Source organism: Stenella coeruleoalba (assembly GCF_951394435.1).
Source record: "Stenella coeruleoalba genome assembly, chromosome: 17".
Taxonomy (NCBI): Eukaryota; Metazoa; Chordata; class Mammalia; order Artiodactyla; family Delphinidae; genus Stenella; species Stenella coeruleoalba.
Window position 1 is genome coordinate 28,722,047 of NC_137163.1, and position 144,179 is coordinate 28,866,225.

The 144,179-nt window shown below is 37.6% G+C and overlaps 1 protein-coding gene across 1 annotated transcript; it reads left to right on the forward strand.

Moving 5' to 3' along the window:
• Window positions 1-8,536: 8,536 nt before the first annotated feature.
• Window positions 8,537-93,986, forward strand: RSPO2 (R-spondin 2). Its single transcript, XM_079901911.1, has 4 exons — window positions 8,537-8,720; window positions 34,812-34,955; window positions 36,998-37,186; window positions 93,764-93,986. Exons 1-4 carry the CDS (start codon window positions 8,639-8,641, stop codon window positions 93,874-93,876), a joined length of 528 nt encoding a protein of 175 aa, XP_079758037.1. The 5' UTR covers window positions 8,537-8,638; the 3' UTR covers window positions 93,877-93,986.
• The last annotated feature ends 50,193 nt before the right edge of the window (window positions 93,987-144,179 follow it).

Consider the following 144,179-nt stretch of genomic DNA (forward strand, 5'->3'; position numbering starts at 1 on the left):
ACTGTGTCTAAGGTATTGATTGCTGTGAAGTTAGCAAACTGACGAAGCATGTTAAAATGAACTGTTGATAAATATTAAATACAGACAATTGATTTAAAAATTACTGAGAACTAAATCCTGTGTAGGCCTGAAGATTTAGTAGTGAATCATTCTGATTTTTATTAGCATAAGTAATATTTTACCCACAGCGACCTACACTGAGTATAATAAAGCTTTCACCTTTTTTTGCATTATAGTGTATTCCGGAATAATTGTTACATAATAATGTTTGTCAACCCAAAGTGTTTGTTAGTGTGTTTTTCATTAAGGCAACTTAAAAATTTTTTTAAATTATCTTTGTTTGAAGAGACCTTTCTCTAGAACAGTGTAGCTAACAGTGTTCACTCCCAATTTTAAAACACAGTGGTATAATCCATGGGAGTTTCCACATCTAAAACACATGGAGTCTTTAATCTGGTTAGTTATGGCATGGGTGGTTCTTGAGGGCTGTGTTTATGACACCAAATAAGCCATCCAGTTGGCTTTCCATTTATTGTTTTAAAATTAAAATCGTGAAATAAGCAGGAGTTAGTTTATATTCTATTAATCTTTGAATAGACAGGAAGGGGAGTTTTTCCTATAGGCAGTTGGGTAGGTCAGACGCTGTGCGCACTTAAGTTACAGTACTTAGGAAGTATGCAAAACTATTTTGAAGTAGTGTTAGTATAAGAAGTATTTAAGTACTTTATGGAATAAAAATCTGGCTCTTTTTATGAGCAGTTTGCTTTTTTCTATTTAAATAATTGGATTATCTCCTTGTGTAAACATGGGACCATGTGAAAGTGGTGGTTTCACAATCTTCATAAATGTATCTATTTAGATCTGCTCGTGTTGGAGTTACCATTAGCACCAACATTCTGTCAACATTTCCACAGGGTCTTTTAAGTATGTTGTGAAAGTCCAAGCCAACCCTTGGCATGAGTGATCTATACTACACAGCAGTTTCTAGCCACAGCTTAGAGGCTCCCATACATTATAACTTTACGCTTACTTTTCCTCTGGCATTAGAACAGTTTTATGGAGTAAATCTTTTTCTCTTTCACGGTTTCAAGCAGGTGGCTTACTTTATACAACATAAAATATGAGTCTTCCCTTGTTTCAGAACATCATATATCTTTGGGAAAATGAGCAAATCTCAAACCATCTTATATTTTTCTCATCAACTAATTAATGTTACTGGTGTTAGCAGTTGTAGAAGCTGAAGAGATTATGATTCTGGTATTTTGCTTATGTTAATAGTTTAGTTCTGGGATGCGGGTGTTCTGACCCTTAATTGTATATATTTCCCTGTTACCTGTCAGCGTTAACATCTAGCATAGGAATATGCATTAAGATTTTTGTGTCAGAGTTTGTAGCGGGGGTGTGGAGGGAAGAGGAATAATTCTTCCAGGGCTTGGCTTCGACAGTGAGTGTTCATTATGAGAAATACTTCACCATTTGGGGAATTGTATATGCTAACTTGAGGGCTCATTATTTTAATTTTTTGTGAGAGTCTATACATAGCTACTTTTATCTTTTCTTGTGTCTTTTTACTTGACGTTGGGTATTAACGACTGTTTTTGGAAACCTGTTTCTGGGTCCCATTTAACTCATTCAGATTCTTGTGTTCTACTTCATGTTTAGTTGGTCAGTACATAGAATGGCACATCAAAGTGCTCATTTCAACTTTCCTTGAGCTTCTCTCTGTGGTCCTGAGCCCTGAGGATCAGGACCTGATGGATTCTGATTAAAAAAAAGAAACACTTAAGTACCTTGCATTGAATGTAAGATGTGCTTTCAGAAGCTCTTTGGGGAAATCTCTGGCTCCTATCACCAGATGTGTGACTTGCATCTGCTTCAGCTGCTCACGTTTTGGGTGAAATATGTTAAAGGGATACTGCTTGGTCTCAAGGTAAAATGTGTTGAACCAAAGTAATTTTTCCTCTGATGATTGCAGTGACTGCTTTGGTACATTCTTTCAGTTTCCTCCAGTTCTGGCAGACTCTCTTGAATATTAATGATGATGTGTTAAATTAGAAGGGGAATGTGTTTTATCATGTTCTGGATAGGTTCGTTGTGCCCTCAAACATACTTATGTAAGATTCCATCCACATTTATTTTGCAACCGTATCTTAGCTCATCATCTTTCCTTGACCTGCCCTTATTGAGTATTCTGGACTTCCCTGAGACGTCTTAGTTAATTTATACTTGAAGCATGCATGACATGCCTCATCCAGACTTTCTGCTTCCTATGATGTGTAAAAAAAAGAAAAAGAAATACCCCTTCCAGTTAACCACACTACAGCCATGGTTAATCGTGGTTGTAACTGTACTTCTGAGGTGCCCGTCTATAAAGGATGATGACTCATGTAGTGCTCACACTGGCGAGAAATCAGGAGCTTACAATTGTGGTCCTTTTCCTCATTTTTTCTGAAGATGTTAGCACTTCATGTGTTAAAATAAACCTGTAATTCTACTTAACTTTCTGCCTCCATATTTTAAAATCTAGTAGCTTTGAGTTTTTATACAGTGAGACACCCACTTTTGTAGGAGCAGCAAAATCATCTGGTTAAATTCCTTTAATCCTGATGTCATTAAGAATATTCATCTCTAGAGATGATTTCAATATTTTAGGAGGCTTATAAATCTTTAGAAATAATATTTTCCTAAGGAACATTTCTGAAGATGAGGATATATACATTCTTTCATTCCTAATTAACATGTTTTAGGTGGATAAACAATGGTATTAATTATCAACTAATAACATTTTCAGGCAGCCAATTAATATGGGTTTCTCAAAGCTAGTACTTTGAGAAGTTAAAAGTTTTGTAAGCCTTTTTCCTAAAAATATTAGTGTCTATTGAAGGACTCATGATAAAAGATAAAGCGATTCTGAGAAAATATGGTTTAATTCTACAGGTTGTAAAATTTTGGAATTTTTGGCACGTTTGCCCTTTATTCTCAAAAGTTTTTCTAGACTAAATTCATGTTATTTTACCTCCTCTAACACTTTTTTTTTCCTCCTCTAACACTTTAATGGACATTTAGAAATTTATCTCTGTCAAAGCTTTATTAACATTGTTAATTTTAACATGTATTTTCTAAGGCATAATGATTATAATGGTGAACATCCAGAGTGTTAAAATTTGTTGTCTTTGCATCAAAGATCAGATTATTTTATTTTCTATAAATACTTACAATTTAATGTAAAACTAAGGAAAGTATCCTAAGATAGGCATTTCTCATTTTGGTCAAATCTCGTGTGGCTCCTTAATTCACGACCTTGATTCCTTAGTTGAGTTTGCACTTGGGAGTATACATGATTACATGGTTTTTTATCCCAGTGTTGCCAAGCTGTAGTGGAAGGATCTATGCCTGACTTGATTTGTATAGAATCTGACATGCAAGTTCCCTGTCATTGGTGCCAGAGATAGGGTTTTGGTTTCTAAATATATATCTTGAATTTGGGATTGGGCAGAGATAAATATATTAGCAATTTTATGATAAGATTGATCAATGAAGTTAATAGTAGTTTTTCCTTTTTTAAAAAGCTGTTCAACTTGTAACATTATTGAACCTGCAAATATGGAGCAAGGCTAAGATGCCAACAGCCCATTGTTCAGTCCCATTATTTTCAGGATTAGAAATCTGTACTCTTTGTCAGGAATGGATGCCTTCACCTAGCAGGAATTTAGATTTCTTCTTGTTTGGCAGGGCCTACTCCAGAAACAGGGGAACACTTTTAAAAAGTATTAGGAGTAGATTAGAAACAGATGGTCATTCAACACCTACATAAAATGTTCTATGGGATAAAATGTGAATAACTGGGTTTAATTTAACAAAGGATCAAACTTAAAATATCAGGATTCATGAAAAACCAAACTTACTTTGCAATTTAAGAGGAATACAAATCAGATAATTAGAATCAAGAGTAAGGAGTTTGGGCTTCCCTGGTGGCGCAGTGGTTGAGAGTCCCTGCTGATGCAAGGGACACGGGTTCGTGCCCCGGTCCGGGAAGATCCCACACGCCACGGAGCGGCTGGGCACATGAGCCATGGCCACTGAGCCTGCGCGTCCAGAGCCTGTGCTCTGCAAAGGGAGAGGCCACGACAGTGAGAGGCCGGCGTACCACCAAAAAAAAAAAAAAAAAAGAGTAAAGAGTTTTACTTATACTGGTTTTTTTCCTCCTTATATACTTAGTGATATAAGTAATTGTTACCTGGTTTCTGCCTCATGATTTTTGTTTTCTGTATCCATATATTCCTTTCCCTGTCAGGGAGATATGTGTGGATTTGTGTTTACACCACTGTCCAGCACCTTTTTGAAGATTTTTAATGTTTTATGTGATATATTTCATCTTTAGAATTTTGGGTGGATCTAGATTTAGAAAAGTGTTTTGGTTGGAGTGATGAGGCTCTGGATGTCAGCAGGCTTTAGGGTTGGAAAAGTTGAAGCTTACGGGGAGAGCAAATAAACACAGTCATCAAAGCTGGGAATTAAGATTTGTTTATTCACCTGCACACTTGAATTAAATCTCATAGAAATAGGCAGAGCCATTTGACTTATTAAGATCCTGACAAAATAAATTACTCTAGTCATGCTTAAAGGTCTATTTTTGCCTGGCTTTAGATACAGAGATTGGTGTAGTCACCATATAACGGATGAAGAAGTTCTTGTTGAATTAAGCTGTTGACGTACAACATAGAGGTGACTAGGATAGTTGACATTGGACAATGGTTAATTAAACCAAAAAGTCCATTTGAGGTTTGGGGCACAAAGCTTCAAATTGCCAAAATTACATGTGTTCTTGTCCTTCAGTATTGAGGAGCACGGTTGAAGAAGATTGGGGGAAGGGAAAGAGAGAGCACTTAGGTTGGGTGTGGCTCACATCACTTTTGTTTTAAGAGAATTCCTCCTGTGTAGGGTTATAAAGATATCTAAGATATGGACTCAGGTAAGTATTCCCTATTTCATTTTCATTGTCAGTTAAGGTTCAAGTAAATAAAGCAATGCTTTATTGATTTTAAGAATACCTTTTAAAAAATGTAGAGTACAATTTGTTGACTCTGAAATCTTTGTGGTCAGGATGAAAGTTGGCTTCTGATACATAAAACAAAACAAAAAGCCTTTAATTTATGATGATTCTCTTAGCTCTGTAATTCCCTTTTCTCCATACTTCTTTCTAGAGAGTGTGATTTATAGTGATAAAGAGCTCTTGGTTTAACTTTTGAACTGAAAGTAAGTATAGCTTCAGTTTTACTTTGTGATGACTGTGGTACAGAGAACCTTCTCCTTAAACCATTTTGCTATGTATGTAAATCTTCCAAATTCTCCTTTTACTTATGAAACTACGTTTGGGATTTGGACAACCTTGATCGTACCTTTTCATATTTGTAGTTAAGTTGCAGAGCAGAAGGCAGCCAGTGAACTGCTCTTAGACGTGCTGCAGAGGACCCTGCAGTGTGGGGCTGCCTTTGATGCAGCTCCAGCCAGCAGCTCCTGCCCTTGCCTTAGTCTCCTGGTTGCTCCTACATAAGGACTTTTTCTTTCACAAGAGAGTCATAAATTTCTTCCCCAAATATCATGCCAGAGGGTCTTTGTGCTTAAGGTGGGTTATGTTCTTAGGCAGCCCTGAAAATTAAAATGTGTTGGGTTCTCCCCAGTCACCACTTCCTCTGCCAAAGCCATTTCATCCATCATACAGCTGCTGAGTCTTCCTAGTTCTGTCCTTTTCATCCCGTGTTCTGCACCCTACCCACCCCACTCTCAGTTTTTTACCCCTTCCTTACACAAAAGTTTGTCTGTATCCCAGTTTTTGAAACTTACATACTCACTCCTTACAACCTGCTCAGGACACTAATAACAAAATGGGAGAATAAAACCTCTTCAGAAGGCAGCTGGGGAAATTGTAAATAGTCTAACCTTATTTCCAGTTGGCTATGTGAAAATGCTTTATAAGTCATAATTATTTCATGAGAGTAAGGGATAACAGAAATCCTGTGATGAAAATAAAAGCAGAAGAGCTGAGCCAACAGTAGAACGCAGAGAGAGGTACGTGGGGAGTTGGGGCACTATAACTGTCTAAGTGAGAAGTAATAAGGGCCTGACTTATGAGAAGATTAGTGGAAATTACAAGAGTGAGGGCTGGAATTAAATCTTTAGAAGGAGACATTCCCATTCGTCTAGAAGAGGAAGAAAACTTTCAGTAATGACCCAGCTACAGGAGTTGGGAGGACAAGAGACTGAGAATGAGGTCTTGAATTGAGGATCTGAAAACCAGTTGTGGTCTTCCTAAAAGTAGTGTTGGGGATAATTACATGGGTGGGGATGGTAGGTTGAGGCTGCAGATAAAACTGACACTTCCAAGAAATATGAGTGATATTGGTCTGATTCATTGATATGAGAAGATGCTCACAACTTGATTGAAATTGAGCAAGTTATCATACTTCATGTAAAGTCTGATCACAGTTATGAAAAATACCAATTACATATTATAAATACTGTATATGCGTACATATATAAAGGAGTATCTGGAAAGTTTGCCAAAATTTTATTAGGAATTCTATCTGAGGAGGTGACTTTTAATCTGAATTGATTCTTTTTTGCTCCACAATTGCAGGTTTAAGAAAATAAGGTGGTAAATAAGAAATTAGTTGGGAAGCATAGATAGCTTTGCAAGCAAGAGAAAGTCTCTAACATAGATTCACTATGTAAATAAAAGCAGTTTTGAACAGTTGATAGAACAAAGTCCTGGAATAAGTGGGAAGAAGTAGATCTTAATGCCCAATTCAGAGGGTCATCTTGACCATGATTTCTGGTCCTGAGTGTCTTGGTTCTTCTTTGGCCCCTTCTCTGAAAGGTTAGACTAAGCTCTTGTTTGGGAATCTCTCTGGAAGAGAGGCTGCAAGAACAAGTCAGGGAGCCCAGAAGTGGGGAGAGCATGTTGTGGAACTGAAACCTATGTAGATCTGCTGCAAGTAGTTGTAAATATATTGGATGTTAAATCATTATAAATAAGGACTGGTGTGGTATACAATGTACTTTGTTGTATAGCTGCTAGTCTGAATACTGTCGGCTTGGTATTAATTTTATATGCAATAAAGATTATATGTAGGGCAAATAGGATGTAGTCTCAAAGCAGAAAGTTTCAATAATTGGTGAATTTTCTGTTCCTTGTCTTATTTCTTTTGTGGGTTAACTCAATAAAATGAAGTCAGTGTGGCCTTAAGCTTATGACCTTACATGAACTTTTTATACTTTAGAAATTATACTAGGATTTCAGATTGTATCATTTCTGAATTTTATACCAGGGCTAGAAACGGAATTTGTTTTCTTTTAAATTACCATTTTTGTCACTAGCTGTAGTGAACTTCATAAGGTTCATATATTTCAGATACTGTTTTTTCTTACATGCTTCCTACCTTTTTAATATTTATATCTTGTTTTGTGCCACAGTTCTTTAAGCCTGTTTTCTAGTTAAGTCCCTCTCCCATTCAACTTGTCCTTAGAATTTTTTTCAGTTTTAGAATTTTAATTTTTCTAATTTGCCCATTTTATGATACTGCTTCTTCTCATGTGATTTCTAGTCATTTCATCTCTTCAAATACTCTAAAGATACTCATTTTAAAGTCATTTTCAGATGGTTCTGTTATTTCTGACTCTTTAGGTATGAAATCTCTTACTCAGACTGACTCTTCCTCATTGAGGTTTGCTTGCACATGTGATTTGTTCATTTTGATGTTAAGGTGGTTTTCCATGAAAGTTCCAGGTTGTAGTCCCAGTCTCAGGATTGTAGAAAATTTCTGTAGGGTTGTTTCATACTTTTTTCTTTGTGGATTTTGCTGGATCTGGGCAAGTTTTTTATGTTAACCTCTTGACTTAGGGACCCCATACTACATTGATGATTTAAACTTGGATACCACACTTGGAAGTCTCATAGATTTGGGGTAGCTTTCTCTCGTGGGTTATATTTTTCTCTCCTGTGCTCACGTCCTCTATGCCCCAATCCAGGGTTGGAAACCTCTTCTCTGGCCAGCTGGAGTGGGGGCTTCTAGTGCTTGTTCCATGGACACACAAGCCTTTACGACTCCAGTCTCCATAGAGACAAGCATCAGCTCTTTACATGCATATTTCTTTTCTTTTTTATATTGAAGTATAGTTGATTTATGATAGTGTGTTAGTTTCAAGTTTATAGCAACGTGATTCTACATGCATATTTCTTGATCTGGACTGAGGACCCTGCCCTGAGGTCTGCCTCTGTCTGCTCTAGCATCTCCATAAGCCATTCAGTTTGAGCTTCCAGCCTCAACTCTGTCTCTGGGTTTCCTCTTTGTTTCTAAGTTTGGTTGTGTATGAACCATTGTTTTTTGGAGGGTGGCAGAGGTTATTTTGTTTAGCATTTCTATGTGATTAAAGTAAAAGGACAAGAGACACTTGTCTTTTCAGCATGTTGCATTGACCAGAAGTCTGATCATATTCATATTTAAATGTATTTTGTCTTTTCTCTTTTACAGCTAGTTATGTATCAAATCCCATTTGCAAGGGATGCTTGTCTTGTTCAAAGGACAATGGGTGCAGCCGATGTCAACAGAAGTTATTCTTCTTTCTTCGAAGAGAAGGCATGCGCCAGTATGGAGAGTGCCTGCATTCCTGCCCATCCGGGTACTATGGACACCGAGCCCCAGATATGAACAGATGTGCAAGTGAGCAGTCAACTTCTGTCCACCCTATTTTATTGTTTCTGCAACTTAGGGGGAGTTAAGTTGAAAATTTTGATCAAGAAAGAGTACAATTTTAATATGCTACAGAAATAGTTTAAGCTTAAACTTAAAAAAAAATAAGTGAGGTGGTATAAGAACACTTTTACTTTATCTCTTGTATAGAAGTATATTGTATACACACACTTTTTTTTAAAGATTACCTAAGTATTTTTTCATAGCATGTATCTTAAACACAAGCATGGTAGGCAGATCTTTGTAAGGCGTACTCAGGACTTATCAATAAATAAAGGGATTTAAATACCTTTATATTGGGAACATCCTCTTGAGCTTACCACAGTGTCTATAGCTTCTTTTTCTCTTATACTTGAGTTTGTAATACTTGAATTAGTCTAATCTGTAATTTAATACATGAATTTAAAGCACCACTGCTGATAAAAGGTATAACTAAAATACACTTTACTTCAAAGTATTCTAAGTTTAGCAACCACAAAAAGGTTATTAGGGAATGGCATTCTATACATAGGAATACAAGTACAATTATTTTACCTTTTAGTCCAAAAAGTCACTTCTCATTATAGAATTATTCTTAACTTCTGGGTAAATGGTAAAAATTGGAGTTTAAAAAAATGAGTAAGATACCAAAGGAATATCCCCCTTTTTAAGGAGCTCAAATTTTAGGGGATAGAAGGAGAAAAAAGGGGAACATGGAGTGAAATGACAGATGGGTAAGCTGTTTAATCATAATTCAATACACTAAGTACTAGATCAGCAGGCAACTTGTATGTTATGGGAGTGATTTAATTATCTCCAATTAACACACTGTGTGCATGACTATTAAATCAGCTGAGGTCTTTAGGTAAGAAGAGACTTTGAATTTTATCATCCAAGGGCAATGTTATTTTGAAAGAAGGCAGAACTACTAGAGGAAGGTTATATAGAATCTGGGAAGAAGAAGGGACACGTTTGTAAAAATAATGTGTTTGGGAAACAAGAAGTCTCCTTTGGGGATGCTGTTGGCATCTTGGCAAGGCAACTTGGCCTGCATTGCCGGACATTTAACATTCTTAGTCCTTGCTCGGTAAATCTTCTTCATTCCCCCAAATCACCGTGACAATAAAAAATGTCCCTAAAAATTTCCAGACACCTCCCAGGGGAACAGTACCATCCCTGGAGAACCATTGAGTAGTAGCTGCTTAGTGTGAGGTGTGGTTGGAATTGAAGATGAAAAGGGAGGCTTGAGTGCAAATGATAAAAGTCTTGAGTGCAATGTTAAGAAGTCTGGATGTTATCTGAGGGTTCTGAGCAGACAGTGAATTAAAGCAATTGCTTTATTTAAGATAATTCTTGCAGAAGTGCAGGAAATGAATTGGAGAAGTCTATTGTAACAATTGCAGATGAGAAATTGTGTTCTGATGAAAGGTTTTTGGGTAATGAATTCCAGAGACGTTTAAAATAGAATCAATGAGACTTAGTAACTAACTAATTTCACAGAATAAAGAGAGAATCAAATTTGATACTAAGGTTTCTAGCTAAGGTGACTAGGTGAATAGTTTTGCCATTAGCAAGATAGAAACATATGGATTTAGAGGAGATTTGTATGGACTTCCATTTTATGGAATTGTTGGGATTAATAACTAGAGGGGTACGGCTCCCCCAGAGTATCAATAGATTGGCCATTTTTTTCAAATATGTACCTTATCCTTAAGGTGTATGATTTGGGCTAGCTAGTAATGTCTATCCTCATAGTTTTTGAACCTTCATAGGAGGATGTGTCCATCTTGAAATGGATTCCTGTTCAGATTGCTTTAGACCACCTATGGGGGGGTGGATTTGGGTCCATGAATATTCTGTGTGTTTTTTATTCCAGACTATCAGTGCACAAGGAAGATAAGAGTGTAGATAGCTCCAGGCATTTATTCCAAGTTCTATGCCTAGCACTCTACACACTGTGTATGGACAATAGGGTGACCATATAATTTATTACTCTACCTGGGACATTGGGGATTGAAAGTGGCTGCTGTTAATAACTATGCAGGGACATTGGGTGTAAAGAAGGGCTGTCCTGGGCAAACTGGAATGGGTGGTCATTCAGCAGTACCTCATAGTCTTATCAACAGGGTCTTCCTTAGAGAGATACCCCAAGGCAGGGCTTAACACAAATATTTTGGTTAAGTTGATCCCTTTTCCCAGAAATGGAGAGGAGAGCAATGACTGTAAATCAGCCTTGGAAAGAGAATCTACACGTGAAAATGGGTTTGCTATGGCTATACTTATTGTAAGTGAATGCAATCGATGTTGCAGTTTACTGACCTAGAAATCATTACTTATCTGGTACAAGCGGGAAGTGCTTATTAACAAGGCTCCTGTGAAGCAAAGTGAAAGTGGAAAATTATTTCTTAATTCTCAGTATATGACTTCAGATGATTATGGTTCATTCTTAGTAATATTGGCTCTTTTTCATAGATGCTTGAAATATATTGCATTGTTATTTGTATTCCATACAGAGAATGAGACAGATTTAAATTGGAAAAGCTGTCACAAACTTAGAATTTGAAATCATATTGACTTTTTGTTTTAGAAGATTAACGCTAGACAGTAGAGAAGATTATACTTCAAGCAACAGTAGCTTTAAAAAATCCTCTAAGTGAAACTTGCTCATCTATTTCCTAATCACTAAAGTAAGATTTCATTGTAAAGAAAAACCTCTCTTCCAAAGAAAGACTTGCCCTATAGAATATTGGCTGAGGTTGGCTTCTTGTCCATACAGTGTGGATCTTATAAAATTCAAACATGCTTATTAAAAACCAATTCAATAATCATTTGCGGCATAGTGTGGAAAAAAACATACTACCACACTGAGTTGCCATTGTCTCTGATACTGTTAGGTGAGATTTCTCTCATATTTTCTTTCTCATTCATTGATAAACTCATTTACATGAAAAAGCTTAATTTTAAAAATTGCTATACATATTCCTTGCAGAAAGCTTGGAAAGTACATAGAACTTTAAAAAAATAAAAAGCAGAAACAAAAATAAATACTACTCAGAGATAACAAAAGTCAACATTTTGGCTTCTATTTTTTTTTTATAATCACACCTGTATATATATACAATAATATTTATTGCTCAGACTAACATTTAAATTTAGCTAGGAATTATAATTTTCTCTAGATAATTTTAAAATTTTTATTGGGGTAGAGTTGATTTACAGTGTTGTGTTACTTTCAGGTGTACAGCAAAGTGATTCAGTTATACATACATATCTATTTCTTCAGATTCTTTTCCCTTATAGGTTATTACACAATACTGAGTATAGTTCCCTGTCCTATACAGTAGGTCCTCATTGGTTATCTACTTTATATATTAGCGTGTATATGTTCATCCCAAACTCATAATTTATTCCTTCCCACCCTTTTCCCTTTGGTAACCATAAATTTGTTTTCTAGGTCTGTGGGTCTATTTCTGTTTTGTATATAATTTCATTTGTATCTTTTTTTTTTTTTTTTTTTTTTTTACATTCCACACATAAGTGATATCATATGATATTTGTCTGGCTTACTTCACTCAGTATGACCGTCTCTAGGTCCATCCATGCAAATGGCATTATTTTGTTCTTTTTTATGGCTGAGTAATATTCTGGCTTCTATTCTTGACATTTTGTTTCTGTGTATATTTATGTCTTTCTTTCCTTACAAATGAGTCATCATTCTGTTTTGTGATGTTTTAATTTAATGAATTATGAACATTTTTCATGTCATTAATTATGACTGCTTGTTTTCTACTGAATGGATATACCATAATAATCTAGCTAATTATCTGTTGAAAATTTGCTTTTAGTTTTCACCACTGTAAGCAGTTATATGAAGAATTTCCTTGTATATAGATTCTTTTGCTTATACACACATGTATAGTTTTACACGTTTTTTCTGATTTATTTTCATAAGATAAGCTTTTAAACATAGCATATTTTTCCAGCTTTACTGAGATATAATTGAGATACAAGCATAAAATATATTTTAAAGACTTTTGATATATATTGCCAAATGGCCTTCTGGGAAAGTTGTACTCATTCACGTCTTTACTAATAGCAGACATTTTCCCTTGCATCTCACCAACACTGGGTATTAGTGACAAAAAGGATAAAATGCATCTTTTTTTGTTTTAATATGCTTTTCTTTGATACAAATGAAGGTAAACATTTATTTTTCTCATGAATATTGGCATTGCAGAATATTTACCAGAATCCTTGGCCTTCTTTTTTCCTCTAATTGCACAACTATTTTCTTAGTAACATAAATAAAAACCTTCAAGTGAAGGATAACACAGAATATGCTCACAGATCATAAACGGAGCGTTCAATGAATTATCACAAAGTGGACACACGTATGTTACCATCACTCAAGAAGAAATGTTAACAGTACCCCAAGAACCCTCATTATATCCTTCCCAATCACTCCCATTTCTCCTTCAACAAAACTGCTATCCTGACTTGTAACCAAAACCATATAAAAGATTATTCATGATGACACTAATCATACTAGCTACAAATTGGAAACAACTCAAATGTCCAAACAATAGAGTATTTAAAAAAGTATATATAGAAGTAGAGATGAACTACTGCAACATGAAGCATCATAAATAAATCTCACAATATAACATTGGGTGAAAGAGGCTATAAAATAATATTTACATACTTTTCGAAAATAGGTAAAATTAGTCTATGGTGCTAGATGGCAGGATTGTGGTTTTTACTGATGTGCATTTATTGAACACCTACTATGTGCTGACTTTGGTACTAGATACCTGAAGATACAATAATGAGTAATAACTAGTTTCTGTCCTTGAGTTGCTTATGGCATAGTGCAGTGACATTCTACCAGGGGTGATTTTGCCCATTAGGGAACACTTTAGTAGTGTTTGGAGACATTTTGGTTAATACAAGTGGAGGGGTGCTACTGGTAGCTGGTAGACAAAGGCCATGGGTACCACTCAACGTTCTACAGTGCAGAGGACAGCCTCCTGCAGCAAAGAATTATGTGGCCTGAAATGTCAGTAGTTTTGAGGTTGAGAAAGCCTGGTCTAGTGGAAAGACAGATAGTTAAGTGTATTATGTGGTAAATGCTGCTAACTATTTAGCTTCCATTCTGTGCCAGCTACTCTATTAGATGTACTTTTCCTCATTTTATTTTTCAAATAAGTGTGGAAAGTAGATTATGGTGTTTCTATTTTATGGATGAAGTTACCAACTAAGTAAAACGCACTTTCCAATGGTTGGGTGGATTTCAGCAATGAAGGAGCGTCCACTTAAAAAAAAGCTGTGGGTGTTTGCAGAATTATTAGGATTAAGTATTATAGGTAGAAAAAAGGAAAAAAAAAAACACATGGAAAGGTATGGAGAGGCACAAAAAAATCATTCCTTGTGAAGTAAGATGCAGGTGGTTGAGTGCAGTTCCACTGTAAAATCAGAAAACTAAAAAACTAGTTAGGTTGGTGGGGACTAGGTCATTGCAGACCTTATGTGCTAAATTTAGGTAGTAGAAACATCCTGAAAGCCACAAGTAGTCAACGAAGCATTACAAGTAAGGGAATGATAAAGGTTATGGTTTTGGGAAATATTTTCTTTTAGCTGCATGGAAGATGGGCCAGAGGGGAGTCTGCAATGAAGGCAGCAAGATCAATATTCTGGGTAAAAAAAAAAAAAAAAATGAGAACAGCTGTATCCTCACTAGACCCTCCCTGGCCAATCTATATAAATTTTAACCTTCTCTATTCCAATATTTCCTTTTTCCTTCTCTTCTTTATCCGTCGCTCTCTTCTTTGCTCCCTCCTTCACTCATTCCTTCCCTCCCTTCTTTCCTTAGCACTTATGGTTGACTAACACACTGCATATTTTACTTATCTGTTTTATTCACCTCTCCCACTAGAACACAAGTTCCCAGAGGGAAGGGATTTTTAGTCTGTATTGTTCAGGCTCTTGTTATGCAGAATAGTGTCTGACACATACTGGGTGCTCAGTAAATATTTGAATGAATAAATGACCTAAGATAGTTATAGTGGAAATGGAGAAGTGGAGAGAGATATTGAGGAAGAATCGATAGGACTTCATAACCAATTGGAGGATGTTAGCCAAAAGTGAAGTGAGAAATTAAGATTACTCTTATGATTTTGACTTGAGAGCTGGAGAGTAGAATTTATCAAGGTACAAAATATAGGAAGAAGAGCATATTTGCTGGAGAGAAAGATCATGATGGTGGAGAATGGTTGGTTTGGGGCATGTTGAGCTTGAGGAAGTATGAGACATCCTGGGGAGGAAGATACCCAATAAGCAGTTAGATGTAAGGGTCTGGAGCTGTCAAGGGAGATCTGAACTGAATTATTGAGAAGAAGAAAAGAATATCAACTGAGAGAGAAAGAGTTCTGAGGATTGAAGCCTGAAGAATGGGGACATTTTACAGCAAGGAAAGAAAAGCCTGTGGCAGAGGCCATGACAGAATCACCAGGAAAATAGAAAATTAGAGAATGATGTCCCAGAAGCAAGTAGGAAGACTTGAAGTATCAAGGGGTCAATGTCAAAGTTGTACTGTTTAAACAAGAGTTGTTGACCTCGATGGGAGTTGTTTCATTGTTAATGTTGGAGTGCTATCCTGATTGCTACGGTTTCAGGGAGTACATTGAGTCTTAGGGAAGCAGCCAGGTGACTGTAGACCCTCCTTCTCTTTCCCTTCCCTGCTAAGCTTGTTGCAAAAGAGTATCTGATGATAGCTAGAAGGCTCACAAATTAGGAAATCGTGTGTGTGTGTGTGTGTGTGTGTGTGTGTGTGTGTGTGTGTGTGTGTAAGATGGAAGGAGACTTGAATGGGAAATAGCCAGTTGAAGTGGAGAAAGAGAGGGATGATTAAGGCAACAAAATCATTAAAGAGACAGAAGAACATAGGATCCAAAACCTAACTGAGGAAATTAGCCTTGGACATTAAACAATTGTTTAATCAGCAGTCTATAAAGTATCTACCTCATGTTAGTCAAGGTTTTTGTTTAATTCATGTACAAGGAAGGGGATCAAAAATAGGCTGAAGTGAAAGAAAATGGACTAGTAAAGTTTTTTATGTATAAGAAAATAATATATAATTGTCTTGCCAGAGGCAGTATATTTTTAAAAATCATTTGCAAGCAAAAAATTATGGAAATGACATTTTGCAGTTCTGTATCCAGTGAACTTGCTACTTTTGTTTTCTCTCTGCTATATTTTATGATTCTGCCCTTGTTTTGGCACTTTGTGAGAAATATCTTTGGGGCCAGGAGAATACTATAATTTGTTTTTGAAATGAAAAGACATAGGTTTAAAAACTAGGAATTTTGAATGTATAAGAAAATTCAAAGTTAAGTATAACCATCCCTTAATTTGTGAACCCCAAGATCAGTGTTTAGGTGTTTTTAAAGAATTACTGCATGTCAAGTTTGAGTCCTTTTGGAAACCCCTGCCATTCTTGAATCATGCAGTGTGATGATGCATTTGAAAAAAGATCAAGGTATTTAGAGTTAAAGAAATATGTTTAAGATGTTTTAAATCAAATCTGGATAATTGTGAACTACAAATAAGAGGACCTATATAATTACTCTGAGTACCATAAAGTCTTTATAATTGTTTAAAGATCTGTGAAGATGCAGACCTCTAACAAATATGTTGATGTAACCTCAGTATTTGTGGGATTACAGGAGAAGTAAAATAAAACTAAAGAATGTCTTTATTTAGAAGATACTTACAAATTGACTGAATACACATTTGGGTTGCATGTGAAACCGATACAGAATTAGACAGCAGTAATATATAGCACCATTACCTAAACTGCTGCTGAAGCACACAGGCGAATGGGGTTGGTGTGTCACATAATTATAAGAGAGGTAAGAGAAGGGAAAGGTTAGTGTTTACGTGAGAACAGTCTTTCATGACTGTTGGAAATGGTATGGAAATTGTGTAACTTAATTATATTATCTCCTTCCTTCACCATCTAGCCTGGGTAGCTAGGTCAGTAGTGAAAAGTTAGGGGGTCCAGAGGAAATGGGTGAGCATGATGTGTGAAAGTGCCAGTGATGAGACCTTGATGGGAAACCTGGAGATGGTAAATGATTGTTACTGCTCCAACTCAAAATAATATTCAAATTTAGGGACTATTCTGATTACACTTAAAAGAAACCAGAGGGCTTCCCTGGTGGCGTAGTGGTTGAGAGTCCGCCTGCCAATGCAGGGCACGCGGGTTCGTGCCCCGGTCTGGGAAGACACCGCGGAGCGGCTGGGCCGCTGAGCCTGCGCGTCCGGAGCCTGTGCTCCGCAACGGGAGAGGCCACAGCAGTGAGAGGCCCGCGTACCGCAAAAAAAAAAAAAAAAAAAAAAAAGAAACCAGAAATGTTCTAAATCATGTATTGTGTTAGAGCTATTTTACTTTAGGTTTGATCTTTAGCAAACTAGCAAATGGATTAGGGATCATTGAAGGAGCCTATCATATTCTTTATTTTGGAGTAGAGGTTGCACTACAGTCAAGGAAGCGTAATCATGAAGGGGCCACTTGGGTAGTCTGCCCGGTGCTAATAGTATGTATTTATCTGGTGAGGAAAGAGAGGGCACTCTATAATTTGGGCGATACTTTAGACTGCTTAATAAAGTGTATAAATGTAGCAAACACTTAATGCATACCTTTCTTACACTATGCAGGGACAAATGTGTGTTTTTAGAAAATAATGCAAGGGAATACAATGTGGTAGGAATTGTGACAGCGATGCACTGGGTACTCAGGGAACCCATGGATGTCAGCTAATGTGCACTTGGAGATGGGTGAGTCTTAAGATTTTCTAGAGAGTATATTATTATCTGAAATGATCCCAAAGGGAGGAGTAGGGTGAGTAAGAGCAAAAGGGAAAAGGACATTCGTAGCAGACAGTCAGCTGAGAGTTGGCACATAAGGTTTGAGAGTGGAATCCTGGAAGATGAGGATGGAGAATCCCTAAGCTGGGCAGACACTTTACTTGTTTTAGAATGTTCTCTAGTGGCAGCAAGGGAGTAAAGTGAGGTGGTTCTTAAACTGAAGGCTGCATCAGAGCCATCTGTAAAAACACTGATTGCTGGGTCCTCCCCTAGAGTTTCTGATTTTGTAGGTCGGAAGTGGTGCCCTAGAACTTGCCTTTTTAGCAAGTTTCAAGGTAATGCTGCCATGGCTGGCTCAGAGACTACACTTGGGGAATCAGTGCTACAGTGTAATAATTATGTTGTCTCTATCTGTCGCTAATTCGGGAGTACAAGGCTTTGCCTTTAGTAAAAGACACATCTTAATATCCTCTAAGCATATTAGGATATTGTGAAGAAACGTCCCTCATTAATTATCAACATCAAAATCACTAATCATATATCTGATATGGACTCTACTGAGTTGACCATGGTAGAATACACGGGCTGTCAGGTCAGGCTTCTAATGCTTCCAACTCTCTGCTGACCCCTTTTCTGCCTCCTTTACTTTCTCATAACTCCCTCTTCCTAATTCTCCAAGATTCCAAGTATTCTGGCACATATGGTATTCTAATTTATAACTGTGTCTTGATATCTTAGAATCTGATTCCCTTATGTTTTGATTTTGTGGATAAGGTTTTGACGAAAGATTCTGATTGAAATGTGGCTTCTACGTGAGTAGAAGCATTGTAAACCTTTATTTTGGACCAGACTTTGAAGGGAAGAGCAGGGGAGTGTTAACTGACAGAAAAGTGGGATCATGGTGACTACTCAGGCAGAGAGGGGCCTTCTGTTGGCTTTGTCTGCAGCTGGCTCAAGAATGGAGATCAACCAGGTATTCTAACTTACTCTTTGACAATGGGTGAGCCTCATGTTCTGAGCCCCAGTGTCCTTATCTGTAAAAACTAAGGGAGCCTATGAAATCATTGCTCTAACATTCTGGGATTCTGAATGCCTTCAGAAATCACTTTTTGTTATTCCAGCCTAGCCCCTCTTCTCAAACTCTGGGTGGGAATGGCTATTCCAATATTCTCTTAACAATTCTGTCTCAGATAAATATTTGCATTTTACCATTGAAAAGATAAGCTCAGAATGGTTCAGAAGCCTACCCAAGGATACACAGTATGAAGATGAGCTGAGTCTGATTCCTGTGTTCCTTTAACCATACCTTTCTGCTTCTCTTGGAGAAAATAACAAAAATCACATTATTAGATAAGTTTTAGAATCTGTCTTTTTTTTGGAGGGGGCGGGGAGGGTAAGGTCTTCACTTTCAATTGGCATTCTTTGAAAGAGTACTTTCCTGAGCTGCTTTCTTCCCTGAAGAGGGACCTTGCCTTGGGGGCCGTTCTACAGAAGGTTAACAGGTTGCTGCCAGCTGGAGAAAGCTTATTGTCCTAAAGTGGCTTGACATTGAAAGAGCTGCTCCTAGCCAGTTAATAAACTGACCAGGACTTGATAAGGTTAAAGAATAGTTCCTTAGAGGGACCACAGACCGTGACCCTCTTGTCCCCTTATCAGAAGACAATTGAGATGTGATTACCTGCTGAGTCTCTTGATTCTTATGCTTTCTTCTCAATAAAAGCCATCTCTGCAAGAGAGCTGGCTATATTTTGATGCACCTATGACTGGGATAAAACATTTCTCAACTGATTTTAGTTTTAGGGGGTTGTATCTAAAAGCTTGGTCTCACCTGCTCCACAGTTTAATTGGCTGAGGTCAGCTAGTCAAGAACTTGGCGTTCTAATAGGGGCTCAATATATATGAATTGGATGATTGACATATCCCAGGTGGCTGGGGTCTCTGAGAGTAAGAGGGAGGGCTCAGTAACGCTGGCTGCTCTTCTGTGAAAGACACCATGTGCTTACTAGTAATAATGAAGACTTATTTAGCACTTTCCTTCTGGTTAAGTCTTTTCAACCACTTATGAAGTACATACATGACTGTGGGAAGCAAGTAAACTGAGTCCTAGAGAAGTTAAATCACTTGTTCAAAATCTGGTAGTGGAGTTGATACTGGAACATGTGTCTGCTGACAACCCATGTTCCTTGTTCCTGGGCTATATGCTTCCTGGAATTCTTTGCAATTTGTTTGAAAGAGGGATCACTTTATAAATTTGTGGAACAGGCAAGCTAAAAGTTGAAACTATATTTGCGTTTTACGAAGACATTTATATTAACTACTTTTAGCATTTAAAATCATTTAAAGATAAACAAATTTCTTGCTGAAATGCTAAACATGATTATCTAGGAAGGTGGTGGTATAATGGAGCAACCTGGTAGGTTACTATTGACCAAGTGACAGCCCTTTTCAATTCTTTTAATGAGCCAGCATTGATGATAATGAGGATAATTGGGTGATTCTTTTCTATTAAATTTTTTTGTGTGTGAATGATACATAAGTCTTTATTGAAGTATAATTGATTTACAGTGTTTAGTTTCAGGTGTACAGCAAAGTGATTTAGCTATATGTACATATATATCTATTTTTTCAGATTCTTTTCCCTTATAGGTTATTCCAAAATATTGAGTATAGTTCCCTGTGCTAACCCTAACCCTATACAGTAGGTCCTTGTTGGTTATCTGTTTTATATACAGTAGTGTGTATATGGTAATCCCAAATTCCTAATTTATCCTTCCCCTCCCTTTCCCCTTTGGTAACCACAGATTTGTTTTCTATGTTTGTGGGTCTATTTCTGTTTTGTTTATAATTTCATTTGTATCACTTTTTTAGATTCCACATATAAGCAATATCATGTACTTGTCTTTCTCTGTCTGGCTTACTTCACTTAGTTTGATAATCTCTAGGTCCATCCATGTTGCTGAAAATGGCATTATTTCATTCTTTTTTTATGGCTGATTTATATTCCATTGTATAAGTATACCACATCTTTTTTGTTTTAATGTTTGCTACCATTCATACTTTAAAAAAAATTATTTATTTATTTATTTGGTTGCATGTGGGTCTTAGTTGTGGTAGGTGGACTCCTTAGTTGTGGCAGGTGGGCCCCTTAGTTGTGGCATGTGACCTTTTAGTTGTAGCATGCATGTGGGATCTAGTTACCTGACCGGGGATCGAACCAGGGTCCCCTGCATTGGGAGTGTGGATTCTTAACCACTGTGCCACCAGGGAAATCCTTATACCATATCTTTTTTATCCATTCATCTTTCTATGGACATTTAGGTTGTTTCCATGTCTTGGTTGTTGTAAATAGCGCTTATGTGAACATTGGGGTGCATGTATCTTTTTAAATTATGGTTTTCTCCAGATATATGCCCAGGAGTGGGATTGCAGGATTATATGGTAGCTCTATTTTTAGTTTTTAAACGAACCTCCATACTGTTCTTCATAGCAGTTGTACCAATTTAAATTCCCACCAACAGTGTAGGAGGATTCCTTTTTCTCCACACCCTCTCCAGCATTTATTGTTTGTAGACTGTTCAATGATGGCCATTCTGATCAGTGTGAGGTAATACCTCATTGTAGTTTTGATTTGCATTTCTCTAATAATTAGTAATGTTGAGCATCTTTTCTTGTGCTTTTTGGCCATCTGTATGTCTTTTTTTGGAGAAGTGTCTATTGAGGTCTTTTGCTCATTTTTTGATTGGGTTGTTTGCTTTTTCTGATATTGAGTGGTATGAGTTTTTTATATTTTAGAGGTTAATCCCTTGTCAGTTGCATCATTTGCAAATATTTTCTCCCATTCTGTAGGTTGTCTTTTTATTTTGTTTATGGTTTCCTTTGCTGTGCAAAGGCTTTTAAGTTTAATTAGGTCTCATTTGTTTATTTTTATTTCCATTACTCTAGGAGATGGATTTAAAAGATATTGCTGTGCTTGATGTCAAAGAATGTTCTGCTTATGTTTTCCTCTAAGAGTTTTATAGTATCTGGCCTTACATTGAGGTCTTTAATCCATTTTGAGTTTATTTTTGTGTGCGGTGTTAGGGAATGTTCTAATTTCGTTCTTTTACATGTAGCTGTCCGGTTTTCCCAGCACCACTTACTGAAGAGGCTGTCTTTTCTTCACTGTATATTCTTGCCTCCTTTGTCATAGATTAATTGACCTTAGGTGTGTGGGTTTACTTCTGGGCTTTCTATCCTGTTCCATTGATCTATATTTCTGTTTTTGTGCCAGTACCATACTATATTTTTTGAAGTATAGTTGATTTACAATGTTATGTTAATTTTTGTTGTATAACTAAGTGATTTAGTTATACATATATACATTCCTTTTTATATCCTTTTCCATTATGGTTTATCACAGGATATTGAATATAGTTCCCTGTGCTGTACAGTAGGACCTTGTTGTTTACCCATTCTATATATACTCGTTTGCATCTGCTAACCCCAAACTCCCACTCCATCCCTCCCCCAGTACCATATTTCAAATACTGTAGCTTTGTAGTGTAGTCTGAAGGCAGGGATCCTGATTCCTCCAGCACCGTTTTCCTTTCTCAAGATTCTTTTGGCTATTTGGGGTCTTTTGTGTTTGCATACAAATTAAAAAATGTTTTATTCTAGTTCTGTGAAAAATGCCATTGGTAATTTGATAGGGATTGCATTGAATCTGTAGATTACCTTGGTGGTACAGTAATTTTGACAATACTGATTCTTCCAATCCAAGAACATGGTATATCTTTCCATCTGTTTGTATCATCTTTGACTTCTTTCATCAGCATCTTATAGCTTTCAGAGTACAGGTCTTTTGCCTCCTTAGGTAAGTTTATTCCTAGGTATTTTATTCTTTTTGATGCAATGGTAAATGGGATTGTTTCCTTAATTCCTCTTTTTGATCTCTTGTTGTTAGTGTATAGAAATGTGACAGATTTTTGTGTATTAATTTTGTGTACTGCCACTTTACCGAATTCATGGATGAGCTCTAGTAGTTTTCTGTAGTAGCATCTGTAGGATTTTCTATGTATAGTATGAAGTCATCTACAAATAGTGACAGTTTTACTTCTTATTTTCCAATTTGGATTCGTTTTATTTCTTTTTCTTCTCTGATTGCTGTGGCTAGGACTTCCAAAACTATGTTGAATAAAAGTGGCGAGAGTGGACATCCTTCTCTTGTTCCTGATATTTAGAGAAAATGCTTTCAGCTTTTCACCATTGAACATGATGTTAGCTGTGGGTTCTTTTCTATTAATTTAAATTGGATATACTGTGAACTGTTTCCTATCTTTTCAGTCTGTAAACAAAGTTCAGATAAAGGTAAGCAATAGCTTATTGCTTTGTGCTGAGGAAAGCAAGTAATAACAACATATTTCAAATAGTTCTTAAAGGAGATGTTTTGTTCAATTAGTAAACACTTTCACTGACCAACCTGTGTGTGTGTGTGTGTTCACAACCCTACAAGGCCTCTGTCAGGCATGTAGAAGTTCTCTTAATCTAATTAAAAACTGTACACATAGATCTGGAAGAAACCTAATTGATTCTGTTTCTTCTCTCCCTCTCCACCCAACCCCAACAAATGTGCATATTGAGGCTTATGAAGGAAGTGCTTCCCCAAAGTCATACAATTTGTCAGTAGCAGGGTGGCCTAAGTGTCTGAGTTACTGACTCCAATGGAATATTCTTTTCATTATACTGTTCCTTAAAAATAAACCATGTGATGTAGACAAAACTATTATGTACAGTTATAAACCTGAATATTAGAAAAATCTCAAAGTTTCTTTGACAATTTTTTAAATGAATGGTCAGTTTAAGTGTTTAAATCCCATTAAGGATTGCAAAACATTTGGTTTTCTAAAGAGAGAAATCAATTTGTGGAAAATCACTTTAAGAGAACACTGAGGACTTCACTGGTGACAGTGGTTAAGAATCTGCCTGCCAATGCAGGGGACACGGGTTCGATCCCTGGCCCAGGAAGATCCCACATGCCAGTGAGCAACTAAGCCCATGCGCCACAACTACTGAGCCTGTGCTCTAGAGCCCACGAGCCACAAGTACTGAAGCCCGCATGCCTAGAGTCCATGCTCCACAACAAGAGAAGCCACCACAATGAGATGCCCGCGCACCGCAACTAGAGAAAGCTCGTGCACAGCAATGAAGACCCAACACAGCCAAAATAAATAAATAAATTTATAAAAAAATAAAAGAGCACTGAATTGGAAGGAACTCTGAGCTGTGATTTGAGCTTTTGCACTAACTAGGTTTACAAGCTTAGACAAATACATAACAGACGCTGGAATAATAACCTTCTAGTTCTAATAATTCTCAAGAGTATCTGTTAAGAAAATACTGGGTAACACAGTATTATCTGCTATTGGCTATTCACTTCTTTAATATTGATCTCTTTGCGACTTTATATGAATTTTAAAGTCTAGTTTCTGCTGTGTTCAATCTCTCCTTCCAACCCTTATCTCTACTTGGTTTACAGGAATATGCCTACTTCTATGTCTTATAGAAAGACAAAAAATGAGACATAAGCGCTTCAGTGTAGTTTATGATAAATTGGTGCCTAATTTGGAAATGGAGATTTTTATAATTTAAGTATTTTTATTTTAAACAAACAAGGTGAACTCTGTTTCAGTGTTTATTCTAACCTGAAAGAGATTTAATATTAAATTTGTTAGTCATTCAGTAGATACATCTGTTATCATCTGTTGTGTCAAGTACCCATACCCTGTGAATACTGAATAGAATAAGACATGCTCTTTTTCATGGGCTCTCCATTTAATAGGATTATTATAATGAACATAGTTATTAACAACTATGAGAAGAATTATTGTCATGGGCATCTGGGTGCTGGGAGATTATGGGGAGTTTTAAGGAAACTTCATGGCTAGGGTGAAAGGTACATGGTGATGAAGTGAGGATAGTAGATGGGTATGTCTATCAAGAAGGATCTTGTGTTTGAAAATCGAGGGTTTGAACTGATTCTGGAAGTGAAAGGGAGCCACCGAAAAATTTTAAAGCAAAAAAATGACATGACTAACTTGTGTTTTTGAAAGATCACAGAGGTCCTCATGCAGCTGCAGTCGAGCAATCTTAGTTTGAGCATTATGATTTGAAGCACCGGTATGGTTAAACTATCAAGGATTTAAGATGTAGGCCAGGTTGGAGATACTGTTAACAACTTCAGTTACGGTTATTCACCTTCACACTGCAGATGTTTAATATACTGGTCTAGGGTAGCAGTGCCATGACTACTTGTTGCAAGAGAGACCCTTTTTTAATTGTATTGGGTAACTGCTAGAGAAAACTCAAAGGGTACTCTTTCTTGCTATTTGATCTGGATGACAAATTATATCAAATAGATACCCTAAGAGCTAGGATGTATATTTTTCTCCCTGTGGTAAACATGGCTATGTGATTTTCAATACTACTTATATTTAAAAATTTTAAATGATGATACTAATATTTGGAATGTTAAAAGTCTGTTCAGATATTTAATAGAGGAAATCTTTTTCAAGCTTACATTTAATTTTCTTGTGGGTTTGGTAGCTCTCTTGAATGAGCCTATTATTTCAGGATAGACCCAAGTTTGACAGCATCATTCTCTGTTAAAGGCAGATGCTACCTTGTGCTCTGTTTCCCTGTGTCTAAGTAAGGCATCTATTTTGCACTTTAGTTTTTAAAGTGCTTTCCTGTACATTCTCTCATTCGTTGCTGACAATCCTATGAGGGAGATAGTATTATCCCTATTTACAGAGCAGATAACAGAAGTTCTGAGAAGTCCACTTACAAGCCTAAGTGTTGCCTGCCACTACATGGCACAGTGAAGGCTGTATCTACTTTTATCATCAAAGCTACCTTCACAAACAGAGCTGGGTAAAGACATCAGACCATAGGACTAGATATAAACATGATGCAGGTTTTAGCCAAAACATTATTTTGTAAAATTATTCTTTTCTCTTCAGTCAACCCCTTCGCTGACAAGTCAATGCCACACATAATCAAGAAATTAAAAGCTTATTAAAATAGGGTGGAATTTTGACCTATTACTAACTGATAAGGAGTCACCCTTTTTTATTTATCAATATACTGTGAAAAACATTGAAGTAAAACATTGAAGTAATATTATCCCTATGTTGAAATAATTTCAGAGTCCTCAAATTCATTTGATATTTGTCTTACACACACTGCCAGATGGTGTGTATAAGACATCACTATGCCTCTCTAAGTTTAATGCTACCATTTGGTGTTTTAAAAATGAAATTCTTTTCTTTTTTCCTTCAATGTACTCCATGGATTTCCATCATTCTCTAGGCATCATAGTCAACATACTATGACCAGTGGTAAAATCAGTCCTGTCACCTTTTTGGTAGGACCCTTGAGGTGAGAATAGCTTTCAAATTTTTCATTGGTTGGAAAAATTCAAAAAGAATAGTATTTTATGACACACAAAAATGATATTAACTTTAAGTTTCAGGGTTCGTGAATAAATTTTTACTGGAAAACAGTCATGCTTAATCACCTACATACTGTCTGTGGGTGCTTTTGTTCTACAACAGAGGTGAGTGGTTTAGACAGAGACGGTGTAGCCCACAAAGCCTAAAATACTTTCTATCTGGCCTTTTACAGGAAAAGTTTGCCTATGCCTGCTCTTGCCTATTTGGAGGGTGAAGGGATTCAGAGAGTCTCCTTGTTTTCCTTGGATGGAGGTTGAGTGGAGGGCAAGACATATATTAGCTTCCATATGCTTTTCTGTTAGTTGGGTGGAGAGATTTGCATTTTCCAACATTTGGAAAAATTCAACTAAGTCTTTTTTAGGTCTGAAATTTATTAACCTGCCTTGGTTCCACCTTAATATGAAAGGGTGACAACTTCCCAAAAAAGGAAAAGCACAAGGAGTAACCAAGATGAGAGATCTGCTACTGGTAGGAATTTGAAATCTGATAAGAGATATTAATTTGGTTTATAATTTTTTTAACTTTTTTCATTACTGTCACATTTCTTTCCTATTTTATTCTGAGGTAGTTGTCCTTCTCTCTCATCCCCTTTAGATGGGGGGAAAAAAGCCCTTTAAACACCTAGCTTTGTATTCCCAGCAAACGTGTCCAAGTTTTAATTTCAGTTGTTTTGAGAATGATTTCAAATATCCATCACTTGAACATATGAGAAATGACGCCAACATTTTTATAGTTCCTTATTATTTGACCACATGGTTTTACACAAGCCTCAATGTTTCTTCAGATTTCTTTGTGTGGGTGGGCAAGATATCATTTTTAAAATAGTCAGATGTCACAGTGAAGCTCCCAGCAACATATTTTACAAATTTGAGGGGTTTTTTTTAAGAAGTGTTGTAACACTTTAAGTTAAAATAAATCAGGAGGAAACAATTTTTGATAGCATATATATCCTGTGAAGTTGAAATAAAGGGCACTCTGGGCATATAAAACAGAATTCTATAATTATCTGAAAAGCAATGTATACATTTCTGGTTTGAGTCCATTCATCCTACCTAACTGCAATTTGAGAATTAAAATTACTCCCAGGCCATGATTTTTCCCATCCTTGTGGTCACTGCCCTAACGGCCATGACGGACCGTGTTTAGTGCACTTCATAAATTGACCATCTTTATAGAGCTTGGAAGTGGGTGCTGCATGTTTGACGCAGTATTTGTTGAAGGTTAGGCTTATTTAGCTCTAGGAAGTAATACACATTTTATGTGGTACCTTTTAACCTTTTCTTTTTGTTCTCACCTTTAATTTGATACTCTGAACAAAGATATGATATAGGTAAGTCAGATATTTTCTCCTCCTATCTGATGGGGAAGGAAGTAGGGCACAAAAAGCATGTAATTTCCCGCCCCCCCCCCCCAATTCAGACTTGCATTTAGATCTCAGTTTTCCTAAATCCTGGCTCTGAATGTTTGAAGTAGATGACTTTCCACGTAGGTACTCAACAAATGATTGTATTCAGTTTGTTTAGCCGTATGACCTAAACAAGGGTAAAGCTACTATGTTTACTGTAGACAGTGGTCTTTGGATAATGCCTTTCATTTAAGTAGTACATTATGTATGTATGTGTGTGTGTATATATATATATATATATATATGTATACATATACACACATATGTATATAATTAAAATTTATTATATGAATGTATAGGATATAGAATTAAAATAATTATACATACATATACCCATATATATACAGTGTCTTGGTACCTTATTTGATCTTCCTTCCATCCGCCATCTTGGACTATCCTAGTTGGCAAATTTTTATACTCATAATAGCTCACGTTCTCTTCTCAGATATTATGCTGAGATCTTTGCCTCTATTAAACCTCTGACTTCTCTCAACTCTGAGATAGGGCCTGATGTTACCTCCTTTTTAAAGGTGAGGCAAAGATAGCTCTACTGACTTGCTGATGGTCACACAACAGTAAGGGAGCCAAGATTGTAACCTCAGACCCGCTCACCACTGTACTATTTGAAAGGCCACTATATTCTCAGCATAGTACTTATTCCCTGCCTTGGCTTTTGTTTGAAATGTCCTGTTCTGCACTTGACATAGTTGCATTTCACTCTATGCTAACTCTCCTAGCTAATAAAGGCAATCTTTATTTAAATCCACTCTGGTGGGTTTTACACAGACTTCTACCCTGGATCTTCTCTTAATTTAGTGAAATTAATGCTGGTTTACTGCATCATCATTCAAATAGCTCAGTGGTAAGTATGAAACACTGAGTCCTGAAACCTCTGAATCTGTCCTTTATTTTCTTTAGGTTGAAATATAATGAAGCTTCTGATGAGCTGCATGTAACTAGACCCTACTAGAAAAAATGTAATTTTAGATTTTAGGTCATAAGTTTTCATCAGCCCCTACTCTAATGGGATTACTGCAATAGTACACATTAGAAAGGCATGATTTGTGTAACATAAAGCTTAAAAACTTTATTTAGGGATATTTATAAACCATTGCAAGTTTTGAGAAGGAATGTTAAACAGCAGTATTTGAAGTTGTTAGAGAAGCCTAAAAATATTTAAACAATTTTAAGAAACCTCATATGAAGTTGCACAGTCTAGTACTTTCCATGTGAAAACACTGCTAAAAGTCTAATTTCAAATGTCTTTTGGAACAACCTGTCCCTTTAATATCTGTTCAGATGTTAGTATACACTGAGCCAAGAAACCTCTAGGGTTTTCCAGGGGTTGACTTGATGCTCTTTGATCCTTGCAACTGCTAACTAAAGACTAAATCTCCCCCCCAGCCGCCCACCATGGGTGTGTATGCCACGTTCTGAAGGAGGTGCCAGGAAGCTGACACGAAAGGGCAATTAGAGAACAAGAAGCGGTTGGATATTCACAGTGTGCTGAGGAGCCTGCAGCCCACCGCCCTGGTGCCCAAGAAATAACAGATTTCTCAGTGTGTGTCTGAGGTCCTCTCTACCTCACTGATTCTTTCCTTTCTCTAATAATTGATTGTAACCTATAGAATTACGTGTTCACAGTTGGGTTGAACAGAGGTTGCTTTTTCTCTGTTTTTCATTTTTTTGTTTATATTATTAGCCGCTCTGAGATATTCAAATAAGAGGTGTTTTTTGTCATCTAGATTTTGCTGGGGAGATAAATAAGACTCTCGGTGTGTCAAGGCCCTGAGAGCTGTGGCACCAAAGGAAGAGGCAGGGGAGGGGGATGACTGGATCTTTCTCTTCTCTCAGCTCATCTTCTCCTCCACCCACTTTGTTGGTTCTGTTGATCCACTGTAACTCCTTTTCCCATGACTGTTAGCTCTTAGAGCATGAGGCTCTCAGTGGTTTTCCCTACCTCCCCTCTATCCTTGCTTTCAGGTAGCTTAATTTCCTGAAAATACCCTCTTCCCAGTTCACTGTAAAGACTTTAGCGTAGTTACATTATTAGCTCGTTGCCTGCCTGGGTACCTTTCCTATTAGTAGACAGAATATCCTGCAGTGCAGGAACTTTGCTTCTTCATCTGTCCCTCTAGCTATCATCCTGGCACCTGGCCCCAAGGGGCTGTTATCTGCCAAAATGAGGGAACAAACCAGATACCATTTTGATCACGTTATTCTCATGTGTAATCTATGGGGACCTCTTACTGCTAGTTAGACCAAGCCCTAATTTGAACTTTACTTCAATTTTGTTCATTTTAATTGTTACTTAAATACTTAAAACCACAAATAATGTATAATTTTACCTCCTTTTTTGAAACTGAATAAAACAAGAGGTGAAATTCTCCACCCACAGCCATCTAAAGCCGAGTAGCCACGTCACCCATCTAACCCAGTTCATTCCGGCCCCTCCTCATCGGGTGTCATGCACTACGTGAACCATCGCCGTTGTGTTACGATGGAGGAGTCGCCCTCCCAGGACTCTGCTCTCCCCTCTGTCTCTCTCAAACCTGCTCAGCGGAGGCTCCAAATTCCATAGCACACATGACCTGCCACACATCAATATTTGCATTCTCCATTATACTTGTTTTCAGGTGTTGGACTATTTGTTCCTCCCATAAGATTTGTAGTCCTTTACCAGCAACCATAGATTTTCTTTTTCTATGAAAGATATTTACAGTGCATTTGAAACAATCTCATATTAAGCATTCAAATGAGATTTTAAATATAAAGGAATTGAGTTTTTAAGTGGCATTCACTTGGCAAGCACTAAAACTCGACCATGTGTCCGGCACTGTGTTAGAAACAAGGAATTCAGAGCTTGGAAAAAAAAAAAGTTTGTAATGGCAGAACAGAAATGGATCTTCTCTGCCTCTAATGTACCCAGCACATGCTTCTGATATCTCCTGTGCTATGTTGCGATGCCCTGAAAGTGCCACATGGCCCCCTCTCTTTGGCTTTTCCACCTCCAGGACAGGGAATGGGTGTTACAATTTTATGTTCTCATAAAATGGCACAAAACCTGGCACATACTCAATTTTTGGAGGATGTTTGGAATGAGCTATTGAACTGAACTAGAGTATAATTTGAGAAATGTTATAATGGAGCTGGTATGGCTACTGTGGAAGGACAGAAAGGGCACCCAGGCTATTTTTCTGTTTCTTGGCCAGAGCAAGCCTCCCTTGCCAAATGACAGCCCCATCAGATTGCATTTGGACACAGTTTTACTTGGACAATAATTTTACTTAAACCGATACTGGCAGCCCTCACTTGGTGGATTACAGTTTTGAGGAGGCACTATAATTTAGAAGCATGTAAATTGGATAAAACAGGGTCTTGTATTTCTGAACAAGGACTTAAAGCCCAGGTTTCTAGAGACAAGACCTGTGTTTAGTAAAGTTTGATATACCCGTTTTCTTAGTCAGTATAAAGTTTTGCAAAGTTTTTCAGTCTGTTGAATGATCCCATTGGTGTTTTAGAACTCATTTATTTATAAAATGGACATAAAGATTTTCCTGAAGTGTTAACACAGTGGCTATTTCTGGGGAGTAGGCCCGATGTGTCATCAGGTAAGGAAGACTTTCTATCTTTTCCTTTAAACCTTCTGTACTGTTTTGAATTTTTATTCGTAATGAGAATGTTTTATATATGTATATATATATATATATATTTTTTTTTTTTTTTTTTTTTTTTTGCGGTACGCGGGCATTCTCACTGTCGTGGCCTCTCCCGTTGCGGAGCACAGGCTCCGGACGCGCAGGCTCAGCGGCCATGGCTCACGGGCCCAGCCGCTCCACGGTATGTGGGATCTTCCCGGACCGGGGCACGAACCCGTGTCCCCTGCATCGGCAGGCGGACTCTCAACCACTGCGCCACCAGGGAAGCCCTGTTTTACTTTTGTATGAAAAAATGAGTTAGTAGAATTGATGTGAATTCCTGAAAAGAAGCAGACTGGCAGTGTAGTTGGTTTTATGCCGCTGTTAGCTTTAAAAAGCTTTCGGCTCGGGCTTCCCTGGTGGCGCAGTGGTTGAGAGTCCGCCTGCCGATGCAGGGGACACGGGTTCGTGCCCCGGTCCGGGAAGATCCCACATGCCGCGGAGCGGCTGGGCCCGTGAGCCATGATCGCTGAGCCTGCGCGTCCGGAGCCTGTGCTCCGCAACGGGAGAGGCTGCAGCAGTGAGAGGCCTGCATACCGCAAACAAACAAACAAACAAAAAACTTCTCGGCTCAAAGGTGTTTGTGAGTGAACGCATTGTGTCAGTTCAGGCTGCTAAGTATGTGGGCGGCCTGCTTTGGTTTTACGTTGTGGCGAAGAGTGACGGAGACCAGGAAGATCAGTGGAGCTCCTGACGTCGTTACAGCTTTGCACCAATCAGAGCTTTTATTTAAATGCTTCAATGAATAAAAAAATGTTTAACTTTTTTCCTAATGATTTGGAAAGCACCATTGAACATATGAAAGCAAAGGACACTGGCAAGAGCTGGTCTAATGATTATTTTGAAGGCTAAGGCAGGTTCAGCATTATCATATAACGGGTATAACCTCATGCTCCCAAATCTGAAAAAAAATTGGGATGGGATAACATTCCTTTATTCATTCTTGCCTGTTTAAAAATCAAAAGAATTTCTTTTAGAGTGTAAATACAGCGGCATTTTCTGTATATTTAAGTAGGTCACAAATGTATATTGAAATATCTTTTTCTCTTTTACTTTTAATACACAAATACATTGCAATTAAAAAGATTCACATGACTCAGAAATATAATTTTTAACATTTCAAAATTCCGCTATTTCCCCTTCCCAAATTAACTTCTCACGCTACTTCATATATGTACACATACACGTGTATATGTGCTTTTATTGCATCATACTCTATATATCCTGCAACTTGCCATTTTTCATTTAATGATGGGGCTCACAGCTTATTCTCAGTCATTGCTTATAATTCACCTTGTGCTTTGTCATGGTTATAGTATTTTATAATTTGAATTCATCAGATTTTTATTGTATTGAAATTTGAGGACAAATAATTAAGCTTTCTTCTAGCCAGATTTATGCCTGAAGAAGTCCTAAGGGACTTTAGAGAGAATGATAGGTATTTCAGAAATTCCACATTCTGTGAACTGGTTTAGGAGCATGGAATGAAATGAGGAAAGGGAGCTACAAGTAACAATAAAGATCAGGAAAGGACCTTGTAAAATTATTTCCAAATGCTTATTGCTATAACTTTTTGGCCTAAAAGCTCATAGGTGCAGGCCATGTTAAAAAAAAACAAAAAACAATCAGATCTTATACATAACAATTGACTTATGAAATGTATAGTCCTTTTTTGAAAAAAATATATAAATGCTTTGTTCTCTTCACCCTTTAGTTCTGTTTTATTCTTTGGAATGTTTATCATTATTTCTTGGAAAATAATTCTGCTAACAGGAAGGGCTGCTTGCTTTTTCGAAAAATGTAGCAAGAAAACCAACAATTTGTGGACATGATGGTCATGTATTTTGACCATGATTAAGAAGCTACTGACCAGCGATAGACCACCGTTTTATAAAAATACAGGTTACAGCATTTAAGGCTGCAAATGAACATTTTATAGGGTGATAAACCATTCTTCTGTGTCCACTATCCTCCCCTGAAAGAGCAATAGTGTAATTTGACTATGGACTTTCACCCACACAGAGTTGGTTTTCCAATTGTAAATTTGGGTAACATTTTAGAAGAATTAGCTGCTTCATGGTGGTCACTTAATACATGCAGACATGTTTAGACTCAAACTTGAAAGGTGAAGATTGCCGTTTTCTTTTTATAAGTCTAGAAACTGTCATTATTTATAATGTAATCTATTTTAACAAACTTTTTTAGTGTTTGTATTTTGGCTTTATCTTCTCAATTTTCAAAATTTTGATATTCAATGATTTCATGTTTTGGTTATATTTTTTATTCAATTATATCTTCGGTTGTGGAAACTAGTTTTTAAAGCTTTTCTGAATCGTTAAATCACCAAATATAGTACTGGCACTCAGAGGCTTGTTAAAAGAATAAAAGTGTTGCCAGGGAGTTTTCGTAGAGCTTTATGTGCTGTTAATTGCCATCAATTAAATCTGTTACAAGTAGTAATGTACTGTAATCTGTCGAAAACCTCTCCTTTCAATTAGCCAATTCTCCGACTTTTCCTTCCTTCTCCTTGAAGAGTAGTTTAGAGTTTATTTATTTTCACCCCTACAAACCAATTACCTCTGGCCCAGCTGTTCCTCGAATACAGGGGAATCTGACCTAGAATACAAGCCTGTAAATTATTGCTTCTTTTTACACCTTGTAATGTGAATGGTTTAGTGGAAAAATACATGTTTCTGTTTCTAATTCACTGGTGCTTCTATCTGCAGACTACCGATTATGAGCTAGTCGATTTACATATATTATTGTAGATCCTCACAATAACCTTGTAAAGTCAGTGACATCCCTGTTTTATACAGAAGGAAACAGGCTCAGAGAGGCATGTAGCCATTCAGAGTCACATAGCTGGTAAGGGCAGAGCTGGGATTCAAAACCACACCTAGCAGAACTGAAAGCATTTCTCTTTCACCAACTGTTTCCAACGAAATTCAGTTAGTGTGTTATAGAGAAAAGAGAACAGATTTAGAAGACAGTCCATTTGGGGGCTTTCAGAACCAACTCAGCCATTACCAGCTTTGTGACTTAAGTCTCAGGTTCCTTATTTGCAAAATAGGGGTACCATTGCTCACCCTGATGGACTGTTGTGAGGACTAAGGAAATGTATTACGGGTTTTCCAAAAAATGACTTAAAGTACCCCTCCTAGTTAAGACACCCTCTGATGAAAGTAAATGCATTAAACAGAATTTTAACTTACTGTCTTGGAACAGAATATACTGATTAGAGTGTTCCCATTGTGTTTTTCATAGTAGGTCTTTGGAAGAGCAGAACAGATTTCAATCCCACCAGCAATGTAATTTGTAGGGGGAGTGTTTTTCTTTTTAATCCTTCGTTTTAATCCCATTTGGAGTTGCAAAAATTTCTGAAGGGTCTCATGCTGCCTAGGGCCCCGGGCTGGAATTTTGTCTTAGCCTATTGATGTGGTGAGCTGTTGGAAGAGGTAGGAGTGATTTAGAAGGAGATGGCATGAGGAAACAAATGAGTTGAACACATATTTCTCTGACCACTAGAATTCCAATTGAGCTAACCGGTGAGTTTGTGAAAGTTTTATTTGCAAAACCAGTAAATTTTTGACTGAAATTTTCTCTTTCTCTTTAAAATTGTTTTTAGGATGCAGAATAGAAAACTGTGATTCTTGCTTTAGCAAAGACTTTTGTACCAAGTGCAAAGTAGGCTTTTATTTGCATAGAGGCCGCTGCTTTGAGGAATGTCCAGATGGTTTTGCACCATTAGATGAAACCATGGAATGTGTGGGTGAGTAGTTTTCCATGTAACTTTCAAACTTCAACTTTTATTTTAACACCCGTTTCTTGGGGGGAAAAAATGCATGCTGGATGTATTCATCATAGAAACAAATCGGTTCTCTTGTTATTTATTAGAACTGAAAATTATTTAAGTTCTTTGCTGACTTTATGCTGTTAGGCAGTACCATATATTACATTTTGCTTCAAAATTTGTTAGTTTTACATCTAAGTTAAACCGCTTAAATGCTGAGAATAATGTTTTTATTATCTATGTAATACATCCATTTCTTAATTAGCTTATAAAGTTATTAGTAACCGTTAGAGAAAAGCATTTTGTTTAGAAGAAAAACAAGATTTTCAAGCCGTGCCGTGTGCTTAGCTGGTCTGTCACTGTTGTTATGTGTGTTAATTATGGAGCTTCTTGCTTAGCCATTTGTATTAAAAAAATTCAATTGGGAAGAGATTTTTTGTGCCAAATGTACTTTGTTGATGATTGACTGAATGTTGCAAAGTGCAGTAAAACAATTTTACTTTTACTAAATTTAGATATGTAGAATGCATAATTTAATATACATATATATGCTGTTTGTGAGTAATAATTAGGAATACACATTTTATACATTTTATATTTTTTGAGTGTTTAAAAAAAGTTCGGTAATTTTATACCACTCATTAAAAGGTAAAGATCTGTCAGTACCTACGTTTTGATAAATGCCTCTATCTAATCTTAGGTGTGATGGCATCTTCACCACTCCCACCTCTGCCATGCCTGAATTTTATTTGACATGTTATACATCTGATATGGTGTACAACAGAGCAGTGTATTCTAAATGAGGCTTTCCATCTCTTTAAAACGGAGAGTTAAATTGAGAACGTTTTCCCTGTAGAAATTTTGAAGTAGTCTGTAATTATGTATTCGGAAGCTTGCAGAGAACACATTTAAATGAGAGGTTTTTGAAGAAATGTGTACATATATTCCTATATATGTGTGAGTTAATACATGCATACAGGCAACACCTTACTGCAAAATAAGAAAGTCACTAGAAGAGCATATTCAAAACGTTGAATTCGCTTGAGAGGCAAGACCCACACCTATTACAAATGTTCAGTGGAAATGCTTATGAAACCCTTAACTATTAACAGATTAACCATAGAGTCCTATGCATTCCCCTAAATAAAAATCTTAAGTAGCTTTGAAAAATCTAAGAGTTCCCATGACGCCTGCTGAGATCTGGAATGTGGAAATACTAATGGTGTGTGGACTCTAGGCCTGAGTCCTCATCTGCTAGTGTGATGGGGTTTTTAATGGTGAATTTGATGAGGAGGTTTAACTTTGCATATTTTTATGCTTTTATCTCCTCCCCCTTCCTCTCATCGCAGGGTATTGGAGAGTAACCTACTTTTCCACTATATGAACTTACAAAAGGGGATGCTAAAAGCTTACATATCTAGGCAAAACATACATTTTCAAATATCTGACCATATTTGTTTACTTTTCAAACTATGGTAATGTGCGGTATCAATTTAGGGAGTAAGAAATATATACTGCAGTGTAAGACACCTTTTAAAAGAATTGAGACAATCAGAAAATGCGAAACACTCACTATCCTTTTCATCATATACTTACTTCCAAAATAAAACTAACACACTTGTGAATTTTGGGGGGGGCGTGCATGCAGAATTAACCTGTAAAATTTTGTGTCCTGTCATGGTATGAAAAGAGTATCTTTTACTGTAGGTTTTAGCTGTTGAACTTTTTAAAGATTATATATTTCAATGTCTTTAGAATGGACCAGTAGCATCCCTTCAAAAAATGAACTAAGACAAATAGTAATTTTTAAAGTACTTATGTGGTAGTTATTTACTTTTATCTATAACTTCATAATTCAAAGAGTTAAAGTTCCTGAAAGGTGTATACAGGTCTTGTGGGCTGTACAACTTAATTCTTGGTATCTGAAGGTGGGGGAGTTAGAGAAACACTGCTATGTAAATTTGGTGATGGTGGAGAAATGTATACCAAATTGTCATCTGTGTTTGTTTTCTCTCTGTTAGAAGGATGTGAGGTTGGCCATTGGAGTGAATGGGGAACTTGTAGCAGAAATAATCGCACATGTGGATTTAAGTGGGGTCTGGAAACCAGAACACGGCAAATTGTTAAAAAGCCAGCAAAAGACACGATACCATGTCCAACGATCGCTGAATCCAGGAGATGTAAGATGGCCGTGAGGCATTGTCCAGGAGGTGAGTTCAGATAATCCCTATTGTGGGCTGTGTGCTTTCTGAATTCTCCTCCTGTCTAATCACCCTCGCTCCCAAAAAAGTATTTATCTATGAGGGAAACCTGATAATAACATTGGTGTGAATATTCCACGTTACACTTCCTTAGAGACGAATGCTTAAACTGTGAAGAATGTAAAGTGAATATTTAATTTCATGGTACCTTGAAAATAATTTAGAAGACTACATTACAAATGAGCTTTTAAAATGAGATTTCTAAAAGTGTGTGTGTGTGTGTGTGCGCGCTGGTTTTTTACTTTTTCTTTTTTTTTTGCTAATGTACCATAAAAGCCAGTTCTTATGAAATCAGGCCTTTGCTCCAAGAGAAGTAGCCAACTTTCAGCTGAGAACAGTTTAGATTAGAAAGGTTTATGGAATCTGTAAAATCATCTGTATCATTACTAGTTGAAGATGACAACTTAAAATAAACTTGCCCAAACACTGGGAGGAATAAACATTGTCTTAATGTTACCACAATTAGCCGGTTCTCTTTGTTTTGATAATAATTTGTGGAAAACAGCTACTGGTATGTGTATGTTTATTTGTGTCTTTGTAGTAATTGTGCTGATTTGTAGTAATTATTCTGTAATAACAGGATTAGGCCCACTTACAAATTAGGAGAAGTGTATATAGCTCAGGTGCTGGCTGGAGCCGAGTCCGTATGTTGAAATGCAGTTCTTAGCGCTGGTGCTGTGCTTCTGAAAGCATAATCTCTTGTTACTATTTATTTTATCACTAGCGGATGCCGCATTGCCAAAGATGAAGTTAGGATTTTTCTAGTGCACAAAGTAGGAAAGCAAAAAAGAAAGTTGTGTTTAGAAAATTGCCCTGTGAAACAGTCAAAACTTTTGTTTGCTTTCGTTCTTCCTGTTGGGCATAGCTTTTCAGCTTCGTGGCTATAGCCCAGAGAGGGAATATATATCTGCTTAGAATGGATTTATATCCATATTATGCTGCCTCATAGAGAATGTCTATGATCCATGGAGGAAGACAAAACTTAAGACTTGAAGACTCCAGTCGGCCTTTGAGAACTATTAGATCCAGATTCAGAAGCTACTATTAGGAAGGCAGCTTTTCCTCTTGAATTAGTTTTGCTTTTCTTTGCTGAGTCTTTGAAACAAAGTTTTTTTGGGTCTGCTTTTCACTAACAAGGATGGTTTTGTTCAGTTAAACTGGGTATTTTTCAGTCAAAATATAAGAAAATATTTTCTTACAAAACTAATAAGCCACTTCTTGGATAGCTGAGAGCATTTAACCTGCAACCTTGTACCTAAAAACAAACCTGATGTATTCAGGTATTGGAAATAAAGACTTTCTTTGTTGTATATTGTTTATATAACTACCCCCCCATTCCTCTTCCAGCAACGTGGTCCCCCAATTGTGGTTTACGTTAATAGCAAAAATTAACCTGAAAATGCTCCTATAACAAACATGCTTATGTGTAACAAGAGCCAGCACGTTCCCCTCCCCTCTGAAACTATTTTGACTTAGCCCCAGCCTTGCTTGAGAATTTTGTAGGTAACAGCTAAATTTTTAACCTGTAATGTTTATTGCATTTTAATTTTTTATGCTTCAAGCAACAGTGCATTGTCTTAATAGATACAACCTGACACTGTCAACAATTAAAATTATGTCAAAACAAATGTTTATGTATCATCTGTTAATATTCTCTTTTTGACAAGTGAACCAGCAATGAACTCTTATTTAATTTACATTTAGGTTTTACCAAATATTATTTATTAGGATAGACTTTAGGAGAGACTAGCTATTGCTCTAATCCCTGTATCTACATATTCAGTTTAATAAATTCAATTTTTAAGTAAACTTTAAAGTTAGTAGGTTTAAAAAATTATATTGGAATTTGTTTTATGTTTTTAAAAAAGGGAACTAACATAGGGTTGTTGATAGAAATGGAAAATGACTCTGCAATAAAATAACTTCAATTTACAAATGTAGGAAATGAAAACTAGAAAGTTAATTTTGGAAATTGAGCACCAATTGATAAAAATTGGCATAACTTCCAGTGGAGTATCCCACCTTGCCTCAGGTGAGAGAGGAAAAAGTTCCTTTCTCCAATAGGTCACGGGGATTAATGGAAGAATAGAGAAGAAAACCACTTTATCCCATTTTACATCTTGACTTGATTTCGGTGATCTGCTTTGACAAACCATGCAAAAATGTAAGTCGTAATCAGGTTGGGAATACAGGCATTTTTCAGATCTTTTCAACATATGTATGGATTTTTCTCCTGTTGGAGCCAATCTTAACCTGATTGCACACAAACGCAGCCTTAGCCTCCTTCACACTGGAGCATGGGCACATTAAAATCAGCTGCTTTTCATTACTGGAAGCCGTAAGTTAGAGGTCAGCGAAATGGAGTAGTCCTAAGTATATAAGATATTACACTGAAAACTATTAGAAATGAGACAATAAATGGCTGTAAGATTTAAAAACAACAGCGTAATGCTTTTGCCTATTTTCCCTTAATTATTGTATGCTTATTTGCTTTTAAACAGTGAAAGAATATTTGGAAATGTCTTAAGTCATGGATTGATGTATGACTTGAAGTTACTGTTCATTTCCAAACTTTTCTTGATTAGTTATCCTTTCTTTCATTTCTGATGACATAATCTGTGGAGTACCTTGGGCTTTTCTGACTCTCACTCTTCAGGATTCCGGTCTGGTGATCAGGAGATCTGGGTCTCTGCACCATGTCAACTCATTAATTCTATGACCCTTGGCAAGTCACTTAACCTCTCTTGGCCTCTATTTCCTCATTTTAAATTGAGGGTATTGAGGTAGGCAATCTCTAAGATCCAGTCCAGTCCTAAAATCCAATGACTCTACAACTAATTGCCAAAAGATATGGGTAGGTTTTGTGGCTGTCATATGAAGGGTAAGGAAGAGAACTGTAAGCCCAAGAGCATTGTTTTACGACCAAGAACTGACCACTTTTCCAGTAGCTGTACTGTGCATTTGCCAAGGCTTCTACATCTGGCAGTTTTCATCCTCTTCCTTCCTCCTCCTTCCTTTTCACAGATAGTGAACCCTCAAAGACTGTCCAAGACTCTTGTAAAGTCTGCATATGACCTATGCTTTAGCTACCAAGATAGCAGCAGGATGGAGAAAGAAAGAGGAGGGGATCGTAAAAGACGATGGGAAAGAGGGAAAGACTGACAATGAGTTAGAGGAAAAACAATTGAACAATGAGTGTAGGAAACAAGGGGAAAATGAACAGACTACTAAAAATGAAGACTGTACTCAGAGCAGATGTAACTGTCTTCACTCCCTTCCCTCCCACCCTGAGCACACTAATAGAATTCATCCTCTTGGGACCAAGTTATTCTATTAATATATAACCTGCAGCTTTATTATGACTTAAAAAAAATTTTTTTTTGGCCACACCACGCGGCTTGCAGGATCTTAGTTCCGAGACCAGGGATTGAACCTGCACCCTTTCAGCAGTGAAAGTGTGGAGTCCCTACCGCTGGACTACCAGGGAATTCCCTAACTTGCAGTTTTAAATGGAAGGACTTTCAAGTGTGGACTATGTTGTACATTAGACAATATATTAATAGAAAAATACAAACATGCTATGATGAAATTTAAATGACAAATGGAAGAACAAAATCATGGTTGCTGCAGTACAAAGTTGGAAAACGTTCACGTACAGGGAGCAGGGGTTGGTGGGAATGTCATTTGGAGGTGACAGTAGTCTTTCATAGGATTGGCCAACACCACCTCAACCTGAAATCTTCTGTCCTGTATGTAAAGTCCCATGATAACTAATTTTAATTTATTCATCAGGTGTTTATTGAGCAGTGCTGTGTACCAATCATTGGTCTAGGCATGGTATTGCTCAAAGTTCTTACGGTGTTTTTTCTAGTGGGATCATGGCAATAAAAAAGTGGTTGAGTGCATAATTTCATGTGGAGATGGGAGCTATGTGAAGAAAAATAAAGCGGGGTAAGGAGCTAGTGAAAATTTGGATTGGGAGTGTATTATGTAGGGTGTTCAGGGAAATTGAGGGAGTGACATTTGATCAAAGATCTGAATGAAGGAGATCTTTTGAAGACCTAGGGGAAAGATTTTTTAGCTCTTGACTCAATAGCTACGTTTTATGAACATCATTGATTCTTCCATTACGTACTAGGGAAGAGGAAGGAACTGAGATCCAGGAGGCTCTGCCTGGTCCATGGAGATGTAGCAAGTTATTAATGGTAAAGCCAAGAGTAGGACCAACGTCTTGCCCAGAAAACTCAAGTTTTCCTGTACCTTTTCCTTGTTCCTTATCATAAAATTCAAAGATAAAAGCTATGGTTGTCCAACATCGAAGAAGCTGACTTTAAACGGTCTCTCCCTCCACCCCAATGCATCATTTTACTTTGTTTTACAAATATTTTTTAAAAACATGACACTGCAATCACCACCCCTCCCAATGTCCTCCCACTTGAAATAGCTGGTGAAACATACCCCAAAGGTCATTTCACAAGTGCCGAAGTGTTGAGCCCACTGGCTTTGTTTTGCTTCAGCCATTCCTACTAAGGCCATCTTCTTCTGTAATTTTAGTATCTTTGGTCCTCAATTTGTTGTGGGGAAAAAAATGTGATTTCAAGATTATTCTTTCCATCCGCAGTCTTTCACGGTGGCCCTCCCCCGGAGGCTGTCTTGGTGGGACCACACCCAGCACTCCTCTCTGCCCCTTTGCTCCCTGGCTGTCCAGGAGCCTTGGGGCTCTGAGCCCCTCCCTCACATTTAGTAGCTCTGTGTCTGGAATGCCCTTTCTCTTTCTGACCCATCTAAGCAATCAGACTGCTAAAGTACTTTAGGTGATGCTTTGACAGATGGTCAGATAGCTTTCTGTCTCTTTTGCTCGTGGCTGCCTCAGCTCACAATACTTCAGGTGTTAGTAATAATATGGCGCAATTCTTTAAGCCCTCGTGTTTTCGTAGTATTTTCTCAGGATTGTGCTACAATTTAAATATAAAAACTGCCCCTACCTACGATTTCAACTTGAAAACAACTCACTCCTCTTATTTGACATTACTTGACCAGCATCTACTTTTTTTTTTTTAAGTGGCTTTTAACTTGGTAGGATACAAAAGAAAATACTATTTAGCAACTTAGAACCAGAATCTCTGCAAGCATCTACTTTTCAAAAGGCAATAGTAATAAGACCTCTCCAATTTTTGTTTTCTGTATATAAACTGACAGCAACATGTGGATTAGGTATTAGATACTATAACTAAAGATGGTTGTAGATTGTGATGGATTAAACCAAGAGCAGGAAATAAGCACATTTTCAGTAGGATAGGGTCAAGAAAATATGCTTTAGACATATGTTCTTTATTTCTCTACATTTTGTTTACATTTGAGTTGCAATTTATGTGGTCTGTTTTATACATGCCAACCTCAAGAGTAGTTTGGGAGAGGATAAGAGAAAAACCTCTTTTCTTTTGAAACTTTCAGAGTTGTCAGGAATGTAGATATTGAAATTTTTATATGAATAAGAGAGCATCTAAAAAAGGGCAATTCTTGTTGCCTCTTTGCTATGCTAAATATGTTGTTTCCTTTAAAATCAGGGATTTGTGTTAGTCACTATAAATTAAGCAAATTGTACTATTTCCCAGGTACTCTGGACACACGGCAGTGAATGGTAATGTTTATTTTATAGTGATTAGAAACTGGGACAGTCATTCATAAGCAGCCACATCTCAAATGTAAATGTATGATTATCTTATAAAACTGAGGTTTAACCAAGATCCACCTGCTCCCAAACATTTCTCTCAGTAGCTAAAGTATCTGAAATTCCTGCCTCATCTGTCTTAACAATGAGCCTTTAGGCAGTATCTTGGGACGTATCCCCTCCCTTGCGGCTCCGCCCACAACTACTTTTTAAATTTTTTAAAATTATTTTTTTTTGCGGTACGCGGGCCTCTCACAGCTGTGGCCCCTCCCGCCGCAGAGCACAGGCTCCAGACGCGCAGGCCCAGCGGCCATGGCTCACGGGCCCAGCCGCTCCGCGGCACGTGGGATCCTCCCGGACCGGGGCACGAACCCGTGTCCCCTGCATCGGCAGGCCACTTTTTAAATTTTATTTTATTTTATTTTTTTTACTTCTTTCTGGGAAAGTGGGTAGGGGATAACTATGTGAGCACCTGGTGGTGGTGGTACTTTTTGTTTTAGTTTCTGTATTTTTTTTTTAGCAATGATTTCTTTCAGATTTTCTGATTCTCACATTTCAGAGGGTAAGGGTCTGAGGAAATTGAGGAGCAGAAAAGTGGGCCCCGATGTGCTGTGCATGGGAGCTCATGGAAAGTCCAGAGAGGGCAAGATGAAGTGCAATCTTGGACTTAGACGTAGAAATCCAAGGGCGTGCCAAGCACCCATCGCATGGAGGCTGACGGAGGGCATATAAGACAACCTCTTCTCCAGTTGCATTTTGAGCCTGTCCTGGTGCCAGACTTGCTTGTCGGAGGGGCCAGGGAGTGAGTGAGCGAACCCACACCTCTGTGCCAGTCTCTACAGCTTCCCATCTGGAATCTCTACTTAGCCCCACTTAATTATAGTCTGGAGCAACATGTACTAGTCTCTTTTATGGGTACTTGTAAAAGGCATTTCTCAACTACATATGCCACCGAAGGCCCGACAGTCTATGTGTAACCAGGCAAGGACAGGAAAATTCCAAAGGAGCCTTTCTTTTATGAATTCTACCCAGCAGTACGCTACTCTGATCTTAATGTAAAATATATAAAACAATTTTTACAACACTCTAAAATAAAAACAACTTTAATAGGACACACATGGTGTCAGTGGTAGATTTTTTTCCCCCCTCTTACAGGGGACTTGTTTTTCCTTATGAGATAAGACAGTCTCAAGTATAAACCCCTAATGATTTCTTGGAACAACTTATTTTCTTCATCAGACACCTCTCTGGGATTTTTAAACGGTGTTGATAAAAAGAGCGCAGGCTGTTTGCTCATTGAGATTTCCTGTAAATACTTCTCCAGCTACTGGATTGACCTAGACTTGGACTTGTGGATATCCTCCAGGATTAGGAGGCAGAAAGAAAACATTTTCGTGGAAATAATGACAGAGTTCTACTCAAATCCCAGAGCGATTCATGTTGTCATCGTACAGAAGTGGTTAAGACGACAAAATTACTTTGTGCAGCACAGAGGGGCAAAAGGTTCAGGTAGCAAACTTTATTACAATTTAAACTAAAAATGTAAGGGCAGTAGATTTTGCTTTACAATTGACTCTTTATATAATACTTGGGCCTAATATCCTGTGTGTCAGCATTATTTTCTTGTATTTGAGGACTTTGGAAATGAGGAGTAAAATACTTGAACTTGCATAGTCAAGAGACATTTAATAATTGGTATTATACCCTTATAGACTGCCCGTTACTCAAACGATTTAATGATAACTTAATGTAAAAAGTATTTGATAACATGCTAAAACAAAACAAAGCCAAACAAATTTTAAAAGAGCAGAACTAGGGAAAACTTAGACTAGGAACTCAGGATTGACAAGGAAAATAGACCATATGAGTATGTGTTGGTTGAAATAATTGGGCCAAAAATTTGGCCTTGGGTTTCCTACCAGGCAAAGGGAAAACATGGATATGATTCTACCTTAATTTAAAATAAATGATTACTTATAAAATACAGTATCAATTTAATAACAGCTTTTGGAGAGAAAATCACCATGTATATACACAGCACATATGTACACATACATGCACACAAACATGAATAGATACACATGCACACATACATGTATATATGGATGTATACCTACATATATATACATATACACACATATATACATGGCACACACATTTATATGAATACTTCAATTTCAGGCACATTAAAGTGTGCGCAACCTGTGGGACCTACATTGTAGAATTAAGGAAATTAATAATTCTCATAGTAAAGGGAATATTCTAGTTCCATAGGGAGATAAACACTAAACAGATTTCTCAAATGGGGAGTCACTTCTGGAGCATTGAGTAGTATGGTGGACAGTGTCTTCAACAACATCTGCACCACAAATATCTGCACTACCTTCTATGTTTCTAGAAGGTAGAAGGCAGCTTGGGAGTGTTTATTCCTCAATAAAAGCTGAAGGTATAATAGTGAAATGTGAGATATAGAGGAACAGGCATCATGGAATCGGGACTTTCTGGCTTACCAGTTATATTTGAATGCAATCATCCACTGGGTTCTTTCAGTGAATATTGAATCGTTTAGAACTTCATGGTATCTAGAGAATCTAGAAATGTGCATTTGTGTGGAGGGTCAGTTACCCTTCGAGCTTGTCAGTAAGCCAGGTGTCTTTTCTACCTAGTAAGATGTTCTTAAGTAAGATCAGAAGTTGCATATTTAGATGGAGAGTTATTTCTGGTGATTATCTCCCACCCCGCACTAACATTTTAAATAACCTTTTGTGATTTTTGTTTTTTCTCTAAGGCTGGACTTCAATTATTTTAACCTGTAAAGGCTATTTGATATGAGAGAACCATGTGGATTTTGAGTAAATGCTTACTGAGTTGAATTGACTTTATTAAAATATTTTACAAGCTGCCTTCTAATTCCTGTTTCGAATCTACTTCCCCAATATAATTCAGGTGTTAAGCGATGGAGCTGAGCTTCGAATGCAATCTATGATTTTTCCATGGCCACATCTACAGGTTCAGCAAATCAATTATTTAAATCAGGTTTTAAAGAAATGGGCAAATTGGCAGTGGGGAGTGATAGAAACCAAAGTTTATAGTCTAGTTAGGGATGAAGAAAATGCACATTACAAAATAACAGAAGAAGCAAAATAGAATTTGTAAATGTAAGTATCATCTTAGGCCCTGAACTGATATGAGAAGTATCCTATTTTAGCTGTTGTGGCTAGGGGATGCTTCCTGAAGAGCAAAACATATTAGGAGAGGTGGGTGGAAAACACCTTAAAAAAAGGAGATGATTTGAGACAGAACCTTTTAGGGAAAAGATGTAGATGCCAAAGAGTACCTCTTGTGTCCAAGGGAGGATAAGCCCAAGAGCCTGGCTGGAACTCAGACTTTGAGAATGGCAGTCATAGCAGCTCACAGCAAAAATGTAAGTTGAAAACTGAGTGTGCGAAGCACCTCTATGGAAAGGACAGGATTTTGAATTTTACCTTGAACACAGTGGGGCATGGAAGTATTTTAGTGGAACACTGATTGAAGGTGGAAGTGACTGAGGGGTGTGTCAGTAAGATGTATGGAAGAAGGTAACTTGCATGTCCCCGATTTGGAGCAGAGCGTTAAGCAGAGCCTGAGTTTGGGAGAATTACCAGAGAATACTTCTGGGTTCTGATGTTTATGCATTTTTCTGTAATGCTTTGCTCTTCTAAAGAGCGCAGGATTTTGCCTTGACTTGCAGTCCACTGTGACACTTAAATCTTTTTCTGCCAACTTTCTAAGCCAAGCCATTCCCCAGTTTATATTAGTTCAGTTTATTTTTAAAAATCTAGACACATTTTGCATTCACCCTAACTGAACTATATTTGCTTTCTAACTGCTGCTTCCATTTGCCATTACCAAGACCCTTGGATGTATTAGCCCCTATTTTCTAGCTTATGATGTTAACCTTTTAATGGGTTTCCTTTACCAGCTAGCTTGGAATACTCTGACAATTTAAAGTACAAAAATTAAATATTATTCAGGTCAAGGATAAAAATGATCCTACAAGACCCAATGTCGGTTGTATAACCTAAGATGTTTTTATCTAGCATGTCGTTTACTAGCAGCTGCCTGGAACACTGGGTTGAGAAGGAGTCTGAGTTAAATGCTGGGTGCAGGAGAAAACGGTATAGTTATCAATTTGTGGTGTTTGTGGTGTGTGGTGGGAAACAATGTCTCATGTATTTGTTTGCCCTAATCCTTTAACCCTCCAAGCCCCCAAGACACACTTGGCTAACTTTGACAAATACTCATCAAGCTTCTGTTTTATACCTTTAGTGACAGTGAATGAGTGTATATTGGAAAAAATAGTGTGAAAAAATAGTGGAAAGAGTTATAAATTTGGTACATACTGGTCTCGATCACATATTGGTTGAATGGCATTGGTTAGATTACTTAATTTCCCAAAGTTTAGTCATTTATGAAATGGGGATAATAATATGTCACAGGATAATTGTGAGGAGTAAATGAGCATGTATGCAAATAGGTGAATTGTTATTATTCTGCTACATTTTGTTGTAATTCCATTGTGAATTCTGCTATATTTTCCATTCTTCCCATGGCTTACTCTTACCTCTTCATGCTCTCGTTCAGATGTGACTTATCTTCCATTTGGGCCCCAATCCCACAGTTCTGGCTGTTGATGGGCATCTTCCTTAGAGATCCTGCCAGCATGCCAAACCAAGCGTAGCTGAAACATACCTTACTATCCTTTCAAGATCTTATTTTTCTGGGGATGGCTATCCTTTCCAAAGGCATCACTAGCCTCCCAGTTACCAAGGACCTCAATCCCACCTTTGAATCTCTTCCTCGCATTCAGACAAATTAGGTCTCAGATCTTTGCTCAACCACCTAAAAAGTATGCAAACTTGAGAAGTTTATTTAATCTCTTTAAGCTTCAGTATCTATATTTGGAAGATAATAACAGATGCCTGCTTCATAGAATTGCCAAGAGGATTAAGAAACATCATTCATACCTTGCCTTGCACAGAATCAAGGATCAGAAAATGTGGGTTGTTATTATTTTATCTTTTTAAAATAACTGCTCACCCAGTCCTGTTTCTCCACTGTTCATTCATTTTTATTTCTATTGTCTCTACTTGGCTTGAAGCCTTTTTATTCTCTTTACCGAGAAGATTGTAATAGCCTTTGGTAGGCAGAGGGAGTGTAGGTTAATTTGCATTCCAGCTAGCAGATGTGTCAACGTATTCAAAGTTAAACTCATTTCAACTCATTTACAGTGTAATCTAGGTGGTAAAATTGAAACAGTGAGTTCTAGAAATGGCTTGGACAGCCATTGAGTATCCTGATTAGCGTAGGGGCTAGGACAGAGCAAGCCTCAAATATTGAACGGGATGAAGGTTGCAGTATGACTAGAAAAGGTTAATAGTGGCTGAAGAGGTGATGCATTCAGAGTACAGACCTGGAATCATGGGAGGATTTGACTAAGTGAAAATGAGTAGAGGGTGAAGGGAGAAGATCAAATGAGCAAAAACGTGAAAAAATGGGATGTATATATGCTGCCATATATGTAAACACGGAGAATCTACTTGATATAATGTGTGTGTCAAGAAGCAAAAGGGGGGAAATTAGGGCAAAAGGAGTAGAAATAAAGAGAAGAAGTGAACTCAGCAGATACTTCAAAATTAATAGTTACTAAATTGAGCCTCATGGATTAACCAGTGCCAGAAAAATTTGAGACTGACTGAAGAATTGCCACAGGGAGGAGACAGTTTCTGCTCATTTATGATGATTCATTTGCAAACCTCAAGTTCAGGTATGTAGTTATTCAAGAAGCATGGGTCTAGCATATGGCACATAGTTTATAACAAGTGAACTAGCTACCTACGTCATAAGAGAGTAATGAGCCTAAAGTTAGGAATGTGGTTACAGATGTATAACAGATACAGTAATGTGTGTTGCTTCACTGTATCTAAAGACATTTTTGCTATGGGAATTCAGTTTCTTAAACCCATATGTATCAGTCATTTAATCTCGAGGAGAGGGTAGGATCCATAAAAGGGAAGAAATCTCTAGCTGTAGATCCAAGAGTGCTCAATCTAATTCTATTCAGGATTTCATGGTGTGTGGCTTGTTTCATGGCTTGTGGGGAGGAGGCCCAGCAGGTAAGGATCTGGCCCCTCACCCTGGCTGAATGAGAGTAGCTTTCCTTTTTTCTTTTTTTACGTTTTGGGGTTTATTTTTATTTTTTATTATTTATTTATTTATTTATTTTTTGCGGTACGCGGGCCTCTCACTCTTGCGGCCTCTCCCATTGCGCAGCACAGGCTCTGGACGCACAGGCTCAGCGGCCATGGCTCACGGGCCCAGCCGCTCCGCGGCATGTGGGATCTTCCCGGACTGGGGCACGAACCCCTGTCCCCTGCATCGGCAGGCAGACTCTCAACCACTGCGCCACCAGGGAAGCCCTATTTTTATTTTTAATATTTATTTATTTATTTAGGCTGTGCCAGGTCTTAGTTGCATCATGTTAGCTCTTAGTTGTGGCATGCATGTGGGATCTAGTTCCCTGACCAGGAGTCGAACCCAGGCCCCTGCATTGGGAGTATGGAGTCTTAGCCACTGGACCACCAGGGAAGTCCCCATTTTGTGGTTTCCGTAGGAGTTTTCCTTTGGGGAAAAAGGAGCATGTCTTTCTCTAAAACAAAACTTTAAGTTGCATTCATTTACATCCCTTCCTTTACATGTCATGAAGCTAAGGTGCAGAGAGGCTGAGTGAATTCCCCATGGTAATGATAGAAGATAAAGGCAAAGCTTGTTTCTTGCTTAGACATCAAACCTAGAGCTTTCTCCCATACAGCCTCTTTATTGTTCAACCTATAGTAATTTCTGGGAATCCTTCAGAGGTACTGCAGCTAGGGTTTTCATGTTCTTGCATACATATTCTCTGTAGTGATTGGCCCTTTATTTTTGCAGTATTTTCTCTCCAAATAGTGGTATGAAACTTAGCTCAGACTGATTCAACAATGTATCTACTTTTTATGGTTGACTCTGCAAGATTCTATGATGAACCAATAAAAAACCCCAAATCCTCCCTTAACTTGTTTACAGTTATTCATTTTGGTATACAAATTATGTACAGTTAAATATGGTATAAGCTGGACAAGCACATGATATGCTCCAAACACAACTTTGTTTCGTCTTGAGCTGCCTCTTTAACGTTTTTATTCAGTAGGTATTATCTTTCCTTGCTCCTAGGAGAAAATTCTGGCAGGTCTCACATCTTTTCTGCTCACTTTTTGGTGAAACAGTCCTAGGGTCATTTTGTCATTGATAGCCTTAATTTAGTTATTAGAATGTCTAGTCCAAGATAATAACCCAAAACTAGAAACTTGAATTAGTAATAAGTCTTTGATTGTTATCTTGGACTTATACACAGAAAACGTACAACAGATATTGGCTGATATGAAGCATCTATTTTCAAAAATATCTACATATAGAAAAATCTACTTTCCAAACTATCTGTTGCTTGAAAATTCTAGAGGAAATAAACCTCTGATGAAATGAAAGGGTAAAAAGTAATCCCTAGTGCTAATCCCTGGAAGATAGATATTGTGTCGACTCCCATTCCTTTCTTCCTCTCTTCTTTTCATCTTATGTCAAAACCTGTAGAAGGAAACCATATGCATGTCTTACATGTGTGCAAAGATTTCTTGTAGTATTCTTGCATTTTCATGTTGAGAGTGGTACTGCTAACTTGAGTAATTTAAAGTAATTTCTGCTTCAAATGTCAAGTGTTGTAGCATTTCAGACCTTCCTCTATTTGGTATAATTGTCAGCTCTAAGTGCACAGATTGACCTAATATGGTCATCAGATATGCTTTGAGTTGAGTTATTTTGCTAACTTCTGTAGCCCTGTTTGAAGCAGTGCACTGTGTTGCCGTTACCAGTTTACTTCTACTTTATCAGAAACATAAGACCTGTATATCCCAAGAACCACTATGTGAAATTTTCCACCAGGTGGATGACATGTGAGCATATCTAGTTGCAAAACTGTAACATTGGTAGTAGCATAATTTGAACCATTCCTTTTATAATAGCTTACATTTATTAAGAACTTGCTTAAAGGAGTTCAAGTAAGGGAGGTGACCTCTTAAGCACCCGTATTTTAAAACTTTTTTTAACTGTACAGCCCTTAAGATGTTCATCTTTTATGCAACTTTAGTACTTGGTAACAAATGATTCCACAATCAGTATTATGCAGTGAAAGCACAAGGAAAGATGATTGAAAATTCAAAATATGTGGTCATTTATTCTTGTACACACGCGTATGTGTGTGTGTGTGTGTGTGTGGCGGGGTTGAGAACTAGTGGTTTCAGCACTGCATTTAGGGAAGCGTTCAATGTTGTGCTCCGCATTTTGTTTGACAGCTGTCACATTGTTTTCATTGTCTCTCCTTTTGTTTATTTCCCTGCTTCTTAAGCAGCCTGATGAAATCTCATCAGCTAGCTGGGATTGAATTTTGATGAGTGCCAAGTTGCTTTGATGAAATCTCGAGTAATTATCTTAAACTCAACTTTATTTGGCTTTCATGCTGGCATTTTCCGTACCGAGAAAATTAGTGCATTTGTCTGCTACTGGAGATAGAAGTCCAACAAGAAACAAAGATAGCTCAAAAACAAACACAATTGAAGTTCATTTTATACCTCTGTTTCAGAACTAGCTGTCCACTCATTCAGACTTTTTAAAAAATGTTTTAGCATCTATTCCTTTTAGTAACAATAAAATCAGAATTAGCTATTAGCCAAAACTACTTCACCCGTGAACTTAGAGAAATAATTTTCCTGTTGACCAAAAAAAAAGCTTTGGTGTCCCATTATGTGGATTTTCCTAAGGAGGACAAAATTTTTTTAGTATTTTAAATACAAGATGATATTTCGTTTTGTCAACCAAGGAAACAACTGAGCTTTTAAATTGTACTTCCTAGTGATATTTTAGGCTACAAAGCCAGTGCTGTAAAGGATTAAAGAATTTTGGAGTCAGGGGCTTCCCTGGTGGCGCAGTGGTTAAGATTCCACCTGCCAATGCAGGGACACGGGTTTCAGCCCTGGTCCGGGAAGATCCCACATGCCGCGGAACAACTAAGCCCATGCACCACAACTACTGAGCCTGTGCTCTAGAGCCTGTGCTCTGCAACAAGAGAAGCCACCACAGTGAGAAGCCCACGCACCGCAACGAAGAGTAACCCCCACTCACCACAACTAGAAAAGCCCGTGCGCAGCAACGAAGACCCAATGCAGCCAAAAAAGAATTTTGGAGTTAAAAGATTCCTAAATTTAAATCTTAATTTCTGATACTTATTATGCAGAGGAAATTAAACTTGCTGGACTCTTATGTGATTAAATTAGGTAATACCATTGTTGTATCTCTTCAGAGATCATTATAATGCCAGAATTTCAAGAGGTGTGGGCTTTAGGTAATGGTGCTGCAATAGGGTTTTCAGAATGTTCACATAGTCTGAAATAGGACATTTAGCTGTTTGGCCAGTATATTTTCCCATCTTAACATAGGACGCCAGCACCTTCTGCTGTCCCCGGGGCTTCTAAATCTAATGTGTGTTGGATGTGGAATTGGAAGAGACAGACTGCTTTTATTCAGTAACCATGGACAACCCAGCCACGCTCAAGGGTTCTTAAGGAGACTGGGGCTGCTTTTTGGACACTTGGAGATTAGTTTTTACTTATCTCAGCTTTCTGGTTTGAGGTTGATTCCCTAAAGTTACCATAGAATTATTTATTTATCTATCTATCTATATATTTATTTATGGCTGCATCGGGTCTTCATTGCTGCGCGCGGGCTTTCTCTAGTTGCGGTGAGCAGGGGCTACTCTTCATTGCGGTGCGTGGGCTTCTCATTGCAGTGGCTTCTCCTGTTGCGGAGCATGGGCTCTAGGTGTGTGGGCTTCAGTAGTTGTGGCACGCGGGCTCAGTAGTTGTGGCTCGCTGGCTCTAGAGCACAGGCTCAGTAGTTGTGGCGCATGGGCTTAGTTGCTCTGCAGCATGTGGGATCTTCCCGGCCCAGGGGTTGAACCCATGTCCCCTGCATTGGCAGGTGGACTCTTAGCCACTGCACCACCAGGGAAGTCCTCCTATAGAATTTTGACCTGCAAAGTCTGGCACAGAACATCCCCACCCAGAATGCTTACTGATGGTGGCAATTTAATTGAAGACAGATAATTGATGGCAGAAATTGAAGGCAGTTCTATAGCCCTGAAAGAAAGTTATATATATTACAATACATTTCTTCAAAATCATGTGTTTTTATGCCTTTGCATAACTAATTCAAATATATTTCCTTTTCCATGTTTTTTTTCCTGGGTCAGTTTTCAGTGGGCATAACCTACCCGATTTATTAAACACTAACTGTAAAGAGTTCATTTCTTCGTTTTACTACATTGTTTATAGAGTGTTCAATCAAGGACCACTTCAGAGTTACAGCATTACTGGGTTCTGCCAACTGTGAAACCAAGCTGCTTTCTATGTAAAAACAGAATGGTATCAGCAAAATGCCGACTCCTCACTGGTTAAGTTTACTCAGGGTCTGACTGATGCCCATTCTGATGGAAATGAGTATTCATCAGAGTAGTATCTTATGGTGGTGTAAATTTCATTTCATTTAATATTTTAAGTAATCCATGAACTATCTGCAAGGGTTATCTTAATGGATTTTTCAGATATAGCCCCAAAACACAAAATAAAAAATGGTCTACATTAATTTATGTACAGTGTGCAGAAATTACCTCTACATAAACGACTTCAATGTACTCCTTGTTATAGTGATTTTTTTTGCACTCACTTATTTGACTCTTGTAGCTCTTATTATCATCATCATAATCTAGATGAAGAATGTGTTGAGGCTTTTGTACACCCAAGTCCTAGACTTTCATGAAGGTCTGATTTAGTGTAAAGCTACCATAGAAGATAATCTCTAGAATGAAGAATGTAAGAGAGTGAATTGTAACAGCTCTGTTCTTAGCCTCTTTTTTGGACTCTGACTGTGGTCTATGCCACAGCTCCAGATGGGTTGCAAATAGTTATTCTGGAGTCTGGATACAATTGCTGTCTTCTTGGTAAAGGGTTTCCTGATCAATAGACTTGAAAGAAATTAATAAAATACGCATTTTTCTGGTAAGATGCATGGCTTGTCATTATAATAGGTATTCTACAAACCATGAGCTGTGTTGATTCAAGATTTGAAAAGTTTAAAAGCTGCTACAGCTGAAATTAAAGCAAGAACCAAATGCTGAAAGCAGGAACAGGCACCATAGAAAAATGTTGATGCCAATTGCTTGAGGTTCATAAAGGAAGTATATTATACCTTTTATTAAAAAAAAAAACTTTATCAGAAGGGAGCTGTGATTGGTGTTTTCATCCATGGCTAAAACAGTTCAGTATATTTGATTCTTTTTCATCTATTTGTTAAAATTTTTCAAATTGCTTTTTCTATATAATGACTTTTCTTTCAAAATTGTGCTTATGTTCTTTATATTTCCAAGTTCTTTTAAAATTTATTTTTATTTTTTAAATTGCGGTAAAAGCAGTACATTTTTAAGGTGTACAAATCCTTTCTTCTTGGATATCCTGGCTCTCCATCACTTGCGAGGCCCAACTTCACGAAGGGGCTTGTTGAGGCAGATCTTAAATGGCTTTGGGCCAAGAGGCCATGAGCAAAACACCTACAGGCACACACTGGGAACTGAAGCATTTCTAAGAGAAACAGACCATCTGACTTTTTAATTAGAAAACTGTCTAAGTCTACACCTCAGTGTCATCTCTTGGGACTTCTAAACCAGAATCTAGGGTATCTTTACTAGTGTTTTTCTTTTATAAAACATGCAATAAAAATGTAGAACCATAGCCAGGGGAGAGATCAGGGGTAAGGGGGTGTGTCTCAAGGGATTGATAACAGGATTAAAACTTTATGGAAATCATTTGCATTTCTGGCTAGCGTCTGTTATAAAACACACATACTTAACTTGGCTGGAGCTGTGAAACCTGGTGTTTTACATTTCAAGTTCCTTTTAGACAAAATGCAACACTTGATCTTCTCAGCAGAAATGACCACCTCTGTGAAAATTTAAGAACTAGCCCTGAGCTCAGGAAAGAGTAGATCAGCATGAAAGGAAGTCCCCTCATGACAAAGCATTTTCTTTAGCCAAATAAGTGGCAAAAGGCAGGACTCCTTTCAAATTGTTTGGGTGAAATTGAAGATGATATTACAATAGCAAAATCAAAAGGGTCTAGGGGGCTACAAGCAACAACGTTGAGGAAGCTGTGTTCTATGTTGGACTTCTGGGATGTCAATTTGGATCTGTTGGTATCAGAGATTTCCTTAAAGTTATCTCTGGTTCAAAGACGATATTAAGCACTTGTAGTTTTTTGGGTTTTGTTTGTTTGTTTTAGGAGAGATTCTATTTAGAGAAAAACACCTAAACTAGGCATTTTATTTGTAAAACAGCTGCAGAAAAATCAAGGATTGGTTTTATTTTTTTATTACCAAGTTTGTAGCACACACTGGACTTTGAGACTGTGCATAGTTTTTTTTCTTATTATGTTAATAGGACGCAGGCAAAGTACTTGGCATTTAACTTACTTGCATCTTTTGTCTCACGTTTCTGTGTGGCTCAGCCGGTGCTTCATGGGGTCAGTAACACAAGGAAGAGTACAACAAATGTTTGAAATGTTACTTCTTTACTTTCAGCGTTTCAGGCTGTGCTCTTGCACGTGTTCTCCATTTTGTGTGGTTGAACAGCAAAACAGAGGCAAAGGCACAATAGAGACAGCTTTAATGCTAATAATTTAATTAATTTAAATTGCTGTTCTATATAACTGTCACATAATAACTTTTTAACCATTGTGCACTTTGGTCTAGTAACTTTCTCGGTACCTTTCTCCGTCACCTCATTCTCCCTGCTAAACAGTTTGCGAGGGATCAGCTGTACTACCAGGCCGTCAAATGTATTCAATTTTGGAAGCAAACACTTCATGGTTGTTTAAAAATCCAAAGTATTCACATGGGGAAAGTGTGGGAGGTTTCAAGTTTCTGAAACGTTCTGCAGAAAATGAAGTGATAACAGTTCCTGCCGGTGGCCATATGACTCAATGATAACTGGAAGAAAAAAAAAGTTTGTTTAGGCTTGGCCAGAGTTAATAACAAGAGTTGTAATCTTATTTTTGCTCACAAACATGTTTCTTTTCTCCGTAATCCCTTTTCTCATCTTCTGGAGACACATCGGTCTTTTCTGAGACCTGGCTTCACTCTTGGAGAGATGTGCAGTGTGTATTTTGTGCTGACTCAAGGCTTTGTTTTGATTCCTACCATTCATTAAAAACACAATAACAGCAGAATCTCAAATCTCTTGCCACAGTACAATGTTAGCCTGTGTTATATGGCAAAATGTGGGGAGCATTTGTGGCCGGCAGGCAGGGGTAGGTGCTTAGAAGTTTTTCATTTCATGACTTATAGCCTCAGTTCATCAAAATGCTTTCCTCTCAAAGATTTCAGGATACATTTGGCACCAACATGTGCTAACATGAGCTTTTGTTGTGTTTAAATTCCTTCTCAGCTTGGTTGGCCAGATCTTTATTTTATTTTGGTCCATAGGCACATCTGTCACCTGTCTCCTCAGAGATTATGTGCCTCTTGGGAGGGACTCCTTTTTCCTGAACCTATGCTTTGTGTTTAGCTTCCAAATACTTTTCACATTTCTAGAGCCACAGTCAGGTGACTGTCAGGTACACAGTCAGGCTACCCAATTTTTAATCCGTTTGGTGGATGGGCTGGGGAGTTAGGGTCTGTTTTATTGTATTTATTTATTTTCACTAAGTGGGTGGGATATTACAGCTTTAATAAATGACCTTTTGTGCTGATAGTGTTGTGGGCAGAGAGACTGTGTATTTTGAAAAGAAAACCTTTTACTTCAATATGTTAAGTAATTCTGCAGGAATTCATAAATGAAAGGTTTGAGATAATGTTTTTTAAGGAGGGTTCTGGGAGCATTTGCCTAGGAAGATGGTGGGTAGTTGTAAACTGTCATGAGAATGAAAGTATCTGAACATTTCTGGGTTAATTTTAATTTCTTAATATTTTCAAGCTCTGATTTCATAAAGACTTTACTGTAAACAGAAGCAAAACATTTGATTTAATAAACATGCCAAGAAATGTAGCAAAACTAAAATTTCTATCTGTAGCAATAAAACTACTGAGTCTATTAAATGCTTTATCTCTTCTAACTTGAAATTTAAACTCTAAAGGACACTAAATGTTTATGTTATGAGACTGTCGCCCGATAAAGCACTACTAGATTGCAGTTTCAAGAATCCTATTGTGGACAGGTTCAGGATTTTAAGCAAACATACTATCAGCATTTATATACCTCATTCATTCATATTGCCTTTGTATGTGTGTATATACGACCAAGATGTATATGTTCTTAAGTGGTCTGCTGAAAATATGGAGGAGGAACTCTTCTTACGCTTACTGTAACCCAGTTACTAAATGGCTTGGAGAGAAAACATTCCAGAAAAGTCATAATGTAGAATTGCAGGTTTACACATCCAGGGGTAAATATTCTGGAGTCTCACCTGTGAATTGTCTTAAGTTCCTTGATGACCTGCCATCTCTATTTGATGCCAACCTGTTCAGCCTTGACATCACCATAATCTGGGACTCCACTGTGGGCCACCTGCTCCATCTGTTTCTATTTTTTGCAACCCTCAAATGATGAGAGGCAGAAGAACAAAGGAGTAAAGAGAGAAAAGGCTTTGCAGTTGGACCGTCCTGAGATTGTCTCCCCAGGACGGCCATTCATTAGCTACTTGCCCTTCAAGAGTCTCTGATACTCTTGTTCTTTTCTGTAAATTGGGGACAGATGATGGAATCTACCTTTCAGGCTTGTGAGGCTTAACGGAGAACACACAGTGTCTGTACATAACTAGTATTTCCTGGGTGCTTACGGTTGTTTATTACTGTGAGTCTGTCAACTCCTCCAGCTGACCTTGGATGGCTTGCTGGGATGCTAAAGAGCTTCAGCTTCCAGAAAGTAGTAGTACTGTTCCAGACTCCTAGCTCCTTCTCTTAGACACATAAAGCTAGGTCATTTATTCATGAGGTACTAAGGGCACAATTCTGCCATTGAGTAGAGTACTATTTTGTGGCCCTGGTGCATCAGTCCCATGCCTTTGTGTGTTCTGATTCTTCCCACCTGCTTGTGTTACTGTCCCCAGTTGCTTGGGCAATTGTCTCTAATTCAGACCCGGTCATGGTTTCCCCAAACCTTGACCATCTTCCCACGGGGATAAGGATTTCTCCCCAATCCAGGACCCAGCAGAAAGCCATGAGATTGTAAAACTCAAAGATGAATATGTAGATTACATCCATTTTGAGCCTTATCTGATAATGGGTATCTTTTGTACCATTAATATATATTTTCTGAAATAAGTTTTAAAATGACTAGCTTATAGATTTATAGTAGTACATAATTTTTGTGTATCTGGACATTTTTATACATATTAAAGTCTGACTATTGTGTAAAATATATGTTAAATTATATATATAATCGTCTACATATATTACATATAAGTATAATCGTATGTAGATATATGATATATATAATCATAGGAATAAGAAGATGCTTTGCATGTAATAATCCTATGATTTTTTTTAACCATACCTAAATTATAAAGTTGAACACTTAAGATTTTCCTGCATTTGAGATTCGTTTTCTTTTGTCAGCAAGGCTCCTGAACAAAAAAATATCAGGATGGAAAAATCAATATCACCCCTAGTCATAAGTATCAGCCAATCAACCATAAGCCAACATGGTTTATGTTTATGATGGAAAGGATTGTCACACCCACTACTCAGTCCCCAGTGTTTAGAAGTTCCTTGCATATAAGTAGGTAGTCAGTAAATAGCTGAATGAATGTAGATGCGTAAAAATGTTCTTCCTTTGTACGTTTTGCAAGTTTTAAATTTTGTGCAGATAACAATGTCTTAGTATTATAATCAGGAAAAAACCCTGAAGTTATTTTACAAGAAAATATTTTTGTGATTATTATTATAAATGTTCCAATATTTTGAATTATTTTCTTAGAATAGATTGAGTAGTAGAATTACTGTATAAAAGAACATCAATTTTTTGCCAACATTCATACTGCCAAATGCTTTTCCAAAGGGCTGTATTATTGCGCTACCGGCATAATATGAGTATTAGCCTTGCCACACCTTGCCAGAACTACGTTTTACATTTTCAAACAGTTGTATTATGTTTTTAAAAATATTTCATCTGTTTTCAATTATATTCATTTATTAATGAGGGGGATCCCTCTTCCATTCCTTTGTTTACCAGTTGCATTTCCTCTTTGGTGAATTGTCTTCATAACCTTTGCCCATGATAGGCAAAGAGCATGTGCATTCCTTAAGAAGCTTAGAAAAAAAGAAATATAAAAAATTATGTGGTAATTTTATTTTTTAAGATGAGGGGTCCAAGACTTCCACTATGGAAAAGAGTTTTGAAATTATCACAGCTGGATACTTATGAATAGATTGTCAGGTCCAAGTACAAGGTTTTTAACTTTTAGATGGATTGAAATGAGTACAAAGTTGCACAAAAATGCTGCATTTATAACCTTCTGTGTTGTACAATGATAGTTTTAGCTTCTGTTCTTCTAAGCTTTCTAAGTCTTGAGTGGTGCCAGCTAAAACAAATAGAATTAAGGACATGTCAGCTTCTTTTTGAAAAATTGTTTTATGAAAATGAATTTTAAAATATTTCTTCGAGGTAAAACTTGGCAAATGTGCTCCCCCAGAAATCTGTTCATGGGTTTCAACATTTTTTAGAGTTGTTAATGTGGTGAAACTTAAAACATTTTTTTAAGATAAATATGTATTTTTTTATATAGGTGATAAATTTGAGACCAGCATTTTTTATGAGCATTGAAGTAAATGAAAAAGAATGGATAATTTAAATACATGTATATTTCATATGAATAAATATGCAATCTCTTAGCCAGTTTCTTTTCAAAAGTGGACTATTTTATGTGAGCTTCAGTTTACTTTTATAGCAGGCCTAACATGTGTGTGGCTTCGTTTGTAATACTGGAAAAATTATGCCCTCTGATTTTTTTCATGTTGATAGTGACAATGTTCATTTAAACTCAGCATCAGATCAGAGAGGCATATGTATGTATAAGTGGAGGTTGCATCATGGGCATTAGTCTTTCTGTGATTGAACAACACACACAGGCTCAGCAGGAGAGGCTGGAACTTAGCCTCTTCTTCTAGTGCTTCAGAATCCCCCAAACCTGAGTCAGTCTAAGGTTGAGGAAATCACAGACCGTGTGGACAGAACACTTCACAATCTTAGCAAATTCCTCAGCCCAGCTTGAAGATCCCATTACTTCTCTCTAAGCTCTTTCTCATTTGTCACAGAAATTATTCCTAATCTTGACTCTTCTCAGAGATGATGTCTTCTCCTTATGGCAGACAATTTTTTTTTGAATTTTATTTCATTTTTTATACAGCAGGTTCATATTAGTTATCTATTTTATACATATTAGTGTATATATGTCAATCCCAATCTCCCAATTCATCACACACACAACACACACACCCCGCCGCTTCCCCCCTTGGTGTCCATACATTATGGCAGACAAACTATACTTCACCTTTCTTCCCATCTGTATATCTTCAAATACTGTACCTACTTAACTTGTATTTTCCCATGAAAGAGACAAACCTCTTTCTTTCCAGGCTACCCCAGTATTCCTGAATCTTAGCCCTTCTCCACAAGGATCTTATTTGTCTGTTATGACCTTTTCTTTATTATATTTTCCCTCTCAGTGCCTTCATTGCCCCAGCCCCTGACCTGACATTTCTACTTGGTTATCTCAAATGTACTTCAAATTTTAAAAATCTAAAATGACTTCTAATGCTCCTTTCAAACAGGCTCTTCCACCTACTATGCCCTATTTTAGAGGCTGGCATCACCTCCTTCCTCATTTTGGCCTGGAAATCATCCTACTCCTCTATCATCCTTATTTTCCATATCCATTTGGTCACTTATTCCACTTGATTCTACCACCTGAACAACTTCTCACTCCCCCTCTTTACTCAGTCCTACTCTTTCTTCACACTGCCCACCATGACTACTTTAGTGGTCTCTTGACTGGTCTTTATTTTTTCCCCTCAAAACTAACTGTAGAAGAATACCTGTTTAGTATGTGAAACTAGAATCTTTTTGCTTCATCCAGGTATTACCCTGAAACAAAGAAATATACATGTTTATGAAATGTTGCTGAAATTTCTAGGTTAACTATTATTTAGTGATAGTCTTTTTTTAAAACACATGCTGCACTTGTTCTATTAGTGTCACCTCACTTTAAATTTTAGCCAACATTGGGGCTTCCCTGGTGGCGCAGTGGTTAAGAATCCGCCTCCCGATGCAGGGGACACAGGTTTGAGCCCTGGTCCGAGAAGATTCCACATGCCGTGGAGCAACTAAGCCCATACGCCCCAGCTACTGAGCCTGCTCTCTAGAGCCTGCAGGCCACAACTACTGAACCCATGTGCCATAGCTACTGAAGCCCATGCACCTAGAGCCCGTTCTCTGCAACAAGAGAAGCCACTGCAATGAGAAGCCTGCACACCGCAACAAAGAGTAACTCCCGCTCGCCACAGCTAGAGAAAGCCCATGTGCAGCAATGAAGACCCAATGCAGGCAAAAATAAATTAATTAATTAATTAAAAAAATTTTTTAGCCAACATCTTGTTTCATATTAGTTGTTAGTTCCTAGTTTTGTGTAACTGGACTTCTGCAAATTTTATTTTATTTTTTACTTTTCTATTTTTGGTACAATATTTGTTTCCGTAACTTGACACCAAAAATGATTCAATTAGTTTTGGGAGCGCCAAGCATCCAAACATAAGTTATGTGGAGTGATAACATTCATGTATTTTGACAGCATTTAAAGGGAAAATAAAGGAGGCTTGTGTCAAAAGTGTACTGCAGATCTCAAATTACCAAGGGCATTGCTGGACTTTGGCTATCTTGGAGCCATAAGTATTGCAAAACTATGATTTGGAGGATATGTGAAGAATAAAGACCCACTTTATATTAACATTTCTTTTTACTATAAAGGAAATAGCATTAATTTGAAGAGAGTTAGTTTACACAAAGTAACTCTTGTCCATTGTTGGCTTCAATTTTTAGTGCAAGATTAGTAAGAATTAAGTAGTTTAAACCTTAAGCTTGCATTTTGTAATTAGCTTAATTTCGTGTCACAGGTTTTTATGGGAGCCATCTAAGCTTTTTTTTTCCCCGCTGGCAAAGTGCCATTATGTTACCAGCCTGGGTAGAGGAATGCTGGATTTTATGCATGTCCTGAAACAAGTTAGCACATTTTGGTTAAAACAGCTGCCTAAATGATGAGGAACAAATTGGATTATGAAATCCTACTTGGTAGTTCAGCATGTCAATTAGTTAAGTTAGGATTTGAACCATATCATAGTCAATGGGATGAAAAATGACACATGGTGGTCAAGACCAGTCTGGTAATAGGTCAACCTCAATGCCTGGCTCCGCTGTTGATCTAGGGGATGGTGTATGTGCCCCCTGACAACAGTCCAGTTTCTCCAAGTGTGAGATCAGAGTTGTATTTTTAATAAGGCTTTATGGAGGACCCATCACGAGTTAGATGACTTATTTAGGGATGAATAATGATTCTTCAAAATCATTGCAAAACCAAGACTGTATAATTTTCGCTATTATTCAACTTTGTGGTTCAGACTGCATCTGCCGTTCATGAGAAATCCTGGTGGCAACATGGCGTCATGCAGGACATTTATTAGGTCAGGTCTCTGAGTGGACTTACCATGTTCATCAACAGTAATTGAGCAGTTGGAGGATCCATGCTGCTTCAGAACTGGGGACCATACAGCAATTAGAGTGACAGAGATCAGGCTAATAGAGCCTGTCAAGTTTAAATCTTTTTCTTTTATCTTCATTATTCTTTCAAATCTGGTTTCCTGTACTCCACTCCTACTTTATTTCGAACTCTTGAAGCTCTTACATAACTGGGCGATACAACATATTGTTGAAGGGTGAAAGCTTTGGAGTTTAGGTCCTGACTCCTTTACTTAGTAGCTTGGTGACCTTTGCAGCTGCTTAACTTCATCAACCCTTAGTTTCCTCATTTGTAAAATGATAATGGCTACCTCAAAAGTCGTAATGAATACTAAGTGGATCAGTGCCTGGCATAGTACCTGGGTACATATTGATGTTAACTAATAATGATGTTGATAATATCAGTCCATTTAAGAACACAGATAAAGCAGTCTTAGTGGTGCTCATCTAGAGAGAGGATCCAATCCAAGGAGAACACATCAGAATCACCCAGATGGCTTAAAATAGGTAGGAAAATAGATACACAGTTTTTTTCTTTTTTATATGAATACTATAGCTGAACAGAGGCTGTGTAATCCCCACTGGCAACATTTTTCCTCACCAGCAGGTATTTTGCCTTATAGCTTCTTTAAAAACCAGAGTTAATAGTATAGACAAGAGACAAGATTGCTTTCCATTTCCCTTCATAGTGGGAAACCTATTTGGGTGGGTGGAAAAAAATAGAAGAAAAGCAGCTATTGAAATATTTATCTAAATTTCCTACAACTTAGCTAGTTGTAAGATGGGAGCAAGAGAGAAAGAGAGTTATAAAGCATCCTTTAGAGATTTTGTAAACTTAATTGAATGTTTCTACCTTGGCAAAGCTGAACCCATTTATCTGTATAATCTCTTCAAGCTTGGAGTTATTGAAAAGTTTCTGTCTTTTCTCTCTATTCTTAGCCGAAAGCAGTTTGCATGTTATTTGCTTACTTGGGTGCAGTTCTGCAAGTTCGTGTATTTAAAGCTTGTGAGGGAGCCAAGCCACAGGATCTGGCTGCCTTTCAGCTGCTAAACAGGGGGCATGTAATTTGCCATTGGTCCCCAACTGCGAGAACTGTGGATGTAATTTCTTTTTGGTCAACATCCATCCTGAAGTGAATTTATCTCCTCTACACATTTGTTTTCCTTTGGGTGTTTTCCTTTTGTTGCATGATCCTTACTTTGTTGAACACAAGTACTTCTGTAGTGTTACTTATCCTCTCAAAACAACGAAAAATTACTTTTGCAAAGCTGTTTAAATCAGAGGATGTAGAGTAAATCCCATCCAAACCAGCCGTTACCATCCATCCGGAGATGGGAAGAGCAACTTCTAGTACAAGTCAGAAAACTCACAGTCTGTGGCGTGAGTGAGCTGGGATGGCACAGCCATGACGGGCTTACAGCAGTGTCAGGGAGTGTGGTCCAGCCTCCCCTGTGGAGCCATGACGGGCTTACAGCAGTGTCAGGGAGTGTGGTCCAGCCTCCCCGGTGGTTTGGCTGTGAGTTAGACTGTTTCATGTGGTTGGTTTAAGGAAGGCTAAGGAGATCTCTTCCTCCTCTCTGTCTCATTTATAGTCTTTTTTGTTATTATTATCATCACCACCACCACTACTAACATACATTCAATGCTTACTACATGCCATGAATTGGGCTAAAACTTTATTTCCTTGTTTAATCATAACACACCAACTTTATATGGTAGAAACAACTATTTCTCACATTTTAAAAATGAGAAACTGAGGCTTAGAGAAGATACTAGCTATGAGGCTTTGGATAAATTAATGTGGCAGAGCTAAGGTTTATACCAAGGCTCTTCATCTCTGAAGAGCATGTTCTTAACCTCCTACGTAATATTGCTTTCCTGAACTAAGATGACTGTTGGAAAGCATCCACTTTAGGAACTCACCACTTTTAAATGTTCCATACATAAAAATTTGGAATGGCATTTCTCCCAGTTCTGTTACTTTTATATAATGTAAGTACCTCTAGTAAAGAGAATCAAAAAGAGAGAGTGGCATTGACATATATACACTACCAAATGTAAAATAGATAGCTAGTGGGAAGCAGCCGCACAGCACAGGGAGATCAGCTCGGTGCTTTGTGACCACCTAGAGGGGTGGGATAGGGAGGGTGGGAGGGAGACGCAAGAGGAAAGAGATATGGGGATATATGTATATGTATAGCTGACTCACTTTGTTATACGGCAGAAACTAACACAATAAAGCATAAAGTATAAAGCAATTATACTCCAATAAGGATGTTAAAAAAAAAACAACCCATAGAATAAAAGGTATATGATAAAAATTAAAAGAAAAAAAAGGGTTAGGCTAGAAGCAGTGTCGGAGAAATCTTTACATAATTTGGCAAGACTAAAATTTCAGTTTCTTGTTTAAAATAAATGTGACATTACAAAAGAAGAATAGGCAGTATTTACACAAAGCTAGTTATTTATGAAAACTTTCTCAGCTAAGCTGTGCATCTGTTAACTACATACTTTAAAAAAAGGGTAGTATCAATAGTGTATATATGTCAGTCCCAATCTCCCAATTCGTCCCACCACTCCCCCTTGGTATCCATACATTTGTTCTCTACGTCTGTGTCTCTATTTCTGCTTTGCAAGTAAAATCATCTATACCATTTTTCTAGATTCCACATATATGCATTAATATACAATATTTGTTTTTCTCTTTCTGACTTACTTCACTCTGTATGACAGTCTCTAGGTCCATCCATGCTACTGATACTATGTATAAAATAGATAACTAATGAGAACCTACTATATAGCACAGGGAACTCTACTCAATACTCTGTGGTGACCTAAATAGGAAGGAAATCCAAAGAAGAGGGGATATATGTATATGTATAGCTGATTTGCTTTGCTGTACAGTAGAAACTAACACAACATTGTAAAGCAACTATACTCCAATAAATTTTTTTTAAAAAACGGTAGTAAAGGATGATCTAATAAGGTTTAAAGAATATAAAGATGACATAGAACCTGATGGCCAACTATTTTTCTCTTTGAAGAACTGTACTTATATAACCAGAGAAGAGGACTTGGAATTCACATAATCGAGCTCCTTGGTACTTATGTTTATTAAGAATACTTTCGGTCTCTAAATACTTTTTCCAGGATAAATTGATATAGACGCATTTTAAGACACATGTATGGAGTAGATGAGCCCTCAAATTTCTGTCCAGCACTGCAATATTTTTTGGCCCACAGTTCATAATTCTAGTTGGGAGATTTTTAGAATTTCGCATTTGCCATTGGTGTAAACAGAAGAGAATTGGACCTGAGAGCTGTTCTCAGTCATGTAAACTTGAGTTTTAGTATTTGAACGTATTTAGGATTAATGATCAATGGCCTGTGGTTTAGAATGGTACCTAGATGGATTTGCCTTTGCTACACCCCTCCTGACTTCTCACTAAAAGCCTTATAAGGATGAAATGGATGACACTGTAAAACAAAACCAACAGGCAACCTGTCATAAGAATCCAGAAGGACGTTCCAATAACTAAAAACCAAAAGGAGTCTGTTTAAAAACATAAGTGGAGGGTCATGTACATTATGCTACTGATGACTCTGGCTCCCTGAAAGCTAGAAATGCTTTCTCCCCTCACAGCCGAATTGCCCCTGGGTCAGAAATGGAAGTTCCATATCAATTAGAAAACCGGACAGATGTCATTTTGTTGTGTGGCCTCTGCTTTATAACAACAGAATGATAATTATAACTAATAGTGAATACTTGTAATAGTCCAGATATTGTGTTAAATATATGAGCTCATTTAATTACTGCAGTAATTGTGTAAGTTAGATTCTCTTCGTTTTCCTGATTTTCAGGTGAGGAAACAGAGGCACAGAGGTTAGCTGTGTGGTTTGAGCAAGTTGAATAACGGAGCCAGAATCTGAATCTAGACCGTCTGGCTTCAGGGCTTGTGCTCCTAGTGACAAGGATAAACTGTCTATGCCAGATTCCTCTTTCCTACATCTTTCTCTCTAAAGCCTGTTGGTGCTGTGCTTCTTAGAAATACTCAATTCCCAGAAAATAAATACATAAGAATGCATACTGTGTCCTGGAAAGTGTGGGTCCCTTAAGTGCTATAAGTCAGGGGAATGATGGGAAGAAACCTGATGGGAGTGATTGTTAAAGATCATAACTTAATGTATTTCCCTTCAGTGTGTCAGAAATCTAGACAGTCATTAAGAGAAGGTTCCATTTTAGTTCAGCATAGTCACAGCAGAGAAAAAGTGCTAAACATTGGATTCGGTTGGGGGATGGGTAAATCAAGTGCTAGTCATGAGTTGGAATGAATATGGAATTTAATCAATACCCAGATGGGTAGAGACTGTCCAAAGGCAGTACCCCCACTTCATCTCTTAAATCTGAGTAGACTTTACTTTTTTTTTTTTTTTTTTGAGGAAAAGATGAGTTTATAGAATAATTACTGTAGAATAAGAGGGAAGTCATTCTAAAACTTGATGAAGTTCAGATTCCTGACATTGCTGCATTATAAGACAGAAGAAAAATTTAGGGAAAAAGTTTGTCCTCAATAAGGTACAGGGAAAACATAATATTCATAAAATAGCTTAGAAAGCAATAGTAAATAGAATGAGATAAAGGGAAAACATGATCAGATTAAAAGAGAGATCAGGTGAGATAAAGAATTGAAGGCAATTTGAGCATAGAGTAGTCACATTAACATTTTCATTGGGGAGTGTCAGGCACAGAATTGATCATTTGGAAAATAGAATAATGACATGGAGGAAAAACTTGGGAAACGAACAGAATTTTAGAGGATAAGGACAAATTGCTGAAAATGATGATGGGAAAAAGATGATATTAACAGTATTAACAGTAAAAACTTGAGTTGAAAAATGGCCTGGTTTTAGAGAGCCAAAGAACTGTCTGTGAAAGAGAGATCTACATATAGTCATAGCCTGGCAAAAACGTTTGAAAAAAAAGGATAAAAGAGAAAATTCTAAAGAAAGTACTTTATATCCAAAGGACAAAAATCAAAATCAAGCTGTCCTCAGACTTCCAGTTTGGGTGTTTAAAAGAAAAAAAAATAGTGGAAATAGCATCTAAGTTTTGAAAGATGAAGACTGTAACTCCAAAATCTTGTAACCCAGCTAAGTTATCTTACGGATACACCATGATACCAGAATTGTCACTATGGGAATATTTGCTATAATAACTTGCAAAAAATTTTACTCCAAATTTATGAATCAAACCCGACCATAATGGGTTCACATGCACTTGCCGGCAAAAACATTTCAATGGTGTGACTCCAAGCAAGGAGGATGTTCAGTGCATTTCAGTCTTACCTCAGTAGTCTTCCCAGTTGCGTAGTGTATGCTCTGGTTATCTATTGCTGCATGACAAACGTTCCAAAAAAACATTTCTGGTTATTTTTATTTCTTTATTTTTCATGGAAAGGCCTTTTATTTTAAATTATAGCAGTGTGTACATGGCGATCCTGAACTCCCAATCTATCCCTCCCCCTACCCTCTCCCCTTTGGTAACCAAAGTTTGTTCTCTAAGTCTGGGGGTCTACTTTTGTTTTGTAAATAAGATCATTTGTATCTTTTTTTTGTTTTAGATTCTGCATATAAGCCATATCATATGATATTTGTCTTTCTCTGTCTGACTTACTTCACTTAGTATGATAATCTCCAGATCCATCCATGTTGCTGCAACTGGCATTATTTCATTCTTTTTATGGCTGAGTCATATTCCACTGCATATATGTACCACATCTTTATCCATTCATCTGTCTGTGGGCATTTAGGTTGCTTCTGTGTCTTGGCTATTGCAAACAGTGCTGCAATGAACATTGGGGTGCATGTATCCTTTTGAACCATGTTTTTCTCCAGCTATATGCCCAAGTGGGATTGCTGGATCATATGGTAGCTCTATTTTCAGTTTTTTAAGGAAGCTCGATACTGTTCTCCATAGTGGCTGTATCAATTTACATTCCCACCAACAGTGCAAGAGGGTTCCCTTTTCTCCACACCCTCTCCAGCATTTATTGTGGATTTTTTTAAACATCTTTGTTGGAGTATAATTGCTTTACAGTGTTGTGTTAGTTTCTGCTGTATAACAAAGTGAATCAGCTATATGCATACGTACATCCCCATATCCCCTCCCTCTTGCATCTCCCTCCCACCCTCCTTATCCCACCCCTCTAGGTGGACGCAAAGCACCAAGCTGATCTCCCTGTGCTATGCGGCTGCTTCCCACTAGCTATCTATTTTACATTTGGTAGTGTATATATGTCCATGCCACTCCCTCACTTCATCCCAGCTTACCCTTCCCCCTCCCCATGTCCTCAAGTCCATTCTCTACGTCTGTGTCTTTATTCCTGTCCTGCCCCTAGGTTCTTCAGAACCATTTTTTTTTTTTAGATTCCACATATATGTGTTAGCATATGGTATTTGGTTTCCTCTTTCTGACTTACTTCACTCCGTATGACACACTCTAGGTCCATCCACCTCACTACAAATAACTCAATTTTGTTCCTTCTTATGGCTGAGTAATATTCCATTGTATATATGTGCCACATCTTCTTTATCCATTCATCTGTCAATGGACACTTAGGTTGCTTCCATGTCCCAGCTATTGTAAGTAGAGCTGCAGTGAACATTGTGGTACATGAATCTTTTTGAATTATGGTTTTCTCAGGGTATATGCCCAGTAGTGCGATTGCTGGGTCATATGGTAGTTCTATTTGTAGTTTTTTAAGGAAACTCCATACTGTTCTCCATAGTGGCTGTATCAATTTACATTCCCATCAACAGTGTAAGAGGATTCCCTTTTCTTCACACCCTCTGCAGCATTTATTGTTTGTAGATTTTTTGATGATGGCCATTCTGACTGATGTGAGGTGATACCTCATTGAAGTTTTGATTTGCATTTCTCTAATGATTACTGATGTTGAGCATTCTTTCATGTGTTTGTTGGCAATCTGTATATCTTCTTTGGAAAACTGTCTATTTAGGTCTTCTGCCCATTTTTGGATTGGGTTGTTTGTTTTTTTGATATTGAGCTGCATGAGCTGATTGTATATTTTGGAGATTAATCCTTTGTCAGTTGCTTTGTTTGCAAATATTTTCTCCCATTCTGAGGATTGTCTTTTTGTCTTGTTTATGGTTTCCTTTGCTGTGCAAAAGCTTTTAAGTGTCATTAGGTCCCATTTGTTTACTTTTGGTTTTATTTCCATTTCTCTAGGAGGTGGGGCAAAAAGGATCTTGCTGTGATTTATGTCATAGAGTGTTCTGCCTGTGTTTTCCTCTAAGAGATTTATAGTGTCTGGCCTTACATTTAGGTCTTTAATCCATTTTGAGTTTATTTTTGTGTTAGGCAGTGTTCTAATTTCATTCTTTTACTTGTAGCTGTCCAGTTTTCCCAGCACCACTTATTGAAGAGGCTGTCTTTTCTCCATTGTATACTCTTGCCTCCTTTATCAAAGATAAGGTGACCATATGTGCATGGGTTTATCTCTGGGCTTTCTATCCTGTTCCATTGATCTATATTTCTGTTTTTGTGCCAGTATCATACTGTCTAGATTACTGTAGCTTTGTAGTTTAGCCTAGAGTATAGTCTGGGAGCCTGATTCTTCCAGCTCCATTTTTCATTCTCAAGATTGTTTTGGCTATTCGGGGTCTTTTGTGTTTCCATACAAATTGTGAATTTTTTTGTTCTAGTTCTGTGAAAAATGTCATTGGTAGTTTGATAGGGATTTGAATCTATAGATTGCTTTGGGTCGTATAGTCATTTTCACAATATTGATTCTTCCAATCCAAGAACATGGTGTATCTCTCCATCTGTTTGTATCATCTTTAATTTCTTTCATCAGTGTCTTATAGTTTTCTGCATACAGGTCTTTTGTCTCCTTAGGTAGGTTTATTGCTAGGTATTTTATTCTTTCTGTTGCAGTGATAAATGGGAGTGTTTCCTTAATTTCACTTTCAGATTTTTCATCATTAATTTATAGGAATGCAAGAGATCTCTGTGCATTAATTTTGTATCCTGCTACTCTACCAAATTCATTGATTAGCTCTGGTAGTTTTCTGGTAGCATCTTTAGGATTCTCTATGTATAGTATCATGTCATCTGCAGTGACAGTTTTACCTCTTCTTTTCTGATTTGGATTCCTTTTATTTTTTATTCTTCTCTGATTGCTGTGGCTAAAACTTCCAGAACTATGTTGAATAATAGTGGTGAGAGTGGGCAACCTTGTCTTGTTCCTGATCTTAGAGGAAATGGTTTCAGTTTTTCACCATTGAGAATGATGTTTGCTGTGGGTTTGTCATATACAGCCTTTATTATGTTGATGTAGGTTCCCTCTAGGCCTACTTTATGGAGCGTTTTTATCATAAATGGGTGTTGAATTTAGTCAAAAGCTTTTTCTTCATCTATTGAGATGATCATATGGTTTTTATTCTTTGATTTGTTAACATGGTGTATCACAATGATTGATTTGTATATATTGAAGAATCCTTGCATTCCTGGGATAAACGCCACTTTATCATGGTATATGATCCTTTTAATGTTCTGTTGGATTCTGTTTGCTCGTATTTTGTTGAGGATTTTTGCATCAATGTTCATCAGTGATATTGACCTGTAGTTTTCTTTCTTTGTGACATCTTTGTCTGGTTTTGGTATCAAGGTGATGGTGGCCTCACAGAATGAGTTTGGAAGTATTCCTCCCTCCACCATATTTTGGAAGAGTTTGAGAAGGATAGGTGTTAGCTCTTCTCTAAACGTTGCATACAATTTGCCTGTGAAGCCATCTGGTCCTGGGCTTTTGTTTGTTGGAAGATTTTTAATCACAGTTTCAATTTCAGTGCTTGTGATTGGTCTGTTTATATTTTCTATTTCTTTCTGGTTCAGTCTCAGAAGGTTGTGCTTTTCTAAGAATTTGTCCATTTCTTCCAGGTTGTCCATTTTATTGGCATATTGTTGCTTGTAGTAATCTCTCTTGATTATTTGTATTTCTGCAGTGTCAGTTGTTACTTCTCTTTTTTCATTTCTAATTCTGTTGATTTGAGTCTTCTCCCTTTTTGTCTTGATGAGTCTGGCTAATGGTTTATCAATTTTGTTTATCTTCTCAAAGAACCAGGTTTTAGTTTTATTGATCTTTGATATTGTTTCTTTTGTTTCTTTTTAATTTATTTCTGATCTGATCTTTATGATTTCTTTCCTTCTGTTAACTTTCGGCTTTTTGTTGTTCTTGTTCTTCTCTCTCTCATTGCTTTAGGTGTAAGTTTAGGTTGTTTATTTGAGATATTTCTTGTTTCCTGAGGTAGGATCATATTACTATAAACTTCCCTCTTAAAACTGCTTTTGCTGCATTCCATAGGTTTTGGGTCATCGTGTTTTCATTGTCATTTGTTTCTAGGTATTTTTTTATTTTCTCTTTGATTTCTTCAGTGATCTCTTGGTTATTTAGTAGCATATTGTTTAGCCTCCATGTGTTTATATTTTTTACAGTTTTTTTTCATGTAATTGATATTTAGTCTCATAGCATTGTAGTTGGAAAAGATACTTGATACAATTTCAATTTTCTGAAATTTACCAAGGCTTGATTTGTGACTCAAGATATGGTCTATCCTGGAGAATGTTCCATGAGCACTTGAGAAGAAAGTTTATTCTGTTGTTTTTGGATGGAATGTCTTATAAATATCAATTAAGGCAATCTGGTCAACTGTGTTGTTTAAAGCTTGTGTTTCCTTATTTATTTTCATTTTGGATGATCCGTCCATTGGTGTAAGTGGGGTGTTAAAATCCCCTACTATTATTTTGTTTTGTCGATTTCCCCTTTTACAGGTGTTAGCATTTGCCTTATGTATTGAGGTGCTCCTCTGTTGGGTGCATAAATATTTACAGTTGTTATATCTTCTTCTTGGATTGATCCCTTCATCATTATGTAGTGTCCCTCTTTGTCTTTTGTAGTAGTCTTTATTTTAAAGTCTATTTTGTCTGATATGAGAATTGCTACTCCAACTTTCTTTTGATTTCCATTTGCATGGAATATCTTTTTCTATCCCCTCACTTTGTCTGTATGTGTCCCTAGGTCCGAAGTGGGTCTCTTGTAGACAGCATATATACGGGTCTTGTTTTTGTATCCATTCAGCCAGTCTATGTCTTTTGGTTGGAGAATTTAATCCATATACATTTAAGGTAATTATTGATATGTATGTTCCTATTACCATTTCCTTAATTGTTTTGGGTTTGTTATTTTAGGTCTTTTCCTTGTCTTCTGTTTCCTCCTTAGAGAAGTTCCTTTAGCATTTGTTGTAAAGCTGGTTTGGTGGTTCTGAATTCTCTTAGCTTTTACTTATCTGTAAAGTTTTTAATTTCTCCATTGAATCTGAATGAGATCCTTGCTGGGTAGAATAATCTTGGTTGTAGGTTTTTCCCTTTCATCACTTTAAATATGTCCTGCCACTCCTTTCTGGCTTGCAGAGTTTCTGCTGAAAAATCCTCTATAACCTTATGGGGATTCCCTTGTATGTTACTTGTTGCTTTTCCCTTGCTGTTTCAATATTTTTCTTTGTATTTAATTTTTGATAGTTTGATTAAGATGTGTCTCGGCGTGTTTCTCTTTGGGTGTATCCTGTATGGTACGCTCTCTCCTTCCTGGACTTGATTGACTATTTCCTTTCCCATGTTAGGGAAGTTTTTGACTATAATCTCTTCAAATATTTTCTCAGACCCTTTCTTTTTCTCTTCTTCTTCTGGGACCCCTATAATTCGAATGTTGTTGTGTTTAGTGTTGTCCCAGAGGTCTCTGAAACTGTCCTCAATCTTTTCATTCTGTTTTCTTTATTCTTCTCCCTGGCAGTTATTTCCACCATTTTAACTTCCAGCTCACTTATCGATTCTTCTGTCTCAGTTATTCTGTTATTGATTCCTTCTAGAGTATTCTTAATTTCAGTAATTGTGTTGTTCATCACTGTTTGTTTGCTCTTTAGTTCTTCTAGATCCTTGTTAAATGTTTCCTGTATTTTCTCCATTCTGTTTCTGAGATTTTTGATCATCTTTACTAACACTACTCTGAATTATTTTTCAGGTCAGTGCCTATTTCATTTACTTGGTCTTGTAGGTTTTTACCTTCCTCCTTTGTCTGTAACAAATTATTTTGTCATTTTATTTATTTATTTTTCTTTTTTTGATGGGTGGTGCTGTATTTCTGTCTTCCTGGTTGTTTGGCCTGAGATGTCCAGTACTGGAGTTTGCAAGCAGTTTGATAGAGCTGGGTCTTGGTGCTGAGATGAGGACCTCTGGGAGGTCTCACTCTGATTGATATTCCCTGGGGTCTGAGGTTCTCTGTTATTCCAGCGGTTTGGACTCAGAGTTCCCACCACAGGAGCTTGGGCCTGAACTCTGGTCTGGGAACCAAGATCTTGCAATCTGGTCACTGGTGGTTCCTCCCATCCACTTAGGTGTCCATGGTCCCCCACCGGTGCCTGGTAGGTGCCCTACTTGTGAGGAGACATGAATTCCATGTCCTCCTATTACACCATCTTGACTCCACCCTCTGTTTGTGGATTTTTTGATGATGGCCATTCTGACTGGTGTGAGGTGATACCTCATTGTGGTGTTGATTTGCATTTCTCTATTAATTAGTGAAAAACATTCCAAAATTTAGTAGCTTAAAATCAAGAATTTGATTATCATTTTGCATGGATCCAAGAGTGGACAGGTTGTGGCTGGGAGGGTCTCACCTGGGGGCACTCATTCTGTTGTGTCAAGTGACTGCTGAAGGTGGACCCATGTGTAGGCTTCTTACTCCCATGTTTGGATCCTGGGCTGGCATGGTGGAACAGTTGGTGCTGGCTGTTGTCTCTCTATTCACATAGCCTCTCCATGTGATCAGCTTGGGTTTCCTCGCAGGATGGTGGACCCAGAATGGAGATGCAATGCTTCTAATGAAAGAAGTTCCAGAATATTACCTCTGTCATGCAAGCTGCTAAGGCCAGTCCAGATTCAAAGGGAGTGGAGGAACAGACTCCTCCTGTGGATGAAGTGTGGCATACGCGTACAAGTAAGGAAGAAAATGATGGCAGGAAGAAAATAACAAAACAAAACACACTATAGTGTTTCTCACTGCTCACTTTACTCCCCAATATAGAAGGCTTCCAGTACTATACAGTATCATTGCTTGGTTAACACAAACACATCTATCAGAGTTTATTGAATTTTATTAAACGGGTAATTAGGTTATTTAAATTTCTTTTTTAATTCAGAAAGCCTTGGTTGGATTATTGCATAGATGTTTTCAAGGATTTTAGTGATATTCTGGGAAATTAGTTAGGATACTTTCATAAACTGGAAATAAATTACTTTTTCCATTTTGGAAATAGAAGACAGGTCTCCATTATCCAAAAATTTGCCATCCAGCATGTTTTCAGGAATGAATTATGTTCAGATAATGAGGATTACTGTTTTGAAAAGACAGAAATATACTTAAATATACAACAATTATAAAGTATAATGCCAATGTTTTCATTTCTTGAAAAAACATTGCAGAATATGTTACGAAACCAAGTAGTTGATTAGCATTTGTGATACAGTAACACTTTTGTTTACAGGATGTATATATATATATACATATATATATATGTATGTGTGTATATATATATATATATATACACACACACACCTTTGGTTAACTATGGTTATTTCTGGGGGTTGTTTTTCTATTTGGGGAGTGGATATTTTACAGTGATTTTGTATTTTTTAAAGAAATATTATACTTACTAAAAAGTACACGTAATTTATATTTACTGTTTAAAGAACAATGATAAAATCATCCCTGTACCCTACCATTCAGTTTATAAAGTAGAAAATTATCTCTGACTTCACCAAGATTGCAGAGTAGGAGATCCCCAGCCCCCATCCCTCCACAAAAATCAATAATTAGACAGCTATCCACAAACAAAAACAGCTCTGGGAGAGCTCTGGAATCCACTTGAGAAACTTCAGCAACCTAGTGGAACAAAAAGTCCTGAGAATAACCACACAAAAAGAGAAGGAAGAATGTTTCCTTTCACCTCCATCATCCTATCCCCCAAGGCTGCACTCTTGGCACCAAGGAAAACTCCCCAGCTGGAAAGAGTTTGCCTCACAGGGAGAGGAAGAGTGGGGTGAATGACCAGCTTCCCCAGCCTTTTGGAGTATTACATGAAGGACCCACTTCAGTCACCACCACCAGAGACCAGCAAACCTGAGACACGACCCATAAAGATGTGTGGGAACGAGGAAGAAGAGCACGGGCTCCAGTGTCAGATACACAGTGAAAGAAGCCACTGCTCCCAGTGACGTGTCCTACGGATGAAAACAGCAGCTTTCACTACTGAAGAAACCAAGGGCCAGCACAGCCATCACAGATGTCACTGGGTTTTTGCCCCCCGGTATTCATGTTTGCTGACACCAGCCACCTGAGTCCCTCCCTGCTCCCCTCTCCCTCCCACCCCAGCAAAAGCCCAGGATCCTCTGTGGCTGCATGCGTACCAGATGCCAGCCCAGAGCCCCTCAGCTGACCTTGCTGCTGTGTGTGCTCTCTGGGCTAACCCCTCCAGCTGTGTAGCTGCACACTGCTTATCTGACCTCCACTGCCATGTGTGCACCTGTGACCAGGTCTTACAGCCATGGAAGTGCATGCTGATACCCAAGGCCTCCACAGCTGCTTGTGGTCCTGGATCTGGCCTTGTCTTCTGTCACTGGCCTGCACCACTGGGCTCATCTGCAGCAAGCCACAGCTGCATGCCTCTGGCCCAACCTCCATCACTGGAGAGACTACACAGCCACAGGAGGGAATGTTGACAGCCAGGGCCCCCACAGCTGCTTGTGGGTCTGGATCTAACCCTGTCTCCTATCACTGGCCTGTACCACTGTGCTCACCTGCAGCTAGCTGCTCCAGCTATATACCACATGCTACCAGCCTGACTCCTGATGCCAGGCTTCACTGCTGGCACCAGAGATCAGAACCAGAAGCCAGCACCCTCACAGCTTCCAGTGCACTGCAGTTGGCCTTAGCCCTTACTGCTTGCCCTGCTTCCCACCAGTGTGTGTGTGTTTGCAACTGGCCCCTGCCACTACACAGCTACCTGCAGCTGGCTTCCTAAACCTGAGTGTGTGCACACCACTGGCTCCAGCCACTACTGCTGCCTGCCTTGGTGCCTAACGTCTGAACTGGGAGTCACCAGTGAAAACCCCAAAAGCCCTTGTGGCCTCTGAAGACATCCTTCCCCCTGCAGCATTCACCAAAGACCATGCAGTTGAGAGGGTGCCTACTCTTACCGTTCAACATATTACTGGAATTCCTAGCCAGAGCAATTAGGCAAGGAAAAGAAATAAAAGGCATCCAAATTGGAAGGGAAGAAGTAAAATAGGCTGTTTGCTGATGGTATGATCTTGTTCCCAGAAAAAATTTAAAACTCCACCAAAAAATTGTTATACCTTATAAACAAATTTAGTAAAGTTTCAGGATACAAAATCAACATACAAAACATCAGTTGCATTTCTGTACACTAACAATGACCTACTGGAAAAAAGAAATAAAATAATCCCATTTATAATAGCATTAAAAACAGTAAAAAAAAAATTTTAGAAATAAATTTAACTGTGGAAGTGAATGTTCTATACAAGATATTAATGAAAGAAATTGAAGAAGACACAAATAAATGGAAAGATAGCCCATGTTCAGAGATTGGAAGAGTTAATATTGTTAAAATGTTCATACTACCCAAAGCCATCTATGGATTCAGAGTAATCTTTATAAAAATTCCCATAGTATCTTTCACAGAAATAGAAAAACAATCCTAATTTTCATATGGAACCACAGAAGACCCCGAATAACCAAAGCAATTCTTGAGAAAGAACAAAGCTGGAGGCATCACACTTCCTGATTTCAAACTATATTACAAAGCTATAGCAATCAGAACAGTATGGTATTGGCATAAGAGCAGACACACAGATCAATGGAACAGAATAGAAAAGCCCAGAAATAAACCCACACATATCTGGTCAACTAATATTTGACAAGGAAGCCAAGAATACTCAATGGGGAAAGGATTGTCTCTTCAATAAATGGCTTTAGGAAAACTAAATATCCACATGCAAAAGCATGAATTTGAACCCTTATCTTACATCACCAAAAATTAACTGAAAATGGATTAAAGACTGAAATGTAGGACTTGCGACCGTAAAATTCCTAGAAGAAAACATAGGGGAAAAGCTCCTTTCAGAAGAGTTGTATTACTTTACACTTAAACCAGACATATATGTAAATACTTCATTATTTTTTTCATCTACTTCATATTTTAATTTGTGCACTTATTTTGAATGTATACATATATAGGTACATACCAATCGTAGTTGATAGTATATAAAATTCCCATGGAGTAGCACTTAGGGAAAAAAACTCTTTGCCTGCATAACATTATGCGTTAAGATAACCCTTAATGGGAACTGATCTAATTTCTACCTATAAAATAAAATTTTGCTGGCATTAGGGAATATTTATTACTCAATGGGAAAGCCACAGTATTTCATCAGTGTACTCAACTTACATAATGTGCAACTTGTGGAGTTATGTGGAATGAATTTGGAAAAGGATTTATGCTCAAATATTACTTTTTTTTCCCTTTAACTTTATTTATTTACTTTTTATTATCACAGTTTGGCACAGAGAATACATTTATTCAATTCTTTCCTGCTGGAAAGACCATTAATTTTTTGGCTTTCTCTTGTAAAGAGACCTAGGAATGACAGTATGAGGAAGGAATTAGGAATCAAGGAAGGTTATTAAACATGTCCGTGGCCTCTGGATTTCCATGCACTCCATAGACAGAGCGATTTACACAGGAATTAGTTTCGATTGCTCAAATCTAATATTACCAGTTAAGTCGCTAATACAGTTTTGCCTGGAGAGAATCCCTTATCTTTGCTTTTTTCTTTATCTCTTTGATAATGTGAATGTGGCCAGGCACATTGTAGCCATAGAAGAAACCATTTCTACCCTCTGTTTGCTTCTGTTCCTCAGCCTTCAATAACCTCAGATTCCCCCATCCTGAAGAACCCCTTGCTCGCCTCTCCTGTCTCTCTCAGAACAGTGCTGTGTAGTGGAGCATTCACTCTCATCTTCCCTCTGACTTACTCCAGCCCGCCTGGTCTCTGCATTCAGCATCACTGAACTCCTGCCTTAAAGGTCACTGATGACATCCTAATGACCAAATCAAATGCCCATTTTCTTTTCTTTTCATTTTTAAATAAGAATTGTATATACTTCACGTGTACAACATGATGATTTGATATACATCTACATAATGATTACTGCAGTTTAGCTAATTAACATGTCTTCTCACATAGCTACTTTTTGTGTGTTGGATGAGAGCACCTGAAATCTCTTAGCAAATTCCCAGTATGTACTACAGTATTAGTAAACTGTAGTCATCATACTGCCTTTTTACCTTTTAAGTATTTCTTTAATACTTAGAACAAAATGGCATATGACCCAAATGTTGCCATTTTGTTTTTGTAACATCTCCCATGCCAACTTCCCCAAAGGATCATGTGTTTAGAACATCTTTATGATTCAGTCTCATTGGTGTTTTTGTAATGGAAATCCTTAGGATAGGACCTATGACAAAGCAATCTTTATACCAGCTTTATACCAGCTTATAAGCTCTAACTAGTAGTAGTATAGTAAGCCTTCAAAAATCATAACTTATCATGATGAAAATGTTTCCTTGTCATTTGGGTGACATCAGTGATTGATTTCTAAATGAGGAAATATTTCTAAAATGGTTCCCTAGACCAATTTGTATTTGAGTTGAGTGGTAGCCATAATAATTATTTATGTCTCCCTCCTTTTCATTCCTTCCTCTCTCCCTTCTTTCCTCTCACCACACAACTTCCTCTTGTCCAGAGTTTTGGTTGTTTCCATATTTTATTTATAAATACAGGAACTGGAGGAGAGATCTTAAGTCATGCTCTGCTCTTAGTTAATAGGAATCATTTTCCTGTATTTTATGGCATAAAAACTGGATGCTTAAAGAAACTCTGCTCTTCAGTGCAAAATGTTCTGTCAGAGCCGGAAAAAAAGCATTGATTAGTGATGACTCCAAACCATAAACTTTTACTGGAGCAATTTTGCTACTCCTTTTGAGTTTATAATTAAAATTAAAATTAAAAATTAAAAATTCCCGAGATTTTTTTTAGTCTTATCTTAAAAGAAACTTGTAATTTGTTGGTCGTAATCCTAAAGAATATAATTTTATGCTGTAAGATAAACACACATATATTTACATGAAAGTAAGCTGTTCTCTCAACTAATGTGCCCAGATAGTCTATGGAGGCGGATATATTTTGGATACACATGCATTGATGAATACACACACACCTCAGAGAAATTGTCTCCAGTAGTTTTGAATAGCCTACCTCATTGCTACTGAAACTTTTAATGACCCAGAATTTAAGTTTAAATAGTCATTAAAATATATCTGCAGTTCTCTTTCAAAAAAAGACTTGATTTATGTTAGAACCAATTTAGCTTTTAACAATATATTTAAATGGCATTATTTGGTGGAATTTTAAATTTTTCTATAAGAAGACTTGGAAACACATTAATTTAAGGCAGTTTAAAAATATTTATTCCTTCAAAAAAGTATCGAAGTATAAATCTTATATTTATCACCCATACATTTTTTTTCTGTTTTGTATTAGAATCAAACTGATTGGAAGCGATTTCCAGAAGTTTCTTAATTCATTCCTTGTTTTCCAACTGTGTTCTAATTAAGCTGTTGTCAGAAAAATGGTTACCTAATTTTTGAAAAATGCTACAGCAGAAAAGCTTTTCATATCTGTTCTCAGTAACTCGGTCTTTAACTTCCCTAATAGATAAAGAAATTATTATGGTTGTATTATAGCTTTGTAGCTATAATTTTATGTATTTTTGATTAGCAACATAGTGAAAAGTAGAAAAAAGTTCTATTTTAGAAGATAATCTTTCACATATCCTGTGAGCATTGACATCTTTTTTTTTTCTCGGCAAAGCATTCTCTTTAGTCTTTCCTCAAAGTCCTTTTTAAAATAACCATTTTCATGTTGATGCTTTTAGGTCAAGTTTCAGCTCAGGTCCTGGAACCTGCCCTGCTCAGACTGTGAGAGTATGTATTCTATAACATAGTAATAGCTCACTGATATTCTTTTATGTAGTTTTTCTTCTCAAATTCCAGGTGATGTCGTTACTGAAATTATAGTAGTTTGGAATGCAAGACTCCTCTTGGATATCTGATTCAGTGATGATTTATTTTAAATAATTTCCATTACATTTAAAATTTTTTCATGTTATATGTAAGCTTTTCATTTCTCCTTTTTCTTTAACACCTAAGTCAACTAAAACTGATTAGGACATAGTGATATAAACATGACCATGAGCAATGCTTGGGAAATACTACAGATGCTTATTATGTAAATGAGTGTCTGTGTGTGTACGGATGTTTAGCACTTTCTTTTGATTTCAGTTTATATTATATGTTTAACAGTCTATGTACTTTTTCTGGAGAGTGAAATACCATTTCCAGTTGGGGGGAAGTAAACTCATTTTATTAAACAGTAGGATGTTTGTGAAAAAAATAATTATTAGCTATATTCTGCTCTTTTAATATCTGGCAATCACCAAGATATTAGGATTCAAGAAAACCCAGCAAAGGTTGCAGACTCTTTGAAACCTTAGAGATGTGATGTCTCTAATAATCATTAGGTGTGTTGAACATGTTATTTAGAGTACCTTGTAAAATATGTTTCCTCTAATTGAAATCCATTGCTGCTATTTGGGTGGTTGACAGAGATTCTACAGTGACCAAAACATTTGTCTGGTCTTTACTTATAGATGGAGACTATTTATTTTGGCAAATATTTGTTTATTTTCCTTGTTCTGCAAGAATAACAAAGAAAATATGCCCTTGATCATCTTGGTCTTGTACCAAACCAATGATGGTCCCAGCCTCCATTTTATGAATTTAGTGGTTCAACCCTTTGACTGAAGACCTATTCATAGGGTTTGTGGGAGTTTATGATTAAAGGGAAGAGTGTAACACTGACTCCTTCCTCCTCTTCTCCCTCTAAGGAGATCACATTTATTATACCACAAAGGTGATGAGAGAAAGTATAGCATAATGGATAAGAGTGTAAGCTTTGGGACGAGACTGCGTTCAAATCCAAACTCTACCACTTACTGGCTGTGCCATCTTAGGTCACCTTACCTCTCTGATCTGCTGGTTCTTCTTCTGCAAAGTGGTACCGAAGAGAGTATCTATTTCATAGGAATATTTTTAGTATGAAATGAGTTGACATATGTAAAACACTTAGTGCCTGGCTCACAGCTAACAGCAGCAGCATGAAGATGATGATGATTTAATAACATGGAGGAAACTCATAGTTAGCATCTTTCTGAAAGAAGGAAAAAGACTTGTAATATGCTTCCTTCTTTCTGGGATACAACCAATAACATTTTATTTTATTTATTTATTTATTTTGCGGTACGCGGGCCTCTCGCTGTTGTGGCCTCTCCCGTTGCGGAGCAACAGGCTCCGGACGCGCAGGCTCAGCGGCCATGGCTCATGGGCCCAGCCTCTCCGTGGCATGTGGGATCTTCCCGGACCGGGGCACGAACCCGCATCCCCTGCATCGGCAGGCGGACTCTCAACCACTGCGCCACCAGGGAAGCCCAACCAATAACATTTTAATACCTCTGGTATTTGCGTCACCTGGTCTAAGGGGTCCTTTTTTGTTTGTTTTTCCAATTTTTGAAGTGCCAGATCTGTATCCTAGTAAAAGGCAGAAGCTCCAAATTTGATGATAATTTTAATTGTTTTCAACCATAGTCTTGTTTTCTTTTTTTTCTGTCCAACTCCTTAGAATTTCTGCAAACCAAGTAGATTGTCTTTCAAACCAGAATCTGTTGAGTGAATTGAGAGATTCTTTAGAGTAAAGCAAGTTTGTGGAATATAACCACAGGAGAAATGAATCTGCTGTAACATGAGTGACCTACAACATGAGTGACTTAGCTTGAACAAAAAGATAAGGGACCCTTTCTTCATGTGTACATTCCTCTCAACACAGGCAGCTTGATCTCTGCTGCTTTCTCGGGGCATCACCACAAAGAGAACCTAGGGAAGGGAGTCCGGGCACAAAGAGGCTTGCTTCGTTGCACAGTTCGGAAGCTACCTGTCAGCTCAGTCGGGAAGGAGGAAGCCATTCATTTTGAAGGGATGCCTGGCACTCCTTTCTTTATCCTGTTCCAAAGTCCTTTCTCTCTCCTGCCCACACCCTTTTCAGCATAGCGTTATGCTCTCGACTTGCATGTATCTTAACTTTGCACTGAATCATGTCTGAAGCTTAGCAAAAAAATTCTGGATTTTCCCTCCTGAAGGTTTCATTCAGGAGTCAGTGTATGGCTAGGAAACCTATATTTAAAAAAAGAAAGAAAACTCCCTGGAGGATTATACTATCTCTGGCCCATAAACGAGCTTTTGGAACCACAGGTCTAAACTTCTTCCAACTCTCAGCTGAAAAAGAAACATCCCGTGTCATCTTCCCTTGAGTTTTACCACGGGCGCACTGTTGACACTGAGTTGCGCTAAATGTGTTGCTTGACCCCAGGAAACTGAGGCTTTGAACGCCTTTAACCCAAGGAATAATTAATATGAGAAACAGAGGTTGTAGGCCAGTCCCAATGGGGAGCTAATATGGCCCAAGAGCACCCTGATGTGCTGGGGGACTGGGTGGGGATCTTGATGCCTCCAGCCTAGTATTTACTGATTAATTTGTTTGTTCAGCAGCCATTTAAATGATTATGAGATCAAAGAAGTTTTGCTGGGCACAAGGGATCCAAAGAGTATAGTGGAAAGAGTACAGGTTTTAGAATCTGCCAGATGTTGGTTTGAATCACTGCCGAGCTATGTGATCCTGAGCTGTTTACTTAACTTCTCTAAACCTATTTCCTCATCGGCAAAGTGAAAATAATGCTTACCTTGCGGGCTGTCATAAGGATTAGAAATAATACACACGAGGCACCTCATCTGGTGCTAGAATTGATTTAGCATGTACGTGCCAGGTATAGTATCTGAAACTTGACACACATTTTCTTTATCCTTTACAGCAATGCTGAGGTGGGTACCATTGATATTATTCGTTCAGAAATAAGAAAACTAAGCCTTAGAAAAAGTAACTGATCCAAGATCACTAGCTTCTGAGAGGCAGAGCTCTGCTTTGAATCTATGACTGTCTGACCCCCAAACCCATGTTCTTAACCATGTATCCTGGATGCCTGCCTAGTCCAGTGTCATGTGACTCACCCACCCCTCCAGGCTAGACCTGGGAGTGACCTATCCATGGACCGGCCAGGCATCCATGACTCTGTAGTTTAACTGAGGGGGAGTAAGGCATGTTGAGTTCTTCTCTTGGGAATATGCAATTAAGGCAAAAGAGATTGAGGCCGTTATAAGAGGGAGGTAAGCTGGAAGGTCATGGGTTTATTCAGGGCCAGGGCTGCCTTCATAAACCATGCGTAAGCTGGAGTTGAGAGCAGAAGCCATGTAGAGTCCAGGAAGAACAAGAGAGTTCGCTTGATGATGGATGACAAAGACCCTATGGTTTTGGTTCCTGACCACATTCAGCGTTCAGATCTAGCCCAGACATCTTTGCTCTAGCTCACCATATTAATTGAGATAAATTTGAGTGAATATCTGTAACTTAATTTTTAGGAAGCCTCTAACCAGTACTCTGTGGCACATATTGGCATTACATTGCAGCTATTTGTAATTATTCACAAACTAGTAGCCATGAAATATAAGCACACATAAAATTGCAATAAAGGGTGGTAAATTTTTTAGTTAGGGAGGTTCAAAGTGCTACAGGGGCACAGAGGAGGGGATGCAGTTATGGAGGCTGGAACATGTATCCCCTCATGTCACCCTGTGTTGACTGTCCTCATGTAAGGCCTGCCACTTAGGTAAGCCATAGGCTGGACTGATAACCGACGCTCTGACGTAGCTACCATGTAGAAACCATTATTTACGTTCTTATTGCTTGTAAGTATGTCTTCAAGTTCCAAATTGTGTTGAATCCAAATTAAATAAATGCTTGCTGTATGATGATAGTCCTACATTTCATTTCTTGGACTTTTTTTTTTTTTTTCATTTAGTTAATGGTTATCGATTGAAGCCCAAGATGAAGGGATTAAATCATCTTATTCAAATGGAGTTATCTTAAAAGGTACCTTCCATTATAGTATGAAGTCAGCTTTGGAGCAACTTGGAATTCTTCTCTGGTTATCCCATCACTCCTAATCAAATGAAATCAGTATCATTTTCTCTGCAAAACCTGATTTTTTTTCTGACTTAATTTAAGAGTGGCAAATGAGCCTGATTGTTTTCTGCAAATTTTATTTATTTTGAGTACATTCAGGGTGCATAGCTGCATGACATTCTAGCAGAACGGTTTGAATGCTTAAATTTTTTGATGATGTTCAATTACATGAGAATGTGTCTGAAGCACTTACAGTGCATGGTCCATAGCAGGACTGCCCACCAATCCACTTACCCCACCAAGAAATTTTATAGATTGCATCTTGATAAAAGGTAAGTAGAAGAATAAGCAATGAATCAATGCAGTGTATATTTACAGAAAGTCTCTAAGTTACAGATAAGTTGTCATGTATGCCGTATTAACAGTTAATAATGGGTTTTCAGTTATGATGAGGCCATGGGTTTTTCTCATAGAACTCTGTCAAAGTAATATTAGCCGTCTTCTAATGCTCTTCTGTCTTTCTTGAAAAATAACTCTATTGCTGTGTTCTTATCCAGGGACTTTTATTTTTGTTTCTTTTTGGTTTTGTTTTTTTTTCTTTTGCCATACGCGGGCCTCTCACTGTTGTGGCCTTTCCCGTTGCGGAGCACAGGCTCAGCGGCCATGGCTTACGGGCCCAGCCGCTCCGTGGCATGTGGGATCTTCCCGGACCGGGGCACGAACCCGTGTCCCCTGCATCGGTAGGTGGACTCTCAACCACTGCGCCACCAGGGAAGCCCCAGGGACTTTTAAAGCTGTAAAATTATATAAGAGAGAAATATTGAGACCTGGCTGCAAGTCCAGCTCTGCTGCTAATTAGCTGTAGGAACTTGGATAGGTCACTCGGATTTCTCTGTGCCTGGCTTGCTTTATTTCTAAAGCATTTAGCAGAGTTGGACTAGAGGGTAGTAATGTCGGGTATACTTGCTGTCTCTCCACCCTCTCCAACATGGTCCACTGCCTGAGGCTGGGAAGCCAACGTGATCAGAAGCCTTGCTCAGGAGTCACCACCTAACAATCAGCTTTTGTACTTGATATTAAATCTCTGTGCACTCCCTGCACCAGAAGATAATGACGATCATTCTTAGATCTACAACTCTATTCTTTTTTTTTTTTTTTTTTCCTTCTGCGGTGTGTGGGCCTCTCACTGTTGTGGCCTCTCCCGTTGCGGAGCACAGGCTCAGCGGCCATGGCTCACGGGCCCAGCCGCTCCGCGGCACGTGGGATCTTCCCGGACCGGGGCACGAACCCGTGTCCCCTGCATCGGTAGGCGGACTCTCAACCACTGCGCCACCAGGGCAGCCCTACAACTCTATTCTTATAGATAAGAGACCTAAGAGCAAAGGACCTGTTCTTTGCAGGTAGTTTATGTTAACTTTCCCCGTAAGAAAATGGGAACCTGGGTTTGTGAATAATGCTTTTTTCCCCTAAATCACTGTTTAAATAGCAGATTTCATCTTTATTTTCTTTTCTCTTAGCCTCCTTTACCTTCAAACATCTTTTTAATAGAGATGTAATTACATTTTTCCTCGTGCAGCATTTGGATCTTGCTACCTATTCTTAGTCCACCACAGAGCTTACCATTGGCTAAAAAGAAAAAAAGGCGACCTTCACTTGGGGTTAAAAGAAAGTATTTAAGAAGTTAGAACCTAAAAGCTCCCCTGTATATATATTTTTAACCAGAGATACTCTTACAGTAAAAGTGAATTATTGCCCCCTTGTGGTAGAGTTATATATTTATTTTTTTCACACAAATGAAATTTTCGACAGGATGATTTTAGTTTTCACTACTCTGAAACTCTTTGTCCTTGACGGTGAACCTAAAGTAGTCATGAAAAGAACTCGAGACATTTGTGAAACCACCTCTTTTTGTTTATTCTCACCTATCTTAAACTTCATGGAATCTTGTCTAAACTGATTTTTTTTTTCTTTCCTGTTTGAGGTACCAGATTTCTAAGAACTTAAGTTAAACAAATCAACTAGAGCGATCAATGTTGTGTGGAACAAACCTAGATATTATTTAGGTTACTTTTCTGTAGTCTCTACTGCTTCAAATGGGTTGGTAAGGGCTTGGTAATAGAAGTTGTATCTTAGACCTGAAGAACAGTAATTTTCTCCAGAGCTATACAATGAGGAAATTTTGAAACACCATGTGCAAGAAATCTTAGTGGTGATACACTTAATTCATAAAGGTTCAGGTCATCCTCAGGATTAGCTTTTCTCTTCCATTTTCATCAAGTTGAACAATGCAACAAGATTTTTTAAACCAAATGGGACTTCCTTTCAGCAAAATAGGCAAGAGACCTCATGCCTACTAAAATGTCTTTGAGTAGAGGCCTCGGAGAGAAAGGAAGCCATTTTGTACTCTTCTTTTTGCAACAAAAAATATGGTAAAATTTTACAGATAAAAGAACAGTAACACACAGTCAGAATCGGCTTATTGAATCACAGCTTACAAATTAGTATAAATCTGCATAAGTAGTAAGTATTCTGAATTCTGAATGACTTTCATGTTTGTATGTTTAGAGAAGCCCATTTTGTCAGTTGTCACTCTCCACCAATAGCCTTGTAAGATGAACAAGCCAACTGGTAAGCTATCTCCAGATTGTGTATAGATTTTTGAAAGCACATGCTCTTTTTTTTTTAATAAAGATGAAATGACTAAGTGACCACTTGGAAGTTTCAAGTTATGACTTGAAATTCAAGATGTCCAGTAAAGTTTCCTTAGTAGATGGCTTGTTATTTTTCAACACTATGACATTTATTGGTTTGTCTCTAGATTATTTTTTTCTCAAAGAAAATTTGATCACAGTCATCAAACAACTATTGAACAATTTACCAGTCCTTTAAAAAGACAACGGTCTCTCTCTGTGAAATGTTTTTAGTAGAGTGTATTTTTGAAAAACCAGATAGATGTTACTTAAAATGCCAATTAAGGAACTCTGTACTGTAAAGGAGCCAAATAGGTTCACTGGCTTTACTCGTTCTAGCTCACTGTCTCTGACTCTCCAGCTGATGTAAATAAATAACCATCAATATGTTGTTCTGAACCATTATGAACAGTGGAAAGATTTTTATCTTGGACGATGTAGAATATAGAGGGGTAGATCCCAGTCATGCTCATCATATTTGCCTAATTGGACACCTTTCTAGATACAAGAAGCTTTGTGAGCCAACATCCATTCTTAATGTCTAAAATATTTAGGTTAGTAGTTCTTAAACTTTCATGTGTTAGATGCAATTGTGATTGATCCCTCCACTAAGGAACCTGCTTACCACCACAGTAGGAATGCTTTTGAATTACAGGCTTTTCCTTATACCCATTTATGACAAGTTTTAGGGACAAGTCATAGTAGTACTCTTGGGAATAAATTTAACTGTCATGGCCTTAAAGTACAAAATACTTCAATTCATAGCTGAAAAGAAACTTTATGATTTCTGTAATCATAAAAAGAGGTCATAAAAAATTGTAGTTGGACATTTAGGTAATTTGCAATTGTTCCAGAATTATAGTAAACATCTCTATGCAGAAATCTCTGTTCAACTTTAGGTTATGTTCCTAGGATAGATTCCTAAATCTGAGTCAAAAGTTAGGAATATTTTTAATGCTTTTGTATACATTGCCAGATGGCTTTTCAAAAAGACTGTATCAATTTTATATTCTCATAATGCATCCTGATGCTGTCTTACCGTTTTCTCACTAGCTTTTTACATATTTTTACTTTTAAGAATCTTTGCAGTGGCAACTCATCTTAGTTGGAGGTTTTAATTATGAGATTTGATTCTTTAAATATATTTATTAGCTATTTTATTTCCTTTATGAATTGTATTTAGGTCTTTTGTCTCTTTTTTGAGCTTTTAAAGTATTTTAGGAATCAGCTGGCATTTTTCCAGAGAATTATCAATCACTCTTAAATAAATAAATCTCTATTGCTACTCCTTCTTGGGCAAACTAAAGTTGCTCATACGAGAAAAAGAAATAACCCAGTTACTATTTATTGTCTATATCTCAGTCCTTGTGGCTTTAGATGTGGAAGCAACCTTATGTTTCACCTCCAGCACATCCTCTGAAGTATGACAAGATTCATCGAGTTAGTAGTTACAGACTTCTTGTCCTCAGTTTTAGCTGCTTTGAAGGATGACTGGAGGTGATTCCCAAGTCTCCATGGTGAATTTCATAAATACAGTGAAGCCCAGGTTTCAAGTCAGCATCACAGACTTACCATTAAAATTTAGTAAAAATTGGTACTCGTTTCAGGTGATTAGCCTTGTCATCATAGTTGTGGCTGTAACAATGGTAACTATAGTTAATTACATTTGCATGATGTAGCTTACTTTGCTCAGTTGTGTGTGTATGTGTTTGTGTATATATATAGAGAGAGAAGCTTTTATCTTTTTCCACAGTCACAGCTACTGAGTTTATTCTTCAATTTTCTTTCATTGTATTTACCATTAGGAAGTCTTTCTCAAAGCACTTAGTAATCATAATACAAACCCTAGACAGCCTTTGTACCTTACTGATGTACGTACAATAACCATTGCTCCGATGATAAAAAGACTCTTACCTAAATCTAGTGAGAGGAAAAATCATTTGAAGACCTTCCTAGAATTGGGGAGCTTATGAAAGAATGAAATTCATGTCTGACTGGCAGTGGAGTCAGTATTTTCACAGCTTCATGTAATTTATAAGTCTGCCTGATATCTTGGTTCAAAATAATCTGTCCTATTCCTGATTCTAAGAGTAGCAATCTACGGCTGGATGTTACAAGTATTTCCATAAGGGACTGTTCACCTTTTCATGTAGAAGAGTTGATAGGTTATTCTGTTGGACCATTTCCACATGTGTGCAAGTCAGTGTCATTATGTTGGTTAGAGTGTGGCTTTGATAGCATCTTTCTAACTTTGTTCATTTTGATAATAACCTTGTCTCGCTAGTGATGGTTTACATACCTTTTCATCCTAGGAACGCAACTTTTTCACACGATGCCTCATGACTTTCTAGTGAAAGATAATTGTAGCATCTTCATCCTATAAATGTAGAAACTGAGAGTCACAACCACAATGTATTACCAGACATCTCAGTTACAAGACTGCCTACCTGCCAGGTTTCCTTCCTCTTAGAGAGGACCTTTCTCTATTAAACCACATTGTTTTCCTTAAAAACTGTTATATCTGGGCCAGTCATCTTCTTGCATTCATATAACAGTGCTGTAAAGATTTGCTCTGTAGATCAGATTCTGCCTGATCTTGAAGAGATTCCCCCAATAGTAATTTAAGGCCACTGCATTCTTCAAGTACTCAGGACAATGATATGAAGAATTTTTCATTGGAGTTGGACATAGCTGAAGGCTGACAATCTCCTCATAAAACTCAAACCTTTTCTGCTCATCCTGGGCAGTATATTTGCCGAGTCTTCTCTTGGGAACTGAGAAGTAAGAAAGTTAAGTCCATGGGTTGAATCACTCTTTGGGTGACTGGCATCATATTTGCCCTTAAATGCTCAGGGTGAATGTACTTGATAATGTGGAACAATCTGAAACTACACAAGTCATTCTCTGAGTCTAAGTTCATAGTCACAGATGTAAAGAAGTTAAGTGGAAACAAATTAGCACACTTGTAGGTCCAATATAACTTATTTTCAAATATATAGATAAGAATAGGGATATATATTTCTGTTAGCCTTAATATTACCAATTCCTTATATTTGAAAATCTTAGTAGAGTTCAGAAGAAAATGTGTGCAAGACCCTTTTCATATTCTATGTTAGGTTATGTTTTAATATTTTACTACTTTGAGTTGGCTTAAAGTCCAAACAACCTACTATGGACCACAAAATATTTTCAGGTAATTTAGAACTATCCATGGTCAAGTCTTGGCTAATCGTCTTAAGCCTTTGGTATTTGCAAATATATCCTACGTGACACGTGGCTGACCAAAAACAAAACCAAGCAGTGAACAAATAGCACAGAGATGTCATTTAAAAGAGGCATCTGAGGAAAAATTTTAGGGTTGTAATAAGGTCTCCCAAAACATCTCTAGTTGGAACCAGTACTATAAAACTTATCGCCAATGGGATAACCATATAATCTATAAAATAAGTTTTCAGAAGCATTTCTGAATTTTTTGTCCCAGTATTGACTACTTTATGCAAATATTGAGGAACTTCTATTACACAATGTTCTATCAGCTAGCAAACACAAAAACTACTTGATATTGACAATTACATCAGAATAATATATTGATAATAGGTAAATGACATGAAATTAACCTTCTTTGAAAATGAGAGTTTGCAGTCACAGCATAGATTTGCTGTTAGTGAAGGAGTACACATCTAACATTCAACTACATAATTTATACAAAGAATTGAAATGGTGATTGGGAAAGGTTTTCTCTAAATTATATTCAGTATATTTTTATCTTAACAAAACACATTTTAAAATCTAGGAATGTTTGCATTATTTTTTCATTTAATTTTATTTTGTTTCTAAAAGAAACTCCAGCCTTTAAATAAATGAAACACAAACTGAATTTTTACATGGTAGTCAGCAATGATTTTTTTTTAACTAAGGATTTTTTGGTTGTTTTTGAGAGAAAATATAGAACTAAGAAAACCTTCCTCATAAAACTTTATAAGTGAAACTTCTTTTTAAATATGCTATTTTATGTTAAGTATTTCATCTCTCTGTCCTTATTAGGTGTGTCTCATCATTAGAAACAGTGTTACTAAATAGTTGTAACTTTACAGTTTCTTTGACTAACGATGCCTTGGACTAAAGTTCCATTGGGTAGGATTAACTACGTTTTAAGTTGGCAAAATGCCCTTATAACATAATGCCAGAACTTAATGAGAACCAGACGTTAACTTCAAGGACCTTCATAATTTAATATGAGGCATGCTTATATTCTTATTATTTTACTGTGGTATCCTATTAAAAATAAGTTATTCTTTTTTATCTTTGTTCTTGTGATAAAAAGTTGAACTCAGCAAAGTTTTACTTATTGAATCTAGGGTCTTACGAGTAAGACTTTTCCATCTTCAAACAAGACAGACCCTTTCCGATCAGAAAGAGCAGAAATGAGAACCATCTCCCTTACTTAAAAATCTCATGGCATCCTTTAATCTCCTGTGACTCTGGTTTCCTGTGGCTCAAATCTGTCTTCCTAACCTGTGGTCTATTTCTTTTCCATGTCTTATATCAGCCACTTCTCCATTGCCTGGATTGAAAAGCTGACCAGCTATATCCCTGTAATGAAAGGATCTTGGGAATATTGAGTTTCTTACGTGTGGGAAGGATGGAGAGCATGGATTAGAACGGAATGTTCTATTTGTGGTACTGATGACTGTGGTGTCTAATAGCTATACCTCACAGGAAGAGAAAGCTTAAGTTTTGTGGAACTACATGATAAATTGGAAGTAGGGACAGGTAGAGGAGGAAGAAGAGCTGACGGGAGGATTCTTTCTAGTCTGTGAGGAAGAACCTTCCTGTCCTGAAGGTGTATAGCACCAAACTTCTAATGCAGATGAACTTTCAAGCTCTTTTCTGTTCTAAAAATTCCATGATTCCTATATGCTTAGAACCCAAAGGACCTAAAGCAAATGCCTATATTCCTTATTCTTTTTTCTCACAGTCCTACGTAGACATACTTGCAAAGAAATGCTGAGACCTTATAAAGACTGGAAACCATACCACAAGATGGAAAAAGTAAAATACAGCAGAGGCAAAGGGAAAACTGCATCCCAAAACTCCTGATGGAGGAAAACCTCAACTATTTAGCTGTGGTCTGTGCTTCCTAGTGGCTAAGGCAAAGAGGGAAATAGGATAACAGGGTGTGATTTTCTGGTAGTAAAACACACACCTATCAGCTCTTCAGAAATAAGCAAGCATTTTTCTTGCTCTCAATAAGACCAACTTGCCTAGGAGGTTTGTATAAGAAGCCATAAGCCACATAAAAATGATGTCCTCATGAATTTTTATAGAAAATAAAGTACTCCACATATGTCATTTCATTTATTGGCCTTTGGAGAACACTGAGGGAATAATGTTAAAAGCTAGACGTTTTCTTCTCCCGTGGGGGCAGGGAGAGGGGCGTTTGAAACTTCTGGTATATTTACTGTAGATAGATGCTTATTTTCTTTTGACCCACTGACATATGGAGCAGTAGAAAGATGTAAAGATGTCTAGTAAAGGGTAGCCTTGTTAAAAGGAGGAGGGGATAAATGGAATTTTTGTGGCAGAATGATATTTGCAAGACTGATCAGGCCGCTGGGAGGTTTTTAAATATGCCAGTTCCCTGTAACAGGAAGATCAGTCTCTGTTTGAGACAGCATATCCAATTTAGTAAATTATTATTATTCCGTCAAAATTAATGTGAACAATTTTCTCTTTGAGGCTGCTTTTTCCATAGGTGATGTTTTCCAGATGGGCTTTGTATAAAACTCTTAATGTTTTGTGTTTTCTTTCCTAGAGAAAGAGCCTTTTCTGACATGTCTTCATTTCTTTCTCTTCCCCCTGTTGTAGGGAAGAGAGCGCCAAAGGCAAAGGAGAGAAAGAACAAGAAGAAGAAGAAGCTGATAGAAAGAGCCCAGGAGCAACACAGCGTCTTCCTAGCTACAGACAGAGCTAACCAGTAAAATAAAAGACACAGGGTGGTGTTTTTTTTTTTGTTGTTTGTTTGGTTTTTTTTTCTTGGTTGGGGGTTGTTTTTGCAAAAGTGCACAAAGCTACTCTCCACTCCCGGACACTGGTGGGTTGCATTTGCGCTGCTCGGACCAGTACCTGTTCCCAGTCACGTTGTGAGCGGAGGAGCCACGAGCGTGGTCTCTGTGTTATTTATGCTTTGATTTGCATCTGGAGACTGTGAAGGCGGGAGCTTGCGACCTGCAGCAGTGGCAGCAGGAGTAAGTGTACAGCATGTGACTCAGCTCGCTGTGCCCCCAGAGAGAGCCACCCCTGGTCCCACAGAGGGGCAGAAGGTGTGAGGTTGCAGACCCCCCACTGGAGAATTGACTTGTGCATATTTATGGAAAGACAGCGCTTGGCAGGCAAAGTGCTATTTCGCTTGTGACATTTCTCATATTGCATTTTCAAGGATCAAGGTATGTGGATATCTGCTTAGTGTTACCACACGTGGTTCCCAACATCTGTTACCTTCCAACTCTTGTGCACGGAGACTGCTTTTAGCTGGGGTTCCGCTGCAGGAATTCCCGTTCAGTTTCACAGCAGCTTGGATGTGTACATACTCTGCTGGGGCTACATATAAACCTCTTATTTACTGTATTTATGCTTTCTTCTGTGCAACAAGTCATACCTGATTAATATTATGTCACTTTGTTTCTAGTGGTTCCTAACCATTGTCTGGTAAATGACTGTTCTAGTTTTGCGAATTGATGAATGTTTTTCTGCCCCTTGAAACTTAACTTTTCTTTTCTTTGTGGGCTTATTTCTCATTGTAAGGATAGGATAAGCTAGTTTGTACATAGGGTCAAATGACCCCTGTCAGAGAATTTGAATATCAATAGACCTTCCCTACTCCTGACCCCAGCTAAAGCTTGAGGCCTCTGGCAGTCAGAAGCCAAAACTCCCTTTGAGTCTAAGATGTGAAGACTTTATGAAACACAACTGAAAACATGAGGAATTACATGCAGTCACTTGTAGTACTCATCATGCAGTTTCACAGGTCAACTAGAGAATTTTTCAAACTTTTAATTGCAAACTTCAATATGTATAGTTTCCATTTAAAGCAGTTCCTGACTTGCAATGACAGAGCATCTATCAATATTCTTAGGTCAGTGTAGAAATTACCATCTTATGAGACCATGCGTAGAACTGGAGGAGAAACATAATTCCTACAACTGCTGGTCAGATCTTAACAGGACTCCTTTGAACCAGAATTTCTTTCTTATCCAAGACAGAGAGGAACACTGTGCAGACTTCCCAGGTGACTTTCAGAGCAGTTGTTTCAAAAACATCACTGTCCACTTGGGGGAATCAGTTCTTAGAGGGTTTTGAATCGGCTTCTTCCAAAAGCATCACTATCTTTCTGGATGATCCAGAAGAAAATTAGAACAAAAAGGAATGGCTGCAGATTTTTGAGGAAAAATACAAAGGTAAAGCCTTTTTCTCACCTTGCATTTGCTAAACTACCTCTTCTGTATTTTTGTTTAACTTTTGAGTCAAAAGCATCTTACCAATAAATATGAATGTCAAATACGTCATTATGAAAATACTATTGCTATGAGATAATAAGCCATATATGAATGTTGTATACAACTTTAGGGTTTGCATTTAATCCTAAAGTGTTCACCTCCTTTCACATCTATTTACACTATATTCCTATTTACTAAGTGGGGAGGGGGCTTCTTTATATAGTGCTTCATCGTTAATAAGTCAATACCTGTTCTGTTTCTGGGATGTTCTTTTAGTGCATTAAAAAAATCAAAATTATTCTTGTGGAGATATTCTTTTCTTTAGAGATATATTTAGGGGAAAAAAAATATTTAACAACTGTACCGCCAAATATTGGTCCTTAAAAAAAAGCAGACAAATTTTTAAAACCTATGTTTGTAACTACATGCAGGACACTAACTAGTTCAGCTATAAAGTGCACTGCAGCAGAGTGATTAAGAGTGGGGATTTTAGAGCCACACTACCTGAGGTCTAGTCTAGACTCTGAGGGTCGCCTGGGGCAAATTATTTCATCTCCCCAGATCTCAGTTTCCTAATCTGTAAAATGGAGGCAACAATATTACCTATGTCGTAGGGCTATGTCTTAAAGACTAAGTAAAATATGTGTAGGGCTGTGTCTTAAGGATTCAGTTAGGTAAAATGCATAAAGTACGGTCAGCACAGCATGGTATAAACTAAGCAATGCACAAGTTGTTACCTGTTACTCTTGTTGCCTCTGTCCTTAGCTATTTATTTCAAAAATAATTCTCCCTACCAACAAAATAGAATATATTTATGAAATCATCACTTCCCTTCAATCTATTTTTTTTATGTCTGGATATTACTTGCTCAAACTTTTACTCTTATGGGAATTGATTAAAGCTACCTGATTTCTAAGCCTTTACTTATAAACAAATACAAACCAACAGAGAGAGACATACTATAGAGTAATTTACAGCTTCATGGTAATTACCCAAAGAAGATCTCGTGGTTTTCCACAAATGGCTATACCATTCCTATACTTCACACAATGTATGTTAAGTAGAACATATGAAACTGGTTTTCTTAGTATTTTCGGGTAGCTTAGCATCTGTAAAAGTAAAATATGGGACTACAACTTTCTCCAAGAAGCTTGAGTGGTATTCTGATAGGGATTACATTGAATTGTAGATTGCCTACAATCTACAATTGTAGGTAGTACTGTCATTGTAATCATATTAATTCTTCTAATCTAAGAAAATAGTATATCTTTCCATCTGTGTTATATCTTCAATTTCTTTCATCAGTGTCTTATCATTTTCTGAGTATGGGCCTTTTGCCTCCTTAGATAGGTTTATTCCTTTGTATTTTATTCTTTTTGGTGTGATGGTAAATGGGATTTTTCCCTTAATTTCTCTTTCTGATAGTTTGTTGTTACTGTACAGAAATGCGATAGATTTCTGTATATAAATTTTGTACCCTGAAACATTACTGAATTCATTGATGAGCTCTAGTAGTTTTTTGGTGGCATCTTTAGGATTTTTTATGTATAGTATCATGTCATCTGCAAACAATAACCGTTTTTACTTCTTCACTTCCAATCCCTATCAAAATACCAATGGCATTTTTCACAGAACTAGAACAAATTTTAAAATTTTTATGGAAACACAAAAGACCCCAAATAAGCAGAACAATCTTGAGAAAGAAGAACAGAGCTGGAGGAATCACACTCTCTGACTTCAGACTATACTACAAAGCTACAGTAATCAAAACAGTATGATACTGGCACAAAAACAGACACAAAGATCGACGGAACAGAATAGAGAGCTCAGAAACAAACCCACACACTTATGGTCAATCTACGACAAAGGAGGCAAGAATATACAATGGAGAAAAGACAGCCTCTTCAATAAGTGGTGCTGGGAAAACTGGACAGCTACATGTAAAAGAATGAAATTAGAACATTCTCTAACACCATATACAAAAATTTTTTTAATTGGATTAAGGACCTAAACTTAAGACCAGAAACCATAAAGCTCTTAGAGGAAAACATAGGCAGAACGCTCTTTGACATAAATTACAGCAATTTTTTTTTGGATCTGTCTCCTAAAGCAAAGGAAATAAAAGCAAAAATAAACAAATGGGACCTAATTAAACTTAAAAGCTTTTGCATAGCAAAGGAAACCATTGACAAAATGAAAAAACGACCTACTGAACAGGAGAAAATATTTGCAAATTATATGACTGATAAAGGGTTAATATCCAACATATATAAATAACTCATACAACGCAACACCATAAAAACGAACAACCCAATTTTAAAAATGGGCAGAAGACTTGAATAGACATTTTTCCAAAGAGGAAATGCAGATGGCCAACAGGCACATAAAAAGATGATGCTCAAGGTCAGTAATCACCAAGGAAATGCAAATCAAAAGCACAATGAGATATCACCTCACACCTGTCAGAATGGCTATCATCAAAAAGAATACAAATAAATGTTGGCAAGGATGTGGAGAAAAGGGAACCCTCTTGCACTCTTTGTGGGAATGTAAATTGGTACAACCAGTATAGACGTTTCTCAAAAAACTAAAAATAGAGCTACCATATCACCCAGCAATGCCACTCCTGGATATATACCTGAAAAAAAACCCCACTAATTCAAAAAGATACATGCACCCCAACGTTCATAGCAGCATTATTTATAATTACCAAGATATGGAAGTAACTTAAGTGTCCATCAACAGATGAGTGGATAAAGAAGATGTGGTACATACATATCTACAATGGAATATTACTTAGCCATAAAAAAGAATGAAAATTTTGCTATTTGTAGCAAGATGGATGGACTTGGAGGGTATTATACTAAGTGAACTAAGTCAGACAAAGAAAGATGAATACTGTATGATATCATTTACATGTGGAATCTAAAAAATACAACAACAAACTAGTGAACATAACAAAAAAGAAGCAGACTTACAGATATAGAGAACAAACTAGTGGTTACAGTGGGGAGAGGGAAGAGAGAAGGGGCATAATAGGGGTGGGAGATTAAGAGGTAAAAACTTATGTATAAAATAAGCTACCAGGATATATTGTACAACCCAGGCAATATTGCCAATATTTTATAATAACTATAAATGGAGTATAACCTTTAAAACTTGTGACTCACTATATTATACACCTGTAACTTGTATAATATGGTGCATCAACTATACTTCAATAAAAAACCTTAAGTGGGGGTGGGTGAAGGGGGTCAAAAGAGCAAACTTCTAGTTATAAAATAAGTCTTGGGGGTGTAATGTACAGCATGGTGACCGTAGTTAATAATATGTATGGCATAACTGAAAGTTGTTAGAAGAGTAAATCATAAATATCCTCGTCACAAGAGAAAAAAAAGTTTGACAGATTAGCACTTGGAAAAAGCCAATTTTATGAATGTCTTTGTTCTTTTTCAAGATGCTAATATCAGTCACTGTAAACATGAAATTTTCATGTCTTGCTAGAGACATTGGGAGAAGAGTTAACACTCAGCCTCAAGTGTGTAATTTATATGTAAAGGTGATGTATGATTCTTTCAACAACTACATCTTTTTTTGCTGTAGAGGGGAGCTGTGGGTAGGAGAGAATGATACTTCTGTTCATTTTAGAGAAATTTGTGCATGGTGGATACACTTGATAACACCATGTTAGAAAAAGCAGAATTAGTAACCTTGCACATGTTGACCAACCATATTATCTTCCCTCTTCTTTCCAAAGGGATAACCATTCCATTTCTACTCTTGATCCCACCCCGTCTTTTGTGAGATCTTCAGTATCCACTCCTTTGATGGCTTCAGCCCTTCCTCTCCTTCCAACTTAAGGTATTCTTTCTTTCAAGGTCTTTATCATCCAGTATCCTGAAAAAGTAGCTTACATTCATTGATGTCTTCAGCCTCCTCCTATTCTCATTTATCTTAACTCATTTAAGTTAATTGTTCTGACAAACGTAGCAATACATTTCCTTTGCTAAACAGAAAGGAAAATATTTGCCTCAATCCTTTAATGTGTTCTATCTGCTATTTCCACCAAGTTTGACTCCACTGGGCCCTTTCCTTGAGGAATTTTGTTTCTCATTTGGCTTCTGTGACATTCCTAACCTGGGTTTCTACTTCTCTGGCTACTCCTTTTCAGTCTTCAAGTTCTTTCTTGACTTAAATAAAAAATGTTGATATTTCAGGGGTAAACCCACTGCTTAACACTTTGGGTTTAATCTTTCCATCTCCTCACTCCACCTGGGAAATCGAACCTTATGGCTTCAACTACCAACTGTAGTTTTTGCCTTATAAGCCTGTATCTCTGTCTCCAGGTCTTTGTTAACTATTTCCAAGTCTCTACTAAATATCTTGATCAGGGGGCCCCATACTTAGGCTCAGCGTGTCTAAAACTGTATTTATTACTGTATCAGTCAGGGTCCAGTCAAGGGAAAAACCAGTCTAGGTATTTCAAACAGGAAATTTAACTTAATTGGGAATTGGTTATACAGGTGATGAATGAGATGAGAAGCTAAAATTGGGATGGCAAGACAACCAGGAGATTAGCAACAGCAGAAAGCCACTACCAAGAGGGGTAACAGGAAGAGCTGGAGTTCCCAGAATCCAGAAGGCAAAGCCACCCAGCTAGAGCTAGAATCATAGCTGAGGCTAGAGGTACGGCCACTGAGGACGCTGGAACCAAAGACAGAAAGCTTGTATAGCAGGAGGTGAAATCTCGGAAAAGATTCCAGTCGCCAAGAGAAATGCTGCCGAAGGCAAAGTGAGAAAGGAAGAATACTCTGGCTTCTCCCTACTGCCAAATTCCAGTCTTCCACCAGCATCTGCCATTGCCCAAACTTGCTTGGAAACCAGGGGCCCTCGGTAATGTAGTTCTCTGTGATGCTACAGCATAATCACTGGTTTGCCCCCCAAACAATTCCTCTTCCTGCCTTCTCCATTTAGTAATTAATATTTTTACCTACCTAGTTGGTTAAGCTAAGACCCTGTATTCATCATTTACTACCATTGTTCCATATATCTAATCTGTTACTAGATTCTAGTGAGTCTACCTCAGAAGCATCTCTTGAATTTCTCCTTACCTCTTCACCTTCTTTGTCTTAAACCTGTTTGGTTCTCTTTGTCTCTCTTCTGAACTGTTCCATTATTATCCTAAATATTCTTGCCCCAGCTTCACTCACTTCAACTTTTCATTTATGTTTCTACCATTTACTTTTCTATTAATATATTTGTTCTATTCTCATTTAAACATCATCCTACCCTTGTAGAATAAAATATTAAAATTTTCATGTGGAATACAGTGCCCTTTTAACTTTCTTCTTGTTTATGTATTTTGTGGGGATTATGAAAAGACTGAATGGACTGGGATGATCATTATTGTAAAATTTTCAAGGATTCCTTTATGGTTAACTTGGACATGGTCTCCATATTTGTCAATACCCCTTGAATCATGAAGGCAGAGATGTAAGGGCAACTATGGCTTTGAAAGTAGATGGTAAACATTAAATCTGATTAAGAGGTTAAACAGTCTGAAAAATATGTCAAAGATTTAGACAGATTCTCATATTAATCTATGATGAATCATTAAAGCAAACTGCCATGCACTACCTCCCCCAGCATTAGAACACATTGCTAATCACTGCTGAACTAAACACAAGTCTCAGAATCCCTCCCAATAAAGGTGTTCCAAGGAAACACTACCAATAGGTTGGAGTTGACAGGGGACTTATAATCTTTAGGAGTTAAACCTTTTTGATTCCCAGGTCAATTTAAAGCCCTAGATGGTGACAATGTCTTCTCTCAGAAATACTCTTTGTGTATTCCATGAAGTATTTTTCAAACCTTCCCACTAAAGTGCCCTTAAAGACAGAGAAAAGTGAATTTACAACTCCAGGATTTTAACCTGAAGCAGGCTTACTTCAAACTTGAAGTGTCTTTAGCACCCTAATTTTAATATAAAAATTATTCATGCAACAAAAAATTTTAATACAAAAAAGTCATGCAAATTGTGCATTCTACTCAGTAAAATGGCTGTTTTTAAATATGAACCTACTCCCCCAGCCTTCAGCATCCCCCCAAAAACCTGGAGTGAAATCATGTTCCACGAAGATGTTTCATGCTTATTTGGTCCTGTGGCTTCACATACTCCCTGGCACATAGTCACTTATACTTGGAGAAATGCCTATCCCCCTCTAAGAAGCTCAGCAGTGGTCCTTTGGTGATGTTCTGAAGTTCTCTAATGGCCTAACCAGCTCATTCCTCCTTGGGCTTTATAACCTCAGCTTCCATGGCAGCATGCTGTCTGAGTGCACATCCAACTTGAATTTAATTCTCTTCTACTGGCTCCCTTTCTCCCTCCTAGTTTAGTTATAAACTCAGCCTTCTTCACTAGGTCTGTTTTGGAGAAGAGAGGTTATCAGACTTTTTCTGTAAAGGGCCAGAGAGTAAATATTTTAGGCTTTACAAGCCACATGTCTCAGTCACAACTACTCAACCTTGTACTATTGCAGCACAAAAGCAGCCATAAGACAGTATGTAAACAAATGGCTGTAACTAAATTGCAATAAAATTTTATGTACAGACACTTAAATGTGAATTTCAGTTTTCACATGTCATGATATATTACTCTTCTTTTGATTTTTTTCAATCATTTAAAAAAATGTAAAATTGTTATCTCACCAGCTATACAAAAATAGGTGGTAGACTGGAATTAGCCCACCGGCTGGGTTTGTTGACCCTTGATATTGAAGGTAACTTGTTGGCTCATGGACTGTCCTTGCAAACTCTTTGAGAGGCTGCCTCTAACTCTGCCTCAGCTCTCCACACTCTGCCTCTGGAGGCATCCAATAAATGTATTGAATGCATATGCCCTGTTAACACGACCCTGTGTATGGAGATAAGTACCAAATTTATATTTCCACTCTTGATGTCTCACTCCAGTTCTAGCTTTATCCCTTGTTGGCCATAGACTATTACTATATTTCTGGCCCAAACCTAAAGTGAAATAGTAAAAACTCAAAAAGCAAAAAATTTTTTTCTAAGTTCTCTCCTAACTTCTTCACTGCAGTAAGTAGATCCCCTGTCTTCTAGCATACCTGAGCCCCTGCATTCTATTCAGAGAGTCATATACTTTCTCTTTATCCTCTATCTCTTCAACATCAAGACCTTTCCATCCTTTCTCTGTAATAGGTGTACTCTTCTTTGTTCTTATTACCCTAATCTACATGAATTACTGCAGTGGACTCATTTTAAACACAGCCCAAAAGACTCTTTTTAAAATGATTATTTGATTACACTTATTGGCTTCTTTATACTTCTGGGATCTAGAATTCCTTAACTGTATCTCCCATTATCTTAGTGCCTTTTCTTTCCATTAGAGTTTGGTCTTCATTTCCTGTATTAGCCTATGAATACTGAGTATGCACTGAATGCCTTTTAAGAGTAAAACTTTATAGTCAATAATTGTAGTGCCCCTGTTTTCTGGCTCGTTCATTTTAGTTGCTAGATGATTTTTAGACCAATGTTTTGTGTCATCTTGTGCTCCTCTACCAAGGACAATGGAAAAGATTACATGATAATGGCAGAAATGTCAAGGAAGACATCTTTCAGGGGCTAAACTTTGGCACAAAGCCTGGATGCTGAGTGTATGATGATCTGAGAAAGAAGTAGCCCAGACACTGGAAACAACCAGTGCAAAAGTCCTGAGGTGCAAACAGCATCAGAATGATCAAAGTACAGATAAAAGGGAAAAGTTGCTAGAGTACAGTCAGGAGGAACGTGAGACATACATGAGGTTAGGAGTATTGAAAGGCAAGGTCATGAAGGGTCACGAAGGGCCATGAAGGCTTTGGTGAAAGCTTTTAGTCTAAGTGCTTGGAAAATCACTGGAGGACCTAAGGAGGGGACTGATGTGATTTGGTTCCTTTGCCCTATTCACTTGGGCTGCTGTGTAGAAGTGGGTTTTCAGAGTGAAAGCAGAGAGAAAAGTTAGGTTATTGCAGTAATCAGATGAGAATTAATATGACTTGGGCTGCTGGGTGGCAGTAGAGAAGGAGAGAAGTGGTTGTATTCAGGACATAGTTTGGCAGAAGAGTCCACAAGACTTGCCAATGAGATGGATGTAGGGGGTAATCCTAAAGGAAAAAAGAAACAGGATATGTCCCCTAGGTCTCTTGCCCTATGCAACAGGATATATAGAGAAGGCAGGGAAAACTGGAGAATAAATAAATCCATTTTTCACATGCTTAGTTTAAGATGTCTGCTAGACATCTAAGTGGAGATACCAAGTAGGCAGCTGGATATAAATATGGAGTTTAAGTAAAAGGGTCAGGACTAGAGACATAATTGTGAGCTATATCAGTGTATAGATGGCACTTGGCACCAAGGAACTTTATGGGCTGATGCAGACAGAGAATGGACAAAGAGAGGAAAAGAAACATAGAAGCACTCAAGCTTTGATATCAACCAAAGAAGGAGGTACCAGTAAAGAGACTGAAAATGTGTCCAGGGAGGAAATCCAGGAGCAGTCAGCTACTAAGAGAGAGCACAAGAGCTGGGATTCAAGGCTTCCATAGTTCCTTTCCCCCTCATTTTAGAAAAAAATATCAGAAGTGAAGGACAATTAGGAAAACTTTGTAACAATCAAGGAGTTTGGTCTTCTCAATTTTTCCCCCTCATTTTACACTCCAAAAGTGAAACTTACCAATAGTTTACATTCTCCTTGAAAATGGTATCAATATTGGAAGAACTTAAGTCAATGCTTAAAAACCATGGAAATTATTCTTCACATAAATGTGATAATGATACTTAATTTTAGGTTACCATATTACCCATGAATTTCATCTACATTTATGATGAAATGATTATCTCAAGGGCCCTACAAAGAATTTTCTAATTTCTTTAAAATTTCATAAAATATATCAAGTGAATAATAAAACAAGACTTCTGTGAATTATAGGTCCTTGGGCTTGTAATTTTCAACAATGAGGAATTTTTAAACTTGTAATTATTGAGGTTGTTTTGTAACAGCTCTCTGATGTAAGACCATACATGTTTGAACAGAGTCAGGTATGGCACACACATACACAATCATGGTATTTAACTGGAAAACAAGATAAGTGTTGAAGTACTTTTTTCAGTGTTCATTGTGTAAAAATAGGAGAGCTAAAGTTTTAAGAACTTACATTACATTTTTAAAATTAAATAATGTTTCTAATCTTTTTTCCCATCACACATGCTTCTCCCAAGTTTACTCTCTCCTACATATTACTATCCGGAAAAACTAAATGTGGCAGAGACATCTAGTGCTTACTTATGTCTTTCTGACCATCAAGGAACATTGCATTTCTCAATCCTCTTACAGTTAGGTAGGGTCTTGTAATTGATTTTAATCAGTAAAATCTGGCTGGAAATTATGTGTGTCACTTCAGGGCTGGGGCACTTAAGAGTAGGTGTATGCTCTGCATGGTTTCTTTTCTTCTTTGTCTGTGATCATAATGGTAGAACCGCAAGATGAAATAAGCCTGGATCTCTGAGTCACTGCACAGAAAACAGTTGCCTTGGGTAGTTGGCTAACCTAAATCTGATTTTACAAAAACAAGAAATAAACTTTTATTGTATTAATCCGCTGAGATTCTGAAGTCATCAGTTACCTTAGCATGGTCTGGCATTACTCTGTAATGCAGTGTTTCAGTTTACTGTTTCACTTTTCAGTATTTCACTTTTTCTTCAGATCAAGAAACTATCTTACTTATTAGTTGAAAGCTAATCAATAGATATAGAAAAGTCAAAAAGATATTTGATCAGAATAATCAGCTTGTATAAGTTTAGAATTAGAACAATGACATCTACTCTCAATGAAATGTCTCATTTTAATGAAAGAAGTTGACATTCTGATGATGGTGGTACAATAATTTGTTGTCAAACTTCCGTAAAGGTTCATACAATATTGTTAGATATTCAAGGCAACACATAATCTCCATAGCTTTTCTCCACATACTTACCCTATGCAACAAGTGTAGGCAGCCTACAAAATGCTATTAGTGGGGGTTGACCAAGATAGTGAAATGGGAGGTTGCTCAACTCTCCTCCTCCCACAGACACACTGAATGTACAGCCACAGAGTCATTACCTCTGAAAGAGATCCAGAAACTATTGGAGTGACTCCTCCACATTGGGCAAATGAGAAAACACCCACAGTGAAATGCGTAGGAAAGGCTGAGACACGCTTTTACCATAAACCCTACTCTGAGCACAGCACCATATAAGTGAGAGGGAACTCCAAACTCCCAGCTTCTTCCTGAGGATGGAAGGGTTTTGACCCTATATTTAGAACCCCAGCTTTTAAGACTCCCACCTGAGGGACAGGACCCCAAAACACCTAGCTCTGAAAGTCAATGACACTTGTGTCCATGAGACCCACAAGACTATAGCAAACAAAGAAGCAGTGGTTAACTTGTACAAACACTCACTATGGCTATCTCCCCAGGGCTCAATGCAGAGGGAGCCAACAACTAGCTCATCTCCCAGTTTTTACCTGAAAGAGGTCCATCTGTATACTTTGAAAGCTGCTACCTGAGGGTTAAGCTTCTAACTTAGCACACATCTAGTGGCTACCTGTGATCATCCATGAAGACCGCAGAAATCACTGGACACCTCCCTCACTGTCTTCCTGTAGCTGGCTACAAATCACTAGTATCTCCCTGGAAGGAGCTTCTAAACATGTCTGCACCCCAGCTGTTGCGCTGCCATCTGAGGGATGGATCCCTGGATTACCTGGCTCTGACAGCCACTGGAACATCCACTCATGAATCCCACAAAAACAGAGTTCTTAAATGGCTACCCCCCCTTCAAGGGCTCAGGGCAAAGGGAAAAGGCAAAAATGCCCATCTCCTAGTCTTTCCCAGAAAGGAATATATCTGTATACTTTATTTTATTTTATTTTATTTATTTATTTATTTTGTGGTACGCGGGCCTCTCACTGTTGTGGCCTCTACTGTTGCAGAGCACAGGCTCTGGACGCGCAGGCTCAGCGGCCATGGCTCACGGGCCCAGCCGCTCCGCGGCATGTGGGATCTTCCCGGACCAGGTCACAAACCCGTGTCCCCTGCATCGGCAGGCGGACTCTCAACCACTGCGCCACCAGGGAAGCCCCATCTGTATACTTTAAAAGCTGCTGCCTGAGGGTCAGGCTTTTAATTTAGCATGCATTTAGGGGCTGACAACTATTGTTCCTGGAGACCAGGGAAGGTGATGGACACTTCCATTTTCTCCCTGTAGGCCATTCCAAGTCACAAGTACCTCCATGAAAGGATCTAATATACACATCTGACACCCCAGCTTTCATGGCTGCTGCCTGAGGGACAGGCCTCTGGCTCTCCTGGCTCTGACAAGCCAATGAGGATGGCATTCATGAGTCCCAAACAAATGCAGCAAACAAAGAAGCAATTCTTAATGCGTATAGGCGCACAACCCCTTTCCCTCCCCATCATGGCTAAAACCCCAGGCCCATACAGAGTGAACAGGCAAAAATGACTATCTCCCAGTTTCTCCCTGCAAGGGGCTTACCTACATACTTTCCCAGTTGTTGCCTGAGGGTCCAGCTTCCAATAACCTGCATCTAGATGCCAAATATAATCCTCTCCTTTGGGACACTGATGGGTCTTGGCACACTCTCACCTACTGGGAGCCACTAAGAACAAAGAAAGCAGCTTGGAAACCCCAAAGGTTTGAGAGACAACCAGAAGCTTGGGCTGGGCTGATTTATGAGGTTCATCTCCTACACAGACCACATTTTCAAGACTGGGAGAAGTGGCTGATTTATCTAATGTGAGGAGAACAACACAGAGAAACAGATCTTAATGAAATGGAGATAAGGGATTTATCTGATAGTTCAAAATAATGATATAAATATGTTCACTGAGGAAATGAGAACAATGTACAAACAAAATGAGAATTTCAACAAAGAGAAAATATAAAAACATACCAAACAAATCACAGAGCTGAAGAATACAATAACTAAGTCTAAAAATTCAATAGAGGGTTTCAATAGCAAACTAGATAAAATAAGAATAAATGATCAGTGAACTCAAAGACAGGGCAGTCATCCAATCAGAGGAGCTAAAAAAAAAATGAAAAAGAGTAAAGACAACTTAAGGAACTTATGGGACACTATCAAGTGGACCAATGTATACAATATAGGAGTGTCAGAAGGAGAAGTGAGAGAAAGAGCAGAAAACTTATTAAAAAAAAATAATGACTGAAAACTTCCATAACCTGGGGAAAGAAACAGATATCCAGATCTAGGAAGCCCAGAGAGAACCAAATATGGTAAATTTAAAGAGACACAGACTGAGAAACATTATAATTGTCAAAATTATAGACAAGAAGAGAATCTTAAAAGCAGCAAGAGAAAAGCAACTTGTTATGTACAAGGGAACCCCTATAAGACTATGAGATGTTTCAGCGGAAACTTTGTAGGCCAGAAGAGGGTGGAATGACATATTCAATGTGCTGAAAGAAAAAAAAAAAAACCTGTCAACCAAGAATACTCTACCTGGCAAAGTTATCCTTCAGAATTGAAGGAGAAATAAAGAATTTTCCAGACAAACAAAAGATGAAGGAGTTCATCACAATTAATCTGGCTTTACAAGAAACGTTAAAGGGAATTCTTCAAGCTGAGACAAAAGGATGCTATTTAGTAACAGGAAAATATATGAAAGTAAAAAACTCACTGGTAAAGATAAATATATAGTTAAATTCAAAATACTATCATATAATGTGGCTGGGTAAATCACTTATAACTCTAGTATAAAGATTAAAAGACAAAAGTATTAAAAATAACTATAAAAAGAGACCCAGGTCAAGATGGCAGAGTGGGAAGACCCTGAGTTCACCTCCTATCATGGGCACACCAAAATTACAGCTATTTGCAGAGCAACTATTGATGAGAAAGACAAGAATCTAGCAGAAAAAATCTTCTATAACTAAAGATATAAACAAGTTGTGGTATAGTCAAGAACCATACCCCAGGGTGAGTGACCCACAAATGGGAGGATAATTAAAATTGCAGAAGTTCTCAAGGAGCAATGGGTCTGAGCCCCACATCGAGCCCCCAAACTTGGGGGTCCTACACTGTGAAGACAAGCCTGAAGAATGTTTGGCTTTGAAAGCCAGTGGAGCTTACTTTTGGGAGACCCAGAGGGCTGTGGGAAATAGAGCCTCCACTCTTAAAGAGCACACACAAAATTTCACACACTCCAAGACCCAGGGTAGAAGCAGTAATTTGAAAGGAGCATGGGTCAGACCCACCTGCTGCTCTTAGAGAGTCTCCTGGAGAGGAAGGAGAAGCTGAAGCCAATGCTGGGGACACAGACACTGGTGGCAACCATTATGGGGAGCTCATTCTATCACTTGGACACTGGTGCTGCCAAGCATCATTTTGGAAACCTCCCTTTAGTTATTAGCACCTGGACCCAGCTCCACCCACCAGCCTATTGGCACCAGTACTGGGACACCTCAGGCCAAGCAGCTGTCTGGGCAAGGACACAGCCCTACCCACCAGCCAGCAGGCTGTCTTAAGACCTCCTGAGCCCACAGTCACCCTAGGACACAGTCCTTTTCACCAAAGGGCCCAGGACCTGACCCCACATACTGGTGTGCAGGCACTAGCCCCAGGATACCCAGAGTTCTGCAGCCAGAGACACTGGGACCCAGCTCTGACCCCCAGTGATCCAGCTCTAGCCTCAGAATGAGTCTCACCCACCAGTGTGCAAATACCAGCCTCAGGAACCCTTGGGCCCCAGCCCCGCCCACCAGCAGGCTGACACACCAACTCCAGGACACCCAGGGCCCTGAAGCCAGAGAACTTGGGACCTGGTTCCATATACCAGTGAGGTAGCATTAGCCCTGGGACCTCCTGGTCTCAGCCCCACCCACCAAAGCGCTAGCACTAGCCCTGGGACCAGCCACACCAACCAGCAGGCCAACAGTAGCAGTGACCCCTTGGGTCCCTCAGCCAGCCACCCTGGGATCTGTCCCACCTACCAGCTTTGCTTACCAGTGGGTGGACACCAGCCCCATGATCCCCTGCAGCTCTGCAGTCTGCCTTGTCAGGACACAGCCAACACACTAGCAGGCTGGCATCAGCCCTGGGACCCCTTGGACCCCAGCCCTCCCTACCAGCAGGCCAACACCAGCTCTGGGACACCTTGGGCCTCTGAACCAGCAGCCCCAGGATCCAGACCCACACACTGATGGGCTGACACCAGCTTTGGGACCCCTAGGACCCTACAGCCAGAGGCACTGGGACTTAGAGCCATCCACCAACAAACACCAGCTCTGAAACAGATTGGTCTTCTTAGCCAGCCACCATAACACTTAGAAATACTCACCAGTGACCCAACACCAGCTTTGGGACACCTCAGAACCCACAGCCAGCCATGTCTGGAGCTAACCCCACCAACCAGCAGGCTGACACTAGATCTGGGAAACCAGGCCCTGCAAATAACCACCCCAGGAGCCAGCTCTGCCCACCAGAGAGCCAACATTAGCCCTAGGAGCCCCTGGGGTTCTGCAGCCAGCTGCCTCATGATCTAGCCCTGCCAACCAGCAACTGGCAGCCTCCGCACAAGGCAGGGCCTGGCAACCAATTGGACTGGGGCCAGCCATGTCTACCAGACCACCCACAGTAGTCAGTCCATCACAACAGAAGCACACACACAGCCCACATGGGGGCTACCCCTAGAGCATATATCTCTGGTGACCAGAGTAGAATGTGCTGCTGGGACATACAGGACATATCCTACAAAAGGCCACTTCTCTAAGGTCAGAAAACATAACTGACCTACCAGATACATAGGAAGAAAACCAGCAAATTAGGCAATATGAGATGACAGAGGAACATGTTCCAAACAAGGGAACAAGATAAAACCCAAGAAGAAGAACTAAGTGAAACAGAGATAGGCCAACTACCTGATAAAGAGTTCAAGGTAATGATCATAAAGATGATCAGAGAACTTGGAAGAAGAATGGATGAACACACTGAGAAGTTTAACAAATAGTTAGAAGATATAATGAAGAGCCAAATAGAGCTGAAGAATACAAAAACTGAAATTAAAAATACACTAGAAGGAATCACCAGTAGATTAGAAGATATAGAAGTATGGATCAGAAAGCTGGAAGACAGAGTAATGGAAATCACTGAAGCTGAATTGAGAAAAGAAACAAGAATAAAAAGAAATAAGGACAGTTTAAGAGACCTCTGAGACAACATCAAGCATACTAACATTTGCATTATAAGGATCCCAGAGGTGAAGAGAGAGTAAGGGGCACAGCACATATTTGAAGATATAATAGCTGAAAACTACCCTAACCTGGGACAGGAAACAGACATCCAAGTCCAGGAAGCACAGAGAGTCCCAAAAAGGATCTACCCAAAGAGGTCCACACCAAGACACACTGTAATTAAAATGGCAAAAGTTAAAGATAAGATATTAAAAACAGCAAGGGAAAAGCAACAAGTTTTGTACAAGGGAACTCCCATATGGCAATGAGCTGACATTTTAGCACAAACCCTGCAGGCCAGAAGAGAGTGGCACAATACATTTAAAGTGATGAAAGGGAAAAACCTACAACCAAGAATATTCTACCCAGCAAGACTTTCATTCAGAATTGATGAGATCAAAAGTTTTATAGGCAAGCAAAAGCTAAAACAGTTCAGCACCACCAAAACAGCTTTATAAGAAATGTTAAAGGGACTTGTCTAAGAGTAAAAGAAAAAGGTGATGATGAGAAACAGGAAAATTTTATAAGAGGAAAAATCTTATTAGTAAAGGCAAATATAAAGCAAAGGTAGTAAATCAACCATGTACAGTGCTAGTAGGAAGGTTAAAATACAGAGGTAGTAAAATCACCTATAACTGTAATAAGTAGTTAAGGGATACACAAAACAAAAAGATGTAAAATATGATGTTAAAAACAGTAATCATGGGAGAAAGGGAGTAAAAATGCAGGGTTATTAAAATGCACTTGAAATTAAGAGATCAGCAACTTAAAATAATCACATAAACAGATAGATAGATAGCTATATATAAAACTCATGGTAGCCACAAACCAAAAATCTATAATAGATACACACATAAAAATGAGAAAGGAATCCAAATGTAACACTAACAATAGTCATCAAATCTCAAGGGAAGAGAACAAAAGAAGAAGAGAGGAACAAAGAAGAACTACAAAAACAACCCTAAAACAATGAACAAAATGGCAATAAGTACATACCTATCTGTAATTACTTTAACTGTAAATGGACTAAATGCTCCAATCAAAAGACATAGTGTGGCTGAATAGTTACAAAAAGAAGATGCACATATATTCTGCCTACAAGAGACTAACTTCAGATCTAAAGACACATACAGAGAGAAACGGCAGGATGGGCAAAGGTATTCCATGCAAATGGAAATCAAAAGAAAGTTGGGGTAGCAATAATTATATCAGACAAAATAGACTTTATAACAAAGACTGTAACAAGAGACAAAGAAGGATACTACATAATGACCAAGAGATCAATCTAAGAAGATACATGGATTTTAAATATATGCAGTCAACATAGGAGCACCTAAATACATAAATCAAATATTAACAGATATAAAGTGAGAAACTGGCAGTAACACAATAATAATAGGGGACTTTAACATCCACTTACATCAATGAACAGATTATCCAGACAAAAAATCAATAAGAAAATGGCCTTAAATGACACATCAGACCAATGGAGATATATATATATATATATATATATATATACACACACACACACACAGCAGAATACACATTCAAGTGTACATGGAACATTTTCCAGGATAGATCACACATTAGGCCACAAAACAAGTCTCAGTAAATTTAAGAAAATTGAAATCATATTAAGCACCTTTTCTGACCACAACACTGTGAGACTAGGAATCACTTAAAGAAAAAAACTGCAAAAAGACACAAACACATGGAGACTAAACAATATGCTACTAAACAATCAATGGATCACTGAAGAAATAAAACAATACTTAAGAGACAAATGAAAATGAAAACACAATGATCCAAAATCTACGTGATGAAGCAAAAGCAGTTCTAAGAGGAAAGTTTACAGTGATACAAGCCTACATCAGGAAATGAAAAAAATCTCAAATAAACAACAGAACCTTACACCTAAAGGAACTAGAAAATAAGGGAAAACCCCCAAAGTTAGTAGGAGAAAAGAAATCATAAAGGTCAGAGCAAAAATGAATGAAATGGAGACTGAAAAAAAAATAGAAAAGATCAATAAAACTAAAAGCTGATTCTTTGAAAGGATAAACAAAATTGATTAGCCATTAGCCAGACTCATCAAGATAAAAAGAGAGAGGGCCCAAAACAATAAAATCAGAAATGAAACTGGAGAATTTACAACTGATATCACAGAAATACAAAGAATCATAAGAGATTACTACAAGCAATTATACTCCACTAAAATGGACAAGTTAGAAGAAATGGACAAACTCCTAGAAATGTACAATCTCCTAAGATGGAATCAGGAAGAAATAGAAAACATGAACAGACAAATTACTAGTAATGAAATTGAATTAGTAATTAAAAACTCCCAGGAAACAAAAGTCCATGACCAGATGATAAATTCTACCAAGCATTTAGAGGAGCGTTGACACCTATCCTTCTCAAACTATTCCAAAAACCTGCAGAGGAAGGAACACTTCCAAACCCATTCTACAAGGCCAGCATCACCTTGATATCAAACCCAAAGATATCACAAAAAAGAAAATTACAGGCCAACAAAAATGAACAAAGATGCAAAAATCATCAACAAAATATTAGCAAACCAAATTCAACAATACATTAAAAAGGTCATACACCATGATCAACTGGGACTTATCCCAAGGATGGTTCAATATCTGCAAATCAATGAATGTGATACACCACATTAACAAATGAAGAATAAAAATCATATGGTCATCTCAACAGATGCAGAAAAAGCTTTGGACAAAATTCAACATCCATTTATGATAAAAATTCTCAACAAGTGGGTATAGTGGAATCTTTATCAACATAAAAATGGCCATATATGACAAGCCCACAGCTAACCTTATGTTGAACAGTAAAAAGCTGCAAGCTTTAGGATCAGGGACAGATGGATGCCCATTTTCACCACTTTTATTCAACATAGGGTTGGAAGTCCTAGTTAGAGCAATTAGGCAAGAAAAAGAAATAAAATGTGTCCAAATTGGAAAGGAAGAATTAAAACTGTCACTGTTTGCAGATGACATGATACTATACATAGAAAATCCTAAAGACACCACCAAAAAACTACTAGAGCTCATCAATGAATTTGGTAAAAATGCTACATAGAAAATTAATATACAGAAATCTGTTGCATTTCTATACACTAACAATGAACCATCAGAAAAAGAAACTAAGAAAACAATTTTATTTACCATTGCATCAGAAAGAATAAAATACCTAGGAATAAATCTGTTTTAAAAGGTAAAAGGAAAACTGTAAGACAGTGGTGAAGGAAATTGAAGAGGACAAAAAACAGATGGAAAGATATAATTTGTTCATGGATTGGAAGGGTTAGTATTGTTAAAATGATGATATTACTCAAGGCAATCTACAGATTCAATGCAATCCCTATTAAATGTCATTTTTCACAGAACTAGGAATATCAATGGCATTTTTCACAGGACTAGGAATAATTCTAAAATTTGTATGGAAACACAAAAGACCCCAAATAGCCAAAGCAATCTTGCAAAAGAAGAACAGAGCTGGAAGTGTTGCTCTCCCCAACTATACTACAAAGCTACAGTAATCAAAACAGTATAGCTTTATGTAACAGAATAGAGAAGCCAGAAATAAACCAAGGTATATATGGTCAATTAATTTATGACAAAGAAGTCAAGAATACACAATGCAGAAAGTGCTGTCTTTTCAATAAATGTGTTGGGAACCAGGACTGTCACATGAAAAAGAATGAGGCTGGATCCCTAAATTACACCATATATCAAAATAAACTTAAAATAAATTGAAGACTTGAATTAAGATCTGAAACTGTAAATCTCCTACAAGGGAACATATGGGGTAAATTCTTTGACATTAGTCTTGGCAGGAATTTTTTTGGATTTGGCCAAAGGCAAAGAGGCAAAAATAAACAAGTGGGACTACATCAAACCAAAAAGCTTCTACTCAGTAAAGGAAACCATCAACCAAATGAAAAGGCAACTTATGGAACAGGAGAAAATATTTGCAAAACATATCCAATAAGGGGTTAATATCCAAAATATATGAGGAACATATACAAATCAATAGTAAAAAAATAAATGACCAAATTAAAAAATGAATAAAAGACCCAAATAAACATTTTTCCAAAGAAGACATACAGATTGCCAACAGGTACATGAAAAAATGCTCAACATCACTAATCATTAGGAAAAGTGCAAATCAAAAGCACAATGCGATATCACCTCACATCTGTTAAAATGGCTATCATAAAAAAAAACAACAAAAAGAGATAACAAATACTGGTGAAGACACAGAGAAAAGAGAACCCCTGTTCACTGTTGTACATAGGTTCAGCCACTCTGGAAAACTGTATGAAGTTTCCTCAAAAAATTAAAAATAGAACTACCATGTGATCCATCAATCCCACTTCTGGATATCCATGTAAAGGAAACAAAGTTACTACTCATAGAGATATCTCCACCTCCATGTTCACTGCAGCATTATTTAAAATAGCCATGACATGGAAACTACCTAAGTGTTCATCTAGGGATGAATGGATAAAGAAAATGTGATATGTATGTGCACACACACACACTGGAGTAATTTTCAGTTATAAATGTCCATCAACAGAGGAATGGATAAAGAAGATGTGGTACATATATACAATGGAATATTACTCAGCCATGAAAGGAATGAAATTGGTTCATTTGTAGAAATGTGGATGGGTCTAGAGAGTATCATATAGAGTGAAGTAAGTCAGAAAGAGAAAACAAATATCATACATTAATGCATATATGTGGAATCTAGAAAAATGGTATAGATGATCTTATTTGCAAAGCAGAAATAGAGACACAGATGTAGAGAACAAATGTATGGATACCAAAGGGGAAGGGGTGGTGGTGGGAGGAATTGAGAGATGAGGATTGACATATATATACTATTGATACTATGTGTAAAATAGACAACTAATGAGAACATACCGTATAGCACAGGGAACTCTACTTAATGTACTGTGATGACCTAAATAGGAAGGAAATCCAAAAAAGAGGGGATATATGTATAGCTAATTCATTTTGCTGTACAATAGAAACTAACACAACATTGTAAAGCAACTATACTCCAATAAAACTTAATTTTAAAAAAAAAGAAAACCACATTGAGGCCTCACCTCATATCTGTCAGAATAGCTATTTTCAAAAAGACAAGAGATAACAAGTGTTGGCAAGGATGTGGAGAAAAGGGAATGCTTGATCACTGTATGTGGGAATGTAAACTGGTGCAGCCACTATGGAAAACAGTATGGAGGTTCTTCAAAAAATTAAAAATAGAGCTACCATATGATTCAGCAATCCCACTTCTGAGTACTTATTCAAAGAAAATGAAATCAGAATCTTGAAGAGATAGCTGCACCCCTACGTTCATTGCAGTAGTATTCACAGTAGCCAAGACGTGGAAACAATCTAAGTGTCTTGATGGATGAATGGACAGGAAAAAAATGTGTTCCATACATACAGTGAAATATTATTCATCCTTACAAAAAAAAAGAAAACCTGTCATTTGTGACAACATGGACATTTGAGGACATTATGCTAAGTGAAATAAGTCAGACACAGAAGGACAGTTACCACCTGATAAGATTTGTATGAGGGACCCAAACGTCAAACCCATAAACGCAAAGAGTGGGAGGGTGGTTGCTAGGGGCTGAGGGGAGAGAGAAACAGGAGGGGTTGGTCACCGGGTACAGAGAGTCAGTTATGCAAGACAACTAAGCCCTAGAGATCTACTCTACAGCATGATGACTATAGTTAACAGCACTGTGTTGTAAACTTGAAAATATGCTGAAATGGTTGATCCTAGGTTAAGTGTTTTTACCACTAATAATCATAATAATAATAAAGAAGAGGATAGGGGGAAACTTCTGGAGGTGATGGACAGTTCATAGCACAGATCGTGTTGATATTAATTTCACAGGTGTACACTTATCCCCAAACTCACCAAGTTGTATACAGTTTATTGCATGTCAATCATGCCTCAATAAAATGGTTTTTTTTTGAAAAAAAACAAGAAACAAAAAGAAGGAATTCTGCCATTTGTGACTACATTGATGGAATTTGAGAGCATTATGCTAAGTGAGGTAAGTCAGACAAAGAAAGACAAATACTGTATGATCTCACTTAAATGTGGAATGTGATAAAAACTGAACTCATAGAAACAGATAACAGACTGGAGGTTTCCAGAGACGGGGTGACAGTGGGGGAAACGGATGAAGGGGTCAAAAGGTATAAACTGCAAGTTATAAAATAAAGAAGTTCTGGGGATATAGTCTATAGCATAATTACTATAGTTAACAATACTGTATTATATATTTACAAGTTGCTAAGAGAGTATATCTTAGAAGTTCTCATCACACAAAAAAATTGTAACTGTGAGGTGATGAATATTAATTAAACTTATTGTGGTAATCCTTTCACAATGTAGACATATATCTAACCATTATGTTACATGTCTGAAACTAATTCAATGCTATATGTTAATTATAATGCAGTAAAACTGGAAAAAATAAAAATAAATGTTGAATAATGAAGATGGTAATCCCAAGGGTGAATTAAAAAGACAATACTTTACACTCATTCTTAACTAATATTAACTTATTCCAAAGACCAATCTCTTCACAATCTCCATTAAAATGGCTCTTGTTACCAAAACTAAACTAAAAAGCCAACAATGAGATATCACCTCACACCTGTTAGTGTGGCTATTATCAAAAAGACAAGCTATCAAGCTGGCAAGAGAATGCTTGTACAGGTTTGGTGATAATGTGAACTGGTGCAGCCACTATGGAAAACAGTATGGAGATTTCTCAAGAAATTAAAAGTAGAACTACCATATAATCCAGGAATCACACTTCTGGCTATAAATTCCAAGGAAATGAAATCATTATCTTGAAGAGATAGTTGAACTCCCATGTTGATTGTAGCATTATTCATAATAGCCAAGGTATGAAAACAACCTAAGTGGCCATCAACAGATGAATGGATCAAGAAAACGTGAGATATATATATATGTATGTATGTATATAATGAAATATTATTCAGCCTTAAAAAGGAAGAAAATTCTGTAATGTGCAGCAACATGGATGAATCTGGAGAGCATTATGCTAAGTAAAATAAGCCAGACAGAGGAAGACAAATACTGCATGGCATCATTTATATGTGGAATCAAAAAAATAAAATAAAATCTTAGAAACTGAGAGTAGAAAAGTGGTTGCCAGGGGTGGGAGGAAAAGGAAATGGTTGGTAAAAATGTACAAATTTTCAGTCACAAGATGCATAATATCTGAGCATCTTCCTTGACTTACATCGTTATGTCCCAATAAACCCATCATAAGTTGAAAATACCATTGTCGAAAATACATTTAATACATCTAACTTACCAAACATTATAGTTTAGGCTAGTCTAACTTAAATGTGCTCAGAACACTTGTGGTAGCCTACAGTTGGGCAAAATTATCGAACACAAATCCTATTTTATAATAAAGTATTAAATAGCTCATGTAATTTACTGAAACTTATACTGAAAGTAAAAATCAGAATGGTTGTATGGGTACAGAATAGTTATTTACCTTCATGATTGCATGGTTTACTGAAAGCAGTGGCTAGCTGCCAGTGCCTAGCATCATGAGAGAGTATTATACCGAATATCACTAGCCAGAGAAAAGATCAAAATTCAAAACATAATTTCTGCTGAATGCATATCACTTTCACACCATTGTAAAGCTGAAAAATCATAAGTCAAACCATGGTAAGTGGAGGACCATCTGTATTTCATGGTGACTATAGTTGATAACACTGTATTGTATAGCCGAAATTTGCTGAGAGTAGAACTTAAATGTTCTCACACACACACAAATGGTAAATATGTGAGGTGATGTATGGGGGGAATATTTTCATGATATACACCATAATATATATATGTATATCAAATCATCATGTACACTTAAATATCTTACAATTTTATTTACAGTTATACTCCAATAAAGCTAAAGGAAAAAAGAATGCTATTAATGACAGCTTACAATTATTCTTTGTTAATGAGCTGATCTTTGACTGCCATATCATATCATATATCACATCACTGACCACCCACCCCACAAAACATCCCCATCAAAATCCCACATATTAGGCACTGAATTATGGACCCTCAAAAGCCATAGCTTGAAGCCCTAACCCCCAGTGTGACTGTATTTGGAGACAAAGTCATTAAGGAGGCAATAAAGTTGTAAGAGGTCATAAGGTTGGGACCAAAATCCAATAGGACTGGTGTTCTTATAAAAAGAGGAGAGACTCCAAGAGAACTCATGCACAGAGGAAAGGCCATGTGAGGACACACTGAGAAGACAGCCACCTGCAAACCGAGGGGAGAGGCCTCAAGAAAAACCAAACCTTCCAACACCTGATCTTAGACTTTTCAGTCTCTGAACTGTGAGAATTAAATTTCTGTTACTTAAACCACCTAGTCTATGGTATTTTGTTATGGTAGCTTTAGAAGACTAATCACCATCCTGCACAAGATTCCCATCACCTCCTCCATGTAACCTTACTTTCCTGACTTATCATTGGTACCCTCCTCTGCTGAATTCTACAGTAAAAATAACTTGAGATTTAATAGAACTTTTAAATAAAATACTTTAACTTTTTCTCAAGTGAATAATCTCATCAATTGATTGTAAATCTCTTGAGAGTTCATGCTATGTATTTCATCCTTTTATTCCTCAAAATTGCATGTATAGTAGTTATACAGTAAAGGATTCTGTTAATGGTCCTTTTTTTAATTTTTTGATTATTAAAATCTGACTCATCTCAGAATCGCAAGAGTTTTTATGAGATTCACGAGTGAGAATTCTTATATAACTTGTAAGATTTTTCAATTATATTAAATTTCTCTTAAAGATGTGATTGCTATACTATAAATTACTATGTATCATATTTCTAAGATAACTGTGTTTCTGTGATTTTGCTCAATATTTAAAGAAGGTAGAAAAAAGGAATCAGGGCAATTTGTCTGTCTTAATTGACTTCATAATTTATCTGATTAATTCTCCATTCACTGTAGTTTGCAAAGTGACATTTAGTCAAAGTTTTAATTAGGGAAGTAAAACATCTGTTTTAAATATGACAGCTTTATTTTGTGATGAACTTAATGATTTGGGATGAATAGCTATGGGTTTCTTTTACAACAAAGAGAAAACATGGACTCACTCATTTTCAATCAGAAGTCATACCTAGAATTATACCAAAATAGTCTGAACTCTTCCATACATATATTCATTAAAATAAAAGGGACAGGGCCCTGTGTTTCTCTATCCCTGTTTGTGTGTCTTTGTGTATCTCTCGCTACCTTTCTCCTCTCTTCTCTCAGACTCTACTCCTGCTAGTTCTGTCAATCTGTGTTTGTCCCTGAAAACACACTTACTTTCCTCCTAAATATGTAGGCAAAATACTCCTGAAAGTTCTTGGTTCTCTAGCTTGTTCTGAAATTACATTATTAAGAACTTACTGAGCAAAACTCAACATTGATCAAATGGAAAAAGTAAGCACCACGAAGTTACAGCTCCAAGCAAAACCACTTTATGAGTGTGTGGCTGGACTGCACATTAATGACACCAGTGCCCAGGTGGCCAAATTTATGTCCACCCTCTTGATCTGATCATACAGAGCAGGGGATGAATTGGTAATGAATCAGGCAGAAAACAGATGGTGACGCCATGTGTGTTTGCTGCTGAAAACCTACAAAGGGGAAACATTAAATATGTGTCTTTAAATTTAAATTAGTGCATTTCAAAAACACAGACGGTTGAGCTTTTGAAAATAGGCTGGCTGAATGTGTTTCATCTTATGGTTTTGAACTCTGATGTGTTCTGCGGAATAGCAACAGGCAAAATGGATGGTATGTTAGTTACCCTTTCTTTAGCTCCTCAATATCAGTGGTGCTCCACTATAATTAGGTGCTTGTGTGCAGTTCTTTGTCATTAAATTTGCTACACCCTAATTAGGAAATTTAGAAAATTCAAAAGACCACCATCTAAAAATTGGCACCAATTATTAAATATATTTTCTCAGATTATATGATTTTTTTAACTCCACAGCACTGAGTTTAGTGCTGACATGTTTTTAAAACATTATTTTGATGCACAAACAGTATTTTATAAAAATTAATTAAAATATATAACATTTTACTGGCTGTACATATACTTCATCTGTACTGAAGATATTTGGATCTGACTCTATCCAGAAATGATTCTTTGATTTACACTCTGAGACAAATAAAACTGGTGCTCAAATGCCAATCCAAACACATTCCAGAATAATTTGGGGGACAAGCTACCACAAAGTCACCCTATGATTCTGTGAGGGCCTTGGATGATTTAATATAAAACTACATATAAATGAGTATAGTTGAAGGTTGAGTAAAGTTTATAGCGAGTCCAGAATCTGGTCTGGACTCCTTAGACAATGGAGTTACAGGAAATTGGGGCCCAGATAAAAGAAGGATAGGAGTGGTTTTCTCCCCGCCACCTCATATCCCACATCTGCTCTGCATAAATCTCTGGGCTATTATTACCTGAGCAATTCTTTCTGTGTTCTTCCAGGTAAAACTCAAACTGTTCAAGTTCAAGGCGGACTCAATTTATATCTTGGACATGCCTGAGTTTACCTAAAGTGGCACAATTTCTTAGTGGTGCCAATTCTATACTACTGTATGGACTTATTTCTTAAATATAATCTCTCCCTTCCTTTTGGTTTGGTGGTGGTGATGATGATGATAATGATTTTGGGAAAATTTATTATAACTTAAAAAAAAAACTTTTGTACAAACGTATTAAAATCTTTACCAAGTGTCCTCACCCAGGAAATATGTTAAGTGGCAAACATTTTCACAAGCCTAGGAGACAAGGGGAAGATGAGATGCTAACGGAAACTTCCCAGAGGGTCCTGATTCTACTCTCCCTCCCAGATTCCCACCCTCCCTTCCTGCCCCTCATATTCTCTGTCTCTCTTTCTGTCTTTCTCTCTGTCTCTGTCTCTCTCTCTCACTCTGCCAGCCCCTCTGTTTTCCCATAATCTGTCTCAACTTGAGAAAAACAATTCAGGGAAAGTTATGGTCCATGATTTTTGTTGGAAATTATATGTTATTCAAAGCAGAAAAAACTCAAAAACAACAATAAGAATCTTTGCCTCTTGTCACTGTTTCAAATGTGCAAAGTTACCGAAATTAAGGTTCCAAACTGTCTCAGAGTCTGAGCAGCTGAAAGCACAGGTTCATAAAGTTTACAATAGAAACAGGAGACCTTGATGGATTGACTTATGGAGGTGCTTCTGCTCTGTGATCCAAAAAAACATTGGTTACTCCCATTATTAGACTGAGCAATTCAAACATAATTAGATTATAAGTTCCCTGAAGACAGGGCTCTTGGGTTTAAAACACTGCTTTCTCAGATCACTTAACATAAGACTTTGCATATAATAAATAATGTTTCTGCAGAGCTTTACTATTTTTTAAATTGGGCCCCTTCAAAGATCATGAGGTACAACAAGCAAGTAGTGGTATTCCCATTTGACACAACAGGAAACAGGCTGAGTGAGTGAATTTATCCAAGTCCATGGTTCTTTTTATACCAGGCTATCAACTAATATTTGTTCACTAATGAATCTGAAATTGGCAGCCAAAATGGCTTACAAATCTGTAGAGGTGTTTCCTCTAGGCCATCACAACTAAATTTAAGCCCTGTTTCCATCAATTTATTCAAAGTTTTGACACCAAAACTTGGTTCTGTTTAATTTAAATTAAACATAAAAAGCATTTATAAAGCATATTTAACACTAAAGGTCAAGCAATATAACTCAAATTGAGATAAATAAGTCCTGCCTTTGTACATTCCTCAATCATTCTCAACACACTTATGATGTCTTATTATATGCCAGTGCCTGCAGGGAGGGAGGACACATGGAAAATTCACGGTGCATGCCCTCAAGCATGAACTTTAGTAATGAAAACAGACCTGCAAAGATATACGTGGGCACTTTGACTACAAAGTGTTAAAAGTGAGCTGTGAATAAATTACTCTGTTAAAACAAAGAAAGCTTCTGCCACCATTTCCAAAGAGACCAGTTCTCGTCAATTCAATAGTCCCAGTCTTACATATTTACTTTGGGATTTGTCACTATAAAGTTCTTCCCCAAGTCCAGGGAAGATTTGTTGTTTTCCTGCAATGTTAAGGTGGTTCAGTATGATTTGCAAAGTTGGATAGTTGGTGTTTGCCCACAGTGCTGATTCCCAGGCAATGTGTTTTGAAAGAATGTGATAAGGGAGCACTTCCCATGTTCAATACCATTGCATTTAAGGATTCATTGGGGTTTACATTTCTTCTTGGAAAATTCAAATACAGCTTAAGGGTTTTTGTAGTCTAAATACAATCTTTGATATACAGGCACATAATTTTAGGTTGATACCTCTAACAAAGATGGAGGCATCATTAAATATTGAAAACTAATATTTTAAAATTTTTTTTTAACATCTTTACTGGAGTATAATTGCTTTACAATGGTGTGTTAGTTTCTGCTTTATAACAAAGTGAATCAGCTATACATATACATATATCCCCATATCTCCTCCCTCTTGCATCTCCCTCCCTCCCACCTTCCCTATCCCACCCCTCTAGGTGGTCACAAAGCACCGACCTGGTCTCCCTGTGCTATGCAGCTGCTTCCCACTAGCTATCGGTTTTACATTTGGTAGTGCATATATGTCCATGCCACTCTCTCACTTTGTCCCAGCTTACCCTTCCCCCTCCCCATGTCCTCAAGTCCATTCTCTGGTAGGTCTGTGTCTTTATTCCCATCTGGCCCCTAGGTTCTTCATGACTTTTTTTTAGATTCCATATATATGTGTTAGCATATGGTATTTGTTTTTCTTTTTCTGACTTACTTCACTCTGCATGACAGACTCTAGGTCCATCCACTTCACTGCAAATAACTCAATTTCATTTCTTTTTATGGCTGAGTAATATTCCATTGTATATATGTGCCACAACTTCTTTAACCATTCATCTGTCATTGGACACTTAGGTTGCTTCCATGTCCTGGCTATTGTAAACAGAGCTGCAATGAACATTGTGGTACATGACTCTTTTTGAATTATGGTTTTCTCAGGGTATATGTCCAGTGGTGGGATTGCTGGGTCATATGGTAGTTCTATTTTTAGTTTTTTAAGGAACCTCCATACTGTTCTCCATAGCGGGTGTATCAATTTACATTCCCACCAACAGTGCAAGAGGGTTCCTTTTTCTCCACACCCTCTCCAGCATTTATTGTTTGTAGATTTTTTGATGATGGCTATTCTGACCAGTGTGAGATGATATCTCATTGTAGTTTTGATTTGCATTTCTCTAATGATTAATGACGTTGAGCATTCTTTCATGTGTTTGTTGGCAATCTGTATATCTTCTTTGGAGAAATGTCTATTTAGGTCTTCTGCCCATTTTTGGATTGGGTTGTTTTCTTTTTTTTAATTTATTTTTTTTTATACAGCAGGTTCTTATTAGTCATCAATTTTATACACATCAGTGTATACATGTCAATCCCAATCGCCCAATTGATATTGAGCTGCATGAGCTGCTTGTAAATTTTGGAGATTAATCCTTTGTCAGTTGCTTCATTTGCAAATATTTTCTCCCATTCTGAGGGTTGTCTTTTCGTCTTGTTTATGGTTTCCTTTGTTTTAAAAAATCATTTTAAAATATAGAAATTGAAAACAAAAATTATCTATAATCCCTTCTTCCAAAAGAGCATCATTTTTAGTATTTTAGTCTTTATTTCTATTTCTTAATGAATTTATACATTAAAAAATTGGAATCATAACAATTTAAGTATGGTTTTATAATTATTTTATAATTTATATTTATTTATAATTATTCTGTAATTTCCCTATATCATTAAAATAATATAAATATATAATACATTGTTTTTAAATAAACTATTTATTAGACATTTATTCCAATGTTTTACTGTTATAGATGTAATGTGCTTCAGGAGAAAATCCTAGAATTGAAATTTTGGGTCAATAGTTTGCATATTTTAAGATTTTTGATTATTTTTCCATATTACCTTATGGCAAGTTTATCATAATTTCTATTCATTCACCAGTAGTGCATGAAAGTGTCCTAAATAAATAGATTTTGAGATCTAATTGAAAGGAAAAAATTAACAAAGACAAGCATGTTTTATATGTAGAGCACAGAGATGAGAATAATGGTAGCTAATGGTCACTGTTTATTAGGTGATTCCATTAATCCAGTAAGAATTTGTTCATTTAGTAACTATCTCAATGAGATTTTTAAAATTTAATAATATGACATTTTCTACTCTCAGGAAGAAAGCTTTATGATCACACTATTCTAAACTTGTTCTTGGGGAAAATTTGTGGTTTTGATCCTTAATTTTTCATGGCTTAGTACCCAAAGCATTCCAGGGACATAACTGAGATACTTAAAATACACTGATTGAATCATTTAGATACAGACTTTAACTTGAAAAAAAGAAGTGTCTGTTCAAAGGTTGAAACAAAGTAATAATGTATTATCAGGTTGTATTATGAGTAATCAAAGCTTTCTGCTTTCCATGAAACAATCAATCCATGTAACATGTGTTGAACTGGACCAAGAAATATTACAATCCCTTCCCTCCAAGAGCTCAACTCCAGTAAGAAGATAGACATGTAAGCAGGATCAGCTACATAACATGTGGCGCCCCATACAAAACAAAAATGTAGAGCCTCTTCTTCAAAAAATATGAATTTCAAGAGAGCCACATGGAGCTTTAAGTTAACATGCAGTGGAAGTGGTGATCTCATTTTGGACAGTTCTAATGGTTCCGCCAATTAGCATATAGTAATCAAGATAAACCTGACTCCTTTTAGCAAAAGTCTGCAGACACTGAATCAAACCTGCAGAAAAAGAAATAGACATATTTGGGCCTGCTGGATCCACCAGCTGGATATTAGATAGCATGTATTGCTTAAAGACTGAATCCAACATTTGGAAGGAGAGAAGAAAGTCATTTTCACGTATGAAGAAGAGTGAGGCAGACAAATGAGATGAACTCCAAATATGTTTGTGATTTTGTTCCCCGATCTAAGGCAGCCAAGGAAATTCACACTTTACTCTTTTTTTCCTAACCCAGTCAAGACAATATAATTCTGAGAAAGCAAATGAAAAATATTCCAGCACAGGACATCAATCATTTTTTTTACAATAAGAGTGAACAGACCAACAGACCTTTTGGGTTTTCTTATTTGGATTAACTTCAACATCTAAAAGTTGCTAAGTAACACTTTTAATAATAAGAGATTTCAAGGCCAGGGAATTAATGATCCATGACCCTATTTAAGAGAAATATTAGTGCATCTTAAGGTGAGATGGCTGAATACAGTAATGGAACTTTGGGTAATACACTTAACCACTTTCATGTGCTACTTTTTCATTGCTGCTCAGGGTCAATTTGGCATGACACTCTTTTTCTTAGACAATTTACTGAGATTATTTCATTATTATCTCAAGTTAGCTAAGAATTACATGGGGAAAGAATAATACAGAGAGAATAACTATTGTATAGTCCTTACCATTTTGAAACAAAATTATTTCTGGATCTGTTAGGTATAAATGTTTAGAAAACACTAAGCACAATTAAACTTTTCAGTACATATCTCATGGGTTCATTTCAGTAACGCCAAACCAACACACACACACACACACACACACACACACACACACACACACACACTCCTCTCACAAACCTATTCCTGAGCTGGAAACATTTATCAAGTCTGCCTTGGACTTCAGCAACTTCATTCTCCCCATGAAATTTAAGCCAAGGGCTCAACCACCACACAGAGAGGATACAACCTGGGCAGAGAATAATCTCTGAAGGTCTCCTGAAGCCAAACTTGGCTAAAACCCTGTCAGCTCAGGGTGAAAGGAAACTTCAAAAGAGTAAACAGCTCTGTAGATTAGTGGCCACAGGAGTTTTAAAGATGAATAAAACCCCCAAAACTGGCTTAGACTCATTCTGCCGAAAGCACAAAGAGTTTCAGAGAGAACATATCACCTTTTAAAACACATGTTCAATTTCTTTATAAAAGACATTGAATTCTTCATCTGAGAAACTTAAGTAGTAATTTACCTTCTAGCACCAGCAGTTAGACCCTCGAGTTCACACTGGACTACTTCTCACAGACTCTGAGAAAGGAGACCTCGGGAGAGTGGGGAATGTTTTAGGGAACTCTGAAAGGAAATTCAGGAAGCGTTCATTTTGGCTAGCATATGAAAGCCTGGGATTCTAGAGCTAGACTTTTAGAAATTCTCTGCAGAAATGAAAATTGCTCATGAATTGCTGAAATCTGAGGTTTTATAATTTCTATGATAAACCCAGAAGGTTGCTCTGGAAGAGTGACTTTTCCCCCTACCAATATCCAGGGGGATATGATTGCGGACGATAGCACTGGGGAAGAAGCACTGTATGTTTAGAAATGTCCAACTGTTTGGGTTTCCAGTCAGATCTTTCTCAGTGGTGACCTGGCATCCGCCTTTCAGACATTTATATACTCTGGACATATGATACATTCATTGTAAAGAAATACCATGTGAGGTGTGATGTGAAATAACCCCGTCATTTCCCAATAAACTGGTCATTCTCACTTGCAGGTGGGTGACTCAACAATTTGAACTTGAGAATACATAACTAAATTCTCCTTCCTGTGAACTTTAAATAAATCTACAGACTTCATCACAAGGCAAGTAATATCTACGAGCTATAACATATCAGCTGTGACAATGGGTAAACTATTCCCAGGTATGAACCTCAGGTTTCTCATCTGTGAAACGCTTCAACAATCTGTTAGGAGTGTTGAGAAATCCAATGGGCTAGTATGCAAAGTATTTCCTATACGGTATAGCAAATACTTAATAAAGAAAAGCCATAGGCATATTATTCATTATAATGTCAGAGAACCTTTAAGCAACAGCCAGCATTTTGCATGACTCAACAGGCTTCATAAAGAAACTCTGCTTAGCAGGTGCTGACACTCTCATCTTTGTGCAACGCAATGTTCATTACCCTGTATGTGGACAGACAGGTTCATACAAAAGCTGATGGCTCCTGGGACTGCTATATTCAAGGACAGTTCTAGCCTGAACTCTCTGCTGGGATGAGACCTTCCATTCTCAATTTTCTCTGTGACTTTCAACCATCAATGATCATTCTCTCTCCTTTATCTTCACCCTGTCTCTCTGTTCAAGGGTAATAAATGCCTCTTGACTGGTTCTGGTGTCTCTAGTCCTTTAAAAATTACCACAAGACCCTAAGTTTCACTCTACTTACTGTACTCCTCACTGCACAGGCAGAACAATCATCAGACAGAAACAATAATCTCTATGCACTGCTTCCAGATTCCAAATTTGATGAAAAGTTAATTACAAAGAGGAAAACTGGGTGGTTGGGGACAAGGGTGGTAGGAAAATCTTATTTTTGTTTTTAAAAAATATATTGCTAAAGGTTTGAATGTATTCTATCAAAATGTTAATAAATTTAAAATTGGAGAAGAAAAATGTGAGTTATTCTACTATGAAGACACTGAGGAAATGGGCAAAAATTATTCATATAACGAGAAACCCAAATGACCACTAAGCACATGAAAAGATGCTCAGCTCTACTGGTAGAAAGGAACACGTCAATTGAAACCATATTGAAGTACAATTTCACACCCTTTCATTTGAAAACTTTTTTCTCACACTGTACATTTCATACCCCTGACTCATTTATTTTGTAACTGAAAGTTTGTACCTATTAACCTCCCTTACCTATTGCTCTCATCACCCAATCTCCTTCCCTCTGGCAACTACTTGTTTGTTCTTGGTATCTATGACTCTGTTTCTGTTTTGTTTTGTATGTTGTGTTTTTAGATTCCACATATAAGTAAAATCGTATGGTATTTGTCTTTCTGTCTGACTTATTTCATGTAGCATAATTCCCTCTGGGTCCATTCATGTTGCTGTAAATGATAAGATTTCATTCACCTTTGGGGATAATACTCTATTTGTGTGTGTGTGTGTGTGTGTGTGTGTGTGTGTGTGTGTGTGTGTGTGTGTGTGTGTGTGTGTGTGTGTATATCATATCTTATCTATTCATCTATTGATGGGCCCTTAGGTTGCTTCCATATCTTGGCTAATGTAAATAATGTTGCAATGAACATTTTTATATATGGCTATACCAGTTATTAGTGAGAATGTGGAAAATTGGGATTCATATAGTGCTGGTGGGAGTTCACATTACAATAACATTTTGGGGCAATTTGGTAACATCCATAAAATGGAAGCTGTGTATATTTGATGATCCAACAATTTCACTTCCAAGTATAACCCCAAGAAACTCACACATTTGCATATGGCACCTTATATAGGAACATTTAGGGCAGCATTTTTGAAGTAGCTTTTGTTAAAAGTCTACCAACCAAAGCAGAAATAAATAAGTCATGGAATGTTTACATGGAAGAGCATAGAGAAGTGACTGAACTAGCTCTATACATGTCAACAAGGATGCATCTTACAAATGCATTTGCAGGAAAATCTGGTTTTCAGAACACCTAGAGTATGAGGTCATTCATGTAAAGTTTAAAAACACACAAAGCAACATTGTATACATATGTAGTATATATGTATACATGTGTGGTAAAAATATAAAGAAATGCATGGGTTGATAGCAAATTCTGGATAGAAGTTACTTCTTTTGGAAGGGGCTACTGCTAGGAGGGAGATAAAAGAGATACATAGGAGATGTCAACTGTATTGACAGTGTTCTGTTTCTGAAGCTAAGTTTATTGATTTATTCTTTAAACTATTTTGTATCTGAAATATTTCATAATAATTTTATAGTATCTTTGAAATGTAAAATCAGATTTGGTTTCAAAGATGATCAAAATATGGGGGAAAGTAACTAACATCAGTTGGATATTTAATCTGTAAGACACTTTATATTTATTGTATACTTTAATCCTTATTGCTATCTCCCATTTTATAGATGAACAGTCGGAAGAGGTTTAAGTACCTGAAAGATATTTAAGGTTATAACTGAGATTGGTTGGCTCCAAAGAGCTGCAGACAGGACATTACAGGGAGAGGCGGAAAAGCTCCAACTCACAGAAAGGTCACCAAGGACACCCATAATAGTGGACATGACAAGCCACTTTCCTCCTTCTGTTTTATCTTGTAAGTCAACACCTCTGCCACTTTCATTTCTCATTTATTCACATGTATCTACCCCAGTAGACAATAAGTCATTCAAGTTCAAGGTCTATGTCTGATTCATTGCCATAGCCTCATGCTGCAGTCAGTGCACCGAGCATAGTGGGTGCTAAGTACATGCTGGCTGGATGGGTGAATGATAGACAGTAACACAGATGTGCCAGTATGATCAGATAGAGACAATGTTATCATTCATTGCTATGAATGTGCTGATTTCAACACATAAAAATCAGTATGGACAAGAAAAGGTAAATCAAAAACAGAATACTTAGGCTCAGCTGCAAAATGAAAGGGAGCTACATGTTCTATTATGGGGAGCAAGGTAATTCCCTTCAAAGTGGTAATTAAGGAGATGATTCTAATTTGAAACTAGCTCCCTAATTGGTGTTTGGCTTTTAGAATTCTCACAGGCCTTTAATTTATATATATTTTGTTTAACTCTCTATAGCTCACCCCCCAACCAACAAACCTCCAAAATCCTTTCTTAACATCGAGGAAGTGAGTCACATAAAGGGTCAAAGAATTATAACTTATTCCTCAGAACATTATTTCCCTGTCTAAAACCTCAAAAAAATTATGAAAATTTGTGAATTAAAAGTATTGATGTTATGAAAAAGGTTTTATATTCAAATGTCACCTGTCAGATCTTCCCTGACAATCTAAATTAAAATAGCAACCTCCTCCCCAATCATTCCTGTCTGTCTCCTTCCTCTGCTTTACTCTTCCGGGCAATAACATGGATCTATTTGTCTGTGTGTTAAGCATTTCATCCCCTCTACCCCTAAATTTTAATCTCTGACAGGGTGGAAACTTTGCCTTCATTGTTCATGGATATATTCCTGGTGCCTGGAATAGTGCCTAGAAGATAATAAGTCCTAAATAAGTAGATATTAAATGAATGGATGAATGAGAGTCAATCTTACATTTGCAGCAATAATCCTCAGCCAGATTTTCATTTAAAAAATGCAAGTCTCCCTCTGTGACTAGATTTATCCATATGATCAATATCTTCAAATACAGTGAACAGCCAAGAGATTTTTCTTTTTCCTTTCTTTTTTCTTTTTCAAAGATTTATTAAGGTGAAATTGACATACATGTTTAAGGTGTACAACTTGGTAACGTTTGAAATATGTAAACACCCATGAAATCATCACTACAATGAAGATAATGAACATATCCATCACCTCCAAAAGTTTCCTGTGCCCTTTTGTAAATTCTTTGCACAAATGCAACCAATGACCTGCTTTTTGTCACTATAGATTAGTTTAAATTTTCTAGAATTTTATATAAATGGAGTAAGACAATATGTGCTCTTTTATGCCTGGCTTCTTTCACTCAGCATCATTATTTTGAGACTTAATATATGTTGTTGTATTAGTCTTTTTTTTTTTTTTTTTGCGGAGTAGTGTTTCATTATATGAATATACCACAATTTGTTTATCCATTTACCAGCTGACGGGTATTTGCGTCATTTCCAGTTTTTGGATATTACCACAAAAGTTGCCATGAACATTTGTGTGCAAGTCTTTGTGAAGATGTATTCTTTCTTTTCCCTTGAGTAGATTCCTAAGAGTAGAATGGCTGGGTCTTATGGTAGGTTTCTGTTTAAGATTTTAAAAACTGACCAACTGGGGACTTCCCTGTTCCAGTGGCTAAGACTCTGCGCTTCCAATGCAAGGGGCCCTGGTTCGATCCCTGGTCAGGGAACTAGACCTCACATGCCGCAACTAAAAGATCCCGTGTGCCGCAACTAAGACCTGGTGCAGCCAAATAAATAAATATTTTAAAAAATAAAAACTGATCGGGCTTCCCTGGTGGCGCAGTGGTTGGGAGTCCACCAGCCGATGCAGGGGGCGCGGGTTCGTGCCCCGGTCCAGGAAGATCCCACATGCCGCGGAGCGGCTGGGCCCGTGAGCCATGGCCGCTGAGCCTGCGCGTCCGGAGCCTGTGCTCCATAACGGGGGAGGTCGTGGCAGTGAGAGGCCCGCACACCACAAAAAAACCCAAAAAAACACAACTGACCAACTGCTTTCTAAAGTGATTTTAGTATTTTACATTCCCACTAGGGTATGAGATCCATATCCTTATCAACACTTGATATGGTCAGTTTTTTTCATTTCAGAAATTCTAATAGGTGTGTAGTAGTTTATTATTATGTTTAGTTAGTAAACTGTTAGCATATTTTCCTGGGCTTATTTGTTATCATTATATCTGCTTTGGTGAAGTGTCTGTTCAAATATTTTGCCCATTTAAAAAAAATTGGATTGTTTGTTTTCTTATTAGTGAGTCTGAGCTATTTCTGTTTTCTGAATACATTCGCTTAACATGTCATTTGCCACTATTTTCCCGAAGTCTGTGGCTTGTCTTTTTGTTCTTTTAACAATGTCTTTGAAAAGCAAAAATCAGGGTTGCTTTGCTGAACAGATTTACTAAATGCATTGCTCTTTGCTAGGATCTAATAATCCAGATGCTTACTTGAAAACAGGGCCCCACCCTTCTGGGTGCTTACACTCTAGTACAATGAAGAGCTACTATCAATCGATGCAGAGAAATGGGATTACTACTAGACACATGTCATTCTACGACCAATCCTGGAGGTGAGGATTGTACACTCAAGTAAGGCTGTGGCCTATTCTTGGCAGAGTCAAAGTGCTTAACGGAATCCCACAGAAGGAATAATGTTGTAGAGATTGGAAATACTTGACTTGTCAGGTATAAAAACAAGCAGCAAGGGAACCTACCTCAACATAATAAAGGCCATGTATGACAAACCCACAGCAAACATCATCCTCAAAGGTGAAAAACTGAAAACATTTCCTCTAAGATCAGGAAAAAGACAAGAATGTCCACACTCACCACTATTATTCAACATAGATTTGGAAGTCCTAGCCACGACAATCAGAGAAGAAAAAGAAATAAAAGGAATACAAATTGGAAAAGAAGAAATAAAACTGTCACTGTTTGCAGATGACATGATACTGTACATAGAGAATCCTAAAGATGCCACCAGAAAGCTACTAGAGTTAATCAATGAATTTCGTAAAGTTGCAGGATACAAAATTATTGCACAGAAATCTCTTGCATTCCTATACACTAATGATGAAAAATCTGAAAGAGAAATTAAGGAAACATTCCCATTTACCACTGCAATAAAAAGAATAAAATACCTAGGATTAAACCTACCTAGGGAGACAAAAGACCTGTATGCAGAAAACTATAAGACACTGATGAAAGAAATTAAAGATGATACCAACAGATAGAGAGATATACCATGTTCTTGGATTGGAAGAATGAATATTGTGAAAATGACTATACAACCCAAAGCAATCTACAGATTCAAAGCAATCCCTATCAAATTACCAATGGCATTTTTTACGGAACTAGAACAAAAAATCTTAAAATTTGTATGGAGACACAAAAGACCCTGAATAGCCAAAGCAGTCTTGAGGGAGAAAAACGGAGCAGGAGGAATCAGACTCCCTGACTTTAGACTATACTACAAAGCTACATTAATCAAGACAATATGGTACTGGCACAAAAACAGAAACATAGATCAATGCAACAAGATAGAAAGCCCAGAGATAAACCCACGCACATATGGTCAACTAATCTATCACAAGGAGGCAAGGATATACAATGGAGAAAAGACACTCTCTTCAATAAGTAGTGCTGTGAAAACTGGACAGCTACATATAAAAGAATGAAATTAGAACACTCCTTAACACCATACAAAAAAATACACTCAAAATGGGTTAGAGACCTAAGCATAAGACTGGACACTATAAAACTCTTAGAGGAAAACATAGGAAGAACACTCTGACATAAATCACAGCAAGATCTCTTTTGATCCACCTCCTAGAGTAATGGAAATAAAAAAAATAATAAAAAAATGGGACCTAATGAAACTTCAAAGCTTTTGCACAGCAAAGGAAACCATAAACAAGATGAAAAGACAACCCTCAGAATGGTAGAAAATATTCGCAAATGAATCAATGGACAAAGGATTAATCTCCAAAATATATAAACAGCTCATGCAGCTCAATATTAAAGAAACAAACAACCCAATCCAAAAATGGGCAGAAGACCTAAATAGACTTTTCTCCAAAGAAGATGTACAGATGGCCAAGAAGCACATGAAAATCTGCTCAACATCACTAATTATTAGAGAAATGCAAATCAAAACTGCAGTGAAGTATCACCTCACACCAGTTAGAACGGGCATCATCAGAAAATCTACAAACAACAAATGCTGGAGAGGGTGTGGAGAAAAGGGAACTCTCTAGCACTGTTGGTGGGAATGTAAATTGATACAGCCACTGTGGAGAACAGTATGGAGGTTCCTTACAAAACTAAAACTAGAATTACCATATGATCCAGCAATCCCACTGCTGGGCACATACCCACAGAAAACCATAATTCAAAAAGATGCATGCACCCCAATGTTCATTGCAGCACTATTTACAATAGCCAGGTCATGGAAGCAACCTAAATGCCCATTGACAGATGAATGGATCAAGAAGTTGTGGTACATATATACAGTGGAATATTACTCCGCCATAAAGAGTGACAAGAGTGGGTCATTTGTAGAAACGTGGATGGATCTAGAGACTGTCATACAGAGTGAAGTAAGTCAGAAAGAGAAAAACAAATATCATATATTAATGCATGTATGAGGAACCTAGAAAAGTGGTACAGATGAACCGGTTTTCAGGGCACAATTTGAGACACAGATGTAGAGAACAAACATATGGACACCAAGGGGGGAAAGCCGCAGGGTGGTGGGGATGGTGGTGTGATGAATAGGGCAATTGAAATTGACATGTATACAGTGATGTGTATAAAATTCATGACTAATAAGGACCTGCTGTATTAAAAATAAATAAAATTTAAAAATAAGAAAAAAAGAGTAGGATACAGTATCTGTAAATCTCTCTTCCTTCCCATTTCTCCACATAAGCACACCCACACTTTTTATTTTAAAGTTTTGTTACGTATTAATTATAGTCTTCATCACAATGTAAATTAATTTCAAACATATTTCTCTAAGCTACTGAGAGTGAAATTCTTTTCCCTCCATTTCAGTAGTACCAAATATTCAATAAATAGTTAATACAATAGAAGAATGGAAGTACACCACTAAACTACTCAAGTCATTTGTAATTCAGGAAAACTCTAGATAGGTGTGTCCTATTTCTTTTCTTTTGTTTGTTTTGTTTTTATTCAAACAGAAAGTCACAAAAATTATAATCATCCTCATCAGTTCACTTAGTCCCATGTAATTTCTTTTTCATCTTGATCTTTTGTTAGTTAGCACTTTTATTAATTCATCAGTTTTCCATTAGAGTTCTGAAAATGCTTATTCATTCAGTTCAGCAGTATAGTCAGTTACCAGAAACCTGTGCTTGTCAGACTCTTTTCCATGAATTCCTTGAAGATGAAACCCTTATACAGGAACATTTTTGCAAAAGCATCAGAGTACGTCCAGAACTGTCTGTAACTGATAAAAGACTTAAAAATAACCATGATTAAAGATTTTATGCAAGTTCATAATAATGCAAAACTATTATTCACCTTCCAAAACTATGTTGAATAACTGTGGTGAGACAAGACATCCTTGTCTTGTTCCTGATCTTAGAGGAAATGTTTTCAGTTTTTCACCATTGAGAATGATGTTTGCTGTGGGGTTTGTTGTATATGGCCTTTATTATGTTGAGGTAGGTTCCCTCTATGCCCACTTTCTGGAGGGTTTTTATCATAAATGGGTGTTGAATTTTGTCAAAAGTTTTTCTGCATCTATTGAGATGATCATATGGTTTTTCTTCTTCAGTTTGTTAATATGGTGTATCACATTGATTGATTTGCATATATTGAAGAATCCTTGCATCCCTGGGATAAATCCCACTTGATCATGGTGTATGATCCATTGTGTGTTGTTGGATTCTGTTTGCTAGTATTTTGCTGTGGATTTTTGCATCTATATTCATGAGTGATATTGGTCTGTAGTTTTCTTTTTTTTGTAGTATCTTTGTCTGGTTTTGGTATCAGGGTGATGGTGGCCTCACAGAATGAGTTTGGGAGTGTTCCTTCCTCTGCAATTTTTTGGAACAGCTTGAGAAAGATGGGTTTTAGCTCTCTAAATGTTTGATAGAATTCACCTGTGAAGCCATCTGGTCCTGGAATTTTTTTGTTGGAAGATTTTTAATCACAGTTTCAATTTCATTACTTGTGATTGGTCTGTTCATATTTTCTGTTTCTTCCTGGTTCATATAACCTGGAAGGTTATACCTTTCTAAGAATTTGTCCATTTCTTCCAGGTTGACCATTTTATTGGCATACAGTTGCTTGTAGTAGTCCCTTAGGATGCTTTGTATTTCTGCAGTGTCTTTTGTAACTTCTCCTTTTTCATTTCTAATTTTATTGATTTGAGTCCTCTGTTTTTCTTGATGAGTCTGGCTAATGACTTATCAATTTTGTTTATCTTCTCAAAGAACCAGCTTTTAGCTTTATTGGTCTTTGCTATTGTTTTCTTTGTTTCTATTTATTTCTGCTCTGATCTTTATGATTTCTTTCCTTCTGCTAACTTTGGGTTTTGTTTGTTCTTCTTTCTCTAGTTCCTTTAGGTGTAAGGTTAGATTGTTTATTTGAGATTTTTCTTGTTTCTTGAGGTAGGCTTGTATAGCTATAAACTTCCCTCTTAGAACTGCTTTTGTTGTATCCCATAGGTTTTGGATCATCGTGTTTTCATTGTCATTTGTCTCTAGGTATTTTTTGATTTCCTCTTTGATTTCTTCAGTGATCTCTTGGTTATTTAGCAACGTATTGTTTAGCCTCCATGTGTTTGTGTTTTTTACGTTTTTTCCCTGTAATTCATTTCTAATCTCATAGCATTGTGGTCAGAAAAGATGCTTGATATGATTCCAATTTTCTTAAATTTACTGAGGCTTGATTTATGACCCAAAATGTGATACATCCTGGAGAATGTTCCGTGCACACTTGAGAAGAAAGTGTAATCTGCTCTTTCTGGATGGAATGTCCAATAAATATCAATTAAATCTATCTGGTCTACTGTGTCATCTAAAGCTTCTGTTTCCTTATTCATTTTCATTTCGGATGATCTGTCCATTGGTGTAAGTGGGGTGTTAAAGTCCCCCACTATTATTGTGTTACTGTCGATTCCCTCTTTTATAGCTGTTAGCAGTTGCCTTATGTATTGAGGTGCTCCTATGTTGGGTGCATATATATTTATAATTGTTACATCTTCTTCTTGGATTGATCCCTTGATCATTATGTAGTGTCCTTCCTTGTCTCTTGTAACATTCTTTAAAGTCTATTTTATCTGATATGAGTATTGTTACTCCAGCTTTCTTTTGATTTCCATTTGCATGGGATATCTTTCTCCATCCCCTCACTTTCAGTCTGTATGTGTCCCTAGGTCTGAAGTGGGTCTCTTGTAGACAGCATATAGATGGGTCTTGTTTTTGTATCCATTCAGCAAGCCTGTGTCTTTTGGTTGGAGCATTTAATCCATTCATGTTTAAGGTAATTATTGATATGTATGTTCCTATGACCATTTTCTTAATTGTTTTGTGTTTGTTTTTGTAGGTCCTTTTCTTCTCTTGTGTTTCCCACTTAGACAAATTCCTTTAGCATTTGTTGTAGAGCTTGTTTGGTGGCGCTGAATTCTCTTAGCTTTTGCTTGTCTGTAAAGATTTTGATTTCTCCATCTAATCTGAATGAGATCTTTGCCGGGTAGAGTCATCTTGGTTGTAGGTTCTTCCATCACTTTAAGTATATCATGCCACTCCCTTCTGGCTTGTAGAGTTTCTGCTGAGAAATCAGCTGTTAACCTTATGGGAGTTCCCTTGTATGTTATTTGTCATTTTTCCCTTGTTGCTTTCAATAATTTTTCTTTGTCTTTAATTTTTGTCAGTTTGATTACTATGTGTCTCGGCATTTTTCTCCTTGGGTTTATCCTGCCTGGGATTCTCTGTGCTTCCTGGACTTGGGTGGCTATTTCCTTTCCCATGCTAGGGAAGTTTTCAACTATAATCTCTTCAAATATTTTCTCGGGTCCTTTCTCTCTCTCTTCTCCTTCTGGGACCCCTATAATGCAAATGTTTTTGTGTTTAACGTTATCCCAGAGGTCTCTTAGGCTGTCTTCATTTCTTTTCATTCTTTTTTCTTTATTCTGTTCCATGGCAGTGAATTCCACCATTCTCTCTTCCAGGTCACTTATCCATTCTTCTGCCTCAGTTATTCTGCTATTGATTCCTTCTAGTGTATTTTTCATTTCAGTTATTGTATTGTTATCTCTTTTGTTTGTTCTTTAATTCTTCTAGGTCTTTGTTAAACATTTCTTGCATCTTCTCGAGCTTTGCCTCCATTCTTTTTCCGAGGTCCTGGATCATCTTCAGTATCATTATTCTGAATTATTTTTCTGGAAGGTGCCTATCTCCGCTTCACTTAGTTGTTTTTCTGCAGTTTTATCTTGTTCCTTCATCTGGTACATAGCCCTCTGCCTTTTCATCTTGTCTATCTTTCTGTGAATGTGGTTTTTGTTCCACAGGCTGCAGGACTGTAGTTCTTCTTGCTTCTGCTGTCTGCTGTCTGGTGGATGAGGCTATCTAAGAGGCTTGTGCAAGTTTCCTTATGGGAGGGACTGGTGGTGAGTAGAGCTGACTTGTTCTGGTGGGCAAAGCTCAGTAAAACTTTAACCCGCTTGACTGCTGATGGGTGGAGCTGGGCTCCCTCCCTGTTGGTTGTTTGGCCTGAGGCAACCCAACACTGGAGCCTACCTGGGCTCTTTGGTGGGGCTAATGGCAGACTGTTGGAGGGCTCACGCCAAGGAGTACTTCCCAGAACTGCTGCTGCCAGTGTCCTTGTCCCCACGGTGAGCCACAGCCACCACCCGCCTCTTCAGGAGACCCTCCAATACTAACAGGTAGGTCTGGTTCAGTCTCCCCTGGGGTCACTGTTCCTTCCCCTGGGTCCCAATGCAGACACTACTTTGCGTGTGCCCGCCAAGAGTGGAGTCTCTGTTTCCCCCAGTCCTGTCGAAGTCCTGCAGTCAAATCCCACTAGCCTTCAAAGTCTGATTCTCTAGGAATTTCTCCTCCCGTTGCCAGACCCACAGGTTGGGAACCTGACGTGGGGCTCAGAACCTTCTCTCCAGTGGGTGGACTTCTGTGGTATAAGTGTTCTCCAGTGTGTGAGTCCCCACCCAGCAGTTATGGGATTTGATTTTACTGTGATTGCGCCCCTCCTACCATCTCATTGTGGCTTCTCCTTTGTTTTTGGATGTGAGATATCCTTTTTTGGTGAGTTCCAGTGTCTTCCTGTCAATGACTGTCCAGAAGCTAGTTGTGATTCTGGTGTTCTTGCAAGAGGGAGTGAGAACACGTCCTTCTACTCCACGATCTTGGTTCCTAATCTGTATCCTACTCTTTAGACAGCCTAAGGAATAGAGTCATGAACTAAGAAGGATGGGTAGAACATTTTTTAAGTTGGTAAGAGAACATTAGAAATATGGAACCAACATGATTGATGATTAATCATTTCTAAGGCTTAAGAGTACATCAATGGTGACTACCAGATTTTGTGCCAAAATTACTGAAAGAATAAAATGGTGCTATTGCTAGAAATGTAAATTTCAGAAAGAGTCCTAGTTTTGAGTTAAGGATAAGTTTGATTAAATAATTTGGACAGACAGCAAGACATCCAACAGGAAATGTCCAGTAGGCAGGGCTAAGCATGACTAGTACTTAGAGGGGTCATCAGGACTAGAAGAAACCACTTATGAGTCATAATCAAAAAGGTGAATCTGAGATTTGATCCATTTTTAAAGCAATGAGAAAATAAAAACAGTGTGGGGTAGAAAATGAATACTGGAAAAAAAGACCTAGAATTGTCATCTCATACAAGCATTGAGTTACTTTTAACTCTCTTTTTCAGTGGGGAAAAAAACACCCACTTTTTACAATATTTGATGTGGTCAGTAGGTACCTGGTTGACAAATGGAGTATTCACACGTTTTTAAGATAGACTATACCACTGTCCAAGAATTAAAACTGGAAAAAGCCTTTCTTGTGTGGAGCCACATATGACTGAACTATTGTCTTCAATCTTAGTTACAGTTCCTGGCAGAGAGTAGGAACTCAAGCTATGTTTGTTACATGACCAGATGGTTCTCCTTGTGTTCTCAGCCAATTCAGTAAGTCTACTCTCTTCCATGTGTAAGCCAGATGGCTGAGCAGTTATGTGAAATTTTAGCTATATAAAACAAAACAGTTTAAATCACTGTAATTGTCTATTGTGTACCTTACTTGTGTTTTTATTTTCTAAGGTAAATATTCTGTATCTACAAAGAAAGTCCTATGATGGTATGATATCGAGACATATATTTTGGAGAAGATAAATGAGGAAATATGGCTTCCTTCTCAATAAAAGTAGGTGGAGTTATTTGTTCTGAGTGGAAATATTTGCAGAAACTGGATGTTTTGTATAGTGGTTGTGGAGAAGGATACTTAAGAGCCAGTAAAATATGTTTAAAAAGATTGTAGAACATCAACTGAGTTGTATATATCGTGGATTTTCAGTGAATCACGATGGTTCTATATTTTTTTTCCAGAAAAAAATCTATCATTATGGGAATTGCAGAGAAGGGGGACATTAAGAATACTGCCTAGTTAAGCAGATGGAGACAGTATAAAATTTGACACTCACAAGTTGGACCACGAAAGCTCTCCCTCATTGGATTTCTTCATATCAGAATCCTACTTGTTCTTTTATTCTGTCAGTCATCCATGGGTTGTGTCCATCATGTATGGATCACTGTACTGGGAAAAGCCAGGAACTGTAACTCCAGTGAGGAGTCATGAATTAGCATATGCCCAAGTTCAGATTTCTATAAGTGGGAAGATGTTTGGTTAATGGAATGCTCACTTCAGTTGAGAATGGCCACAGATGAACTACCTGTCTTCCTTGGGTAGTTTCTGCTACTCAGAATTATCTCCTGTCTTGGGAGAGGTGGCCAACAAACAGTCATAGCTAATTGTTTTAGTTCCCCCTCCACTAATCACTAACATGGCACAGTGATTAAAAGCACGAATTTGGGAGTCAATGAAATCTATGTTTAAATTCTGGATTTTTTGCTTACTATTTTGTTTAAGTAATATTAAATTAATTAACATCTCTGGTTACCCATTTTTCATCTAAAGAAGGGTATAATATTCAGGTTGTTATAAGTTTTAAATGGTTGTTAAAGGATTAAATGAAGTAATACACCTAAAATACCTAGCTCAATAGCTAGAACAATTTAAAAAATTGTTACTGGCTTCCTGGCCCTCTAGAATCCCTGACCTTCTTATTACATGGGGAATTTATATTCTCCAATTCTCAATCTAAGGGATGCTCATGATCTTGAGATTTAGGACTCATATAAACACTCATGGTTCAGAATAGCAAGACTTTAGGTATTATAGAAAATTGTCACTTGAGAAAAATTCTTAAATTTGTTCTTGGTTATCCTGGAACACAGAAGAAGTTTAGGAGAGGGAAATCAGTGAACAAAACAGTGAGACTTACACAAGGACTGATGTTATTAAGGAAGAAGCTAAGTTTACCCACCAGCTACAGGTGAAAGCAGCTGCAAAACTGAGACTTCCCCATCCTTCACACCTATCTTCTCTTGCAAGGTCTGACCTCCCCACTAAACTTACTGTAGAGAGATCAGAGAAGTAAAGAGTATATGTGGATAAATATATGGATACAAAACTTCCCCAAAGAGACAAAGCCTAGAAGAGGCTGAAATATACATGTACAGTGCTCAGTTATTCCTCAGTCTTGAGAAAGATATGAATGTAAGATAGATAAAGAAATGGAGAACATTTCTTCCCAATACTTCTCAGAGGGTAGGAATTCTCATTTTACTGGCCAAGTCAGGAACATGGAGCATTTGAAAGGATAACTGATCTTACACTTCTGTGTTTCAAATGGGGATGACTTAGGAGAAGGAAGGGAACCTTTCATCTTTTGCTTTCGTGTCTTGTTCCTATTTGGTAAGGAATGGCCATGGCCATTCATTTAAGTACTGACTATGACTGCTTTCACACACAGCTGAATAATTGTGACAGAGAACATATGGCCCACAAAACCAGAAAAGTTAACTTTTTCCATAAAGGGACAGATGATTTCAGACCCTGGACCTGAATCAATTACCCAGGCAGAAGAGGGGTAACCTTTTCCTTCCTGTTCATCGAATAGCACGAGAATCTCCAAATGGCAATGGTCAGTCATATTTCCCAGTTCAATGCAGCAGTTGCTATGCCCCATTGTGGAAGTGTTTCTCTCTTGGGTGCTAAATTCTCCAACCAGCAAAATGCAGAGTTTGGGGGACTGGGAGAAAACTTTTTGTAAGTGAGTAATAAGGTATAATAACGGGAGGTGTCATGCCTACATTCACCCGATTCCAGACCCAAGTATTCTAACTCTGGGGGAAACAGCACCTCATCTCAGTCACTGGCTCAGAGTATATGTCACATCCCAACCTTGCAAGGTGTTGACTGCCAACTGGTGCTGTAATTGAATCTTTGATAGCTTTTATTTCATGTGCGTAATGAGGTACGTGGTAAGACTAGTGAGCTCCATGATGATAGCCCACAGGCTCATCTTTTCCTTTTCCTTTTTTTTTTTTTTTTTTTTTTGCTGAAAAATGAGTTTCTTTCTTTTTTTTTTTTTCTTTTTTTAAATTTTTATTAAGTAGGCCTCTCACTGCTGTGGCCTCTCCCGCTGCAGAGCACAGGCTCCGGACGCGCAGGCTCAGCGGCCATGGCTCACGGGCCCAGCCGCTCCGCGGCATGTGGGATCCTCCCGGACTGGGGCACGAACCCGCGTCCCCTGCATCGGCAGGTGGACTCTCAACCACTGCGCCACCAGGGAAGCCCAAAAATGAGTTTCTTAGTCAAGATATTTGTGTAGAAAACTCTAATAGAGAAGAATTTTAAATGTATTTTTAGCCTAAGTATGCTGGGTAGGGGAGGCAAATCTAAATTCAAAACTATCTATTTCCTAAAGACAAATCACTGTCTCTTCCACAATTGTTGTGTTCTTAATGGTTGTGTCGCCTCAAAATTCATATGTTGAAATCCTGATCTTCAAGGTGATGGTATCAGGAGGTGGGGATTTGGGGAGGTGGTTAGGTTCCTTATAAAAGAGATCTCACAGGGCTCCCTAACCCCTTCCACTATTTGTGTGAGGACACAGCAAGAAGTCTGTGACCCAGAAGAGATCCCTCACTTGAACATGATAGTACCCTAATCTCAGACCTGCAGCTTCTAGAACTGCGAGAAATAAATTTCTGTTGTTTATAAGCTACCTAGTCTGTGGTAATTGTTTTTAGAGCAGCTCAAACAGTCTAAGACAATGATGGCAGGGCTGCAATATCATTTCACCAAATAACTGGCTGGTTCTCCAAGGACTCAATTTTGGTGTCTTTAGAATATGGCATACCTAGAAATGGGGGTAATCTGACTTGGCTTGGTGAGAGCAACCTATACTGTTGATCTTGCATAAAATACATTCCTGCCATCATGGCACATTCATGAATCCACTAATCAAACATTAGGGGGACTGGGAATGGGGTTGACTTGATAAACACAGGGTGTATCATCTTGTTCATATTATTACTGAAAGCCTCTTCCACAAAGGAGACCTTTAGTGAACATTCACTTATGATGTAATTATTCTCACATTCTGTGCCCATTCTGAGAGAACCACCCACGTGATCCTTTCCCAAACCTCCTTGTCACTAATCTGCAAAAATTCTTCTTTCTGACCAAATGGCCAAACCATGCCTAAAGATCAGTATAAACTCCTACCTTCGACCATGTCCTTGAAGGACTTTGTCCTTCAAGGCAAAGTAGCAACAAAAGTATCAGGGGTCCTCACTTTGCTATAACCATGCATATTGTAACTTACATGCACAAATTTCAGTTATCTCGGTTTAGTTAAATAACAACAATCCCCCAACAGCACAGTTCAAATTTCAGTTCCTATGGTCCACTGACCCTGAGAGACTGCATAAAGTACAAACTTCACTACCAGCTCTTCAGTCCACAAATCACTCTGTAAGCACCAAATCATGTCACTT

Coding starts and splice junctions, on each gene's coding strand:
- RSPO2 (XM_079901911.1), top strand. CDS start 8,639: ATGCGCCAGTATGGAGAGTGCCTGCATTCCTGCCCATCCGGGTACTAT. Junction 34,956..36,997: donor TGAAACCATGGAATGTGTGG/GTGAGTAGTTTT, acceptor TCTCTCTGTTAG/AAGGATGTGAGGTTGGCCAT. Junction 37,187..93,763: donor CGTGAGGCATTGTCCAGGAG/GTGAGTTCAGAT, acceptor CCCCTGTTGTAG/GGAAGAGAGCGCCAAAGGCA.